This window comes from Mustela lutreola, chromosome 7 (assembly GCF_030435805.1).
Source record: "Mustela lutreola isolate mMusLut2 chromosome 7, mMusLut2.pri, whole genome shotgun sequence".
Lineage (NCBI taxonomy): Eukaryota > Metazoa > Chordata > Mammalia > Carnivora > Mustelidae > Mustela > Mustela lutreola.
In genome coordinates, this window is record NC_081296.1 from 84,526,746 (window position 1) to 84,670,924 (window position 144,179).

The window sequence follows — 144,179 nt, forward strand, 5'->3', positions numbered from 1 at the left end:
AAGAAGTTCATTCTTCATGTTTCTGTATCTGTGAATACATTGAAGAACAGAGTCAGGTCATGTGTCTTTATGATAATAAAGATCTTGTGCAATTTTTGTTCTTTGCACATTGTTTTTATTGTTGTTTTACTTGTAAATATTATAGATACCTGAAAATTATTGTCAGTACCTAGCAGTAAATAAGAAATGTATAATTTTTGATGAGTACACAACAGTGATTCCATGGATGGAATTCATCTTTTATTTTCCTACCAATAAAATAAATTGGAGTTTAAGTTTTGGGGATTGTATAACTGGGAAGGAATTTAGAAATTATTCAGTTTAGAAATTTTATTTTATAGGTGGAAGAAATAGGGCTTGTAGAAAAAGTTAAACAAACTTGTAGACCCAGTAAGAGATATAGCACTAGCTCAAAGCTGTGTTTTTTCACTTTAAGTCATCAATTAGGAATATCAGCTATGACCGACCAATAATGTGTAAAAATTATAGAAATTTATATAGATAAATATTTGTACTTTTAAAAAGAACACATTAAAGAACTGTAATTTATCAGTTTTTGCTCTCAACACCCTATCAGCTTTTTGGAGAACCCATATTTTCTATATATTACTTAACATTTTCACTAGCAGTGATGCATTTGAAAGCCATCTTGGAGGGCTAGAGTAGAGTACTTTTATGTTTTACATTGAAGCTGTGGCTCTGTTTGTCCTGTTCCTGATCCTCTCTATAGCTGATTCATTAAAAAAATTTAAAAAAAATTAAAAAATAAACCTGGATCTTATGTTAATGTGCTTTCAGAAAGAAAGGTATAATTGATTTCTAGCAGACATTCCATAGATAAAATTTCCCCTTATACAAAACTGTTGTCTTTTTTAAGGCAGATAAGATCATCCTTTGTCACAGAGTAATGCAAATACGATAGTCCCCTTTTTTAATGCGCGACCTGTCCAAACTCAGGAACTCAACTAGTTGTCTCAGTGCTCTTGTTTATCAACAAGACATGTCCCACTAGGAGTATCAGCTGTATTGAGTTAGAGTACCACTCTCAAGCTAGTAAGTGATGCCCCATTGACTTCCTTTGTGTCCGTTTACAGGTTAAACCAGGAGATGGAAAAGGTAAATAAGCATGCAGATCTACCATGTCATACCAGCTGGGAGCTGATGCACATGTCTGCATGGAAGGCACAGCATCCCCCATGTGAAGGCTGTTAGTGATTTTCCGACATGTGATGTCCTCTGTGCATTGGAGTTCCTTGGAATCACAGCAATGCAGAAGTAAGTAACGGTTTCTAAGGAAATCTTTAAAGTTCAATTCAAATAAGCAGAGAGCTATATAGCAGATTTTCAGCTTATGTTGTTGCAGCAGTTTGTGCTACATTAGATTACTTTTAGTGTTTATTGTATTTTTTTAGCCATAATTCCAAACCAGATGGTAAGTTTTAAACTAAACTGAGTATAACAGATTTGGACATTTGCTTGTTAGGTCTGGGCACTGTTACCTAGGAATTAAATTAGCAACCCCAATTTATCCTGTTTGGAATTACATTTTAGGCCAAAGAAGGAAAAACACAGGTATTAGATATATTGATCATCTCCCCAGATTCCTGGTTATTACCTCTTTCCTTTCTTGCTTAAAAAAAGCAGGGTATTGGAGTGCCTGGATGGCTTAGTGGGTTAAAGTCTCTGCCTTTGGCTTGGGTCATGATCCTGGGATCCTGGGATCAAGCCCCGCATCAGGCTCTATGCTTGGCAGGGAGCCTGTTTCCCTTCCCCTCTCTCTGCCTACTTGTGATCTCTGTCTGCCAAATAAATAAATAAAATCTTAAAAAAAAAAAAAAGCAGGGTATTAAGTTTGTTTAATAAGCTGATAATATTTACAACTTCAGAAACCTATATTATTACAGAAACATTGTAGAGGGGCTCCTGGATGGCTCAGTTGGTTAAGCAACTGCCTTTGGCTCAGGTCATGATCTGTGGGTCCTGGGATCAAGCCCTGCATCAGGCTCCCTGCTTGATGCGGGGGCCTGCTTCTCCCTCTCCATCTGCCTCTTTCCTGTTCTCTCTCTCTGTCAAATGAATAAATAAAATATTTTTAAAAAATTGCTTATAGTTTTACTTACAAATAGTTAAAGATAAACAGAATTTTCTGAAGGGACATAAATGTACATAAATGTACATTTAGAATTCACTGTCTCTATGTAGCAGTCAGAAAGAAGCAGTCAGAGAGAGACACACAAGGGGATTTGAAAGATACTTTCTGGTTTTCACACATAGTGGTCAAGCTTGAAGAACAGCCTTTCTTTAAAGGAGAATTTGTCAGACATTAAAAAAAAAAGAGAAAGAGAGAATTTGAGGTTGAGGCTTGACACATATGAATATGAAAAAGAGAAGGACTATAGTTCAGGGAGGGTAAAAATGGCCTCTTACATGGATTCAGAATCCAGTGACCTCTAATCTTTCATTGAGTAAGACTCTACAAGAAATAATCTGTATATTATATGTAATCTGTGTATGTATATATAAGTATATTAGGGAAAATATAGGCCCCAAACATAGTGGAAAAAAAAGAAGAGGGGGAGAAATGAAAGCATTTTGGACCAGTAAGGAATTTTAGACCTACACGTGTGAGAGAAAGAATGAAGTAAGCATAGAAGAGAGTTGAAGGCTTAGCGAACAACAGAGAAGCACTTTGCACTGCTGCAGAAAGAGAATCAGATAGGAGTATCCCTGCTGGCATGAGAGTGATACAAGTTTTTCAAGATCTAAAAACTCTTATATCTGAGGGCAGGAAAGGTTTCAAGGTTCACTGGAAATACTGATCTTCTCTGGGAATCTGTGGGCACAAACTATCAATAACATCTTGAAGCCAAAAGCTTTATAGGTGACTCTGTATTTGTGATTAAATGGAGAAAAAGACAGAGGGATTTCCTTTGATATGAGAGTCTTGGAACACAAAGACAGAAAGGCAAGAGTTGGGATATGGGCAAAGTTAGAAGAAATGGTTATATATGTTAGTTACCTACAAGAGATGAAGGTAGTATGGAGGTATGGACATATTTCATACTAAAGTCAGAACCCAAGTAAACGTGGAAGACTTAGTAGGGAAATGCAAACCTAAGTGTTTAAACTAGAGCAGAAATATTAAACATGGAAACCATTTTTGTCCTAAGAGGCAGTGTGGCCTTGATGCAGATCTAGGTCTTTTAAGAACTTCCAATGGCAACCTTGAGCTTAGGAATTAGGAGGAATATATCAATGAAAAGACCTTATGAGAGTGGGTATGGTTTTGTCTATGTCAATCTCCTTTATCCCAAAACAAATAGCCACACATTGGTTGATGACAGCCTTTGCTATTTAGGCTCAGTACACTGAAAGGCCGGGGAGACCATTTCTTTCTTCATGTTACTTCATGAATGGAGAGAGACTTCTAACTCAAACTCCAGATGAAGTGTTTTTGCAGTGTCCCTAATATCCTCTATCTACTTTATCTACGAGAAAGGAATTACTAATTTTTGGCAACAGATTCATAAAACCTCTTACTTTTTACTGAATATTTGATTTATTCAGTACTTTAGCATATGGCATGGCTACCTGTGTTCTGTTTCCTGGACAAGCTAGGCTTCAGGCTGTGGCTTGACTTGTGTTGATATTTTGTATCTGGTGAGCAGACCAAGAATAGATCTTTTTCTGCATTGCCTACTTCTGTCTTATTCTCTCCACTTCATTTTATCAGTTTCTAATTGGGTACCTTAGTTTAAGACACTAGTTCTGTCAATTTATGATAGGAATTTAGTGCCTGTTTTACAGAACTTTGAAATTTATATCGGTAAGAAAGAAGGTTTTTAATAGAGCCATTAAAAAATACCTTGCGTATTGGGGTAATGGGGTTGTTTTCTTTGGCCTGTGAAAGCTTCCATTTTACTCATATATGTCATTAATTCTTGATTGATTTGTGTAGTGAGTTGACTAAAACCTAGATCTTGAAAGGGATTTGTTTCAGTTCCTTCTACTTCAAATTTTACATATTCTTCCGTATGCCTATATGTTTTACATAACTTTTCCATTTGACTTCAGTTATTTGGGGGAAGAACCATAATTAACCAGAAATCAACCACCAGATAAAAAGAGTTCCCTAGCTTAGAGAAATCATTTTCTCTTAAAAATCCTGCCAAATTAAAAAAAAAAAAAAAATCCGGGACGCCTGGGTGGCTCAGTTGGTTGAGCAGCTACCTTCGGCTCAGGTCATGATCCCAGCGTCCTGGGATCGAGTCCCACATCGGGCTCCTTGCTCAGCAGGGAGCTCGCTTCTCCCTTTGCCTCTGCCTGCCATTCTGTCTGCCTGTGCTCGCTCTCTCCCCCTCTCTCTGATAAATAAATAAAAAATATTTAAAAAAAAAATCCTGCAAATTTATGGAAGGGATTGTAAATTTGAATATAGCCTACTGAATAAATGAGAAATTACTCAAAGAAAATCTTCATTTAGTTATTCCTTAGGCAGAGCGTACTTAGTAAGATACTTACATGTATTTTCATTTGAAGAAAAGTTATTTCACTAAAAACAAGAGTCTCTAGAGTCATGATATGACATTTTATTTATCCTTTCTTTAATGAGAATATGGAGGGGTTTCTGTAGATTGGTAAATTTTTTTTAAAGATTTTATTTATTTATTTGACAGACAGAGATCACAAGTAGGCAGAGAGGCGGTAGAGAGAGAAGGAGAAGCAGGCTCCCCACTGAGCAGAGAGCCTGACTCAGGGCTCAATCCCAGGACCCTAGGATCATGACCTGAGCTGAAGGCAGAGGCTTAACCCACTGAGCCACCCAGGCACCCCTAGATTGGTAATATTTGGAAACATTCTTGAAAAACTGATCCTTTTATCCTTTAAAACTGTACTTTTAACAAAACGATTGGGGTTCTGGGTGGCTCAGTTGGTTAAGTGTCTATTAGTTTCAGCTCAGGTCATGATCATAGGGTCATGAGATAAAGCCTGTGCCAGGGTCCGTACTCCGTGAAGCATCTGCGGGAGATTCTCTCTCTCCCTCCTCTGCCCCTCCCTGCATATGCACTTGTGCTCTCTCTCTAAAATAAATAAATAAAATCTTCAAAAAAACCCCCACACAATTAAATATATATTTGTAGAAACCTCAGCAATATAAAATATAGCATTATAATTTTGGCCTTTGTACAATAAATGAAGAAATCAACATTTTAAGTAATTAATGCAATACCTTTTATTGGAGAATGGTATTAAAAACCAGATACAGAAACTAGGTTTGCTTGCTGCTGCTTCTAGACAGTTGTTGGACCCACACATTCTCAGCTGACAGTGCAAGGAAAGATATCCTGTGCATATACACACAACTGTAAATATTTCTATAAATAATCATGCGTATCTCCATTAAGTTAAACATGAGTTCATACTTTATATCGTTTTCTTAGATGCATTACCCTGTGGTTCTTTCTAACCTTCTCACCTTGTTTGTTTGTAAATTCTCACTCAAACAGTGAAAAATATGGCCTCAACTCTCCTGCGTCAGTTAATTGTTCACCTGCAATGTACATGTATTGTGTTATCGCAGTGATTAGCCTGTACCCTTGGGAGGGGGAACTTCATTAACTGAAGTACTGTGCTTATAGACAATTCCTTTGCCGATAATCTTATAGTCTCCTATCATTTCCAAAGTTAATTAAGCACATTTCCCTCATCCACTTCAGTGAGATTGTTTCATACACTTTAAGAATTGTATTTTTTTGTCACATCCTGCATTCCAATATTTTGTAATCTCTCTACTTCCTAGTTGATAATTTTAAAAACTACATAAATGAAGGTTTACTCTTCATGCTCAGAAATTCTATGGATATCAACAAAAGAATATGTCATGTATCCACCATTACAATATCATACAGTTTCAATTTCCTAAAAAAATCCTTGGTGTTTTGCTTTTTTAACCCTCTTCACTCTACTCTCCCCTCTGGTGGCTTATGTATTTTTCTTACAGGAAAGGGTTGTTGTACATAGTCTGGAGCCAGTATGTGCCTCTTAAGATAGTAGCATCACCCTTGATCATCCCATCTTTCTGCTCATATTCAATTTGTGTTTATTTCTTCATGGTCACAAAATGGATGATCTTCCTCAACCATTATATATATGTTCTAGGCAGGAAGACAGAGAAAAATGAGGGTTGGGTTGTTGTCCTATCAGAATATAGAAAGTTTATTTGCTATAAAACACCTTGTAAAAACAGTAAATACAGGCTATTAAAAAAAAGAAACATGAGGGTGCCTGGGTGACTCAGTGGGTTAAGGCTCTGCCTTTGGCTCAGGTCATGATCTCAAGGTCCTGGGATTGAGTCCTGCATCAGGCTCTCTGCTCAGCAGGGAGCCTGTTTCTCCCTCTCTCTCTACCTGCTGCTCTGCCTACTTGTGTTCTCTCTCTCTGTGTCAAATAAATAAATAAAATCTTAAAAAAAAAAAGAGAGACATAGGACTTTGTAAAACTGAAAAATCTATTAAGGATTTTGTGAATTTTTTTTTTCTCTGTTCCCAAATGGAATCAGTCAAATTTTTGTTCAAAGGGGCATTATAAATATGTAAATGCCCTAGAAGGGGGCAATTTATAAGTAAAATAAATATGAATATTTACCTGAAATATTTTAAAAACTTCTGAAAAAACTAATGTCATTATTGTTTATCTAATCAAGATATTTCTCAGTGGAAGAATTCACCATTTGGTGTAGAATATTATTGTCTGAAACTTCTGGAAACTTCACATTGGAAAATGTGTAGGTATTCTAAGAAAAAGCAAAGTTTGGTAAACAGAATAAATAGTAATTTTATTACTTAATATTGTCAAATGATTTTTGAAGGATTATAAAAGCATTCTTATTTCAGTCAATAAAGCCCAGATTCATGTGTCTATTAAGATATAAATCGTACAATATATCTATTAGAGTGCTGACATAAAAGGATAATTCAATATTAAAAATTTCAGTGTTGAAAGATAGGTAAAGAATTGAAAACAGATTATTTTTCCAAATGAGAAATTTGGATGGCACATTTGAAATTATGTGAAGCCAAAAGGAACCAAATGCACTTCAGACTTGCTCTAGGATAGAGTGTGCATGTGTATTTATGTGTGTTTCTGCAAAGTGCTAGAGAAGGTAGAAGAGAAAAATAGATTAACTTTCCATTTCCAATTAAGAGTGGGTAAAGAAGGGTAAAGTTCAAGAAAAATCTGTATAATGTTAAAGTCTTATCTATCTGTGTGACTTTGATTTTACCAAAAATTTTTAAAGATTTTATATATTTATTTATGTAATAAATGTAAAGAGTGAGATAGCAAGAGATAGAGAGAGAGCAAGCACAAGCAACGGAAGCTGCAGGCAGAGGGAGAGGGAGAAGCAGGCTCCCTACCGAGCAAGGACCCAAATGGGACGTCTCCATCCTAGGATCCTGGGACCATGACCAAGCCAAAGGCAGATGCTTAACCAACTGAGCCACCTAGGTGCCCTGATTTTACCAACTTTTTAAGTGGTTATCAGTTTCCTTAATTTTTTAATGGACCAACTTATGCATATGGTGATTTTTTCTATTTTTTTCCCTATTTCACTGATTCCTCTCATTCTTATTTTCATCTTTCTTTAGTTTAATATGCCCTTTTTTCATTGCTTCTTAAGTGGAATTTTTAATCTTTCTTTTATCTTCTAATATAAACACTTAAAGCTATATAATTTCCTCTTAACAGTATGTTAGCTGTGTTTTATGTATATTGGTACATTGTGTATTCTGTATCATTCAATTCAATCTTAACCCAATTTTCTTTGTGATTATTCTTTGATCCATTCATGGAGCATTTATAGTTTATAAAGTGCTTTTAATTTCAGATATTTTATTAGGTTATTTTCTTTCTATTGTGGAGCATAGAAATATCTTCCTTTCTAATTTTGTATTTTCATCTTTTTGGAAAACAGTTTTTTTGTTGATGTTGTTGTTTTTTTTTTTTTGAAAACAGTTTTAAAAACGATATATCAAGCCAAGATATCTTCACTAGAAAATTATTTTAAATATTTAGTAAAGAAATGATTTTTATTTATTTCAGAAAATTGAGGAGGAACCATTTACCAATTTATTATGAGTCACCATAAGACTAATCCCAAACATTGCCAAGAACTTAAGAGAAAAGAAAATCACAAATAATCTACATGAATTTAGTTACAAATATCCTTAAGAATATATTAACATACTAAATCCAGAAAGACGTAAAAATGAAAAATAATTTTGACTAAGTTTGCAGGAAGACTTAGTTTGTATTAAAAAAACATTGTAATTGGAGACATTGATAATATAAAGGCAAAAAAATGCTCATCTCAGTAGACACAGGAAAAAATTTGACAATAATCAACCCTTCTTCATGTTAAAGAGTCTCAGAATACCAAGAATAGAAGGAAATTACCTCAGTTTGATAGAAGACATGCAAAATCTTAAAGCAAGCATCATACTTAATGGTAAAATATTGTGCATGTCCCACTTAAGAATGTCTAATCTCAACAATAAAAAGGCACATCACCCAATTTTAAAAAGAGAAAAATTATTTTGACACTTTCACACACACACACACACACGATATGCGAATAGTCAATGAGCTCATGAAAAGATGATCAATATGATTACATATTAGGAAAATGTAAATTAGAATTAGAATGAGATTCCACTGCACCTTCAGTAGGATTTCTAAAATAAAAACAATACCAAATAATGAATAGGATAAAGGGCAACTAAATCTCTCATACATTACTGGTTGAAATGTGAATTCTATAGTCACTGTGGAAAACAGTTTGGAAAACAGTTAAATATATGTAAGTCTGAATTCTAGCAACTATAATTTTATACAAAAAATTAAAACATATGTTTGCTAAAAGACTTATACAAGGATGCTTATGATAGCTTTATTCATAATGGCCCAAATCTGGAAATAATCCAAATGTCCATCAACCAGAAATGAGTAAACAAATTGTGAGTTATTCACACAAGGAATACTTCTCTGCAATAGCAAGTAAGAAAGGCACCAGCATACATAAACACATGGAAACATTTTTTAAAACATCATGTCGAAGAAAAGAAATCAGACCCCAAAGAGTACATAGTTTACAATTCCATTTTTTAAAAAAATGTTTGGGAACAAGTATAACTACACCATAAGAATTGTAAAGTGAATAGTGGGTGCCTATAGTCGGGGAGGGAAGGGACTGGGAAAAGGTGCAAGAAGACCGTTTATGGTGCTGTGAATGCTCTATAACCCTACTGGGGTGTCAGGTATGTTGAGGAGGAAAAGTTATTTCCCCTCTGCCCTTATAGGTTCTTGGCTGAGACGCTCCCCCCACCCCATAATAAAATACAAATTAACAGGAGAAAAATAGACAAGAGTGTGAAAGCATTTATAGTTGCTATATACATGGGAGAGCACCAAGGAAACTGAGTAACTCTCCAAAATGGCTCAGATTACCACTTTGGATACTTTCTCCAGCTAGTGATAGAGGTTGGTGGCAGGAGAACAGAGGGGCAGTTATGGAAGGTTTTCAGGCAATAAAGTAAAAGAAGGTATAATTATACAGATTTAAGACCCTGCCTTCTTCACGAATAAATTTCTAGAGATTTAGCATCATCTCCTCTTCCTGGTACAGAAAGGAAGACACCCTTACAAATGGGGATTTTCCTTATAAATGTATAAATGTCTTTCATAAAACAGTTATTTCTACTAAGTTTTCAGAGCTTTTTCTGCATCTGCAGTTTCTTTAAAACAACTAACTCAGCATAATCTTTATGCCAAAAAGGCATATTTTGTTTTGGGGTCCTATATTCTGCCCACCTTCAAGTATATGGTCATACGTTTTTTAAACTTTTTATTTGTATACTTTACTATATGCTATTTTGTCTAAATTTTTAAAATGCTCTTAAAATCTGTTTAAAATCGGGTATCTTGGGGCACCTCGGTGGCTCAGTTGGTTAAGCGGCTGCCTTCGGCTTAGGTCATGATTCCAGGGTCCTGGGATTGAGCCCCACATTGGGCTCCCTGCTCAGTGGAGAGCCTGCTTCCCCCTCTCTCTCTGCCTGCCGCTCTGCTTACTTGTGGTCTCCCTATCCCTCTATCAAATAAATAAATAAAATCTTTAAAAAATAAAAATAAAATAAAATAAAATGCTTGTGATTAATGCCTTAATTTTTTTTTGTATTTCATTAATAGTTAAATGATGGCAAATCCTCTTTCTAGAAATTCATTGTTTTCCTTCCTTGCTTTAAGTATACAAATTTCAGGGCACCTTCGTGGCTCAGTAGGTTAAGTGTCAGACTCTTGATTTTGGCTCAGGTCATGATTTCAGGGTCATGAGATTGAGGCCAGTGTTGGGCTCTGGGCTCGGTGGGGTGTCTGCTTGGGACTCTCCCACCAGAACCCTCTCCCACACTCATTTTCTCTCTCTTTCACTCTTAAAAAATAAAATAAAAATAAATAAATATACAGTTTGATGTGTCCATGACCTTTTTTTTTTTTTTACGCCATATTGTTTCCTAGATATATAAGCTTAATTTCTTTTTTGAGTAAAGATAAGTATATATACTTCTATCATCTCTATTTTCTTATTCCAAAAAGAATAGCTAATTCAAATATATTTGAAATTCTGAATTATACTGTGATGGTATTAATATTATATTGAAGATACACACACACACACACACACATGCACACAGATCATAAGTATGTAGAACATACAGTGTTCATACATACAGTTTCTACTTCATACAGTGAAGTAGAAAGTGTGAATATCTCCATGAAACCTCCAGATCAGGAAAAAGAAACTTACCAGAGTCATGAAAGCTTCCCTCTATAAGTTACCTTCCTCCAATCACAAATTCCTGCACCCTAAAGAAACCTCTATTTTCACTTCAAAATGAGATAGACCAATGGATTCACTTCTCTTGTTAAACTCCATGTAGATGGAATCACACATTACAGGCTCTTTAATGACTATCATCTTTTACGCAGCATTATATTTGTGAGATTTGTTCATGATATTTTAGTAGTGATTCTAGGCATTTTTTATTTACAACATTCCATAGTTGTTGCATTTAAATTTATCACCATTTATTTATCTACTATACTGTGGATTTTTTTTTTTTTGAGGTGCTTCCATTTTGATAGTATTAAAAGGATTGCCATCAAGCGTACACTTTTACATATCTTATGGTGTATATGTGCAAGCATACCTAAGAATGCAATTGCTGAGTCATCACATATGTGTCTGTTCAGCTTTATACTAAAGATATCACTATGCTGTTTTCTCATGAGGTGCACCAAATTACATTTTCACCAGCAGCATAAAAGACTTCTATTTGGCCTACATTTTCTTCAAAGTTGGTATTATCTATCTTTATTTTTCAGTTTTACATGTAGATATATTATGCATTCATATGTTATACCTTTTTCATATGTAGGTATGTATTTCATGTCTCTATAAACATATTTTATATCTATATATAAATACTACAACTCCTAGGAGTATAGCTCCATGCATTATTACAGAGCTAACACATTCATGTAAATAGCACACAGTTCCAGAAAAGAACATTACCATTACCTCAGATACCCATTTGTTCCCTCCAACAGTCGCTTGCCTTCACAGATTAATCAGTATTCTGAAATCATAACTGTATCAACTTTCCTTTGGTTAGTGTTTGGATGGCATATTTATTCTTTCAGTTTTAAACCTTCTGTATCTTTATTTTTAAAGTATCTCCTATAACCATCTTTTTTTTTGTCAAGAAAGGATAAACATACTAATTTTTGTTAGATTTATTATGGCAAGGTTGTATAGTAATAAAACTACTAAAAGAATAGCAAGAGAATGTAATACTACCATGCTATAGAAGTAAAAGTGAAATGAAACAATAATAAATATTTGACTCATCTGAAAACACAAAACAGGAGAGAAAAACAAATAGACCAGGTGAAAAAAATAAAACCACATAATAAAATGCCAGGTCAAAATCCTAATATTTTAATAATTACATTGAATGAATATGGGTAACATACTCCAATTAGAAGACAAAAACAATTTATTCTCTATGTTGCTGTGTGTAATAATTCCTATTTGTTGTCTGCCCTTTGATTTATTTAAGTTTTTTTGTTTTTCAATTACTCAATTGTTTCTTTTCCAGAGATGCCTTTCCTCTAACTGTGGACTTTGCGTTAGAATGTTTTGTCTGTCTTCACTGGCTATCCATGACTTCTACCTCCTAAAATATAAAAAAAGTTACTTCTTTTAGGAATATGTATATGCATTCACATTTCCCAAAACATCAGTGTATTGAAAGATTATTCAGAGAACATTGATTGTTGTGTATTGAGTAAATTTATCATTAATATAAATAATATTTTTAGAATAGATTTCATGGTTACTACTGAGAAAATATAACTTGGACCTTCAAGTAGAAGGCATCTCACTGTAAAAAGAAGGGACTATGGATTTTTAAAAAATCATTTATTTATTTATTTATTTTTCGGGGAGAGAGAGGGCAGCATGAGCTAGCACAAGCAGTGGGGGAGGGGCAGGCAGAGGGAGAAGCAGGATCCCCACTGAGCAAGGAAACTGATGTGGTACTTGATCCCAGGACCCTGGGATCTTGACCTGAGCCAAAGGCAGATGCTTAACTGACTGAGCCACCCAGGCATCCTGGGACTATGGAATTTTAATATAATATACACTTTGTATCTCTCCCTCTCATCGTTCTATCCATCCATCCATCCATCCATCTATCTATATCTATCTTATATGTGTAATAGTGGCAGATCCTATCTGTGTTATTCTGTTAAGGAGGATTTGGTTATAAACAAACCAATAAATTTAAGTAAACTTTCATTTAGTAATAGGTATTGGCCAACTCCTATAATTAATTGTTAGCTGTTTCCTAAACAATAATCCTTCTGAGCTTAAATTTTATATACACATTACAAGAATTTTAATTACTTACAACATATATAACTGGATAATATATTCAGTTTTTAAATAACCATAAATCTAATCTAGATATTAAAATGACAGAAATGAAAGTAATTTAATTTTTAAGTAATGCAACTTGTTCTAAAAAATGAAAATGTGATTATGCATTGATATGGCAATTCTGAATCCTGCCCTCAGGCAGCAGCTGAACATTGTGCTTTATTAGCCATCAACAATCTGCTGTATGTGTGGATGGTTTAAAAACAGCAGTGTTAATGCTAATGTTCAAAGTGTCAGTCTGGAGGGAAGGCATTAATTGACCTCATGAGATTAAAGTATAAAAATAGTATCTTTTATTTTGGGTATTTCATTTCAGACAGAGCTTTAGCACTTGGTAAAATGTTAGTAACACAATCCAAAACTGATTTTCCCTAAGTTTATATAGAGAAATTATTTTCAACTAGACTCTTAAAGTGAGAAGAAAGCAGAAGAGTAAATATGGAATGTCTTTCTCTCCCACTTTTCTCCTTCACAAGGTTGGCCCACGGACATACACCTTGCTACATCCCCATGTATCTCTGGTGTGTGTCTCCTCGTGGATCATTTACCTCATTTGATTGGTAAGTAATTGATTCATTGATCACTGATTCATTGATTTCACCTCCCTCTTATAATAGGAGAAGAGGGGCACCTGGGTGGCTCAGTGGGTTAAGCATCTGCCTTTGGCTCAAGTCATGATCCCAGGGTCCTGGGATCAATCCCTGCATCAAGCTCTCTGCTTGAAGTGGAGAGCCGGCTTCTCCCTCTCCGTCTACTGCTTCCCCTGCTTTCTTCTTTCTCTCTTTCTCTGTGTCACATAAATAAATGAAATTAAAAAAAAAAAAAAGATGAGAAGAAATCCTTAAATCATAGAAAATACATATAGACTATATCATGCCATGAGCTAGAATCAATCATTTACTTTACTTTTTTTCTTTTTACATTTCTGAATAAGCTGTGGAAACTTTATTCTATAACTTGATTATTCAAAAAGTGCATTTTTTAAAAATGGATTCACATATCTCCTCCCTCTCTTCTAAAACATTGGACAGTGTAGTCAGAAAACAAAAACATATGAAACTATAATACTTCTGTGATTGTATTATTTATGTATGCCTCTTTGGTTCCACAAAGGATATGAAAAAATATCTGCCTATGGTTTTCAAATTTCTAAGAGTAGTCCATATAAATTATCTCATTAATTATCATAATAGCATATGAAATAAATATTTTCATTCTAAAGTAATATCTAAGAAGTCTTATGTGCCTATAATACCTGAACCTGAAAAGAGGGAGTTTAGCTAGCTACTAAATACTGACTGGGGCCTCAGGCTGGCTCAGCTGATACTGAAGAGAGTTTTGCTTTGAAAGTGCCACAGGCAAATAAAACATTTAATTCTATACCTTTAGATAAAAAAATATATCTATAGGGGCACTTCGATGGCTTAATCAGTTAAGTGGCTGCCTTTGGCTTGGATCATGATCCCAGAGTCCTGGGATCGGGCCCCCCCTTGCTCAGTGGGGCCTGCTTCTCCCTGGCCTGCCACTTCCCTGCTTGTGCTTGCTCTCTCCCCCTCTCTCTGTGTCAAATAAATAAATAAAGTCTGTCTATCTATCTATCTTTCTATACATTTGAAACCCAAACCACACTGTTTAGCTTCCATGCTCTGTTTTTCATTTCTTTTTTGTTAATACATATAATTTAGACAGTAACAGATACCCAAAGACACCTTAAAAGTGATTAGTTGAAGTTGAACCCAACTTTATATCAAGATCTATAGAATACTTCTAGTATTAGAGAACTCATTGCTTTAGATGGTATTTAGGGGGCACATGTGCTGGTAGTAAATAAAAAATAAATTACCCTATAATAGAAAGAATATTTATCTCCCAATACAAGAGGGAAAATTCAATTTTTGAAACAGTATAAGATGAACTTTGACAAATTAAGTTTTTTAAATGCAATTGATAATTGGTGAAAGATCTGGAAACCCTAAAATATGGGCTACAATGGAGTTCATTAAAGATTGCTTTGAAAAGAGTGGTACAAATTAAAAAAATAAATAAATAAAAATTAAAAAAGAAGAGTGATACAGTGACATGATATTGGTCATATGGTATTTGAAATCATGTTATGTGATAGAGCAGTTGGATATTGAGATGGGCTACTAAGTCTTACGGATAGCTCTTCAGATCCTGATTGAGTATAAAGTCTAAATTTTCTATCAGTTGTAGTTCTCAAAAATCAAATAAACTGCCTCCTAAGTGAAATATGTCTTCCAATATGGAAATGTTAGGTCAGAGTCACAATTCAAGTAATGTAAATGTGGTGTTAACTTCCTGGGTGCTTTCCAACTTGAAGTGGTGTACAAGTACTTAGGGAAAAAAAAAATCCTCATTTCAATTAACTTTAGCCACTTTTCTTATTTGAGCATTTTTTTCCTGTTTCCCCCCTTATTTTTTAAATCTCACAGACTGTTATTTTACCTTTTGGAGTAAAATACAAAAACAAATGTACATCAAGACATAATATGGCAAATCTTTCCCAGAAACTTGGGTTTTATTGACGTTGACAGTATTAGGAAGGATGGGTATACCACTGCGGCCGTGCCTGTGTGCACTTGGGCTTTTGGCCTCTCTTATATGTTCTGCTCCATATATTTTAAGAGAGCTTAATGTGGATTTTTCAATTCAATCTCAGTAGAGTATTATGTATATTATTGTTACTAAATCTTGTCTTTCTCAGTTCCTGTGTTATGTGGCCTGTTGAAAAGCACACATTTATATCTTTAGGAGGATAAATGGGAAGTCACAGATCTAGAACAATAATCAACTTGAGCTCATGCTGCTAGCACAGGTATGGATTTTTAATATAATCTCAGGAAGGGAAACGCTTTGGGGCATGTTTTCTCAGTTGGGAGCTGAGGAGAACATATGCACAATGGCAGACCTCAGCAACTAGCCTTTGGCTGGTGAGAGATAGAATCACTGTAAACTTGGGTCTTAAACCAAATGTGCTGGATGCCGTCTAGACTTATGCTTATAGTACACACTGTGTTTTAGAAGGAATGTTGACTCATAGAAGTAAGTAACTAAAAAACTGTAATTTTATATTACCTGTTCTTTATAATGACTGATAATTGATATTACAAAGACCTCAGTTTCCCTTGAACTGAAATTATGTTTCTTTTGAGCAATTAATATACTTACCTATGGGCCTGTTTTTTAAAAGATCAAGAAGATGTGGTATATATACACAATGGAATACTATGCAGCCATCAAAAGAAATGAAATCTTGCCATTTGCAACAACGTGGATGGAACTAGAGCGTATCATGCTTAGCGAAATAAGTCAAGCAGAGAAAGACAACTATCATATGATCTCCCTGATATGAGGAAGTGGTGATGCAACATGGAGGCTTAAGTGGGTAGAAGAATAAATGAAACAAGATGGGATTGGTAGGGAGACAAACCATAAGTGACTCTTAATCTCACAAAACAAACTGAGGGTTGCCGGGGGGAGGGGGTTGGGGAGAAGGGGGTGGGATTATGGACATTGGGGTGGGTATGTGATTTGGTGAGTGCTGTGAAGTGTGTAAACCTGGTGATTCACAGACCTGGGGATAAAAATATATGTTTATAAAAAATATATGTTTATAAAAAATAAAAAATTTAAAAAAAAAAGGGCAAAAAAAAATTAATAAATAAAAGAATGGAAATTAAACTCTATATAATAAAAATTTAGTTACTTGTTTGTGATTGATCTTTTACTATGAAGACAAGGAGCAGAATCCTTTCCAATTTTGCCTAAAATGTCATGGCCATTGTCAATAATCATCTGTATATAGGTATGTCTTAAATATAACTATGTAACTTTGAAAAACTCCAGTATTTCTAAGATATCTGTGCTGAGACCCATGAATTTTATCCAGGAAAACAGGGTTGTCTAAAATTGTGTTTGATAACTTAAGAGGAAAATGCCAGTGAAAATTTCTCATTTTGTCCATCAAAATAAGCAGCAGTGATAAGTTTACCTGCAACATAAACTATATATTAGCAAGCTAATTTTTTAACTAGTGAAATTTTATATGTGTGTGTATATATATATTTTTATATATATATATATTATTTTTTTTTCTTCCTACTCTAAGTCCAGAGGTGTAAAGAGAAAGCCATTCACACTGGCGTAGCTCAGGGTGCGAAAGATTTTCTCATAAAGTTAGAATCTATATTCATTTTTTAAGAACTAGATATGAAAATGTTAAGAACTGAACTAAAATTTTATTAATATGCTTTTGTCAATATCTATCATTTATTGTTTCTTATTTAAACTATCAGGTTTCTAAGCATCATTGAAAAATGAATGATCTTTAATTTATATTAAAATTCTTTTCTAGATATAACTTTGTTCTTCATTAAGAACTCACAAATAAAAAAAGATCAATGACAAAGAAAAAATTGAGATTAATTGTAAAATTGAGTCCTTTGAACAAGTCGTAGAATTAACATGAGAGGATAGTTTGATCATGTCATTAGTAATGTTAGAAATTTATGTATAGGAATTGGTATAAACCACATCCCGAAACACAGGTTGTCTATAATTAAATACTTCCTTGAGTGTGTGTTCTATGTAGGTTCAAAATGAACATACCAATGTTCATGTGATCTGATGATATGGAGGAAGACAATTGATAATCATAGGTCTGGGCTAATGAATGTAGAGTTGACCTTATTATCAAAGGTTATGGATATAAGTTATTTAATACTCAATATAGTCTAAGAAGGACTTACGGCAATGCCTAAGACACAATGGAGCCACACAAATGTTACTGACTCAATATTGTAAGTTGTAAAGTCACCATTTTGGAACAAAATAACTATGGCTAAAAGTTTTGTCGGATATAGTGGAGTGAGTTAGGAATCATGGTGTTGAACTAGATGTCCCAGCTTCAGTGTTTTTCACTCAGTCGTGCCTCCCTAATAATTTAGGATAATGGCTCCTATTAAAACCCACTTCCTTCACCTTTTACTTTAAGCCCAATAGAAGGCCAGAAAATGAGACTGAAATAGCATGCAGGATATAGTATTTTCATTTGCTTCAGATTGAATGTTGTTTGCTACTCAAAGTGATAACTTTGTATTGTGATAATTTCAGGGTATTATGCATTAATGAACTTGAGGAAAGAATTTCCTATCTGCAGCAACTATGTTTTTGATTCAACTTTAGATAATTTGGGGTCAAATTTGGAGAACTAGTATGAAAAAGAGGATTTTTATCTTAAGTTACCTTTCCATTTTTTCTAAGGAGATGAGAATTTATTTTATATGTTTGCCAAATTCTATGTATAATATAAAATTCTGCTTTAAATAAGCATATTCTTAATTTTTAGCTATAGAATGGTTCTCTTTTTCCTGCCTTTAACTATTCTACAGTTACAATGAACTGTCAGAAGCAAATGCACTGCTAAGACAACGGGAGCTTTTTGAAATAGTCCACAGTGGTATGATACTATAACTTACTTTGTCTGTCAGCATTATCCTTTTATTTCTCATAGACCCTTGCACTTGGGAGAAATAAAATGGTCTGCATCATTAATTTCTATGCCCAAATAAAGAGTTTCTCAGCAGGTTGCACATGAGCTATTTAAACTGGAGTGGCGGTAAGACAGTCATTAATTATCTAGAAATGAATCTTAAGAATGTGAAAATTGCATCCGTGAGAGTACATATCCTCTGAGAGGGTCTGGCTAAAAGCTGGACAATGATGTACTGGCACTATCCAGCAAAAAATAGTGTTATTTCACACTAAGTTAGGGACTTTAGGCCATAGGTTCGCCATTTAAGATAATCTTAGAGCAAAGGGTGGGAGTGGCCCATGTGTTATGCATTTCATCTCTGTCTAACCAAAAGCCATGAGTGCTGTAAGCCTATTTATATATAATATATATATAATATATATAATATATATATTTATATATTATAAATATACATATGAGATTAACTATAAGACTTAAAATATACAAAATGAAAACAAAACAGGCATAGTCATCAATTCATCTGGAATTCCTGGATGGTGTATCTTCTTATCCCTTAGAATAACCAAAATTTGCAGTATGTTTGTTCTTCAATTATCACTTAGCATATATTAATTCATTTAATACTCAAAACAACTACGTGAGCTAGGCAGCTAATAACAGTCTCATTTAACAAGTGAGAAATTGAAGCAGAGAGAAATTAAGTTACTTTTGAGAGAAGAAATTTGGACCCAAGTAGTTAGACTCCAGAATCTATATTCTTTTTTTTTTTTTTTTTAAGATTTTATTTATTTATTTGACAGACAGAGATCACAGGTAGGCAGAGAGGCAGGCAGAGAGAGAGGGGGAAGCAGGCTTCCCGCCGAATAGAGAGCCCGATGTGGGGCTCGATCCCAGGACCCTGGGATCATGACCTGAGCAGAAGGCAGAGGCTTTAACCCGCTGAGCCACCCAGGCGCCCCCAGAATCTATATTCTTAACACTCTACATGGATATAGCAATAAGCCTGCTTCTTTCGGCCTGACCTGAGGGTCTTTTGGATCTCTGCTCTATCTTTACTAATCTTTTGTGTTCAGCAAATCATTAGTTTTAAGCAGTGAACCTTATGAATCCTCTGGTAAAAGTGGTAATGTCAGAGTAGTACAAGATAATTTACCTCTAAAAAAAGACAATTTAGCTATTTCTAGGACTCCTTTGCTTTTTGATTCCATTTTACTCTACTTGTCTAATGAAAGGGGACAGAATTTCTTTTGAAAACTTTTCTAGTTAGAAGTCAAAACTTCTCTAGGTTTATAAAGTACCTTGTCAACTTGCTACTAAATGTTTTTTTTAATCATTCTTTATTTTAATTTCTCTGACAGAAGCCTTGTAAAGAATATACAGATGTAATGAATATTTCATAAAGATATGATTTATTAGGACTTCTCTGCCTTTGCTTCAAAAATTATCCATCCTTCAGAAAGCAAATATACAAAAACTACCTGCTGGTATAGTTACTAAACCAAATCCCCTGAAGGCAAACCCAGATTTCATAATAACTTCTGGGCCTTATAGACCGTGGAAAAGATAGTTAGTCAATGTTCTATTAATATTTTAGCTGGCAAAGGAATATAGTTCTAAGCTACCACATGTGGCTGTCAGAACTGTCAGGTATGCCACTATAAAATTATTAATGATTTAATTTTTTATGAGCTCCATATCTTTTTATATGAAAATTAAATTGATTTAAGGGCTTGAGGTAAAGAAAATGCTTATAACAGTTCTTTAGGGTACCTTACCAATACCACCAATTCCCTTCCAAATATTCTCTGCAACTGGCTACTTCTTCACCCTTGGTAATTACACATCTATGGATCTGTCCTATTCATTTATGAATAGAGTTCCCTCAAATGAACACCTTTTATTTTCACTACAATATTAATATTATGGCATGGCCTCAGTTATCTACAGTGAACTGAGGCACAATTTGTTATCATTTAATTATTATTTATAGAATATCCACTAGATAAATGCCTTAAAGGGCAACAGAAATACCTAAAGCACAAATGAAGATAAATAACTGTAATCTATCTCATTCTTCTTTTGTGTGACTCTGATTTAATATCTGACTCATTCTCAGGTTGTGGTGCACATCACTCTTAACAAAAATATACTATTGAAGGCCAACTTTAAAATTGCCTCATTAGTGCCTGGAACATTTCTCTCATTCCCAATATACAATTGGAGGTATTTATTCATTACAAATATGCCTTAAGGTACTGATTTAGTTGATGTGTTGGAATATACACAGTGATTTTGTTCTGACAAAGGAAGACACAGACCTATATATGTCATTTTTTAGACACCGCAAAATACTTTAGTTGTATCCTGAAGTTAAACATTAATGATTCAAATACTGCTTCTGCTTGCTTTTTTAACAATTCTGTTTTGGTCTTTTAATAATATTATTTAAAACCACATAAAGTGACATTTTTTAAAAGCACCAAAAAAGAGGAAAAAAATGGATAGAAAGCATTTGCTACATTTTGCTGAAACAGAATATGCTAAAATTATATTCCCCTTGTGCAGCGGTTCTCACATTGTAGTGTGTCTGAGGATTATACAGATTTCTGGACATCATCCCTAGATGTTTAAATTCTTTCAGTCTGAGGTGTGGCCCAAGAATTTGCCTTCCTAACACTGGTACTCCTGGCCCCGAGAATATACTTTGAGCAATGCTGTTGTAAACGCTGGTTGTAAATGCTGATTGTTCTGCTATGAAGAGATAAATATTTCCATCAAAATCACAGATAGTGACATTACACAAGTAACTTGAAACTATAGGAGAAGTAAAAATAATGAAATTAGAGACCCAGTGTGATCTAATTCAGGTAAATATTGTTCATGTCTTGAACATCACAGGATAAGGAAAGAAATCAAGTTAACAGGGAAAAGTAAACACTGATTTAATGCATGCCATATTACTATCATAAAATAAGGAAATTAAATGAATATGCATTAGAAAATATGTTTTTTTTAAAGATAAAGATGTTGCATTTAGGTATTAACACCAAAATGAGATAATTATGGTTATTTTATGTTTCTTGATAGGATTTTTTATAAAATAAATGAATAATAAAGGCATGAGAACAATATTGAAAGAAGGAAGATCATTTGGTATGTAAGATGCATCTTGTAAAAGAAATGCCAATCTAACAATTAAACCTGCATCATAGAGATTAGCTCCACAGGTGGTAGGATTTTTCAGTTACTAAATGTGTTCTATGTATGACCTCTCTGCAAAATCTACCACCATAGGGTATAGCTAATGTCAGTGCAATGTAGTTGTGAGAAAGACCACTAGTAACCACTCATGGATGGCCAGCTCATTCTCAACCACAGCGGGTTTCTAAAAAGCTATTACTGTTCCTACTGACCGAGGGATCACTTAAATTTCTAAGAAAGAGCTCTTTAATGTGTCATTTCTCCAGTTTTGTATAACACCAGTTTCATTCCAACCCAATTATTCATCATTTTTTTTTGAACTATCAAATTGGAAAGCTCTGACTTTTCTATTACAGAGCAACACAACTTTCTATTATACTGGACAAGGAAATTTTAATATATTAATTTAATCATTCATAAATCACTGTAAGACCTGGGGAAGACAATGGCAGTTTGCCTCTAATCTGAGTCTAGACTGACTGACTCTTTTACTAATCCATACATTTATTCAATCAACCTAAAGTTGGTAAGTACCTATTTTCTGCCAGTCTCCAATATAGTCAATGTGTATACATGGATGAAAAAGGCAGGAGGACAGTATGCTTTTTAATCTCAATTAGCCAATGGTTTCATTGGGCCAAAGGGAAGATAAAGTTTTATGGCCTGCTGTCATGTTAGGCAGGAACATGTGACTAATTCCAACCAACAGGTAATACTCAGAAAGGATTTTGTTCCCATTTGAACTAGAGTATTTGCAAGACCCTTCAAAGTCCTTTCTGTTACCATTAAAACAAATGATTTCCTGTATTACATTTTTGAAATAGTCAAATCAGTTATTCCTTGATCTTTTCATTCAAAAATCATGATTTTGAGAGTATTTTAACTTTGGAGAGTATATGGTGGAATATAAATCCTTGATAGCCAGACACTAAGGCTTATCTGGGGAGAGAGAAAACCAAGGAAATGGGTGAGATGAGCCTTTAAGATCTGGTTTAATACAACCATTGTGTTCTGCAAACATTAGTTTAGCCCAGAACCCAAATTCTCCTAGATTTCAGACCTTGAAGTGGAAGGGGAAACCTTGGTGGGTAATGCTGCTTTTGCCCTTAACTCTTGGACAGTCTGAGAAGAATGCCTGTGCTGATCCTGTTGCTTTCTGTTACTGTTATCCTTCCCTGTTCTTGTGGATAGAAAAGGTGCTTTGAGTAGTGTCCCTGTCCCCTCCCTGAAAGATTCAGGAGTCAAATCAAGTTGTAAGAATTTGCTCAGAATTCACTGTGGTAGGGGGCGCCTGGGTGGCTCAGTGGGTTAAGCTGCTGCCTTCGGCTCAGGTCATGATCTCAGGGTCCTGGGATCGAGTCCCGCATTAGGCTCTCTGCTCAGCAGGGAGCCTGCTTCCCTCTCTCTCTCTCTCTCTGCCTGCCTCTCCATCTACTTGTGATTTCTCTCTGTCAAATAAATAAATAAAATCTAAAAAAAAAAAAAAAAAAGAATTCACTGTGGTATTTCCAAGAGCAAGGGAAAATTTTGGAAAAATATGCCCCATATTATATAATCCTAACTTTCCAGAAAGAGCAAAATTTTCAGGAAATAAATCAAAATTTATATCACATAGTTATGTGGTATAATTTTGACTATGTCATAATTTAAAAAGTAACACATAAAAGAGATGGTAAAAAATTACTTTAAGGGGCACCGGGGTGGCTCATTTGTTTATCATCCAACTCTTGATTTTGGTTCAAGTATGGTATCAGGATTATGAGATCAAGCCCTGCACTGGGCTTCACACTAGGTATGGATCCTGTTTGGGATTTTCTCTTTCTCTCTCCCTTCCCTCTGAAATTACTCCCCTTCTCCCCCTCCCAAATTACTTTAAGAATGATTAGTATGATGAATAAATTGGAATGTGACAAATAGTTAAAAGTTATCATATTCATATATTGAAGACATGAAGTTCCATTGAAGTTAGACTTGTTGGACTAAAAGCACCTGTTGTAAAGTTTGCAGAGACATATATTACTATCACTATTTTTTTGAAGGTCCTTTAATGGCTTCCCATTTTGTATAATATGTATAAGGACCAGAAGCCTAAACATGGCTTCATACCTTGAGAATGGTGGAAATTGTTGGTATTTTCTGCTTTATCTCATAGAACTCTTCCTCTAACAGCTTCCATAGCTATGCTGCCCTTATTTCACTTTCAGAATCACTCCATGGTTCTTCCTTTATTGGGAATTTGCTCATGTTACTATCTTTTTGCTGGAATTATGTAACTTTAATACTCTCCATCACATCCTTGCCTAGCTAATATATATAATTATAGATCTCTAATACCTAGTACAATAATGGTAACTTCTCATTAAGTCTGAATTAATCAGGGTGTATATGTGTATTATGTATATATACATGGATTTATGTGTAATTTATATATATATATACACACACACACATATATATTACACACACACAGTTTCAGTAATCAAAAGTACCAATTAACCCTTAAGATCTTAACTTCTATATCAAAATTTCATGGGTTCAAATCCAAGCACTGTCATTTGTTAACTATGAGAGCTTAGGCTGTTATTTATTGTATTTTTATCCCAGTTTTCTTATTGGTTAAATGAAAGCAGTAATATACCTATTTCATAGGTTTTAAAAACTAAATAGTTTATGGGATGCCTGAGTGGCTCAGTTGGTTAAACATCTGCTGTGAGCTCAGGTCATGATCTCAGGGTCCTGCCCTGCTCATAGGGGAGTCTGCTTCTCCCTCTCCCTCTCCCTCTGTCCTTCCCCCCTGCTTGTACTCTCTCACTTTCTCTCTCATATTCTCTCTCAAATAAATAAATAAATAAAAATATTTTAAAAAAACTAAATAGTTTAATTCATACTAAGAATGATATTGAGTACATACTAAGAATACTGAGAGTTCAATAAGTAATAGCTATTAGATGATAAAAAATAATAATATATATTATTATTCTATTACAGAATAGAACAGTCCTCAGAATAGCCTTCCTCATCTATCCCTAGGCTTGCCTTTTATATTCTCTCCAAAAATCTTATTGTTTTCTTGGAAGAATTTATCAATATTTTTTATTTTTTAATTTTTAATTTTTTATTGACATATAATGTATTATTAGCCCCAGGGTACAGGTCTGTGAATCATCAGGCTTACACATTTCACAGCACTCACCATAGCACATACCCTCCCCAATGTCCATAACCCCACCACCCTCTCCCTACCCCCTTCCCCCGGGAAACCTGTTTGTTTTGTGAGATTAAGAGTCTCTTATGTTTTGTCTCCCCCTGATCCCATCTTGTTTCATTTTTTTCCTTCCCTACCCCCCAAATCCCCAATGTTGCCTCTCAAATTTCTCCTGTTAGGGAGATCATATGATAATTGACTTCCTCTGATTGATTTATTTCACTCAGCATAATACCCTCTAGTTCCATCCACGCCATCTCAAATGACAAGATTTCATTTCTCTTGATAACTGCATAGTATTCCATTTTAAATATATATGTGTAATATATTACATTATACAATATATATAATTTTATATAATTATATATATAATTTTCTGCATTATATATATATTACACAATGTAATATATATATATATATATATATATATATACACACACACATACATACATACACACACACCACATCTTCTTTATCCATTCATCTGTTGATGGACATCTAGGTTCTTTCCATAGTTTAGCTATTGTGGACATTGCTGCTATAAATATTTGGGTGCATGTGCCCCTTTGGATCCCTTCATTTGTATCTTTAGGGTAAATACCCAGTAGTGTGATTGCTGGATCATAGGGTAGCTCTATTTTCAACTTTTTGAGAACCTCTGTGCTGTTTTCCAGAGTGGTTGCACCAGCTTGCATTCCTACCAACAGTGTAGGAAGGTTCCCCTTTCTTGACATCCTCGCCAGTATCTGTTATTTCCTGACTTATTAATTGTAGCCATTCTGACTGGTGTGAGATGATATCTCATTGTGGTTTTGATTTGTATTTCCCTGATGCCTCATGATGCAGAGCACTTTTTCATGAGTCTGTTGGCCATCTGGATGTCTTCTTTGTTGAAATGTCTGTTCATGTCCTCTGCCCATTTCTTGATTGGATTCTTTGTTCTTTGGGTGTTGAATTTGATAAGTTCTTTATAGATTTTGGATACTAGCCCTTTACCTGATATGTTGTTTGCAAATATCTTCTCCCGTTCCATCAGCTGTCTTTTGGTTTTGTTGACTGTTTCCTTTGCTGTGGAAATTATCAATATTTTAATAATATATTTGTGTGTCATTTGCTTACTGTCTAACCAAACACAATGAAAGACCCATACAACCATTAAGCTTATTTGGTTTGTTCAAAAATATATATCCAAATCTTTATGCAGGGTCTAGTAAGTTATATATATAAATATATTTTATAAAATATAAATATATAAAATAACTATATTCATTTCATTAAACTTCAAATAGCCATAAAAATCCCAAGGAGTTCATAAATCTACCTTGATAATAATACTGAGATAAGAAAAATTTGTCACATTTTGAAATTGAATATCTTAAAGTGAATAAAAGGTTCATAAACACCTAAGTGGATAAAAGGTACATAAACACCTAAAAGTAATCAATTTGATGATTAATTTGGCAGAGAAAAAAATAAATTATTTTTATATAATCTGTAATTTCCTGCATAATTCTTTTCTATTCCTGAGATTATGTAAATCTGTGTCATAAGTAATTTTCAATTTGTTTCCTTCTGGATTGGATTATAATTTCTGTATAAAAAACCATTCTAAAATTTATCAGCTTAAAATTACAATTATTTATTACTGCTAACTAACCAGTAGTTTGGCTGGGGACAACTGATCTTGGCTGCCTTAGTTGGAGTTGCCTTACTCTGTTCACCATTCTGTCCTAGGGCCAACTTACTAGCCTGTTTGTGTATGTGTATCTGAACAGACTGAAAAAAATCGATAATCTTCCTTACATCTATAACACAAAGGAGAACAGAGGACAAACCACTGCCCAAAAGACTGGAGAGATAAACAGGCAAATACAAGGAATCATTGCTTACTGGAGCAGAGATTCACAGGCAAAAACCAGAAATAGCCTCAGGAATCAATCAACTTTAATCTGTACAGTGTTATTTAAGAGTAGTATGTAAATATATATATGTTAATAAAACCCTCATAACATAAATTTGCCATTTTTGCCATTTTTTAAGTACATTGTTCAGTATTATTAAATATATTCCCATTATTATGAAACAGATCTCCAGAGTTTTTCACCTTGCAAATCTGAAATTCTGTACCCATTAAACAATTCACCTTTTCTCCTCTTCTCCAATCCTTGATGACCACATTCTACTTTACACTTCTATGAATTTGGCTATTTTCGATATTTCACATAAGTGGAATCATACAGTATTCGTCTTTTTGTGACTGGTTTATTATATTCAGCATAATGTCCTCAAGGATCATCCTTGTGTTAGCATATATCAAGATTTCCTTCCTTTTTAAGGCTCAATAATACTCTGTTTTATATATATATATATATATATGTATAAAACATTTTATTTATCCATATATATAATATATATATCCAATATATATATCAAATATCAAATATCACCCAATACCCATTGGGATGGCTACTATATATATATATATATATATATATATATATATATATATATATTACATTTTATTTATCCATTCATCCACTGAGGGTTATTTGGGTTTTTTTTCCATCTCTTGGCTATTGAGAATAGTACTGCTATGAACATAGATGTACAAATATTTCTCTGTGACACTACTTTCAATTATTTTAGATGTAAACCTAGAAATGGGATTGCTATAATATAAGGTAGTTCCAGTTTTAATTTTTTTGAAGAAATTCCATACTATTTTCCAAATGGATGCACCATTTTACAATCCCACAAATACATGCAGTTTCCATTTTCTCCACATCCTTGCCAACAGTTATTTTCTGTTTGTTTGTTTGTTTGTTTGTTTTAATAGTAGCCATCCCAATGGGTATTGGGTGATATTTGATAGTACTTTGATTTGTACTTCTCTATTGATTAGTAATGTTGAGTATCTTTTCATATACATTTAGCCATTTATATACAATTTTTGGAGAAATGTCTGTTTAAATCCCATACATGTTTTTAATCAGTATTTCATTTTTTGTTATAAGAGTTCTTTATATAGTCTGGATTTTAACCTCTTTTCCGATATGTGGTTTGCAAATACTTTCTCCAAATCTGTAGGTTTCCTTTTCATTCTGTTGATTGTGTCCTTTAATGCATAATATTTTTTAAGTTTGATGTAGCTTAGTTTTTCTTTCTTTTTTTTTTTTACTTTTTAAGTCTGTGTTTTTCATGTCCAAGAAATCATTGCTAAATCCAATATCATGAAGGTTTCTTCTATCTTTTCTTTTAGGAGTTTTATAGTTTTAGTTCTTATGTTTAGGTCATTAATTCATTTTGAGTTACTTTCTGCATATGAAGGAAGCTAAAGGTCCAACTTTATTATTTTGAAAGTGGATAATCAGTTTTCCCAACACTGTTTGTTGAAAAGACTGTTTTTTCTCCCATTGACTACATTTCACAGCCTTGTAGGTCGTCTTTTGGCCATATATATAATGATTCATTTCTTGGCTTTCTATGTTATTCTATTGGTCTAGATTTCTGTCTTTGTGCAAGTCATACACCATTTTGATTACTGTATATTTTAAATATGTTTTAAAATCAGTAAGTATGAATTTTCCAATTTTGTTCTTTTTCAGAATTTTTTTGATTTTTGGGATCCATACATATGAATTTATACCTCATCCAAGTCTACTCTCAAATAACACTATACAGATTAAATGGGTAGCCCTACCTGGCATTGATTCCTATGGCTGTTTCTGGTTTCCACATGTGAATCCCTGCTCCAGTAAGCAAAGATTCCTTATATTTTCTTGTCTATCTCTCCAGTCTTTTGGGCAGTGAGTTGTCCTGTGTTCTCTCTCATGTTATGAATACAAGGAAGGTTATTGATTTTTCAGTGTGCTCATTATTGTCCTTTCTATTAGAATACAGTGCTGATTTTCAAGTCTTTAAATGAGAAAACAGAAAACAGACTGAACAGGTTTCTTTCTAAATTCTGCTTGTAAATTGGCCTGTTTTTGTTGTTATTGTTGTTTTTTTGAGTGTACTTCCATCTTATAGAACCTAGAAATATGTGGCCAAAGGTAGTTCGTGCTTTCAACATGCTGCCTGGCAAAAATCTACCTCAATTCTTTAAGTACATTTTTAGTTACTGTTGGTGAAATAGACAGATTTCTGTTTTTCAGGCCTCCAGTAATAGTTTTATTATGCTTTTCCTGTCTTCACTTGTTCTCACTTCCAAAGCCAGTTCTACCTATTTTAGGATTTTATTATCACAGCTCTCCATTTCTAGTTGCCAATTTTAGTAATGGTTGACTATTGATACATAACAAAACACTCCCAAATTCAGCTGGAGGTTAGTTGATCCAAGATGGGCTGCATTGAAATGTATCTGATCCATATTTTTCTTATACTTTTTGTACCAACAGGCTAGACAGTACATGTTTTTCTTAGAATGATGGTAAAGGTTAAGAGGAATTAATAGTACACATATTTTTAAGCCTTTGTCACTTTACACCTGCCATAGTCTACTGACAAATGCAAACAGCATGACTATTCTTAGGGTCAAGTTTTAAGATACATCTTCTGCCCATAGGTGGAGGATAGCCAAAGTAAATATTTTTGAATAATTTTCAAATCTGCAACAACTTTCTTTTCCCATATTGGCATATATGTTTTTAAATAGAAGTTTCATTTATATCTCTGTCTCTCTCTTTCAATAAATACATGTGCTTAAAAGTGTGTGCGCACACACAGAGCTACTACAAGCCCATGTGCAAATGAGAAAAAAGGGATTCTTTTTTTGTGAATGGACACATTTGTGATGTACAAGGTTTGGTAAGGGAAGTGACTGCTAATTTAATTGTCATTCTTACTCTCATACTGATAAGCCCTCATGGACTGAATCAGTTGCACTGCTAAATATCAATATCTTATATGAACACAAATCTAACAGCAGAAATTACAAGTGTATTCTTAACAACTCATAGCTTCCTGGACTTGTGGTATGTAAATTCTTCTGCCAGCTTCTTTAAATTACATTTTTTTTTTCACATGAATCACCAATAACACATTCAAAATAGGATCTTTTACATTGAGAGAACATTATGTTTTGTTACTATGGGAACTGTCTGCTCTTCCTGAAAAGCTTTCATAGTTCTTTCCTGCTGCACTCCCCCCACCCTGGTCTCTGCATGTTTTACCCCTCATATTCTCTAGCTGCCACTTTGTGTCTGCCTTTGCTCTGACTTTGATTGAGTGGAGTTTTATGACCTTTATACTCCTAGTATAATCATTTCTTTGATCTGAAATTTTGCATTCTTTCTAAGAAGGAAGAGTTTAATAATTATTTGTCATATATTTCTACTATATCTTGAATTTTTAGGTAGAAATTGTCAGACTCTAAATAAATATTTTGCAGGAATAAATATTTAAGTAGATAAAATAATTGCTAGTCATTGGACACAGATTATATAATCATTTTCCATCTTTCTTTAGAATGATAAAGCACTAATCAGAAACTTTAACACAGACAAGAAAGCCCCTGCAATCCATGATTTTCCCTAAGGCATTTGTGAGTGATATAAATACTGCCAGAAATTGTGCCAATGGACTGCTTAAAAGATTTGAGACACTCCAAGTATTAAAACCTAAGAATGCTTCAGTAGAGTGTTTTGTCTATAAAAACACAGCTTACTTGAGAATAAGATGAGAGCAGTATGTCTACCAACATTTTTGGAAAGAGAATGAATCCTCTACCTTCCTGTCTTATATAATGTTTACTCATGAAATTTTTTGAAATACTAGGTCATACCCTGGATTTGAAGATCATTTTCAGTTAAGAATTAGTCAAATATCCATGAATAATGGAATATTGATAGGGACAAGGTAAATGATATTAATTCCATATTTAAATAGAATTGGGATATACTTTTTAATTATTCATACACTCTTTTTTGGCATAGTGACATTATGTTTGGAACACAACAGCTTGTAATTGTGAATTTCATGTGTCAACTTGGCTAGCCTATAGTATCCAGTTGTTTGGTCAAACAGTAATGTAGATGTTGCTATGAAGGTATTTTGTAGATCTGACTAACATAGTTAGTTGACTTTAAGTAAAGGAGATTATGTTCAGTAATGTGAGTAGGCCTTATCTAATCAGTTGAAGGCCTCCTAAGCAAAAATTGAGGTTTCTGGACAAAAAGGAATTCTACCTCAGAACTATAATGTAGAAATCCTACGTAAATTTGCATTTTGTCAATCTGCCATATAGATTTTGGATTCAACACCTCAACTTCAGCCTTTTCCTGAATTTCCATCTTTCTAGCCTGCCCTTCAGATTTTTGACTTGTTAACCCCCAGAATCTTATCAGCCAGTTCCTTAAATTAAGTCTCTTTCTCTCTATATATTTAAGTCTCTTTCTCTATATATATTTACATCTCACTGGTTTTGTTTGTTTGTTTTTATTTTGTTTTGTTTACTAGTCTTAAAGGAAAAAATATTCTGACACTTGTTAAAATGGAAGACTTTATTTAAGACTGTTGCAGTAGAAGAGACATCCCAGGCTTTACTCCAGATGCAAGAACAAATGGGAATTTATGGCCAACGAGTAGTGTGAGAGGGTGAGGGACTCAATGGATGGGAAATTACTAAGAAGAGACATCCAAGGATGGGTAGGGTTCTTCCTAAACCAACTTAACAGGATTCTTCTTGAAAGCATATTGGATGATTAGATACTAAGAGTGGGTGGAATTTTTGTTAAACTGACAAATAGGATTCCTGCTAGAATTGGATTTGTCTAGGAAACAAAAGCCCAATGTCAAGATCTAGTAGTGAAGAGGGCTCAGAGGAGCCTAACTAAACCCAAGTCAGGGAGTCCTTGGCAAAAACCATACTGATGCAATGAGTGCTTCACCCCACCCCCCACCCCCACCCCCAGATATCTTTTATTTATGCACCAAAAAGCATAAGCACATTTTAGCCACATTTTCTGGAAGAGCATGAAGTTCGACATAAAATATAAATATCATTTAAAGAGTTTGTGTATATGCACTAAGGTTTGAGAATTCCAGCTTTTTAAATAAATAATTGGCTAAACATAGAAATATTTAAGCATCCATGAAAATATCTACTAGTCCACCATAAGTAGAAATTTCACATTTATAAGGGTAAATGTAAGATAATTTTATTCATTTTTAAGCAGAGTATATTTTAAATATATGGACCAAGTTTTAATCTTATTGTGTAGAATGGTAAACTATGTTTTCTTATTATGCCAAATGATAATATTCTATATTATTAAATATTTCTTTAAGTGGCAGCAGCTGGCTTACTGCTGTGTAAAGTGCAATCTCAGCTACATCCATTATTCTGAAATTGCTAGAACTGGAACTTAAAATAAGAGCAGATAAAACTTTATTAGCAAATACACAAAAATGTACTCACTTAAATATAGCACATAATTCCAGGGAATGGTTTAATAGTATATATGAAGACCAACTCAGTAAATGCTGAAGCTGTAAATACTCATCTCTGCGCTACTATCTATAACAATGAACCATTTCTATTATCAAGATGAAGAGGTAATAATAGTGTCATGGGATTCTATGTAAATGAATCTCATAGGCATTGTAACAGCACATAATAGAAATGACTTTCTCACCTGGTAAATGACTTTCTAAAAGGCCAGTAGTGGCACAAATTCAATTATTGCGAATCTGGGTTTCTTTCCCCTCTCCTAGTTAGTATGTCTTTTTTGTTTCATTAATAATAGGAAAGTGTTTATAAAGTATTAATGGAGAAAAGAATTATGGTTGGCTGATAGAAGGAAGTGAGAAATGGAGTATGTCTCATTATATAACAAATTTGCCACTCTCTTTGAAGTGATGGAGATTGTTTCTAAGACAACAAATAACCAAGAGGCTTTGTGTGCATTTATTATATTATATTTTAAGAGAATACACGAATAGATGAGTCTTCTGTCAGCCTGGTACTTTCTTATAGAGTATTTCAGATCCCAAATATTTGCTAAAAAATAACAGGTCTTTGTAAGTGATAGGAGATAAAGTCACCATCTACAAAACTTAATGTTCAAACCACATCACTGTGAAACACTCCCTTAAAACAATAAACCATCCACTTTTACACTTTTTCTTGTTCAAGTATCAAAATACACTAAAGGAAAAATCATTCCTATAACAATAATATAAGGCAATGAGCAACAGCTTGAGTTTTATATTCTGTACTTTCATTTCAATTTCCCTGTCATGGGCACCAAATTAATATAAATGTAGGAGCACATACTGGTGCTATTCCATCTGTGAGATACTGAATGAAAATCCAGCCATATAAAAATTAAATAAATATAGTTAAATAATACTGGTTATCCATATTTGATAATATACAAATTTTATTCTAGTTATGTTGCTAATATTATCAGATATATACAAAAAAGATAAAATGTTTTAATTTAGAGCTTATTTCTAATACTTACATTGTAACAGCCAATTTCAAGGGCCCACCATTAGAGTATAAAAGAAAAACATTTAAAAATCTTAACAGTACAAACTGAAAAATGATTAAACAATAGAGAACAGCGCAGAAGAGAAAACAAAAATCCAAATGAATTTGATATGTTGACAAAAAAATGTGAGAAATAAAACCAGTTAAACTTCAATTACTCCTCCAAAAGGGAATTTTGGAAGGGAATAGGAGCTTAATAGTGAACTTATTTTGTGCATTTCTTTAAAGGTAGAAAGACAATTAGAAATACTGTTAAACTCTCCTTAGAGCTTCTTTTGAATTTGCCTACATTGGTTTTCTATCACTGCTGTACAAACTGTATGAACTTGGAAGCTTAAACAATACCTACTTCTTATTGTAGCTTTCAAATCTGATATGGGGCTCACCAGGCTAGAATCAAAATACTGCAGGGCTGCATCTATACTGAAGGGTCTGAGGAAAAGCAAATCTTTTAGGTGTGTTAGCCAAGTTCAGTTCTTTGCAGTTACAGGACTGATGTCCCCATTTTCTTGCTGGCTGTCAGCCAGAGACCTCGCTTAGCTACAAGAAGCTTCCTTCCAGTCTTTGTAAATGGGTCCCTCCAACTCAGAATCAGCAATGGCAATTGTAATTCTTCTCATGCATGGAATATTCTTGACTTTTCTTTCTGCTGTAAAGGTTTCCAAAGACTTTCATTAACTTGGAGACCAAGGAAATAATGCACCATGAATTTAATCTGAAGAGTAATGGAAAATTCTAGTGTTCATGGGGATAAGGCCACTCTTATCTGGTTATTTAGCTATGGGACACAGGTATTGCTGCAACAGATATTTAAAAAAAAATCATTCCATATGCTGAACTTGGTCTCAATATGTTATTTAATAGATAAAGGCAGAAAGATTAATAAGTGCACGTATGAACAGAATAATTAATAAGATTAATTAAGCCACATGCAGAATCTGCACCTAAGGGAAAAAATAATGCACACAATGGCATAAACAGAAGTGTTTAACTGATGGAATTCTTCAAAGAAAAGTAGACATTCTTCTATATTTGTGTCATTTTGTTTTAGGGGATACATCACTGTTTTGGTAATATCTTAAGAAAACTATCAACACTGATTTAGATTTAATATTAAAAAAAATCAGTATATCTGTATACTTTATATTTTCATGAGCATTTCTGTCACACATCAAGGAAAAGACAAGTGGAGTATTACATCCCTAATTCTCTACCATCTAACACTAGAATCTACTATTCCTTTATTTTAAATTAAACCTCAACCAGAAAACTAATAGAAGATAAGTAAAGGAAAGAAGTATTTTATGTCAGAAAGAGTCATTTATGGTAAAAAAAAAATTGTAATACTGAGAGACTGAGAGGACATTTTATTTGGGGCTTTGTCTTTTGTTTCAATCAAGTCAGTTTTATAAGCTACTTTCCCCAAGAGATAATAAATGATCTTGTTTTTTTACTCCTTAGAAGAATGTAGATGGTAATGCAGAAACTAAAAATGTTCATAGGGTGCTTGAAATTACTGATACTGAAAAGAAAGTTTTATTCTATACATTAACCTGTATGATCCAGATAAGTTTACATCACATATCACTGTGACTATAATGATAAGGTCTGAGTAAGTGATAATTACAAATTTGCCAAGAATCAGTCCTCCCAAGAAAGCACAATTCTGAAGTGATTTTAATGAGGCAAATTTCACCTTACTTTTATGTCCTTGATTAAATGTCTATAATGGATTAAAATGAAATTAAACAAAATCATCTGTACTATTTATCATCATGATAAAATACTTCATGAATACCCTCAAACCAAACATGCAATCATATATAACAAATGTAGACAATTGGCTTTCACTTCAAATCTGGATTATTTTTCTCCTTCTAACAAAATGGAATTAACATTGAAGTTACAAAGTACCTTTTTAAAAATTTTATAATATGATAATCGTCATGAATCCTAGAATAAATCTTACTATCTAATGAGGATTAATCACTTGAAAACTAGAAGAGTTGATTTCAGGCAGAAATGGGACAAAATTATAATCAGTTATGTTACTTTAAGGTACTATTTAGTAAATAATTCCTATATAGTTATTAGAAATAGTGTTATTCTTCTTGGAGAATGGTAGGAAGAGGAGGAGAAAAAATAGAATCAAATGGAATAAAGCCAGAATTTTAGAGTATGTGTACACATGGGGTGACTTCTCTTCCTCTAAAATTTGCCCCTTAAACACAACCATATATATGTACAAACACATACGCATATAGAAGTTATGAAAAACTTTATTTGTTGCTTGAATCTATTATGGGTGGGCAGGTATTGATATCCATATACTTTATGAACACAAAATGAAGTATAAATGAAAGGAGGAAAGAATCAAGGACATCTATGTCTAATCTGAAATAATATTTTAAAATCTGTAATATTTGTCTGAATCCCTTGTGTCCACATATTTAAAAAAACAATCTTTCTGAAAAAAGAAACTTGTGAGCATTAGTGAAGGGTCATTCAACTTGGAATGATTAGCCCAAAATTTTAGTAATCATAAGGGAAGATATTGAATTTGAAACAAAAAGTGATTCTCTTTTCATAAAAAAGGAAAAATGGGGGTGTTTGGGTGTCTTAGTCGGTTAGGTTAAGCATCTGCCATTGGCTCAGGTCATTATCCCAGGGTCTTGGGATCCAGCTCCATGTGGTGGTCCCTGCCCGGTGGGGAGTTTGCTTCTCCCTCTCTCCTGCTCATGCTTTCTTTCTCTTGGTGGCACTCTTGGTCTCTCTCTCTCTCTCAAATAAATAAATAAAATCTTAAAAAAAAATAAAAGCAAGGAAAAACATCTCCGTGGGGGGTGTTTTCCAAGTACATTGTGTGTTTGCATGTGTACATGCATGCAGGGTGGTACATAGCATAAGTGGTTTTTACCCTCTAAAACCTTATATTCAGTATGTTTAATTATTGGGTTTTGTTATTATCAAGCATAATAAGAAAATACTGGATTTCTAGAAAATCGGCAGTGTTCAAATCTGAAAGACATTAAGTATACAAGAAGACATTCAGTATACAAGAAGCATTTTCAGGATGCCTTGATTTGTGCCAATATGAATGTCAAGTGAACTAGAAAAATCATACACAATCAGATCTTACTCACAAAGATGATAATAGAAAAAGGAATTGTGATATCAGTTATGATTTAAAAATAAAGTATTTGGGGGCACCTGAGTGGCTCAGTGGGTTAAAGCCTCTGCCTTTGGGTCAGGTCATGATCCCAGGATCGTGGAATCGAGCCCCACATCGGGCTCTCTGCTCAGCAGGGAGCCTGCTTCCCTTCCTCTCTCTCTGCCTGCCTCTCTGCCTACTTGTGATCTCTGTCTGTCAAATAAATAAATAAAATCTTAAAAAAATAATAAAGTATTTGTGCAATGTAATTAAAACATGTAGAGGCACCCATGTGACACTTCAACCTAAGAGAATTCTCCACAATATCATCTACATACAAAAGTTATTACCTAAAATATGAAGCACATTGGCTCATTCCTAGAGGAAAACAAATTTTTGTGACAATTAGTAATGTTATTTAACATGCATTTAATTTGACGAACTAGTACACTGGTTCTATAAAAGCATAGATAATCCCTAACAGATGAATAGATTGTTTTAAGAAAAGATTTCTCACTCAAGATATAATAAACTCCTTGGATTCATATAACACTAATATGAAATTTAAGAAAATATTTAAGAAAATGTTGTACAGTGGCAAACCAAAGACTATTTGTCTTCTGTGATAAACTTATCTAATGAGGGACATGAAAAAGCAAGCATACAAACAAAAGACTGACATATGAACGTTTAAATATTAGAATTGTTTGGCTTTTAATCTTATTTATTTTTTTGCTTCATTTTTTTTATTTTTATATCAACATATAATGTATTTTTAGCCTCGGGGGTACAGGTCTGTGAATTGCCAGATTTACACACTTCACAGCACTCACCACAGCACACACTCCCCCAATGTCCATAACCCCTTGGCTTCTAATCATTTTATCCAACCCTTTCCCAATGGGAGAATTTTCTCTACAACCTCCTTGATTTTTTTTTTTCCCACTTAACTTCTCTGTCACTAATTTCTGTTCCTTAGGAGATATAGGCTTCTAGTTACATAGTGAATAAGTCGTGGGAATAAAAGATACAGCATAGGGAATATAGTCAATGATACTGTAGTAGCACTGTATGGTGACAGATGGGAGCTACATTTTTGGTGAAACATAACATAATATATAACTTATTTGAATCACTATATTGTTCACCTGAAACTAATGGAATATTGTGTCTTAAGTATATTGGGGAAAAAAAGGGATTGCTTATACAAAAACATTTCTCAAATCTTTTTGGTAATACTTCTTTGTCAGTATTTTTTAAAATATTTAAGGAATTTAAAATATTATAATAATAATAGATATTTTCTGAGGAGTACAGATTTCGGTAGAATATCACTTCAGTAAAGTATGAACAATATTGTTTCATTAATTGTATTAGAAAGCATGCCATTTACAGGTACAACTTCCTTTTAAGCTAAATGGGTCCTGTTAAATAAAAGCCTCTTTTATTTTTCTGACATATTGAAGAGTGTGGGTATTATAGTTTTGGGAAGAGATCTAAGCCAGGGGGATTTCAAATTGTGAATAACAGAGGGAAAATGAATGAAGACTCTCAAAGCATTTTGGGAAATGGGTAGCATGGAAAAAAAAAAACAGAAGAAAAATTTAAAAATTATTGACAATTGTTGCTATATTGGGTGAAAGAAAAAGTAATATTTCCATTAATATTTCAAATTTTATTTATGTAGAAAAAATTATTAATTTATATAAAAAGAATATATGTATTTCCATCCAACCAAATGATCAAATGGCAAAGATAATGTTTAAAATTTCCATTTATAATGATATAAATATAAACCTAGAAATAAATCTACTTAATGTTGGAAAAACTATACTGAAAACAAAATATTACTGAAAAATATTATATAACTCCCAAATAAACAGAGGTTCATTCCATGTTTTTTGTATTAGAAGACTCAATATTTTGAGGTGTAAAGCAACATCATTCAACATCTCAGATTATCTCACTTTTTATCTTTTCTTTCTTTCTTTTTCTTTTTCTCTCTTTCTCTCCCTTCCTTCCTTCCTTTTCCTTTTCTTCTTGATTTTTCTTTTTTCTCTTCTTTTTTCCTTTTCTTTCTTTTCTTTCCTTCTTTCATGAATATAGAAGAGGCTTACATAAACCAGAAATAATATTGTAAAAGAAAAATCAGGGAGGACCTACACTATCAAAAATTAAAACCCAATACAAAACTATGGTAATTAAACAGGGTGTTATTGACAGAATGGTGCACAAAAGGCAGCACCAATAAACAGAGTATGGAAAGAGACACACATATTAAATACTCGACATGATAAAATGCTGCTATAGATCACTAGGGAAATGAATTTCTTTTCAGTACATTGTGATGAATAAATATCTGTATAGAAAATACTAACCTTCATACTTACATCACTGGCTCAAAAATTAACTTGTGAGAGAAAACATTTCTAGAATAGAAATCATAAATATCTTACTGAGTTTGAGATAAACATTTATTTGATAAATAGGAAAAAATTTCCTATAAGAGATTGATTAACTGGACTTCATTACAATGTAGAACTTCTGCTCAATAAAGTGTATCATTCATAAAATAAAAAGTCAAACCAGATACTCTGATTAAATATTTGCTCATATAAATCTCCTAAAGGCCTTATAGATAGAAGAAATAAAGAACAGATTCAGATCAATAACTTCACACTATAGTATATCCAAATATTAAAATGTGCTTAACATCATTAGCATAAAATAAGTTCAAATTAAACCCACAAGGAGATTCTACCACATCAGCCCCCACCCTAAGGACTGATCAAGAACAACAACAACTAAATACACAAGTTAGGGAGATTATAGAGCAACTAGTAATCTGATAGATAATTGCCCAGAGTATAATTCCTGCATTCACTTCAGAGAACTATCCAACAATATCTAAATATCTAATGCTAATATAGAGTGACTGTAGTTTTAGATTTATAGTCAAGAGAACAGAATGCATATTTGCACAAAAGATACATAAAAGTATACATGGCAATTTTATTCATAAAAGTCAAATTCTATATACGACCCAAATATTCATCTAGTGAAAAACCAATAAATAAATTGTGGTATAGTCATAAAATGGGACCCAGCATGGTAATCAAAGTATATTAGTGGTACACACAACATGAATGATTTTTTAAAAATTTTATTTTGAGCAGAAGATTCTAGACACACATTAGGGTATGTTTTTACTTTCAAGAAGTGCAAGAAAAGACAAAACTAATCTATAAAGGTCAGAATAGTGGTTACTGACAAAGGGCACAAGGGACCCTTCTGGGAATGATGACAATGCTCAGTGTGTTGGTCTCTAAGGTGGTTATATGCATGTATGCCTGAGTAAAACACATAGCTATACATATTGAATTTTGTGATCTTACTGGATGTAAATATTATATCAATAAATGAAGACATACAATTTACTCTTGTAAAATGCAGGGGTTTAAGGGCAATCACCCCCAAAACAGTTGAAAATAATGTATTAACTTTTGACTCCTCCCAAATTTAACTACTAATAGCCCATTGCTGGCCAGGACCCTTACTACTAACATAGTCAATTAACACATTTTATATGTTATATGTATTGGAGACTGCATTTGTACAATAAACTAGAGAAAAGAAAGTGTTATTAGAAAGTCATAAGAGAAAACACATTTACAGTACTCTACTGTATTAAAAAAAATTGTGTATAAGGGACCAGTATAGTTCAAACTCCTGTTGTTTAAGGATCAACTGTACTCCAAAATATATAGATTATAAATGCTTTTATGAAAATAAATTTACAAATTAAATTGACTCATATTAGAAAATATAATACTTTGAAAGAAACACCTAAAGCAATGGGAAATTTAATTAGTTCTATAAGTGTTAAGTAATTGAAATATTATTTTAAAATCTCCCCCCATGGGTACCTGGGTGGCTCATTCAGTTAAGCGTTCAACTCTTGATTTCAGCTCAAGTCATGATCTCAGGCTGGTGAGATCAAGCCCCATGTGAGGCTCTGTGCTCAGTGGGGATTCTGCTTGAGATTCTCTCTTTCCTTCTCCCTCTGCCCCTCAACCCTGCATGTGTATGTGTGTGTTCTGTCTCCCTCTAAAAATACATAAATAAATCTTAAAAAAAAAAAAGTCTCCCCCCACAGTGAAACTTTGAGAATTATGTAGTTCACCAGTGAATTATGCAATTTTAAAGAAGTTCATAGAAGCAAAGGGAACATAATCTGAATCATTTTATGAGACCCATCTTATCTTTATATAATAGACATTAAAGGGTGATCACAGCATGGGCTATTATATGACACACACTTAATCAAAACAGAGATTTCTTAGGCAACAAATCAGAACAAAAATATTTGAAATATGCAATATGAAGATTTGGGGGGTGGGGAGCAGACAAACAATCAGATGCTACTTAGCTGTGCCACACAGCTATTCTCTGCCAAGTCTGGACATCAGTCCCCAGCCTTTACACAGCAAGGGGGTAAGGTGGTGGGGTGACAGGGTAGTTATGTAAAGTAGCGCCATCTGTGTCCTAGAGGATCTCTACTAAGATCTCTATTAGTTATCTAAAGTGGAGCCTTCCGTGTGCCACTTTAGGTAAGATCTGAACATTCTTCCTACATTCTAATCAGGGCATGCCTTACCCTCCTCAGGGTCTGGAAAATGTAGACCCAAGGGAGGTCATTGCACAGGCTTGAACAAGATGGAAGGCCAAAGATGGAGTCAGTGCTGTAAGCACTCCTACGAAGTTCTAGCTTAATAAATTTAAAAATGACTTGGAAGTTGAATATTGACTTATGAATTGTTGCTGAGCACAAAAGGGAGGGAGGTAGAGAGACTTTGGGTTTGTCCTTTTCTTCACTCAGTGGTTTAACCATGAAAATATCCAGTTCATGTCTATATTTTAACTACACACACAGACACACACACACACTGCACATACAATATTGTTTACTAGGTATTTTTCAATTTTTATCAATTTCTACAAATATAATAATGAGTTATGATATTTGAGTTTTTCACCCAATATTAAATTCCCTAGATACTAATGAGGATACATATAGATCTGTTTAAACAGGGCTATAACTGCTAAACATAAATATGGAAATATACCAAAATGTATTTGCTCATTCTTCTAATTATGAGCACCTCACTTATATCCAGTATTTCTTCATTACAAATAATTCTGCTTTGAACATTTGTGCACATGACTGCTTATATGTTCTCTGATACATATAGCTAGATATGGAGTTTCTTGGCTATAGCATAGATCCATTGAAAACTTGATTTGATATTGCAAAAATGGTCTCCAGAAGGATTTTACCAATTGTCTCTATAACTGACAATGATTGAAAGTTCCTATTCTCTTATATGTGAACAAGAGGTATTTTTAAAATTAAGATATAATGTATTATTAGCTCCAGGGGTACAAGTCTGTGAATCTTCAGGCTTACACACTTCACAGCACTCACCATAGCACATACCCTCCCCAACATCCATAATCCAACCACCCTCTCCCTACCCACCTCACCCCCGGCAGCCCTCAGTTTGTTTTGTGAGATTAAGAGTAACAAGAGATATTTTAATGGAGTAGAGGGCCAGAATGCAGATCTAAATTTGAAAAAGTGGGAGATGAAATCTAGAAATATTGGACACAAGCATTTACTTTGTGACATGCCATAGAAAAGAAGAGAGAGTTATTTTATATTATCAATTATTCCCTAAGTATTGAGATAATAGCAGTGTTTCTGCCTTTGGGGGACTTACTTTGTTGTCAGGGTCACAGAACATAATCAAATATCTCTTTCTTTCTTATTAATGTCATGAATAAATGTTATAAAGAAGAATAATATATATAGGACAGAGATAATAGATAAGAGTTGATTTACAGAAGAGACACAGTATGTCTCTTACTGTTACTGGTCCAGTGAGACATAAATAGGGAGGTGATAGGTGAAGGAATATACCTAAATGGTGAGAGTATACCAGGCTATAACCAGGTGACTATACAGAGGATATTCTAGGGAAAAGTAATGGTATATGCAAAGGCTTTAAGGCAGAAACATGTTTGATGTATTCAAAGCATGACAAAAAGAGCAGTGTGATTGGATTGGTGAGCAGGGGAGAGGACCTTAGGAAATGAAGTTAAAGACTTTGACAAAGGTCTGCTCACATAGGGTGTTTTGGCTATGCTACAAACTTCAAATGTTATTCCAAGTGTGACCTAACATTCTGAGAGTTGAAAGCAACTCATGATCTCTTTTCTTTTAAGTACCTTACATTCAAGGTGATAGAGAATACATTATAGGAAGACAGAACAGAGTGGAAATGAGAGTCTAGGGTAGTTTCCATTACTATAGTTGAGGGAAAAAATATCATTGTGGCTTATAAAACAAATCAGAAATGGAAGAATTAAACTTGATAGAATTAACAGTACAGTTTTGTAATATTTGCTGAAGGATTGGTTGAAAGGTAGCACATAAAAAGTGGAATAGCTTTTTGCCATGAGCATCTGGGATAAAGGCAATGACATACCTTTGGTGGGAAGGCCTGGTGCAGGGAATAGGAGGCAAAGGAAGAGGTTAAGAGTTGTAATTTACATATTAAATGTGAGATGTTTCTTAAGCATCAAAGGGTGGATGCCAAGTAGAAGTTTAGATGTTAGTTTGGAACTCAAAGAGGAGCTCAGGGATGGAGATGATAATCTGGAAGACCATCAGCTTATTTGAATCCATTGGAAAGTATGAGAGCATCAAGGAAGGAGTGGGTGTAGATGAAAAAAAGCTCACGATGGATCCCTGGACTCTCCAAATTGCTGGAAGACAAGAAGCAATAGCACAAGCTCTGAGAAACTGTTACCAGGGAATTAGCAATAAAACCAAGAGGGCATGGCACCCTGTGGGCTAGGTAAAAATATGGTGTTTGTATTATTCTTGGATATCTCCTGTTTCTTATTTGTCTTTGTTTCTATGTAGACAATAGCCTATGAGCTTTTTAAAGGAGCTTTGGTTCCTAGAACGTGGCGTCAGTGACTTGCACCCAGTGTCTACTCAATTTATGTTGAATAAATGAAAAAAGCAGACATCAAGTTATAAATAATTCTGGAATGTGTAGCACATAATTTTGAGTAAGGAATGAAAATAGTATGCAAAGTGCCTTAAAAACTTAGCCTAGGAAACATGATAGAGCTGAATGAAGATGTGCTACTCTGGGAGAAGAGTATAAAAGAGGAAGGCTGAAAATTGTACAGGCAAATTTCAAACACCTCACAGCTTTGCCTTTGGCTAAACCTGGGGCTGAGACTGTTAGATTTAGCAAAGAATGGTAGCAAGTATTGGAAATTTGGAATATAAATTACTAGGAGCCTAGATAGTTATAGATTATTGTAGTTTTTTTATGTATAGTTTATCTGTCATGTTGGTTATGTGCCAATTTCATAAAGAGATAATAAAAGCCTTCATTTTCCACTTTGACACTTCGAAAATGTATCATAGATTCATGAAGGTTAGTAGGTGATGCCTTCCAATAACATATGCATAGTAGATAACCCCAAATCTTATAAGTAAGATTTTTTTCAGGCAAAAATATGATTAAACTAGATTCAGCCTAAAGCAAAATTTCATTTATGATTTATTGATATTTTTGGTTGGTTAAATCACTGCAGGGGAATTATGTTAGAAAAGCAGTTTGTGTCATCCTAGTAAAACCTAACCCTGTATCCAATAAATGACGAGCAGCACTTATATTTCACTTTGCTGGGATCTATAAACTGTCCTGAATATAAATGCTTCTTTTACCTTGGAGCAATACTAAAGAACATAAAGGCATTAATATACCAGATATAATAAATTGAAGGTTCTACTTTAATTAGTGATCTGGCATCATTTAATATTTCCTTATGTAAGGAATAACTGCATATTATAGGATAAATAATCAAAATTATTCTTTTGGAATGTCTCTAGAAGGGCTAAAATAATAAACAAGGCAATTTTGTTCTTTAGTGTTCTTCATAATAAAATTGAATGAATCATTATCAGTGAAATATAAAGCATATATAGTATTTTTCAGGACTCACTAATAAAAAATTTTTTAATGTTAAATTAATCAGTATATTTTAGTTTTAGATAATATCTCGAAGTGCAGATGTGCATGCATAAAATGAGGGACATGGTGAATAATTACATTTAGATAAAGGTGGGTAGCCATATATAAACATTTAAAAGCATAAAAAGTATGTAAGGGAAGCATATAAGATATAAAATAAGACAGATCAACATTTAATTGTAGTATCAGCAACTATAAGGCCTTGAGGAATTATCTGAGTTTCAGTTTCTTCATCACTATTTAATGAGGGGAAAAGTACTAGTATCATTCAGTTAAATAAAGATGAAGAGATTATGATGTAAAATTGACTAGAATTGACTAAATTATATAATTAACTAAGAAAGTATGTCTTGTAAAGTGCCAAATTTCATTTGGTATTGCAAGGCATTAAATGATCTTTGAATTGAAAATGATTTTATATAATATTTTCTTAAAGGGAACTGTGCAGATAAAATCTTGGTCTGTAGGATTTCACAAACTTTCTTATGTGTCTTGAAATCAATAAATGGAAGTCAGTGTGTGTTATTAAAGAACAATCTTGAATAATTATTGAGTTTCTAAAATCTATCCAGTTACTTATCAACTCTATATTAGAACACATACTGTGTATAGGATTGCCAGGTAATAAACATAATGATCAAATATATTTGGATCTCAGAATATAATACATGTTTTTCAGTATAATTTTGTCCCATTAAATAGTACACAATTATACTAAAAACTTATTTCTCATTTATCTGAAATTCAGATTTAACTGGGTCTCATATATGTCTATTAGCTAAATGTGACAGCCCTAACTATAAAGTTTCCAAATTTTAGAAACAATGCAGGATAGTATTAGAAGAGCCATAATATTGCCAAGAGTAAATGAATCCTCCTTCTATTAGTGGAGCGATCTAAATTATATGGGTCATGTTCACCTTGTTTACTGAAAAAAGTATAGTAATTCAAAAAATTGTTTGTAAATGAGTATTTTTTAAAGATTTTATTTATTTATTTGACAGAGAGAGAGATCACAAGTAGGCAGAGAGACAGGCAGAGAGAGAGGGGGAAGCAGGCTCCTCGCTGAGCAGAGAGCCCGATGGGGGGCTCGATCAGGGACCCTGAGATCATGACCTGAGCCAAAAGCAGAGACTTAACCTGCTGAGCCACCAGATGAGTATGTCTTGATTGAGTGTGGGGATTTAAAATTCTACAAAATATAATTAAAATACTCATTTAAAATATCAGGCATATAATTTCCTGCCATATAGTCCTCTTTTTAAATGCACTATAAAGTTAATCTTAAATATTAGTTATAATAGCTTTCTAAGTAGTAATATATCAGTTTGGAGGTTTTCTCATCAAGAGTTCTGAACCAAGAACACTGAACTATGAAAAAAATTTGAATTTTTATATATTTCTGTTGTTAATAAAGAGAAATGATTTAAAAATGGTCTTCCTAATTAGATTCTTAAAATTACATAATATTCCAAAAGGTAATATCCCATGAGGAAGATCACTAGTATAATGCCAAAGCCTTTAAACAAAATTTTACATTAAAGAAGTCAATATAGAAAAGTATTTGAATTTCTACAATTTTTACCATTGTGAAAAAAAAATTACAGAAGACCTAAAAATGGAAAGATCTATTTTTTTTTCATGGACTGGAAAACTTGATATTATGAAGATGGCAATACTCCCCAAATTAATCTATAGAGTCAACACTATCTCTATCCAAATCCCAGCTATATATATATTTTTTACAGAAATTTTCTAGTCTTTATATAAAAATTCAAGGAACTCCAAATAGTGAAAATGATTTTGAAAAGGAAGAATGAAGTTGAGTACTCACCCTGCGGGATTTCAAACTCTCTGCTAGGCTACAGTAATCATGGCTGTCAGGTACATGCCTAAGGGTAGACAATACAGAGTAATAAAAATGGGTGGAAATTTCAGAAATAAATCTTTATATTTATGCTCAGTTGATTTTAGACAGGGAGACAAGACAATGTAATAAGGGAAAGTAAAGTATTATTTTCAACAAATAGTGCTGGGACAACTGAATATCCACATGCGAAAGAATGAAACCAAATTCCCAGCACATGTATGCAAAATATCACTCAAAATTAATCATGGACCATATTTAATATATAAAACTATAAACATCTTAAAAGAAACCATAGGAATAAATCTTTGAAACATTAGATTAGGCAGTGGTTTCTTAGATATGATACCAAAAACAAAAGCAACAGAAGCAAAAAAAAAAAAAAATTAATTAAAACTTCATCAAAGTTAAAAATCTTTGTGCTTTAAAAGATACTACCAATAAACTGAAAAGACAGTCCACTGATTCAGAGGCAATATTTTCAAGTCATATATATGATGAGTAACTTGTTTCTAGAATATATAAAAAAGTCTACAGTTGAACATTAAAAATTGGGCAAAGATTTGAACAGATATTTCTCCAAAGAAGATATACAAATTGTCAATGAGTGCATGAACAGATGCTCAACATCATTAGCCATTCATTAGGGTCATGCAAAACAAAACCATAATGAGATATAATTCAAACCCACTAGGATTGTTATAATAATAAAAAACTGGACAATAACAAGTGTTAGCAAGATTAAGGAAACATTTTTACTTTCATAAATAATTGGTGAGAATGTAAAGTGATGCAGCCACTTTGGAAATCAGTTTGGTAGTTTCTCAGAAAGTTACCATAAAATCCAATAGTTGCACTCCAAGGATTGTAAACAAGAGATCTAAAGACACGAACATACCAAAACTGGTATACAGGTATTCACAACATCATTATTAATAGTAGTCATAAAGTGTAAAAATCCCAAATTTCCATGAACTGATGAATAGATTAAAAAATGAAGTATATCCATACAATAAAATATTATTCAGCAAAAAGGGAATATACTAGCAAAATTTGCTATAACATAAACGAGCCCTGAAAACATTATGTTAAAAGTGAAAAAAGCCAAATTAAAAAAAAAAAACAACAACCCACATTTTGTATGATTCCATTGATATCATATCTAAAGTAGGCAAATCAGTAAAGGCAAAATAGATTGTTAATACACAAAAAAGCAAATAGTCAAGTTCTGGGAGAGGGGATAATGGAAAGTGGTTGCAAATGAGTATGGAGTTCCATTTTGGGGTGCTGAAAATGTTCTAAAAGTAGACAGTGGTAATGGCTATACATCTCTGTGAGTATACTATAAGCCACCGAACTGTATACTTTAAATGGATATATTTTATGGATTAGTATTTTATCTCAAATAAACTGTTATAAAAATAGAAACGAGTGATTTTGAAATGAAAGTTTCAGTTCATTGACGAACTTAAATCTTTAAGAGATGCTGATTTACTTTATAGTTAGCATAGGTGTATAGAAGTCTACCTGAGAAGTTGGAAATCAGTACATCTGTGAAATTCTTGTGCAACAGGAGACTGGGTAAAACTAAATTATGCTGCATAAACAGGCTTTTGGGATGGAGTTGTCTCCGGATCATCTTCTCACTGTTGACTACCCTTGTGTTTTGTTTGTTTTTCTCGTAGTACTTTGCATTTGTACTTTAACTATTGATCTCCTACGAGCACTTTAGAAGAGCATCATATAATAAAAAATAGAAAGATAAAGTTGGACAATCTATTTGTATATGTTTAATTAAAATTGAAAAATTAAGCTTAACTTATATTTAATATGTAGGTGGTATGGACTGATTAGTGTCATTGATACGTTGAAGATCTAACCCCCAATGCAATAGTATTTGGAAATGGAACCTTTGGGAGCTAATTAGGTCATGGGATTGGAGTCCTCATAAGTGGGATTATTGCCCTTTAAAGAAAACACAAGAGAGAGAGGATCTCTTTTCCCACCATCTAAGGCAAGGAGTTGATCTCCACTAGAAAGAGGACCAATGCTGGGAACTAAGTTGGCCAGTACCTTGATCTTGGGACTTACCAGTCTCTAAAACTAAGAACAAGTATCTGTTGTCTAAGCTACCCAATCTGTGGTATCTTATTATAGCAAACTGAACTAGGACAGAGGGCAACAACCACACCCTTCTTCTCCTATCTATGAGAAACCCTCTGATTCCTAAATACCTAAAGTTCTGCAATCATACAATCATGCAATATACATGTAAGATATAAAATATATGTATATTATATACTCTATGTAGAGTCATGAATTATATTATGTAGTTTTTAACTTAACATTACCAAAAAGAAAAGTAACATAAAAATATCTCTGCACAAAAACATTGATTAGAGAAAATATGAACAGTGCAATCAAAAGGAAACAGTGACAGAAAGTAAGCTGAACACTACTATCCCTAGAAAGAGCTCTTGGTTAGCAAAGATTATAAAGTATAAACAGTGAGAGTGCAACATAATATTTAAAAAATATGAAACTTAAAACTGCTCTGCAGTTTAAGTGTGATAACAAAAGAGATTATAAGTCTGTTTTCAAAGAATAACCCTTATATATCAGAGAGGGCATTTTAGGAACATTTTTATATGTTAGTATGCCCCAAGGAAATATAAGGATACCACCATTTTATGAAATCTACAATTGAACATTTGAAAGACACAGAAAATATTTTTTGATCTTCTAAAAAATCTTCTAACCAAGGAATTCTACCAGTTTTGTGTATTTTTAAGCATAAAACTCCAATACTCTACAATCAGTTTTTAAAAACCACTGATTTGCATTGATACTCACTAGTTGATATTCACTAGTCAAGTTGCAATAACAAAAACTGGGAATTGGTTGGCATGATTGAATAAATGTATATCCTAAGTACTCACAGATTACAATGTCTTTACCATTTAGCACATCTTTGAGAAAGCATTGTTTTCATTTGTGATGAACTCAATTCTAAAACAATGAATTTAGACTCAGACCTTTTTTTTTTTTTTTTTCTGGTTTTTTTTTTTTTTATTTTTTTTTATTTTTTATAAACATATATTTTTTATATACATATATTTTTATCCCCAGGTCTGTGAATCACCAGGTTTACACACTTCACAGCACTCACCAAATCACATACCCTCCCCAATGTCCATAATCCCACCCCCTTCTCCCCAACCCCCTCCCCCCGGCAACCCTCAGTTTGTTTTGTGAGATTAAGAGTCACTTATGGTTTGTCTCCCTCCCAATCCCATCTTGTTTCATTTATTCTTCTACCCACTTAAGCCTCCATGTTGCATCACCACTTCCTCATATCAGGGAGATCATATGATAGTTGTCTTTCTCTGCTTGACTTATTTCGCTAAGCATGATACGCTCTAGTTCCATCCATGTTGTTGCAAATGGCAAGATTTCATTTCTTTTGATGGCTGCATAGTATTCCATTGTGTATATATACCACATCTTCTTGATCCATTCATCTGTTGATGGACATCTAGGTTCTTTCCATAGTTTGGCTATTGTGGACATTGCTGCTATAAACATTCGGGTGCATGTGTCCCTTTGGATCACTACATTTGTATCTTTAGGGTAAATACCCAATAGTGCAATTGCTGGGTCATAGGGCAGTTCTATTTTCAACATTTTGAGGAACCTCCATGCTGTTTTCCAGAGTGGCTGCACCAGCTTGCATTCCCACCAACAGTGTAGGAGGGTTCCCCTTTCTCCGCATCCTCGCCAGCATCTGTCATTTCCTGACTTGTTGATTTTAGCCATTCTGACTGGTGTGAGGTGATATCTCATTGTGGTTTTGATTTGTATTTCCCTGATGCCAAGTGATATGGAGCACTTTTTCATGTGTCTGTTGGCCATCTGGATGTCTTCTTTGCAGAAATGTCTGTTCATGTCTTCTGCCCATTTCTTGATTGGATTATTTGTTCTTTGGGTGTTGAGTTTGCTAAGTTCTTTATAGATTCTGGACACTAGTCCTTTATCTGATATGTCGTTTGCAAATATCTTCTCCCATTCTGTCAGTTGTCTTTTGATTTTGTTAACTGTTTCCTTTGCTGTGCAAAAGCTTTTGATCTTGATGAAATCCCAGTAGTTCATTTTTTCCCTTGCTTCCCTTGCCTTTTGCGTTGTTCCTAGGAAGATGTTGCTGCGGCAGAGGTCGAAGAGGTTGCTGCCCGTGTTCTCCTCAAGGATTTTGATGGATTCCTTTCGTACATTGAGGTCCTTCATCCATTTTGAGTCTATTTTTGTGTGTGGTGTAAGGAAATGGTCCAATTTCATTTTTCTGCATGTGGCTGTCCAATTTTCCCAGCACCATTTAGACTCAGACCTTTTAATCACTTTTGAATGAAGTTAAGAAAGGAGACAAAAATCAGTGATTTACTGTCATTGTAAGTGTTCATAGGATGAATATTATCTTCTTTTGCAGAGGGAAAGCTAAACTTCAGATACTTTGAATAACTGCCAAATTAACACAGTAATTGATCAAGGGTTCAAATCCATGCTGCCTGACTCCCAGCCAGCCTTGCTGAGCTTCAGGAATTATTGTTCCTTTGAATAGAAAAGATTCCACTCTGTTATGTACAAGTTAGGTAAAAGTTAGGTAGAAGTGTGTCTTCCCTACCTATAATTCATCTTATAGGTTTGTGAGTTCCTGTTTCATTGACTTTAGGCTTGGTCAGATGACATGCTTTGGCCAACAAGATGGTCGGTCATAGAACAGCATTGCCCCATCAGAGTGGATGCTGTAAGTATGATTGTGTGATTCCCCTCTGGCTCTCTTGTGCTCCTCCTCTTTACCACGAGGCTAGTAAGCCTGGGGAGTAGTCACTGTTTTAGTCTAGGTCTAGGTGCGGAGACCCATGGATCTTGGTAGAGTCCCGTGGAACTACAGTCAATACAATGAGACCTATTATACTTAATCAATGAGACTCTATTACACTTAATCAGAACCGATCTTGCCTTTACAAGTGAAGAATATTATCTTGCAATTCTACTATTTGTAACAGAGGAATTTAGAAAATAGATGAGTAAATGTTTAATGGAATATTTGTGCTTTAGATCACTGGAGAGAATTTTGTTTCTCTCCAAAGTTTCTGTTATCTCTTTTAGGGTGTGTAGCAAGATTTGTTGCCAGGAATATTTATTCTTCCCTGCAAACCCGAGGAATAGAGTGAACAAGTATGCAAACAAAACTTTTATATGCACCAGTTGTACTTGATATGACAAAAACAATAGCTATATTCAAACAATATTTAGAGAAAGTAATTTCCATAAAGCATTCTATAGTTGAAATTTAGTTACTCATTGGTTGCAGTCAGATCAGCAAAATCCGGTTATTCAGATCTCACTGGCCTACTAACAGAACTGTTTACCCAAAATGTAATTCTACATGATATTGCCAATTGATATTAAGTGCCATTATAAGAAAAAAACACAGTCTCATGAAACTCATTCTACCTGTGCCTCTGTTAAGAATAATTTGAAGATGTTGTTTATTACACAGCAGAGAAATTTGTCTGCAATTTTACAAAGAATAATATACTTCTCATTAGTAAATGGCTTGTCTTGATCTTATCTTTGTAGTGAATTCATCTAACTAACCAGGTTCCTTTGTTTCTTTGAAACTAAAACTCTTATACCTAAATATGGCATCTGTTTTTCTTAGCTATATATTTTTTGTATGTCTAGGCATTACATTCTTTTTTCTTGTTTCTTTTATTTTAATTTTATATATGATGTTATAGTTTGTGTATCATTGTAAATTCTTTAAAACCTTTCGGGACAAATTATAGCATCATTATAGAAATATGTTTTTTTACAATTCTGACATGAATCCATATACATTGGTATCTGTAAGTAAGCATTATGCTATCTCAAAATACCAATGACAGTACCAGTAAGTGAAAAAATAATATATCTTTAGTTTTCTCATGTAAAAATAGGATTACTGATTATCTGATATCTATGGTCTTTTTTAAACCCAAATAATATGACTCTATGAGCTCTTCTTCTTAAGCAAAAGCAACAATTACCCAGTCCTTTCCATCCCCACCTAGTAGCAGTAAGAGCTAATACAGGAATGAACCACTCTTGTATGATATCTCCTTCATCACCTTGTTCTCAGTAAATCATGCTTCTCTCACTTTCATGTGTGTATTAGTTACCTTAGGATCTTCAGTTTCTGATTCTGTAATTATGGAGGGGTCTGAGATTCTGCATTTCTTAGGGTGACACTGCTTGTCAGCAAACCAGACATGAAAGGGAATTAGACGCAACTAAATGTTGTGGGAAATAATTCGATGTTAGCAACTCAAGCAGGAAAAATTTTACAGGTGCTCTCAAAATTGAAAAATATATCAGGGACGTGTCACCACACCATAGGTCTGATACTCAAAAAAGGGTAAAAATGCCACATTTAACTAGCTGTTGACCTGAAATTACCTTATTTTCAATAAAGTGGATATTTGCATCATGTAATTTATAAAGCCAAAACAATATGCAGCACAACAACCTAAAGAAAATGAGTAAGCATTCTTCACCTTGAGAAAAAAGGAATATAAAAGGAAGTTGCTAGGAACAGAATCAGAATTTTAATTACTAAATTTCAGTATATTATAGAAATAAGTTCTAGAATTTAAGTTGTATATAGTTAGCTTAAAGAAGACATGATTGTTTATGCATTTTGTTTTGGTTCAAACAAATCTGTTGGCATTCTGCAAAGAGAAACAGAGACAAATGGTTTAAACAGAGCTTCACTCTGTGTTTCAGCACACTGCCATAAAACAAGTTAGATGAAATTAAGCATGCAGTAAGATGGAAAAATTTTGCTGGCGTTATCACAAGTGCTTACCATAAATATATTATAGTACATGCAAAAAGACTGCAGGGAAAGCTAGTGCTATCAAACTGTGAATTGATTTCATCCGTACTTTTCATACTGGCTGCTTTTGTTTATTTTGCTTTGCTTTGTTTTGTGTGATTATCATTCACAACTGAAATATGCAGAAAAACACACCATTAATTCTCTCCATTATTTGTGAAGCATTAATGAGGAATTATGTAAACATTGATATTTTTAATGAAGACAGCTTTCCTTTTAGTGAATTTATTGGGGCTAGGGGGATAAGAGTGTTTCATGTTATTAAAAATAAATCTGCAGAAAAAATATGCCTGCCTTGACATTAGACTGTGATCTTCTTAGGGGATTTTCATTTTATTCATCTTTGGACCCTCAGAGCCTAGCATAACTGTTGGTAACTAATTATTTGCTACATCATTGCTTCTTCATGCTGTATCATATGATAATAAGAAAAATCTTATTAGGTCAAATTAATGCTGTATTAAACTCAGTTTTCTGTTATTTAGAGTATCATCTAAGCCAAATTACAGAAGACTATCACAGCGATGAAGGAAGTTAGGACAGAAACACATTGCCATATGATTTATTATTATTATTATTATTATAGAAAGATTTCTGTGGTCAATGGAGAAGTCATATCCTTTACTCTCTTTTTAATTTCATGAACTATATAAGAACACTCTTGGCTTATAACAAATATATTATGACATTATTTTCATGATGCATAGGGTTCCTATTCTGTTCTTTATTATAACCACCATAAGGTTTTTCAGGTCAGGGGATTGAAGACCTTCCCTATAGTCATACACTCAAAAATTTCGTTTTTCAATTTTATTAATAATTTTTTTCCTCTCTTGATTATTAATGTTGGTCATGTAGATTCAACATCTGCATATATTGTACAACTGATTTTTAAAAATTTATTGAATACCTATTTGTGCCAATTACTGTACCAATGATTAAGACCCAAGTCTGCCTTAATAGTAAATATCATCATTTTCTGAACTTGCGGCGCACCATCTTGCTAAAAGCAAGTCTAATTTTGTGATTCACTTTTTTCTTTATTAAAATTTTATACTTCTTCATATTAGCACTTATGACAATCCCACTAATTTTACACTTTTAACTCACCTTAGACTTTAATATTTGCTACATACCTCAACATTAAGCACAAATTCAGCAAAAAAACTCTGTTGACTGGTGAGTATGTTTCTACCTGAACTATAAAATTAGATTCACAGAGAGCATTTAAAAATGTTTTTGCATGATAGACTTAACAAGTGTATCTAAAAAATATATATAGAAAAACTATAAAGCACTCCGAAATGACATAAAACTGGAATTGAAAAGTGAAAAAAACCTATGCTGTGCTTGAATAATGATAGACATAACAGATATTAAAATATTTTATAAAGTCTCCTTAATGATAATTAATTTATTAGCATATAAAATGAGTAGCAATAGAATATTCAAAAGTAGATTGGAGTAAACACTTAACATATGAAAGGGCAGCAAATAAATCAGTGGGAAATAGGGACACCTGGCTCACTCAGTTGGTTAAGCATCGAACACTTGATTTTGGCTCAGGTCATGGTTGCAGGGTCATGAGATCAAGTTCTGTGTTGGGCTTTACGCTCAGCAGGATGTCTGCTTGGGATTCTCTACCTCTCCCTCTGTGCCTTTCACTTCTCACACATGTATGGTCTCTCTCTGAAATAAATAAATAGATCTTTAAAAATATTGAAAAAAAATATTGGAGGGAAATGAAAGATGTTTTAAGAGATCTTATATAATTAGGTATTCATATGAAAAAATTAAAATGTGATCTGGTTCAGATACCACATATAAGAAAGTAGATAATTTACAAATGGATTAGAAATATGCAGATAAAAGTAACCATTTATGATTACTGGAAAAGTCTGGGCAATTTTTTTAAAAGGTGGTTGTGGGGAAATGTGCTCAAATAAGGCTCCAATTCAGGAGTAATACTAGAAAGAATAACATACATGACTAAATAGATATGAACAAAAATTACATGTAAGAATACACCAAGATAAAATTTAAAAAAACAAATGGAATCCTGAGGGAAGACTGAAGTGATATCACAGAGTTCATATGATGAATATATTCAAAAAGTTCTAAAAATGATATAAAAAGACCATCACTTATAGAAAATGGGTAAGATATTGTCACAGAAACTGTTCTTATTTTTAATTAGGAGAAATGTACATTAAAATTACATGAAATACTACATTTCACCCATTAAGACATTTGTGATTTAATAACATCCTTGATGAGCTTATAGGGAACAAATATGATACACTATTGGTGGTAATACAAAATGTTACAATCTCCTGTGGCGGTGAATTTGGCTATCCCTAACAAAATTACAGCTGCATTCACCTTTTAACCCAATAATCCTATGTCTAGGAATTCATTCCAAAGAAACACTGCAAAAATTCAAACTGACTATAGGCTACAGGCTATAATTACAGTGCTATTTAAAATAGAAAAAGATAAAAAAACCCAAATGATCATCCATAATGGAATGTATATGATGTTATTATACATAGATACCATGGTACCACCTTTAAAAGGAACAATTGGTAGGTAATGCTTTGGATTGATCTTTAGGATATGCTGTTCCAAAAAATGTAAATAGTATAATATCTTTTAATAAGAAATTGATGGAATAAAAAAAATATTTGTATTTGTTTATAAATCCAAGTAACTCAGTTGAAAGATGAACATCAATCACTTATCAATTTATCAATTTATCCAATTTATCAATTTATCAAAAGTAGTTAATCAAGGGAGTGGAGGTAATCAGTTGAAGGGGATATTTTGGAAGCTAGATCTTAATGTATCTTGTGTAATACTTACCTTAAGATCATGTAAAAGTTTTACATATTAAAAAATACTGAAACAAAATTTAAAAAATCCTGTGTTTTTAGATAGGAGTTTAACTACACAGAGAGTTATATTCTGTTTCTTTAAAATATAAAATTTGATTGAATATACCTGGTGAGTTAAATCCTAGGGAAAATTAACAACTGCAAATAATCTTAGCCTGTATTCAGAATTCATTTTTTAATAATAATATTGATATTTATAATCTTCATTAATGTATGTGTGTGCATAACAGTAGATATCTACTGCACATGTATTATATATATAATTATAGATTAGTTTATTATATGTGGTTAATTTTATGTGTCAACTTGACTGGGTAAGGAATTAAAATAGCTTTCAAAACATTATTTCTGGATGTGTCTGTAATGGTGGTTCTGAAAAAAATTAGGATTTGAATCAGTGAACTGAGTAAAGCTGTTGGTCTTCCCTAATGTAGTAGGCATCATCCAGTCTGTTCAGTGCCCCTGAATAGAACAAAAAGGCAAAGGATGGGCAAATTTACTATCTGTGCATGCGTTCAGACATGCAGTTTTTGCCATCTGATGTCAGTACTTCTGGTTTCTTGGGCTTTTGTACTCAGACTTAAATGATTGGGCCCATAAATCTCAGGCTTTTGGACTAGTACTGAATTATACTACTGGTTTTCCTGGTTCTACAGCTTACAGAGGGCAGATCATGGGATTTCTCAATCTTCATTACCATGTGAGTAAATTCCTGTTATCCTCTGAGATCTATCTATCTATCTATCTATCTATCATCATCATCTATCTTGTGTTGGTTTTGTTTCTCTGGAGAACCCTCATAAGATATATACAAGAAACACACACACACAAACACACACTGCTTGTACATAAAATGAATGATTATGCTGACATTGTCAAAACAAAGATTTTTAAGCATAAAATAAAAATTTGATACATTTTTAATCAGATTAAGTATAATACCATAACTTTGATTTGGATATATTAGTGTGCATTCATGCAATATTTTTCTCTTTCAAAAAATTTGTAATTCTTATCTCTGCCTCCTTTAAAAGTGTAGATGCAGTGATTAACCTTTTATCAATAAACACCTTTAGTGCTTATCTTATGATCTCTAACTACTATTGCTTTATCCAAAAAAAAGAAACAAGTCTTTTTAGAGAAATAATAAGGACATGTACAATACGAAACTAGAAATTTTTGTGAAACTAAAAACCAAGGAAGCTATTAAAATTCCAGTGTTGTGCCGTAAGGGGACAGATGCCCCTGTGAAGAGGCTTCCACTAGCTATATGATGCAATATGAAGACCATAAAAACATCTAGAGAGTATTTTTGCCAAAAAATAAAATATGATCTAGTTTCTAGATAAGTCAATTTACAGAAACCTGGTAGAAAAAAAATGTTAAGTGATACCGCAGGTATACAATCAGGAACATGCGAATATGGGTTATTCTATAAGACAAATGAGAAGAACAAAAAGGAAGCAAATCTCTTATGAAAGTTTTAAAACGCATACAGTGTTTGAAACATGTTTGATCTATGATTTGAAAAAAACTTACAAATTACATTTCTAAGAAAATCAAGGCTCTGTGAACTTAACACAATATTTGATGCTATTAAAAACATTATTGTTAAAAAATCTAGATGTGATACTGTTATAGTACTATTTCTAAAAGTGTCTTTGTTTAGCAATATGTAACAAGTTATTTGTGTATGATATCATTTCCAAGATTTGCTTTAAAACTATCCAGCAAGTGTGTATGTGTGCGGGTGGAGAGGAAGAAAGATATAAAAATGAAGTAAGTACGGCCATATATTAATGTTGTTGGACAAGGGTCCTGAGGTTTATTGTAATATCCTTTCTACTCATGGGTGCATGTTTGAAAATTTTCATAATGAAAACTTGGAAAATAAATAAGCAAACTATTGAATGTTGCTAAACAAAATAAAACAACAGAACAACCAACTGAATCAGTATTCTTAGTAAAAGGGCCTAACAGACACATGAAAACATAATCGGTATCATCAGTCATCAGAGAAATGTAAATCAAAACCACAATGAGATATTACCTTCCACCTATCAGAATGGCTAGTATCAGAAAGATAAGAAATAACATACGTAGGCAAGGATATGGTGAAAAAGGAACCCTCGTGCTTTGTTGATGGAAATGTAAATTCCAAACAACCACTGTGGAAAATAGTGTGGACGTTCCTTAAAATACTTAAAAATAGAGACACTATATGATATAGTAATTCCACTACTGGGTATTTACCCAAAGAAAACAAAACAAAACAAAACAGATATATACACCCTTATGTTTATTACAGCATTCTTTACAATAGCCAAGATATAGAAGCAACCTAACTGTCCATTGGTAGATGAATGGATAAAGAAAATATGACAGGGCGCCTGTGTGGCTCAGTGGGTTAAAGTCTCTGGCTGATCCCGGGACCCTGGGATCCAGCCTCTGCAGGATTTCTGCTTGGCAGGGAGCCTGCTTTCCCCTCTCTCTCTCTGCCTGCCTCTCTGCCTACTTGTAATCTCTGTCAAATAAATAAATAAAATCTTAAAAAATATATGACATATATATACACATTGGAATATTCAGCCATAAGAAAGAATGAGATCTTGCCATTTGTGACAACATGGATGGGCCTAAAAGAAATTATGCTAAATGAAATAGGTCAGACAGAGAACGTCAAGTCCCATATGATTTTGCTTATAAATGGAAAAACAAAAACAAACACAAAATGAGCAGAAACGGAATCACACATACAGAAAACAGACTGATGGTTGTTGGGGGTGGAGGGTAGGTGGGCAACAAAACGGATGAAGAAGAGTGAGAGGTTCAAGTTTTCAGTTATGGAATGAGTAAGTCACAAGGATGAAAGGTTCAGCATAGGGATGATAGACAATGGTATTATAATAATAGCATTCTATAGTGACAGATGGGAGCTACACTTGTCTGTGATACACCTAAAACTAACATAACATTAGCTATACTTTAATTTTAAAAAAGATAAGAAAATTTAAAAATAAAAAAACAAAGTCAGGCTTGAATGTTAACATGTCTTAAGAGTTCCCAGATAATTTAATGTGCAAGGAGAGTTAAAGACCACCACTAAGATACAGGGCAGCCAAGGTTGAAGTGACCACGACCAACACTAACATATCTGTTGATGTGAGCTGGTTGGACACGTTATAGCTTTATTTGTGATACAAATATTAAGTAAGACATTTCCTGTCATGCGAGATTTTTCAAAGGCACTAAAAACTGATAACAAAGCAATAGCTTTCAAATAAAGTTCTTTTTTGGCATCTGTGAAATAACTAAGCCGAAATCAATTTTACAAACCTGAACTGAACTTTCTCCCCAGGGCTTTTTAAGCCAATTGAGAATTCTGTGGAGTGAGGAAAAATTAAAGAGTAAGAGCTTTGGAGTGAGCTAGTGGTATGTGTGGTGTTTTCCTTAGAAGTTGGGAGAAAAGAGGTATACTCTCCCTTATCAAATTAAGCAAAGTTATCTTCAAGGCAAAATTAGGAGATATTGGCCGGTGCTAGTTGAAGCTGATGGGACATATGAATTGTCTCCTGGCCCTGCAGGGACAAGTCTTAAACACAAAGGACTGTGTCTCTAATGTCTTGAGATGGCCAAAAAAGAAAAACGAAAGAAAGGCACTGCTAAAAGTCAACACTTCCCTTACTTAGACCTGCCCATTTGCAAAGGACTGGATGTGGATATTCCAGGAGACTTTAAAAGAATTCTATCCAGGAGGATGCCTGGAAGAGAAGGAGATATCAGTGAAATGGTGAACTACGAAAGCTCCAGGACTAAGAGTATTGTAAAGCAGTTAGCTAGAGCAAGTATGAAATTACTATAGTTGGAGGTCTTGGAGCTTCATCAAAAATCTACACACACACAAAATGCCAGAGAAAAAGAATCAGCAACTAAATATCTGGCACCTACAGGACACGAGCACCCAGACTGGAAGACCTTTCCCGCTCCTTTTGAAGTCGATCCAAGAGGGGCCGGGATACTTGGGTGGCGTGGAGTTTTGGAGTTAGGGCATAATAACCAGTATATAAAGCTCCTCTCTCCACTTTAGGCTTTGAGCCCAGGTTAGACATGAGCAGCAGAAGGGGAAAAGTTTGGAGTTTTCATGTGTTTTGAGCATTCATATGACATAAGACAGTACTTCTAATTTATTGAACTGAGGCAATTTTTGTGACTGAACAGTGATGTGGTTTGGAGTGGTGGTGTTGTGGTCTGGAGCCTACATGCAAAAAGAATTCTCGAGATATCTTTGGTGCAAAAACATAGTTATACTAAAGCACAGGAACAGGACCCATGGGCAGAAAGAGGTACTGCACCGGGGTTGTGTGGGGTGACTGATTATATACTTGGGGGTAGGAGGGAGGTAGGGTAAAAGGGGTGTTTCCAAAAGGACTTTCATATGCTTAAAGAAGACTCACAGGATCCTGGAGGCCTGGCTATAGTCAAGCTGAAGTGGTTTTCTTTTCCCCCTCTAAAAAGGCATTAACATTAAGATAGTTGCACATTTCCTGAAGGAATGATATGCTCTGGCTATTTCAAGTATTTGTCAATGGCCAACAGGCTATAAAGAAATTTGATTTTATGTACAGTCCCTTCTGCCTTTGTTTCCCGCATCTCTGTGGAGGGGGAAGGGTAATATTAGAGCTCCAGAAAATTGAGTCTATGTGTCTCTAGAAGTTAGGCTATTGATAAGAATGCTTTTTTCATGTAAATTACTAAGACGTTTGTGAACTGAAGGGGACTCCTGTCCTGCAGGACTGTGATCGTTATGAGTTAACCATTTGATTTTTGTTTTTTGTTTTTGTTTTAGATTTTTCCTTCTCTTAGCTTTAGGGCAGCCAGGAGTGCCTGAGGAATGTCACACAGATCTCACTTGGGGGGAGAGGGAGTTGCAGGGTGTTAGCTTGTGCTTTGCCCTCAGTTTACCTTCTGCTCCCTCGTCAAATAGTATCTAAAAAGCAGTAAGTCCTCCTCAAGATTTTATCCAAGTTTGGGAGACATGGAGATTAGAAATCAGATTTGTGGGCAAAAAAAAGGGAAAAATAAATAAAATGTATTGGACAATTTTTATAACAAGCTATAAATATGTAAATAAAGGATACCATACTTGCTTATTTGCCTACTATTTGTGTGACAGATGAAAGAACTAGGGAGAATGAAAAATATTCAGTTTCAAAACTATTTTGGGGAATTAACATAAAAATGTAAATATCCATTAAATGTCTAAGAATTATTTTTTTAATGTCAAAGAATTCTTAACAAAAGAATATTACGTACACCCCCTAGTCTGTGAGGCTGTGCGTATGAGAGAGAGGGAGGGGAAAGAGAGAGAGCGAGAGAAACTGAGACTTCATTCAGACACTGAAGGAGAAAAATGTGGGAGAATATAAAGCACACCTGGATCCTAATGTCACAGAGTCACACAAATGTGCTTTGGGCTTCTCATCATAAAAATTCACAAAGCATTGATGGTGAGTCTGATCTCATATATATGAATCTCTGAACTACTGTTCCACAAAGACACAGAAAGGGATCAACCAAAGAACAGCAGAGGAGCCATGCTGGCATTCAATGAATGCACTAACCGCTTTTTTACAGTGTTCTTCAGTGTGTTACTTCTATCATGCTGGGACCTGCATAAAAATGAAATGTCATACTTCACTACCCTTCCAGCCAGTGGTATAGTTTATTTTCTTGTCCTCTGATAGAGTTCACAAATTTAATAACTGCCTTTTATCCTGGTCTCTATACTCCTTTCAGCTTCCTATTCAGTCTTCTCTCTCTGCAGGCTTGCAGGAAATGCCTCATTTTAGGTTTTCTATAAAGGACATAATAGACAAGAAAAGCAAAAAAGGAGAGGATATTATCTATCATTTAGAAATGGACAAGGGGCAATGAGACCATTTTAATAGAGACGGGGGGTGGGACTCTTTGCTTTGTAGTATATTCTTTTGGATAAGACAATTTGGACTGGAATAAATTGAGCAGTTTGTGTTGAAAAGTATATTATGATACTTCTGATCAGTGTCCATTTTGGGAAAAAAAGTAATTGATCCTTAATCAAAAAAATAATAGGGTTATTTTCGGGGAAATCTGACAAAATGGGACTGATTTTTCAGCTAATTAAGAAATACAGTGATGGATTTGAATGTTTCTGCTTTGATGCATGTGGTTATAATTAATAATGACTTTGCAGGTCTCCACATGTTTCCTAAATGACAATGACAATATCATTAATGAGGTGCATTATTGTACAGATTCTTTTTAGAAGTTGGGAAATAATAGAGTAAGGTTCAGACAGTATTTCTAAAGAAATATCTGCTGATGAAACCAATAATCCTTCATTCACATTCTCATTAAGGTCTGACTAGGCAGCACACCACATTTGAGTTCCTTGTAAACATGCAGGCAAGCACATTACTATCAAATTGCAAGAGTGAGTTTGTAAGTAGACATCTTTGTTCCTGTCCCATGTTCTATACCTTTCACCTCTTTGATTAAAAACGCAGCATGTAGGAATGAATCATTGTTAATCTCAGAGAAAATGGTTTCTAACATTGAATTATTTAAATGCTAATTGCAGTGCACTGACTACAAATAATCAACCAGAACTTTTAACTAGATGATGTTTAATTCTCTTTTGAAATACCAAGTGGCTCTCAATACTTCCAAAGTTCTTCTTGCATCCCAATAAGTAAACATCAAAGTGTGTACTTTAGACGAAGCATGAGATTAACAATTGCTGGAATTAATTTTCTATCATATCCTATCCTTATTCTATGGCAGGAACATAATGTCCTATGCACTCATAAAAATTCCAGTACTACATACATTTGATACGATTGTAGTCTTATTATAGTCTTCAAAATTTCATCAGAATGCATTTCATGCCATTTTATTTTTTCTCTTGCAATGCTAAAGACATACAGGCTTTGTATGAAAATTGTAAGGTAGCTCCTTGTTAAATCATTGTCAGAGAGAAATTTTCGGGGTTGATGAAAGGTGATATTTTAAAGTTAGAATATTAAGAAGCTCTTCTTAAATTTTGGTGCGCATTAGGCTTATTTGTGGTATCCATTAAAATTACATATTCCTGGGCCGTATCTCTAGAGATTTGGAATAAATACTTTGGCAGGAATCCCCAGACTTTGCATTTTAATTGTCAACTCTCTACGTGATTGTTACATTTACAAAAACACATTTTAATAATTTTTTTCATTACAGTAGCAACACTTTTAAATATATTTATCTTTAATACCATCATCACATTTCCAGTTCTTCTAAATTTGCTAGTTTACTTCATTTTATTCTTCCTTTCCCTAGTCGTCTTCTCTTCTTAAAATAACTTTTGTTTAATTTACTATCTGTTTTTTGTGCTTATATATATAGCACCTACCTGGTTGACTGTCCTATCCTATGCCATTTTTCTCTATGCCAGTACATGATAAATATTGTTATTCAAACAATTCTTAAATTTATTTAGTATCTGTTGAGCCACATTATTGTCAAAGCAATTAAGCATAGACTTTTTTTTTAAGATTTTATTTATTTATTTGATAGAGAGAGAGATCACAAATAGGCAGAGAGGCAGTCAGAGAGAGAGGAGGAAGCAGGCTCCCTGCCGAGCAAAGAGCCCAACATGGGGCTCTATCCCGGGACCCTGAGATCATGACCTGAGCCGAAGGCAGAGGCTTAACCCACTGAGCCACCCAGGCACCCCAGTTATATGAAATTCTTAAAACCTAAATACAGGTGAAATTGTATACTTCAGTTCTTCTAAGCTGTTTTATTTCATCCTTTGTTTTTTTAAATATCGATAAAAATTTACCTAAATTGACCCACAAATAGCTTTTGATTTCCATTTTGCCTATTGGCCATAGACATTAGTAACCACCTCCAAGAGTCACTTTCTATGTGGAGATCTTATTTTTCATTGCTACTTTTTGTTCAGAAAATCATTGCAGGGAAATGTAAATTTATTTGATGGTGAAACAGAAGGCTTGATTTTGTCCTGGTTTTCTGAGTATTGGAACTCTGCAAGTGTATTTTAGTTTATATTCCCTGAGACTATATTCTGTAAATATTATAGTATGTTATCCATAAATAATCAGATTTATATTCTTGAAGGGATTATGTTTTTATTATTCACCAGTAACCTCATTCCTTTAGTTATTTGCTATTCTCAGCACTTTAATTTACCCAAAGCAAGTACTTACACCTATTTTTACTAATAAACCCTTCTCCCCAGGAAATCGGTATTGTAGACATATTATAATCTGTATTTCATAGAATGTCAGGGTTTTGGGGCACCAGAGTAGCCAGCTATTACTTGATTCATGAGTTTCCTCAACAATGTCTCTAACAGATACTGATTATAGTTGAAACACTTGCAGAGACAGAGGAAACAATGATCAGACAGAAAAATGGATGTTACCTCATGTGAGGAACAAAGGCAAAAGAAAATTACATTTTCTAATAATCAGCAGCCCATTGACAAACACTGAGGTTGGCAGACTATAACCTTCCTCCTGGACACTCCCAGTTATCTTAATGTTAATTCTTTGCTAGAGGGAAGACAACCTTAGCTTGACAATAGCTAGGCCTCCAGGATCCTGAGAGCATTTTATTTTTCTTCTTAAAGATTTTATTTATTTATTTGACAGACAGAGATCACAAGTAGGCCGAGAGGCAGGCAGAGAGAGAGGAGGAAGCAGGCTCTCTGTTGAGCAGAGAGCCTGATGCGGGGCTCGATCCCAGGACCCTGAGATCATGACCTGAGCTGAACCCACTGAGCTACCCAGGAGCCCCTCTGGGAGCATTCTTTAACATATGAAAATCCTTTTGGAAATTTACCTTGGCTTTACCTCCCTCATCTTCAAGGTATACAATTAGTTGCTCCTAACACTCCCAACTCAACCCTTTCTGCCCATAGGTCCTGTCCCTTTGTTTTAATAAAACCACCTTTTTGCACCAGAAACATCTCAAAAATTCTTTCTTGACCATAAGCTCTGAACCCCAGCATTTTCACATCATTACCTAAAAGAGACTAGAAAGACAAAATAGAGTAAAACTTGTCTGAGAAAACATCAATTGCACACTTAAAAGTAGGGATTTAGGGGCACCTGGGTGACACAGTTGGTTATGCATCCAACCCTTGGTTTTGGCTCAGGACATCATCTCAGGATTGTGAGATGGAGCCCTGCATCAGGCTTCATGCTTATCATGGAGTCTGCTTGAGTTCCCCTCTTCCTCTCTCTCTGCCTGCTGCCCATCCCCCCCCAATAAATAAATCTAAATAAATAAATAAATAAATGTAGGGGTTTTAAAAATAGAAATAACAGATTTGGGAAAATTACATATAAATTGATAAAAGTTAAGTAGATTCAGTGTCAAGAGTCTCTTTTTTCTGTCTTGTACCATTGTAGATCCTTGGATCTATCACTCAATAGCTGGCATTTTTCAACTGTCCACCAACTTTAGATTTTCATGTTTATAAATGAATCCCTGAAGTAAATTCCAATAATGAATACACTGACCTACTCCTAATTAAAATAGTATCTTTTGTATAATGATTAGTGTGTTTTAGCAGATTAATTAAAATGGCAATGGACTTTTCATCTCCAGTTCTTTAAATTTAATAGCTTTGGTTTGCCTCACTCCCCACCACCCACCCCTGGGTTTGATCTTCAGTGCTTTTAAATTTGTGTCAGGGGCTTGTGACTAGTTTCTTGTAGTTGGTTCTTCAGGTTCCCTGTTTTTCCATCCTCCACCAGAAATTTCTGGTTTGATTTTTTTTTAAACCATTTTCAAGATGTGGGCTAGATGTCAACATTCTGTAATTGTTCCTGTTAATTCAACTAAGAAACTTTTCATCTGATGGAGATATTCAGCCTATTTGCAGTATAATTATATTCATGGAAATGAATTAGAGTGCATGATAATCCAGACATTTTCACTGGTAGGAATTATAATTCTTTCCATGTTAATTATTTTAAGTAATAGATTGTTGACATTTACTTCAGTGAACAAAACAAACAATTAAAAGGGCAAAAAATAAAAAGGCAACATTAGAGATACAGAGTGAACTAATATAAAATCATTTAAAAGCATCACATCATAATATTTACCAATAAATTATTCATTTACCTTCACTTTTGTTTCCTCAATTAAATCAAAACTGAAAATTCTTATTTAAAAAGTTGCTAAGAAAAAAATGACTTCTTAGGAAATTGTCTAATGAATTAATTATCCTTATATTTCAATGATACTATAATTTACTGTATTCCTGGGCAGCAAAACATTTTTGAAAGGTGAAGCCTGAGTGAGTAGTTTCCAAATCAGATATATAAATTCCTTATGGGTTTATATATTGACTTGATATAAAATACATTAGGCAAAGTATTAACAAAGATTACAAATAATCTAACAGTGGATATTAATGATGTATATGTAGAATTTAACATATTAATATATGTATTAACAACTAAGTCTTACTGCTAAATACATTTCTAATGGATAACAAAAATTACTTGTAATATCAAGCCTTCAAGTCATCTTTTTCAGCATACAACACACATAAACACACATACATTTGCAATTTATGCATTCAAAGTTTTAGAAATTTTCATTATTAAAGTTTCAGAAGACAGTAATATTATGAATTTGTCATATTAATACATATGCATATATGATTGATGAATTATATCTTCTTAACTTTCAATTTTAATTTTTTTCTTTTAATGTGGTGGGTGGATCTTAAGCTCAAAAACATTTTGAACATAAATACAAATTCATTCTAAACCACCATGTGTTCAGCAGTCATTCTCATGACATCTCGTACAGTTAAAAACGTTTCCAGTGAAGAGTAAACAAGTGGACTAACAAACCACTATGAAATAATTCTAAATTGAATTTTTAGCTACTCAGCTGTTGTACTCATGGATTTTGATTATTTAAGTTGGAAAGTCTATTTCTTACATATATGATTGTGGTTAAAGAAAAATAACCATTTTGGAGTTCTAGTAGGCTTTTTCAAAGTAATCATTTTTTTCTTTCATACAAATAAAACAAATAACTTAGTTTAGACATGACAGTTTAATTTGTGTGGACTTGTCATATATTTATTATCCCAATTTTCCAATCAAAATGGGTTGCAACCAGCAATGGCAGCCCAAGGGAAGGGCAATGTAAGTGTCTGATACCATGCAGAGAAGCAGTGTTCTATCAATGACATTCTTTAAAACTGTCAAGATAGTCTTTTAATTAGTTTTAATATTGTTTTAACATTTTCAACATAAAACATGCTTCTTATTACACGTACCTTGGTACTTCCTTTATCTGTGTTACATAGATGTTAAAATTAAATACAACTTTTGTGGACCTGGTATTCTGATATTGTTGTAGTCATTTTTTTTTTGTCTTTAAAATACTAAGAAAACCTAGACATAAGTGTAGTTTGAATATTTGGAATAGCATTTCTTTTGTAATCATACTATATGTTTTTAAAGTAAAACCCCAGGATTGTCTCCTTTTGTTCAATTTGAACTGTAAGATTGGCCATGATTCAAAATACATTCAGAAGCTACCTGAAAACAAAATAAAAAAATAGTTTTTTTCCTAAACTTTCCAGATAGTTAGCTCTTAACTAGTACATGTGTTAGAGTTAAGCCATAATTTGAGAGGAATAATCCATTCTTATTTCAAATATTTGAAAGAGTTCAAGTATATAATCACAAAATTTAAAAATATATAAATTATAACAAAATATTTAATGAAATAGAAACAAAATTATTAATTTATTTTAGATATTATTATTCTTACTGGCTTTTTAGGTTTAGATCATACTTTAAAAATAAAGATTATGTAAGTAGTGTATAAATAATACATACATTTAAAATAAGCATATCTTTGTCTACTGATGACTGGTGATAGTTTATACCGTTGGCAATCTAGATCTCTTTTGCTAAGTGCCTACTGAAGCCTTTTGTCCATTTCAAAAATTAGGTTGTTGATGTTTTTATTGATTGTGATAAGTTTATATATATGATGTTATATGGTTGGATATGAGTCCTTTTTCTTACATACATATGGGAGATATCTTCTCCCATTTGTTGTTTTGCATTCTCACTTTCTTAATAATGTCTTTGAGAAACAGAAATTTCCTTTTAACAAAGTATAGTTTATTGGCCAGACCCTTTATGATTAATGTCTTTTATGTTTTTATAGCCTATTCATAAAATTTTTACCTAGCCCAATGTTAGGAAAATATTCCATCTATCTTCTAGAAACATAATTGGCTTACTCCAAATTAATTTTATAATCCATATAAAGTCATTTTTTTTGTCTATGGCATTAGATAAAGTTAATTTGTATGGAGAAACAATTACTGTAGTAAGCTTGTTGAAAAAATCATCCTTTTTTTCTTATGCTATAGGAATATCTTTATCATAATTTTGGTGATCAGATATGCATGGGCCTGTTTCTGAACTCTCTGTTCTGTTGTATTGGTCTATTTGCCTCTCCTTGCACCAATTCCTCACTGTAATTTTCTTTGAAATAAGTCTTGAGGGGCACCTGGGTAGCTCAGTTAGTGAAGCCTCTGACTCTTGATTTCAGCTCAGGTCATGATTTCAGGGTTGTGAGATGGAGCCCTGGGTAAGGCTGTGCTCAGCAGGGAGGGGGGTCTGGGCTCTGTGTTCAGCAGGGGGTCTGCTTGAGATTCTTTCCCTCTGCCCTTCCCTTGCTCCTGTGCATATGCTCTCTCAAGTGAATAAATTAAAAAAAAATAATTATAAAATTAAATAAAATAAGTCTTGATATTTGGTGGCATATGTTCTTCAGTTTTGTTCTTCATCAGACATGTCTTTGATTCTTTTTTTCATTCTGTTGCTATATATACTTTAGCATCAGCTGGTCAGTTAAAAAGCTGCTGGGATTTTGATTGGAACTGATTAAGTCTATAGATCAATTTGGGGGAAATTTTCATCTTAACAATATCAAGACTTCTAACTGATGAACATACTGTGTTTTCCGATGGATTTATGTCTTCAATTGATAGCATTTTTTTTAATTTTTTTTATTTTTAATATAATTTTTTATTTTTTATAAACATATATTTTTATCCCCAGGGGTACAGGTCTGTGAATCACCAGGTTTACACACTTCACAGCACTCACCAAAACACATACCCTCCCCAATGTCCATAATACCACCCCCTTCTCCCAAACCCCCTCCCCCCAGCAACCCTCAGTTTGTTTTGTGAGATTAAGAGTCACTTATGGTTTGTCTCCCTCCCAATCCCATCAGATAGCATTTTTTAAAGAAACATTTAAATGGTTCCTCAGAATCTACACCTTGCATTAGGGCCTAACTTAAGTTATAACTGTTACCAATGCTAGACATGGAAAAAACCTTAAAACAGTTTAAAGTTTTCTCTTAGGTACTATTACTGTCATAAAATATATTTATACATATATTCAAAATCGAAGAAACAGTATTGTCAAACCAAATGTATTTATTGAATTCCTAACTTAGCCATGGTCAAAAGATCTAATCAACATATAAATATCCAATTTCATCACTTGGAAGGTCTCCCTTTTACAAAAGACTTGTTTATAAACACAATTCAGCCAAGTTCTTTGCCACTTTATGACAAAGGGGGCCTTTTCTCCATTTTCCAATAACCTGTTCCTCATTCAATCTAAAACTTCAACAAAATGACTTTTACTGTGCATATTCCTAACCACACCTGAAAACGTTATGTATTCCCTGAGAAGATGGAAGCTTTCTCAGCGGCTTTCCTTTCGCTTCTGATATCTTACTAGAATCTCCTTAAAATGCCCTGTCACAACAGTCTCCACTTCTAGCATAAATTCCGGTATCTACTCAATACTCAATTCCAAAGTCACTTCAACATTTTTAGTTTTTTTATAGCAGCAGCCAACTTCTCAGTACCAATTTCTTAGTTAGTTTGGCAACTATAACAAAGTACCATATACTGAGTGGCTTAAACAACAAACATTTATCTCTCAGAGTTCTGGAGATCATAGATTTAAGATCAAGACTCCAGTATATGAGGAAGTGGTGATGCAACATGGAGGCTTAAGTGGGTAGAAGAATAAATGAAACAAGATGGGATTGGGAGGGAGACAAACCATAAGTGACTCTTAATCTCACAAAACAAACTGAGGGTTGCCGGGGGGAGGGGGTTGGGGAGAAGGGGGTGGGATTATGGACATTGGGGAGGGTATGTGATTTGGTGAGTGCTGTGAAGTGTGTAAACCTGGTGATTCACAGACCTGGGGATAAAAATATATGTATATAAAAAATATATGTTTATAAAAAATAAAAAAAAAAAAAAATAAAAAAAAAAAAATAAAAAAAAAGACTCCAGTATACTTGGGTTCTTGGTGAGTGCCTCTTTCTAGCTGAGAGAGAACTGTATTCTTGCTGTATCCTCACATAATGAAAAAAGATCTAGTTAACTTTTCTTGTAAAATTCCGTACCATTTGTGACACTTGTATCTTGGGTCGCTTCCATGTTTTAACTATTGCAAATAATGCTACTATGAACACGAGTATACAAACATATCTTCGTGACTCTGCTTTCAATTATTTGGGGTATATACCCAGAATTAGAATTGTTATACCACATGGTAATTCAATTTATAATTTTTTTGAGAAACCATCATATTATTTTCCACAGCAGCTGTACTATTTACATTTCTACCAACAGGCAACAAGCATCCCAATTTCTCCATATCCTCATCAATACATTATTTTCTGTTTTGTTTGTTTGCTTTTGACAGTAACCATTCCAATGAGTATGAAGTGGAATGTCATTCTAGTTTCTAACTGCATTTACCTATGATTAGTGATGTTGAACATATTTTATGTCTTTATTTGTCTTTGTACAACTTCTTTGGATCAATATCTATTTAAGTCCTTTGGCTATTCTTGAATCAAGTTGTTTGTATTTTTGTTGTTGAGTTTTAGGAGTTCTCTATAGATCCTGGTTACTAATCCCTTATCAGGTATACAATTTGCAAATATTTTCTCCCATTCTGTGGGTTACCCTTTTACTCTGTTGCTACTGTCTTTTGATGCCCAATTTAAAAAATTTTTCACAGAGTTCACTTTGTTGAATTTTTCATTTTCTTGTATCTTATATCTGTTTTCTCTGTCTTTAGTGTCATATCTAAGAAATCATTGCCAAATCCAATGTCATAAAGGTTTTATTCCGTGTTTTCTCCTAAGAGTTTTATAGTTTCAGGTCTCACATTTACATCTTTCATCCATTTGAGTTAATTTTTATATATGGTGTTAGGTAAGTGTCCAACCTCATTTTTGTACCTATGGCTAGATATCTAGTTTTCCCAGTACCATTTCTGGACAAAACTGTCCTTTTCCCATTGGATGATGTTGACCTTTGTAAAAAATAATTTGGGTGTTAGGTTTTAAAATAAAACAATGTAGTTTATATGTGGTAACATAGTACATGTGGTAGTTACTAGAGCTGATCGTAAATTCTAGTTCTCTGTCTTATGAGAACCTGGTAAATTTGCATGTTTCTGCTATCTTGTATGTGTTTTGTCAGGAAATCAGAATCTAAGTATTATTTTTCTTTTAAATATACACTTCTTTTTAAAAATTTTATTTAATTTTTAACATTTTAAAAAGCGTATTTTTGAAGTATCATTGACATGTATTATTTTGTTTTGTATTACATTTGTTTCAGGTATACAACATAGTGATTTGACATTTCTATACCTTACAAAATAATCACCATGATAAGTCTAATTGCCATCTGTCATCAAAGTTTTTATAATATTATTGCCTATATTTTCAATGCTGTACATTACATACATATTTTAATATACTTCCCTTTCCTTTAGCAGCCATCAGTTATCTCTAAGTCTGTTTCAGTTTTGTTTGTTCATTTTGCTTTTTAGATTCCTCATATAAGTAAAATCCTTTGGTATTTATCTTTATTTGACCTACTTCACTTAGCATAATACCTCTATGTCTATCCATATTGTCACAAATGGCAACATTTCATTCTTTTTATATGGATGAGCTGTATGTAAGTGTATATATATAAGTATATATAAGATATATGTTATATATAATATAATACATATCTATACATAATTCTTCTTACAGTCTTCTTCACATCTTCTTTATCCATTCATCTACAAATGCACACTTACTTCCATGACTTCCATCTACATATGCACACTTATTTCTTCCATTATCTTGACTGTGATAATGTCATGATAGACAATGCTATGAATAATACTAGGGTGCATTTTTTGAATTAGTGCTTTTTTTTTTTTTTTGGAAAAAAAATCAGAAGTGGTATTGCTGAATCATATGGTAGTTCTATTTTTAATTTTTTTAGGAAACTCCATACTGTTTTCCACAGTGGCTGTACCAATTTACATTCCTACCAATAGTGCACAAGTGAGGTGAGATCAGGAACCTTCTATGCTACCATCTGGAACACTTTCTACCTTCTCAGTATTCTCAATATAAAGTAATACAGAAATTGAGGTTTATTTTAAATGTGGAAGTAATAATGAAGCCAGACACAGGGAAGTTTTTATGAAAAGGCAGAGAAGTTGTCACCATAAGGTTAGGGAAGCAGAGCTGAACCCCTGGCATGACATATTCAAGAAGGTATTTGTCAAAAACTAAGCGGAATTTTAACCTTTTTAAAGGAATTTGTAGGAAATCTCCCACCACTATGTCAGTTGGCAGCAGTGTAGTGGTTGGTCTCAGTTCTCACCAAAAAGCAGCTGTGAATCTCACATCTGCTCACTTGTGTGCTTGTAATCAATTCCAGGGAATAATGACCTCTGCTTCTCTCCTGCTTTCTAAAGCAGCATTCTAGGAAAATCATTCAAAGCTCCACTACCATTGTATAGAGGAGGTTTTAAAAGAATTTGGTGATTACACTGAATTTATAACAGATAATTAAAATATCCCATCAATTTGAAATTAGATGTAGCTGTACAATTTCCTTTGGCCAATGAAATACATAAAGTATTTGTATCATTTCTGGACCACATATTATTGCTAGGAGCCCAAGAATAGAGGAGGTTTCCCTCATACTTTTCCCACCAGGAGAAGATAGAAGAATGAGATAACCACCATCAGCCTGGGGCTCTGAACAAAGCTGCCTTGAAAACCCTCATTGGACATGTTGGCTACATTTTATGGGACAAAGAAAATCCCAAGAATGCACTTAACTTCCAGAATGCAGGGAGAGTAATCCTATCATAAGCCTGGAAGAAAAGTGAACTATAGTATTTATTAATATTCCTAATTATTGTCGCAGTGGCACGAAATTCAAAGAGATAATACATTACAATTAGAGGTTTTTGAAAGGATTTTCACAAGCTAGAAAGATAAATTGGTTACAGGATATAAAATTCAAGAGGGATATAAATAAAGTTTCATACTCAGTTCCCCAGAAATAAACTCTTCAAGTTCTCAACAGACTGCACAAATAATCAACTAACAAACTAAATACACAGAGCAGTTTTAATTAAAAATAAACAAATTTAAACCCAGAATACTGGTACTACTTTTAAGAAAAAGTTTTAATTCCTACTAGTACATTATCTTTAAAGAACAAAAGTTGTTCCTTATTCTCACACATTTCTGAGATAGTCCTGCCATTTCTAACCAATATATTGGAAGGGGTATAACAGTATCCCAAACTGCTATGGAACAAAAGGTATTCTAACATAGTTTGGGAGGACCGAGGGAATGAATTGTTGAAAAAAACTATGAATGATTATTCTCTAGAATAAATATTTCTCAATTTAATAACAGCTATTTGGAGATACTTGGAAGAGAGCTATACTTGCCCTTTATTTAAAGAAAAGAAAGGGGGCATCTAAGTGGCTCAGTCGTTAAGCATCTGCCTTCAGCTCAGGTCATGGTCCCAGCGTCCTGGGACCTGGCCCTGCATCAGGCTCTCTGCTCCATGGGAGGTCTGCTTCTCCCTCTCCCACTCCCTCTGCTTATGTTCCTTCTTGCTGTCTCTCTCTGTCAAATAAATAAATAACATCTTTAAAAAAAAGAAAGAAAGAAAGAAAGAAATGTATAGAAGTAACGAGAGTGATTTTAATCTAGTATAAGGAAGAATTTTAAGAAAACTTTCAAAACAAAAAACAAACAACAGCAATAACAATAACAATAAAAGAGAAAACAGATCCTGGTAGAAAATACCTTCTATAAGTAATTTAAAATGTAAGTGCTCAGTATCAACCACATTCATATTGATGTTATTAAAATATTCCTATTGTATGAGAGATTTCTTATGTCTGAGATGGTTAGATATTGTGTCATGTGAGGCATTCAAAAAAGCAAATTATAGGTCAAACAGAATAAATAGCAAGAGAAAATGGAGATAATTTTGAACTTCAGAATTTTAGGTTTCTTGATTGTCATACAAAGTAGTTTCATATGCAATTAATTTTTTTTTAAGATTTTCTTTATTTATTTGACAGACAGAGATCACAAGTAGGCAGAGAGGCAAGCAGAGAGAGAGGAGGAAGCAGGCTCCCTGCTGAGCAGAGAGCCCGATGTGGGGCTGGATCCCAGGACCCTGAGATCATGACCTGAGCCGAAGGCAGAGGCTTTAAACCACTGAGCCACCCAGGCGCCCCTGCAATTAATTTTTTAAAGATTTTATTTATTCACTTGATAGATATCACAAGTAGGCAGAGAGGCAGGCAGAGAGAGAGAGCAAGAGAGAGAGAGAAAGGAGGAAGCAGGCTCCCCACTGAGCAGAGAGCCTGATGTGGGGCTTGATCCCAGGACCCTGAGATCATGACCTGAGCCAAAGGCAGAGGCTTAACCCACTGAGCCACCCAGGCACCCCTTATATGCAATTATTATGTCATCTGGGCAAAGAAGTGTAATTCTCATATTTTAAAATCTCAAGAATCAGACTAAAACAAAATAAATTATATTTTAGGCAAGAAAAAGTATTGGCAAAGATTAATATTCATTTTAGTATGATTGTACATGTGAAAATTAGAGGCCAATATTTTGAAATTTATAAATGTATTCTAAAATCAACATAGCAAAACATCTGTTCTTAAATATGTTTTAATATATTTATTCTTTCTTAAACTATGAAATATCTATGAAACAATCATGTGTTTTGCATAAAATACTCTTTAAGTGATGAAAAGTGATCTAAATATTAGACACTATTGCCTTAGGAAAAATATTCATCTTTATAAAAATAAGAACATGAATTTTAGTAGATTCACATTTTTACTTATGTGTCCTCATAATCACATAATATAGTTAACTTTATGCTTATTTTCCTTATAAGGGTGAATGACAGCTTCTTAGAGATACATCACTGAGGAGTTCCATAAAAAGGAATTGCACCTTTGCTATATAAAAATCTTTACACTATAGGTCAAGGTTAAGATAATACATTCTTTTACAGAATCATAAACTGGTCATGTAGTCAGTCTTAAAAAGCCTTATACTCATGCAGATAAATAGTTGTATGTATTTAGCTTAGAGTTGACAAAAGTTCATTTCTATTCAACATTATTATAAGGATATAATACAAAGCAGTTGTTGAGGCTCATATAATGGATTTGAAGAATGTATTGATGGTATGAGAGCTGTGGTTTGTGTTTGGGTTGCTATAACAAAATACCATGGACAGGGTAGTTTATAAACAGCAGAAATGTATTGCTTATGGTTCTGAAAGCTAGAAGGTCCAAGATCTGGCATGGATGTTGTCACCTTCTGGTGAGGGTCCCCTTTTTGGTGCAGAGTTGGAAACTTTTCCCTATGTCCTCATATGGTAGAAGACACAAGAGATACGTTTGGAACTCCTTTTATAAGAGCATAATCCTGTTTGTGAGGTTTTAACCTCATAGCTGAAGTACCCCCCACCGAAGTCCCCACTTCCTACACCCAGTGGGTTAGGATTTCAACATATGAATTTCAGAGGGACACATTCAGACCATAGCATGTATTTTTTTTCAAGTTAAAAGCCAAAAATTCCAACACATTTTTGTTCCTAAATACATTTGTATTTTCTACCACGGAGATAATGAAAACTTAAGTTTTTTACTAGTTAGGAAATAGACCACATAAAACCATATAACAAGTGACTGATATGATAAAATATCTAGTATCAATATAAATTCTAAGTGTAAAATTTGAAGGTGGAAAATATTTTAATATATATTAATTATGTTAACTTAAAACTTACAATGAAATGTCAAGGAAATGGGTTGTTTATTATTTTAAAATAAATGAAATTGAAGAAGCTAATACTGACACAGGTAAAACATATATATACATTACAACAATACAATTTTTCTAATTTCAAGAAATCACAGATGACATGACACTGAAATTTAAATTGGGCCTATGCTAACTGGGATAATTATATTCCATAACCTGAAAGCTGAATGTCTTTAATAAAGCACTTGTGGGCCCTCTGTATCATGCTTGCTGTATATTGTTCACTAATTAATGTGTGGAAACATTTTTAAAAAAGGAAAAAAAAAGAGTTGTATATCATATCCAGTGAAGAACTGAAAGCAATAATTGTAATCACCTGACAATTCTTCAGTTCATAATAATTTTTCCTAATTTTCTACATTTGTAGCTTCTGCTCTGTTGCTACCATAGACTGAAATCATTAGATGAAATCATTAGATGCTATTACAAAATCAGCATACAATATATATTTTAAAGTGAAAACCCTTCATTTTTCCATTGTAATAGAGAACTAAAAATCTCTAATTTGAGTAATTAATCATAAACTCAGTGCTCTTACAATTATTGGTGGAGTGAAAATGTGACATTTGGTTTTACCCCAAAAGGATTATACAATTTTATTGGGAAATTGGGACTTATGGCAAAAAACCAACTGCTATTTTACCAAAAAAATGTTAAAGTTGCAAGAGTCCTTAAATGTTGTATAGCTTGGCTCTCTTATTTTTCACAATGAACAGAAGAAAAAGAAAATGAAAGGAACTTTCTCAAAGTTAGTTAGTCATTTGGTCAGAAGTTAATGACCAAAACAAGAGTAAGATGCATGTGGGAACCAGAATGTGGTAGACAGTGTTATTGGTTTCATAGTGAGAAGATTTCTGAAATGGCCACTTCATTTCATAAGAATATGGTTCACCCTTAAACTCACTGAGTCTCAGTTGCCTCCTATATAACCCTCCTGTTACTATCTGAATTGTCCCCTCCAAAATTCATGTCTTAAAATCCTAACCCCTAGTACCTCAGAATGTGACTGTATTTGGAGATAGGGCTTTTCAAGAGGTAATTAAGGTAAAATTAAGATTTTTGAAAATAGGGCTTTAAAGAGGTAATTTAGGTAAAATTAGTTTATATGAGTTAGGCCATAATCCAATATGACTCATGCCCTTACAAGAAGAGGTTAAGACACAGACAGACACAGAAGACCAAGTGAAGACAGAAAGAAGATAGCCATATACGAAGCTTAGAGAGAGGCCCTTAGAAGACACCAACCCTGCCAGCACCTTGATCTTGGACTTCTAGTCTCCAGAACTGTGAGGAAATAAAGGTCCGTTGCTTAAGCCACCTAGTCTGTAGTACTATGTTATGGTAGCCCTTGCAAACTAATAAACCTTTAAAAGCATAGAGTTGACAATGATGATAAAATAGGATTATATGTAAACTACATAGCATAAAAAGTGATTAATCTGTTTTTAGTTTTCCCTCTCTAATACTCCCATCTTCTTCTCTCTCTCATCCCCTCTTGCCCTCCTCCTTCTCTACTTCCTCTTCTTCTCCTCCTACTTCAAAACAAACAAACAAACTTGAGATGAAGAATTCCCAGAATATCCTAAAAACTCAATAGGCAAAAAGTTTACAGGTGAAGATGTTCAGTTGGTCAAACCTGAAGAGAAGGAAAGTAAGAAGAGAACCAAAGAGATATTATATTTATCATTTCAGAACCAATTGGTCACCTTTCTAAAAGGAGCTGAAATTATACTTCTGAACTGATCAGGACATTACAGAGGTGAATTTGGTGGTCTTCCTAAACATAGATTCATGTAGGCATGGACGAGCTGAATAAGGGTCAGTGGAGCTCCTTCCTGTTATCTTCTTGAAATGAGTTATTAGGAAATATTTTATCACTTATCAGAACATCATATTTGAAAACATTGGTAAGCATACCAAAAGGTTATGAGTTGAAAACAAGTAGAAAGTAATCTAATGTTAACATTTTTAGGCTTCCAAAAAGATCAAGACATGATTTTTTCCTTTGTCCAATCAATCTTCTCATTGACTAATTATTATTGACTAGAGATAATTATTTTTTAAAAATCCTTTATTTCATTTATGCTTATCCTAGGGCCCTCCAGGGAGTCTTGTGTATTAACTAAGCAAACAACTTGGGACACTGCCTCAAGGTAGACGTATTTAAAATAAACAGATACCATTAATCTGGCCAGGCAGGTGTTTCTGCTTAAGTGTGCAATTGTGTACTGCTGAGCCATCATACTGGGATGCAGAATAGAACTGGGACATTTGAATTTAGTAAAGTGTATCCCCTCAGGTCTCCAAGAGATGAGAAGGTAAAATTGACATATGGAACTTTGTCTTTATGGACCATCAACACCTTCAGCAACACAGTGCTATGTCCAGGAGACTATGACATATGCCCTGTGAAATATCTTTTATATATGACATAACTTTTCTTAAAAAAAGACAAAAGAAAGCATAGTAAGCTATAATGATTTTCTAAATACATTGCCTTCTTTTTTTTACATAAGTAGTAATTCTTTAGTATATATTGTATAGACTGGTTAAATTGACTGTGCTTTTCTCTGAATTGGAAAGATCAAAGACAAACCAAATCCAAAACATAAAATAAGATCAAACACATTATGATGTGTTGCTAATTTAAAGTTAGATCAATCTCTGTTCTCTGATTATCGTACTATCAGATGCGCTCCTTAGGAAGGATAAAACATTTGAGAGCCTTGCAGTCTGAACCAATGAACACCAGTTGGTCTTTCTAAGGATTATCTAGATCTAGGTCTCTGGGACAGGAGCCAACAACAACGATCCATTACAGCTTCAGGCAATGTATTTTTTCTTTAAAGAGTTTATTTGTTTATTGGATAGACAGGGAGAGAGAGAGTGGATTGGCAGAGGGAGAGGGAGAAGCAGGCTCTGTGCTGAGCAGGGAGCCCCAGGTGAGGCTTGATCCCCGCCCCGGGCAGACAGTTAACCAACTGAACCACCTGGGTGCCCCCAGGCAATGTATTTTTAACTTTAGGGATACATCACTATTTAGAGAGATTAACCTCTTTTAGTTCTTGTTAGTGCAATTAGAAAGAAGAGTTTAGAGACACCCAAGAAATATGACTTAATCTAAGAAGGAATTAGGGTGTCTATTTCTCAAATCACATATGGATTTTGAATATAAAAGAAAAATGTAACACTCCCTTCCCCAATATATTGGTGTGCTCGTCATATATTGCCCCTTTTGTATATGTTAAATCATTTTTTTTAGAAGTTGAGATCTCTTAATAAGATTTAAAATGAAATTCTGATACAATTATAACAGAGAATCAGGAGCAAAAGAAGTAAGTATAATAGGTTATCTGACAACTCACTGGATGACATGTCTAACAGAATACTTTTTTAAAAAAGATTTTGTGCCGCTGCCTTCAACTCAGGTCATGATCTCAGGGTCCTGGGATCGAGTCCCACATCGGGCTCTCTGCTCAGCAGGGAGCCTGCTTCCTCCTCTCTCTCTGCCTGCCTCTCTGCCTACTTGTGATCTCTCTCTGTCAAATAAATAAATAAAATCTTTAAAAAAAAATACTCTTAAAAAAGATTTTGTTTCTTTATTTGAGAGAGAGAGAGAGAGAGAAAGAGGAGAGAGGGAGAGAACATGAGCCAGGTGGAGAGGCCGAGGGAAAGGGAGAAGCAGACTAGCTGCTGAGCAGGGAGCCTGACGCTGAAACTCTTGTGATCATGACCTGAGCTGAAAGCAAGCAGTTAACCAAGGCATCCCATAGAATACTTTTTATTATGATTTTGTGGACCTACACAAAATAACCACATATGCATAATAAGATAGGGATAACTAATTAATGAAAACACCATTTCTTGAGATTTGTCATGTGCAAAAGCCTGTACCTAATACCATAGAAGTAGATAATTATATATATAATATATATATTTTATATATATATACAGAAAATATATATAATAAGGAATTATCTCATGCAATAATGGAGGCTAACAAGCCTCAAGATCTACAGTCCATAAGTTAGAGAACCAGAAGAGCTCATGGTGTAGTTCCAGTGCAAAGGCCAGCAAGCTTGGGATCCAGGAAGAGCTAATGTTTCAGTGTAAGTCTAAATGCAGGAAGGAAATATAAGGCTTGTTGGAAGGGAGTCATGCAGGAAAAATTCTCTTTACTCACTGGGGGATCAGACTTCAATTGGTTGTATGAAGCCCATCCATTAGGAATGGCAGTCTGCTTTTCTCAGTTATTAAGTCAATTTGCTTATTTAAATATTGAACTCATTCAAAAACACCCTTACAGAAACACCCAAAATAATATTTAACTAACTATTATTCAGACAAGTTGACACATAAAATTGAGCCTTGCAGATGGATGTATGGATAGACAGATACAGAAGGAAGGAAGGAAGGAAGGAGAAAAGAAGGAAGAAAGAAAAGAAGGAAAGAAAGAAGATATCCAAACCCAAAGTTGGCTTCAACATACAGAGAAAATATAGATATAGTGAATACAAACTGTAGTAAGATTAACAGTGCTCATTCCCTAGAAATATCAGAACTTTCGACCATGCATAAATGAAGCTAATATAAATTAAAATCTGCGTTTATTTTTAAGTCTCAAATTTTCAGTCTGATTTTAATATTTTTATTCTAATTAATGGAAGATTATCTGGCTTTGCAAATATTTTGCATTAATCAAAGAATTTTTGTGTTGTTAAGTAGATATCATTAGGGCCAATTCTATTGGAAAGATAAAAGGTCTCATGCGTTGAAATTTCATTCTCTTGACATTAGAGCCATTGATTTTTCTTAAAAGATGTTTATACACATCAATTTTACAGCTTTTTAGAGGAGAGAATATAATTAAGTATTGACATTCTGAAATGCATATATTAAAATAGAAGATTTATAATTAAGAAAATTTTAATGGTCAAAAATAAAAAGATTTGGGATATTTCTTGCTACTCATGATGATGTTCATTTGCTCCTATGTTCTGCTTCAAAGCAGATCATGATTAATTCATTGCAAAAATCCATAGAGGATTTCTTGCAATTATAATTAAACATTTTTGTCTTTATCAGATTCTTAGAAAAAAGGATGATTGATTTTGAACCTAGGGAATTGCCTTATGTGTCAAACATCAAGACACATTTCTTTATTGAGAAAGACACTATCCAATATATATTGGAATAAAAGATCATGGATACCTATTACATTTTTATAAATTTTCCTCCCTCCTGGTCTTTCTCCATGAATTTTAGTCTTACAATTTTATATATGTAAAACTTAATTATTTGATATAAGATAGAGTGAGAAGAGCCAATTTACCTGCAAGTGAAAAAGGTTTAATTACTTCCATCTTTGTCTTGTTCCTCCATCTCCCAGCATACAGAATCTGATGTAAGCATTTGTCATTTAATCCCATTGAATCAAAAATTAATTAATATTTCCCTGTCCCCCATCTCTCCACATATTTCCCCAGGAACTTCAACTGTGAAATGGGCTCTTTTGATATTAATCCCAGGAGAAATAGGAAGAAAATGTGCACCATTAATAGAAATTTATTTCTTGGTAACATAATTTATCATATTATTTGAGAACCTAGTAAAATGTATATAAATACTGTATACTGTAGTGGAGCATAGTCATTAGAAGTAAATTGCCAGGTTTGAATTCTGTTTCTGTTAGTTGCTAGTTGTGTGATCCTTCTGTGTCCCCATTTTCTAATTTTTAAAATATAGATAAAAATATTAAGTTTGGTATTAATTATAGTATTACAATATTAATGAAAGACTGAAATGAATTAACTAGAGATAGGCACTTGGTAGACTACCTGCTGAATAAAGTACTCTTTCCATGTTTGCTATTACATTATTAATTATTTGAATAATGTATTTACTATTATATGTCTATTTCTGTATAGGAACAATACATCTCTGTTAAGAACAGCTTTTGATAAGATATTTGTACTTGAAGCACCCCAGAAAGACATTTTCATGCATCATCCCATTTAAAAAATTAAGAAGGAGTTGCCAACCCTAAGCAATAAAATTCTTGGATCACAAAATTTGATTTAGCCCATTATTTGACTCTGATCACATAGATAAAAGTGAAAGTAATTTCCTCTGATTATACGTTTTGTTATAAGGGGATAAGTAATAATTTTATTGATTTTGGTGGGAGGCAAAAACTTACTACAGCTGGGCTGCATTTAGTATAAAGTGCATCTCTATACTCTGTATTTTTTTTTAATTAATTAGGTCTTATGTTTAAATGCATGTGTGTGACAAAAGGATGAATAGACTTCGGGTGGATAATTAATACAAAAATTAGCAAATTTTAATTTGATCATGTCAGCAAATTTTTATGAAGTCCTAAAATGTTAAGACATTTTGCAAAAGCCATATCAGCATAATATTTTCATATATAATTATTGGTGGGTGGAGAAATATGCCTTTTTGTATCTCATTATATGTATTTAGTTTATATTTTAAATTATTGATGAATACTTCTAATTCAAAGCCATTCAAATGTGGCTTTTCTCTTATGCATAAATTGGTTCAGTTGCTCATGAATCATGAAGAGTTTAGAGTAAATGAATTGAACTAGTTTTTTTCTTCTTCATGGAAATTAAGAACAAATTTACATAAATAAGCTGTAGAAGTTTCTAGTTTTTATTTAAACCTCTGACCATTTAGGCAAAATTTTGAACTTATCCTTGGTCCATAGACATTTTATTATAACTAGTGACACATAAACTAGTTTTACCAAAAAAAGTTTTAATTTTGATTTCTGAAACTCACTATCTTTACATCTCTTTTGCATTTTTTTGAAGCACAAATGATCACTAAGAATAATAGACCATGAACAAATAAAACTGTTATTGGTATGTGTAAGGAAAATGCTGAAAATCTACCATCAAATATTAAAAAGTAATGTTGAATTTCAGATCACATACAATAGAAATTACATATAATGGAAATCACATACAATAAAAATTAAGTTATGCTTGGACCAGTGTAAATAGTTCAGATAACCTGTACTCTGACCATCAAATATTAAAAAGTAGTGTTAAATTTCAGATCACATACAATAGAAATTACATCTTATGTTATGCTTGGACCAGTGTAAATAGGTTCAGATAACCTGTACCCTAACCTAGGGAAATTCACACTTATCTAGGTATTGAATGGAGTTTCTTGTTAATAGAGTAAGTAGAAATACTTTGATGGCACCTCAAAACTAAGCATGAAGCTCAAAGGCTACACTTTAAGATTTTCTTCTGTTTTTACCATGAATTGCAGCATTACTATATTAGCCCCTGAATAAATAAATGAATGCCGAATTGTCCCAGGATAGGCTAAATTTAAGGTCAAGAGCTTTACGTTTAATGGAGGATTAGTGGGGTAAGAATGCTATATCCATTTTGTAACACTGTGTGCTTTGTTAGGTAGAAATGAACTTTAAAAATAGGGGAATGGATTTATACATGTACTTCTGGCCTACTTTCTAGTCAGTTTCTTATGTTACTTATGGACTTTTCTTTAACATAGAAGAAGGAAAAATACTTCACGGTGATATTTTAATTCACTTAAAAATATAATCCATAAAAAGTCACAATATTTTAAAAATTATTACTGTAACACTTTATTTATTTATATTTTATTTTTAAAATATATTCGACAGAGAGAAAGAACACCAATGGGGGTGGAAGGAGAGGCAGAGGCAGAGAGAGAAGCAGGCTCCCCACTGAGCAGAAAGCCCAACACAGGGTGATCCCAGGACCCTGGGATCATGACCAGAGTCAAAGACAGACACTTATTGACTGAACCACCAGATGTCCCCATAGAAGAATTATTTTTAGATATCTCTTTAGTTGTTTGAAGGGAAAGGTAGAATGATATCTGTGAGGGGTTTGGTAAATCCCCTTTCCAAAACCCAAGTATAACTACTGAACAGTATTTCTAAAAACAAACATTTAAGGTCTCTAGAGATTGACCAAACACAAATAAATGCATTCTTGAAAAACTGTTGGACTTTGAGTAAGAACAATGTGGCATACTTGACTCAGGCCATTTCTCTACATCCAGTGTAGTAGGGCTATAGTTCTGCTGGGTTAGAGAAAGACACAAAACCCCTCAGCTTCAGTACTAGAGATGACTCACTTAATTTAGAGTGGAAGGCAGAAAAAACACCATGCTCAGATAGTTGGTAAAAGTAGCAATCCCAGTGGCAAGTGAATGGAGACACGAGCAGCTCTGATGGCCTGTAGTTGCAGTTCCAGTTAGAGCAAACAGAGCATAAGCAAACTAGCAAAAATTTTAACAGGGAAATCCTGAAAAGAAATAGCCTTCTATAAGGTCTCTCTCCACACATCCCAGGCCACCTTTGCCTGTGTAAGACCTAGAGGGTGTCCAAGATAAACACATCCTTGGATAACCAGCAGACTGCTTACCTGTGTGGGGGATGCAAAAAGGCACAGAGAAAAGACTGCAGGTCTGAAAACTGCCAGGTTTTTGAAGGCACTCTGACTAGCTTGAGCACAGATTCTGACAAATCATTGTTCTGACCACCAAGCAATGCAGACTAAAGAGTGACCCCTAAAATGCTAGGTTCAGAGAAACATAAAAAGAATTAATATATAAAATTGAGCAGAGATATTAATAGTCACACACTGCTGTGGAGACAGAGTTTATAGGTTATTATTGGAAAAACATTAAATAATAAAAATAGCTATAGCAAATCTCAAAGGGGAGGTTAAAAGGCAAAATTGCTTTTATACACACACACACACATATATAAATATTTATATGTAAAGATTTATTTATTTATTTAGAAAACATGGGAAGGGGCAGAAAGAGAGGGAGAGAGAAACTTAAGCAGACTCTGCATTGAGCATGGGCCTAAAGCTAGGATCAATCTCACAACTCTGAGATAGATAATGACCTGAGCTGAAACCAAGTTAGCTGCTTAACTAGCTGCACCACCCAGGAGCCCTTAAAGTTGCTGAAATATATCAACTAAGTATACTTTTTTTTTTTTTCTTATTACGAGGTAGAGTTATAATTTTTGATTCCTTTAGGAGCAAAATATTTACATAGCTCTCTACAGATGTGAATTTTTTTTTAATATTTTTTATTTTTTATAAACATATATTTTTATCCCCAGGGGTACAGGTCCGTGAATCACCAGGTTTACACACTTCACAGCACTCACCAAAGCACATACCCTCCCCAATGTCCATAATCCCACCCCCTTCTCCCAAACCCCCTCCCCCCAGCAACCCTCAGTTTGTTTTGTGAGATTAATAGTCCCTTATGTTTTGGGAGGGAGACAAAACATAAGTGACTCTTAATCTCAACTAAGTATACTTTTAAGTGTTCAGGTTTCAAGAAAAAAATCGTAAGATATGCAAAGAAACAAGAAAGTTAGCATATACTTAGCGAAAATCAATTAAAACTGTTTTTTAGTGGGCCCACTTAGGAATTAGGAGACAATGACTAAATTTATATATATATATATATATATATATATATATATATATATATGTGTATATATATATATACACACACACACACATATATATATATACACATTCATTCATATACATATTCATATATATGTGTATATATATATGTAGCTAAAAATTTTTAAATGTTTAAAAAGTTTAAAAAGTTACAGAAAAGTGTAATGGTAAGGCCTCCACAAAGGCAGAATTTTAATAGAAAGTTAGAAACATAAAATAATGGAAATTTTGCAATTAAAAAATATAATTCTGAAATACACATCTTGCTAGACATAAATTTTCTCATCTCAAGGCTTTTTATGCAGATACATAAATGAGCAGAATGTTATTAGGCACACAGATAAATGGAACAAAATAAAGCCTAAAAATATATCCGCACACGATCAGTTAGTTTTCACCAAAAGCACTATTCAATCAGTAATTTGCCAGGGAATTTTCAACAAATGCTGCTGAAAAAACTAGATGAACTTAAGGAGGGAAAAAACAAAAAGAATTTTGATCTTTCCACCATCTACAGCAAAGTAATATAAAATGTGTCACAGAACTGAGTAAAAGCTACAACTATTATTTCTTGGAAGATTGTAAGATAATATTTTGGACACTTTGGGTGGACAAAAATGTTTCAAACAGATCATACACACACTAGACATACCAAAAAATGTAAAAATAAACCTATTCACCATAAATATTCACACTGAAATATATACAAATTTATATATTAAAATGTTATTTATGATAGCCAAAATGAGATACAACCTAAATGTCTATAAATAGGTAATAAGATTTTAAAAATTGCAGTGTATTCATACAATGGAGTATTACTTAACAGAGAATAGGAATAAATTCTTGATATGCAACAACAGGAATAAAAATATTATGTGAATGAAACAAAACAGGAATAAAAAAGAGCATATGCTGTATGAATTAATTTTTATGGGCCATCTAACGCACAACTGTAGTAGTAAAAATCAGGTCAGTGGTTGTCTCAGGTGAGGCATGGGAGTTTGGGAAGGGGCATGAGGAAAAAAATCTGGATGATGGCAGTTTTTCAGATCTTAATTTGGCTGTTTGCAGCAGTACGTACATTTTTTTTACAACTGACAGAAATCTATACTTGAAGTATGTGCACTTCAGGAAAATCATGCCTCAATAACCAGCTTTAAATAAAAAAGCATGAGCAGTCTCATCCATGGCTGTGCTTTCAAATATGTATAAATCATTTATCAAACTATGGCTCAAATCTTAATTTTTTTTGGATACTGGATCATGTATCTTTCTCTTTGCCTTACCAATTTCAGTATCTCACAGTATTCTTTTTTTTTTTTTTTTAAGATGTCATTTATTTATTTGACAGAGGGAGAAAGCAAGAGAGGGAACACAAGCAGGGGGAGTGAGAGAGAGAGAAGCAGGCTTCCTGCCAAGCAGGGAGCCCAATGCAGGGCTTGAATCCAGGATCCTGGGATCATGACCTGAGCCAAAGGTGCTTAACCAACTAAGCCACCCAGGTGGCCCTCTAATAGTATTCTAAAACTTATCTCAAAAATAACCAAATAAACATAAATTTGTTTGTCTTGCCTGCAACTTTCACCATCTCTAGTAATGGTACTTATATCCATCTACTGTATCTTTTTTTATCTATCATCTACCTATCCTCAAGTCAGAAACCTGCCAGCTACTCTCGATATTTTTTCACCATTTATTTATTTTTTATTTTTATTTTTTTAAAGATTTTATTTATTTATTTGACAGAGAGAGATCACAAGTAGGCAGAGAGGCAGGCAGAGAGAGAGGAAGGGAAGCAGGCTCCCTGCTGAACAGAGAGCCCAATGCGGGACTCGATCCCAGCACCCTGAGATCATGACCTGAGCCGAAGGCAGCGGCTTAACCCACTGAGCCACCCAGGCGCCCCTCACCATTTATTTTTTTATATTTGTGTTTAAAGAATTAATGGAAAGTATGATGACAATGACTCAACAGAGAATTTCAGATTGTTATTTTTCACATCCATTCTTGTTACTATACGTCTATGGTATCCACTGTAGTCCTAGTCACTATCTCTCCTTCCAGAATTATGGTCCTCTTCTTAAACTTTCTTTTCGCTAACTGTTTAAAACCATTCTCTATATATCAACAGCATAGATATTTGGAAAGTATAAATGAGATAATAAAAACTACCGTTCATATTCATTTCATAGATATGCAAACTCCTTAAATTTCAAATAAAATGCAAACCCCTTATCCGTTTGAGGTGTACCTCTCCAATATGAAAAAACAACTTTCCTATTATTCACTACATTGCATAGATTTATATTCAGAGAGATTTATCTTCAGAGAGATTCCATTATAAAGAATAATATTCATCATATTGTAGACACCTGATAAATATCTATTGAATTAATAAATGAAATTTACTACATTCATTTTCTGAATGAGCACAGTGCTTTCCTATATCAGGGTTTCTATAACTGATATCCTTATTACCTAGAATAACATAACCCTAGTTCTTTGCCTCTCTAATCAATTCATTTTCTACTTTTTATTTTAAATGTCACTTTATCTGGCAGGGCTTCCATGATTCTCCACAATTTGAATTAAGTTCCATTCTTTTAATCTATTTCAAAATACCCCAAGCCCTCCTTTTATGGTATTTATCACATATAGTAAATATTTATATTTAAATTTAGAATTAAACACTTAAAATGCACAGAAATGTCTAGGAAATAATATATTACATATCTATATGCCAAATTAACGAGATAAGAGACAGGCAAACATTTTGCCATATTTGCTACATTTTATCTTTCTTTCTCCCTCTCTTTTACCCTCTCCCTCCACTCTCTTTTCTTTTTTTTTTTTTGAGATTTAAATCTTTATTTTTTATTTCATTTATTTTAATTTTTTATTGTATTTAAAACATCATGCTTAGCGAAATAAGTCAAGCAGAGAAAGACAACTATCATATGATCTCCCTGATATGAGGAAGTAGTGATGAAACATGGGGGCTTAAGTGGGTAGGAGAAGAATCAATGAAGCAAGAAGGGATTGGGAGGGAGACAAACCATAAGTGACTCTTAATCTCACAAAACAAACTGAGGGTTGCTGGGGGGAGGAGGTTTGGGAGAAGAGGGTGGGATTATGGACATTGGGGAGGGTATGTGCTTTGGTGAGTGCTGTGAAGTGTGTAAACCTGGTGATTCACAGACCTGTACCCCGGGGGATAAAAATATATGTTTATAAAAAATTAAAAATTAATTAAAAATTAAAAAAATACAATGGTACAGATAAAAGTAAAGTCTGTTGCCTACTCTGCAATTCTTGCAGCTGTTCACCAAATATCTGACCCCTCTGAACTTGTGGTAAGATTGCACTTACTGGCATCCTTCTTGTTGGATGGAGCTAAACCCATGGTTCTGGCCAAAGAATTATGAGTTTAAGTGATGCCTGTCACCTCCGGATCTGAGATTTTAATAACCCATGCAATCTCTTATCCTTTGACACACTGAACAGTGATATTTGAGATGCTGCTACTCAACTGAGCTTGAGTCACTGAGTGAGTATGAGCAAAACCATTCCCTTTCCACTCCTGATTGACAAAAGGTAGTAGCATGTATGAAAAAGATTCTGTTTTTTAAAAACACCAAAAGTAGGAAGTTGTCTTGTTCTGCAGAATAGTCTCTCCTCAGTGGTAAAGTCTATGTCTCCTTATCCTTTCTTGATCCATAAGTGAAAACTCTATTATGAGTCCAATCTTTATCCATTAAAATACACTATTAATTTAAGCATATGATATATATCATATGTAAGCATGTGTGTGTGTGTGTGTATTTAAAAACTATCAACACTTATAGTAGACTAATTTGAACTATTGTGTGTGTGTGTATGTATATATATATATATATATATATATATATATATATATATATATATTTGTGTGTGTGTGTGTGTGTCAAATAACATTTCTTTATCCATTCACCTCCTGAAGCCTGGTTGTTTTCCTTTTTTATTAGTGAAGCTTAGGAGTAAAAAGCTGTGCAAATAACTCCTTTTGTATTTGTGCAAGGATTTCTCTAGACTGAAAGCTAAATATATAATTGATCAAGTTTTGGATCACTTCTTCAACTTCGCCAATTTTTCTGTGAGGTTATTGTACCAATTTAGGTTCTCATTAGTAATATATGGAAGTTCCCATTTCCTATTTCCTATAGGTTTATTAAACATTTTTCATCCCTGGTAGGTATAAAATGAAATTTCATGGTTGTTTTAATCTGCATTTCCCTGATTCCTAATAAGTTTGGTCATCCATTCTGGTTTCTTTTAAGTGAATTACCTTTTCAAATATTTTGCCCATGATTTTTCCAATCTAAGCATTTGGTATTTCACAATATTTTGTGGAGTTTTTAAAAAAGTATTTTTTATTTATTTTAGAGAGCAGGGGGAGGGGCAGAGGGAGCAGGAAAGAGAGAATCTGAAGCAGACTTCTCATTGACCACAGACCCTGACATAGGGCTTGATCTGATGACCATGAGATCATGAACTAAACTGAAGTAAAGAGTCAAAACCACAATGCGATATCACCTCACATCAGTCAGAATGGCTAAAATCAACAAGTCAGGAAATGACAGATGCTGGCGAGGATGCGGAGAAAGGGGAACCCTCCTACACTGTTGGTGGGAATGCAAGCTGGTGCAACCTCTCTGGAAAACAGCATGGAGGTTCCTCAAAATGTTGAAAATAGAACTGCCCTATGACCCAGCAATTGCACTATTGGGTATTTACCCTAAAGATACAAATGTAGTGATCCAAAGGGGCACGTGCACCCGAATGTTTATAGCAGCAATGTCCACAATAGCCAAACTATGGAAAGAACCTAGATGTCCATCAACAGATGAATGGATCAAGAAGATGTGGTATATATACACAACGGAATACTATGCAGCCATCAAAAGAAATGAAATCTTGCCATTTGCGACAACATGGATGGAACTAGAGCGTATCATGCTTAGCGAAATAAGTCAAGTGGAGAAAGACAAATATCATATGATCTCCCTGATATGAGGAAGTGGTGATGCAACATGGGGGCTTAAGTGGGTAGGAGAAGAATCAATGAAACAAGATGGGATTGGGAGGGAGTCAAACCATAAGTGACTCTTAATCTCACAAAACAAACTGAGGGTTGCTGGGGGGAGGGGGTTTGGGAGAAGGGGGTGGGATTATGGACATTGGGGAGGGTATGTGCTTTGGTGAGTGCTGTGAAGTGTGTAAACCTGGTGATTCACAGACCTGTACCCCTGGGGATAAAAATATATGTTTATAAAAAATAAAAAATTATTTAAAAAAAAAAAAGAGTCAAATCCTCAACTGACTGAACCACCCAGGTGCCTAGAAGAATGTTTTTAATATAGCCTGGATAGCAAATCTTCGTCAGTTGTATGTGTCTCAAATGTCTGTTACTTTTTAAAAATCTCACTTTAATTGTGGTTGCTTTTAGGATATCAATTTTTAAAAAATTTAATAGAGTTAAATTTATTCTTCTTCATTAGTGGTGATCAAGGAAGGAAAACAAAATTCTGATACTTATACTAAATATTGTATTTTTACTTCCCCTTCATAATCTTTTAATAAATGTTTCTTTCTATCTGGCAAGGAGAATCTCTGCCTGGAATCATTATTAAAAATTATCTTGATCATTCTTACCCTTTTCCTTTATATATAAGTTTAAGATTAGTCAAATTCCTGGAATTTCAAGGTATTTATAGATTAATTTGGGATAATTTCCATTTGTGTATTATTGAAGAACATTATTTCAATTGATCTAGATCTTGTTCTATGTCTTGCATTTTATTCAATGTTAAAATTTTCTTTAGATAATTATTTCCCATATTTATCATAAGTAACATAATTATTTCTATTGTTCATGGCGTATTTTAAATTTTACATTCAATAATTTTCTTAGAGCTGCTATAGATCTAGAAAACTTGCTAATAACTGTACACACATGTATGTATGCATAGCTTAATTATATTTGCCCTTATTTAATTTAGGATTTTTATATTTACATTATTAAGTGATTTTTTTTCTTTCTCATACAATTCTTATATGAGATGTTATATAAACATAAAATAATCTGAGGTTCTTTTTCTATCTTCTTATTCTCTATAGGTCATTTTCCTTGCAAGTTTGGTAGAACTAACTTGTTAAAACAAGTGGTCATGGTGATAGAAGGGGGATCCCAGTTTATGTGGAAGAGTTTTGAGTAGTGTTTTATTTTAATTATTGGTCACAGGTCTTTTCTGGTTTTCTGTTTCTTGTCAAATATATTCACAAAATTGTTTTTCCAGGAAATTATCTTCTTGGATAAAATAGGTAATATTGATTTAAATATTCATTTGTGACTTAGCTTTAATGATACCCAAGATTTGTTTTAATCAGGTATGGTAAGACATGCAGTTGTGAAAATGCTTGTCATAAATGACATTTTCATTCTAATTACAGTCCCCAAGAGAGAGGAGGAAAGGCACACTTCAGTCACATGGAAAAGCACAGAGGTGTGATGAGCAGACAGAGACAGAGAAGAGAACGGCTGGCTGGTGCTTTTATTGTGGCTTTCATGGGAGGGAATGGGGGACGCAAAGTAATACATACAGTTAAGTAGATTTAGGATTGGATAATGTTAATAATTTTGGTGTGTTATGAGATGTACGAGTGGTCCCTAAGTAGCTGGTACCTGGCCCTGGAGGAGTTAGGGCAAGGACAATAGTGTCCCAGGGTGTGAGAGCCCTATACAGGAGGTGGCTGACGGTGAGGGCTCTGGTTTGGTTGGTTTACATATTAAAGGCATGCTCCTTAGCATCCCTTTTACTACCTCTAGCAGTTAGTTAATCTTGTCCCTCCTGAATCAGCAAGGCCTCGCAAGTCAGCAAGACGTTAGTGCATCAAGAATAGAAAAAAAATATGAAAATATAGTTAATACAGATAATTTTTTCTTATGATTGTTGTTCTTAAATTTATTAACATTTATTCCTTTGTTTTCTATCTCTATCACACACTGAATCTCCTTGAAGGCAGGGATCATACCTGGTTTTTATATGTATCACCTCACAAAATGCTTAATGCACAGCAACACCAAGCTAACATTTATTGAATAAATGAGGAAATGAATAGTATTTTCTTTTATATTCTATAATATTTTACATTATTTTGCTTTTAGTCTGCTGTTTAATTTAATTAACTATTTTTCTAATAAAAATCATGCTTTCTTTTCAATTTTTTGGAGAATAAACAAGCTTGATTTAAGAATGTAACTTACACTTTTTTAACTAGAAGAGACTTTGACTTTCATCTTTTGGCACTGACACTGGACAGGTTTACACAGCCAACCCTGCCTATAAAACTCATATTTGATGATAGAGATGGGAAGAAAAAAGAAAATATTAAACCTACCTCTAAAATATCTCTTTCCTTTGGGGGAACTAGTATGGAAAGGAAAAAAAAAAAAAGCTGTGGGGGGAAAAAGATATAAGATATTCTTTGGTTTACACATAGCCAAAAGGATAGATCTCAAGCTATTTGGCCTGTTAGATAACTCTATCCCTGACACACAAAGTTTATAGTTTTAAAGAGATGTGCAAAGCAGCTTTAATTGGAAAACAAATGCTTGGTTATGATTTTTGTGAAACCCTTCTTTTTTAGAAGAAAAAAGACAACATAAGAAATTATAGAAACATCAGTATTGTGAAATATCATGGTTTATTATATACTATGGAAGTACAGAGATTTTCAATAAAGCTAAAGCTTTATATCACATTTGCACTGCCAATTAAGAGTAATAATAAAGTATTCTTACGAAGTCATGTCAAGAGCAAAAATCCTTACAGGGTCAAAGATATCTAATATTGTACAATGCCAAGAAGCAGCTAGTAAACTATAGAATTGTGATGGCAAATAAAGGTGATTTTTTTCCTTGACCTGCAAAATTATAAATAATACTCATTTTTTAAGAAGAAAAGTAACAACTCTCCTGCATATGAAAAATGTGAAACTCAGTATGCCTGAATAAAGAATAGCTCTCCATGTCACATGAACCTTATTGCCCATAACTTTATTGATGAGATTTTTTATTAGTTCCCAATTCAATTCTATTTATAAAAGGAAAAAATAATTTATTTCATCGTTTCAGCTCTTAACATATTACAACCTTCATCTTTCACTACAAATACATTTCTCGTGGCTTGCAAAGCTGTAAGCCCCATGTTAAAAGGGACAATACATTCTTCTTTAAAATGGAGAACAGACTGAGATCTTTCTTAGAAATATTGCCTTTTTATGCTATAATCTGTCCCTCATACAACATATGTGATGTTGGTAAGTAGTGATGTTAGTCAGAGTAATAATCGTCAGCAAACATACTTCTTTTTTTTGGTGAGTTTCCCAGCAATGACACTGAACCTAAGGCTTCTCAGAATGTTTGCAGTTTAGCAAGTTAACACATATGTTAAGTCTGCATCCATCTTTTAGAGTAAATTCCTTAACACACTCTGCTATCATATTTAATTCTTTTCTCCTATGTATGTGTACCAGAGTAAATGCCTTTTTGGAGGCATAGAAAAAGCAAGGGGTTAGCCAGATTTATGTCATTACTTGAGGGCCACGTAGTTTAAGTATTTCTAACATGTGCAGTGAGTTTTTCAACGTGGAACCTTAGGATCAAAGGGATAAGGAACCAAAACATAACTTTGGAGAACTTCAGGTCTAATTTTTTTTTTAAAGATTTTATTTATTTATTTGACAGAGAGAAATCACAAGTAGGCAGAGAAGCAGGCAGAGAGAGAAAGAGGGGAAGCAGGCTCCCTGCTGAGCAGAGAGCCGGATGCGGGACTCTATCCCAGAATCCTGCGACCATGACCTGAGCTGAAGGCAGAGGCTTCACCCGCTGAGCCACCCAGGCACCCCTCTAATTACTTTAAACATACAAACATGCGTAATCCTGTTTTGCTGCCAAACTTTCATAGTAAGAATTGGTGAAAATGTGTAGCCAGTGGAGGTTAGGGACAGATCTATTTTCTTCATAGGTATCTTCTTTTAATTTAAATTTGAACACCAAGATGAATACACAAGATGGCCAATTTCTTTGACTATGTCTCTGAAAATTTACAAAAAGTACAGAGATTCTTGAACTTTTCCTATACTTGCATATATCACTGTCTTGACTATGTAATGTTGTCTTCCAGATCTCTTATGTCCATTTTTTCATCACTAGCCCTACTGCCACTGTCTCAGTTCAGTCACAAATCATTCCTTTTGTGGCTTACCCTAAGAGTTCCATCTACCCATTCCTACCCATATCTTCTACACACCTTAATAATTTGGTCCTCTCATGAATACATAGTATCAGATTTACCTTGTTTTTCAAATATGTTAATTCCTCCTTGTCTCAATTTTCTCAAACTGGGGCACTCTATACCCTACATTGGACCAAGAGACACTTGAATTCAAAGGACACACATGGCACACAGCTAATGAGTATCCGGCCTTTTTTTTTTTTTTTTTAAGATTTTATTTATTTATTTGACAGACAGAGATCACAAGTAGGCAGAGAGGCAGGCAGAGAGAGAGAGGAGGAAGCAGGCACCCTAGTATCAGGCCTTTTTAATTATTGTTTGCTTGCTATTTAGATGTTGTGGAAGAAAGTATTGTTATGATATGAAGATTATACCTACACATGAAATAAAATGTGAAATGGGCATTTATTTAAAGGTCACTATAAATTCAAGATTTACTTTGGGCTAACCATGTGGATGATGGGTTTTACATATTCCTATGATTCATTTAAAAACTTCATGTGTTGGGATGTCTGGGTGGCTCTGTTGGTTAAGTGTAGGACTTGTGATTTTGGCTCAGGTCATGATCTCATGGGTGGTGAGATTGAGGCTCCCCACCTCGGGCTCGGCTTGGGTTTCTCTTTCTCCCTCTGCCTCTGCTCCTTTTGCCATTGCTCTCTCAAATAAATAAATAAAATCTTTTTAAAAAATAAGGATTTATTTATTTATTTATTTGAGAGAGAGGAAGTGAACACAAGCAGGGGGAGCAGCAGGCAGAGGGAGAGAAAGAAGCAGGCTCCCCACTGAGCGGAGAGCCCGATGCGGGGCTCAATCCCAAGACCCCGGGATCATGACCTGAGCCGAAGGCAGATGCTTAACCCACTTAACCCCAGTAAAATAAAGCTAAAAAAACCAACCAAACAAAAAAACAATTCATACTACTACTGTTTTGCTCATGTTATAAACAAAGTACTGGGGACCAGCAGTGGCAGGAGCAAGGAGCCGCAGAGGAGTGGGGAGACAGCAGGGAGAGAAGAGGAGCTAAAGCCACAGCACTGAGAGAGAGGAGTTGTAGGAGGAGCAGCTGGGGAGGAGACCGTGTTTTTTTGTTTATAATCATTTAATGAATGTTCCAAGTACACTTTTCACTGAACTGCAGGTGAAGTTCATGATGAAGAAAGAAAATACACAAGGATTCACTCTCAGCAAACTGTATAGATTCAGGAGCCTAGCTCTTAACCAGTGACACATGGTCTCTGAAATTTTGTTTTTGAAGGAGAGATTTGAGAGTTCACCTCCCTTTATCTCCACGTCCCTCAGCCTTCACCTCCCTCTACCTTCACCTTATATAGGTTATATTCTACTCTGTGCTGCCCTTGCAGTATTGTGCAAGGGATATTTTGAAAAGCACTGTCTATTTCATTTCATGCCCCACAAAGGCCTTTAGGAGTTGGCCCCTGCACACATGTCCAATGTCATCTTCTCTCTCCTTTGTCTACACACTCTAATTCTACTGACACTTCTTGCTTCATTTTCTCATACTTTAGTGTCATTAACAATGCTATTCTTGCTGCGTAAAATCTTTTCTCCCCTCTCCATTTAGTTAATTTTTATTTACTGTCCAACTCTCATCTCAAATGATACCTCGCTGACGAATCCGTCATCCTCGAGAAATGACTCTATTTCAGCATTAATTCCATGGAAACCTTGTACTTATAAAAGGACTCCAGCACTAGACAGAATAAAAATAAAGATAAAAACAAAAAAAGTGTGGGATGTAGGAGAATGGAAAAAGCAATCTGAGAAAAGAACTAGAGTGGCTCAAAATAGCAAAAATTAACTATCATGCACTTCCTGATGATATGAGGAATACCACTCATAAGCCTGCCCACATAATTAAACCTGAGCATAAGCAAAGCTCTGGATTGAGGTGATTATTTGCAGGTGATAGAGAGAGCAGAAAAACATGCCAGACTGCACTGTGAGAATGAAATTTGCAAAACTAAGACTGGAAAACTCTACAAGTCAAATGGCCCAGTTTTTCAACATATAAATTTTAAGGAAAAGGAATGAAGGGAGAACCTATGGATTAAAAACCATAATGAGTTTAAGGTTGGGCAAGGCTAAACTGTAATGCAAAGAATGCACATCTGTGTAGTCATATCAAGAAATCTAAGGAAGTAATTACTAAACTAGCCAAGAGAGTGGATACTTTTGGAGAGAATAAAGAGACTGTGAATGAGCATAGGCATATAAGGATGTTCATATATAATAATTCATTTTTTTTATTTATTTATTTGACAGAGAGAGATCACAAGTAGGCAGAGAGGCAGGCAGAGAGAGAGATAGGAGGAAACAGGCTCCCCGCTGAGCAGAGAGCCCTATGCGGGACTCGATCCCAGGACCCTGAGATCATGACCTGAGCTGAAGGCAGCAGCTTAACCCACTGAGCCACCCAGGTGCCCCTAATAATTCATTTTTTAAAAGATTTTATTTACTCATCTGAGAAAGAGAGAGAGAGAGAGCACAAGCAGGAAGAGAGAGAGGGAGAAATAGATGCCCCACCAAGCTGGGAACCTGATGTGGGGGGTTGATCCCAGGACCCAAAGATCATGACCTGAGCTGAAGGTAGAGGCTCAACCATCTGAGCCACCCAGACATTCCAATATAACATATTTTTGTATTGTGGCTTTTTCTGGCTAGAGGCTGGTCAGTTCCCCTTTTTGTGCAGCTGATTAATTTCACACCCTGACTCCTTCCTTTATCTGTGTCTGGAGCCACTATGTATCTACACCAATTACCCAAGGACTAGGTACCAGATGGCTAGCCACATTCCTATTCCCCAGAGCCTGGGAAATTGTTCATATTAGCGATCTACAAGGAGCCTGTAAATTTTTGTTAACCCCATCTTGCTTGTCATATATAAACTGAATCCCTATAGCTCCAGCTTGTGGTATTCTGTTACCAGGTTACCAGATGCTACCCTTTGGGTGAGGTCCTGCATGGCAGCCTTCTCTTGGGGTTATAAGAATTTTGTCTTCCCTCTTCTTTGGTGTCATTATGCATTAGCTTACCAAAAGAATCTTTAAATCTATAAAAATAATATGTAATCTCATCAACTGTACTTGAGTGCATTCTACTGTAGAAATTGAGTAGAGGGTATGTTTTACTTGATATATCAAGAAGAAATTGAGTAGAGGATAGGTATTACTCACACAATAAGTAAGAACCAGATAGAAAGACAGAGGTCCTGAAAAAGTGAGGTTTAACCCGTGACTGATGAAGAGAAATGTAAGGTGACATCTATAAAATAAAACTAAAAAGCCACTTGTCAGGATAGGAGAAGGACTGTGAGCTCTGGGAGAGTACTTCTTGGGACTAGAGAGGATGGGATAATGATGTGATAGAGTATTTGGAAAATATATTGCTAGTTTATTTACAGGTCTGTTGGGGCAGAGACAAAAAGAGCTTGGAAAAATGAATACAATTTTTAAAAATAATTAAGAAAAAAATTATAAGAAAGAAAAAAAATTAACTTACAACATTGATTCTGTTGCAGCAATATTTACATATAAAAATTTATGTAGGGGCGCCTGGGTGGCTCACTGGGTTGAGCCTCTGCCTTCGGCTCAGGTCATGATCTCAGGGTCGGGTCCTGGGATCGAGCCCCGCCTTGGCCTCCCTGCTCGGTGGGGAGCCTGCTTCCCCCCCCCCTCTCTCTGCCTACTTGTGATCTCTGTCAAATAAATAAATAAAATCTTCTAAAAAATTTTAAAAAATGGTTTATGTAACATTGATCATTTAACCATTGAACAATAGATATAACTACACGAGGAAGATGGAGGGAGGGGAATAAAGGTATAGAATAGAAACTTCAAACCCAATAAAAGGAATTCAGAAAATTTGATACACCAAGAAAAAGCACTCTATAGCCATTATATAGGAATAGATAAATATCAGAATAAACAACTAAAAGAATTGAGAACATTTGGCTTCAAGAGTAGGACTATAAACTCAAAATCACAAATATTTCTACTTTCAATAAAACAACAAAAGAATTATTAGCTAAATCATTATCTAAAGTGATCAGAATATTTTCCAATATTCTCTTAAACTTCCTAAGCAGTAAGTGGTTTAGTGTTTTTTTTTTTTTTTCATATTTGGTTTTGTTTTACCATTTTTTGTTTATAGATACTATAGTCATGCTTGGACTTCCCCAAACTGAAATCATTATAAGTTTATATTTGACCTACTAAGTTTATATGTGATCTAACTGGAATATCTAAAGGTGGTATACAATTTTAAATTAATATCAGTGTTTCATATTTCTTTTTTCTGAATAAGAAGAAAATATACTTTCTTGTTCTGAAGCAAGATAAATCCCAAATGGTGTTTTCCCATATTAGTTTGAATACTAGAAGTAGATTTGGTCCATGGTGCAAAACCATCTGCATTTAAGTTTAAGAATCACAACAAATGTGGGGCGCCTGGGTGGCTCAGTGGGTTAAAGCCTCTACCTTCGGCTCAGGTCATGATCCCCAAACCCTGGGATCTAGCCAGAGAAATAAAAGTTTTCTGGGTAGTTAAAATAGTGAATTTTGTTTTGCATATTGTCCATGAACTCAGGGACCCGGAGATGAGTATATTTTCAGAAAGTCAAATGAAATAAGTAGAAGTAGGTTATTTCGTAAATGGAAATATCACACTGCCCTTTGCAAAAAAATTATAGACAAGGAGAGTAGAAAGGAAAGAGGTAAAAACATGGACTGTAATCATTCTTAGTATATTATTCATTTTATTTTTAGTCAATAACCGAAAACAGATCAAAGCTGAGATGAATTTTTCATGGTATGTACCTAACACAAAAACTAATTAGGGTATATATATATACACACACATATATATGTATACACACATATATATATACATATATTCATATATTTGAATAAGCTCAAAGCTTAAGTATCTTAAGACTGTGGTATTTGGAGTACAACTGAACCATTTAATTTCAAATGTTTTATGCAGCAATATCTGAAGTCACAGGCAGTATTTCAATTACTAAATCCTCTAGGAGACTCGTGTGGGTGTGTCTGTGTGTGTTTGTGTGTGTGTGTGTATGAGAATCTGACTTGGACATAGAAAAAGTTGGAAAAATACCATATCCTAATGGTTGTCCAATAATAGTTGCAAGTAAGCAGGAAAACAGAACACAGAAGTTTCAGCAGTGTTGGGAAAAAGATTCTCTGACCAATTTTTATGAGGTCTTAGGATCCACATAGGATATTGGAGGGGCCTGGAACCCATTTATAGTTAAGATAGGACTGCAAGTAGAAGGTGAAAAAAGTCATCTGTAAACTTGTTGAAATAGGCCAGATAGAAAGATACACAGGTTTGAGAGGCAAAGCCTTGCACCGTGGCTCTCAAACTTCGATGTGCATGAGAATCACCTGGATGGTTTGTTAGACATCAGCTGCTTCAGTACAATTTCAGAGTTTTTGATTCAGTAGGTCTAGGGTAGAATCTGAAAATAATGAACATTAGGTGAATTCTGTGCTCCCAGACAACAGTAATGGGTAAGAGACACTCCCAAACTTTTGATCCCTGAATTCCCCTCTCCCTTTTGGATTCTGAGAAATGGTTTCTTGAAAAGAACCGCTGGTTTCCATATGACTTAGAAAAGACTTTCTGTCCACACTTTCTCAGAACTCACTTTGACTTGCAGATGACTCTTTTTTCCTTGTGTCAAGGCCAAACACAGGTTGTCCAACTTTGTGTTGTTTGTCCCCTTAAAAACTAGCTATATGCAGAGACAAGCTCCTGCTCAGCTGACTGAGACATCCCCTGATTGCAAAACTATTACAAATGTAAATCACCCCTTCCACAGCTTGTGCCTCTCTCATTACACACGTCTAAGGAAAAACCACCCTGCTGTGACATGGTAGATCTTCCATCTTCAGCATTTGCACTATGGCAGTCGTCTGAATAAAATTCATCTCCTCACTTATGTTTTCATCTTTAATAAGCCCCCAGTTTTACCTTTATAATAAAGCCCTGGGTGATGTGCATGCTGCAGCCTTGGGGACCACAGTTTGGAAACTGCCCCTCGAATGCAATTAGAGGCAATTAGAAGAATATTCGATCCACACTATTCAGTCAAAAGGATGCTAAGTATGTGAAGCTGGTGAGTAATTAAGCTAAGTAACAATGCTTCTCAGGTGAGGATTAGGACCTGATATAAAAATGGAGGAAACCCACCTCCCAGGGCTTCCTGGTGAAGGGTGAGGTTACCTTGGGACCTTTCTCTCTGTCGTGAGGGGTCATTCCCCTAAGGAGTGTGATTTCCTGCCCACAAAGGAGGCTGGGGACTGGGAAGCCTGGAGAAACTGAAGAAGGAAAGAAGTCGTTCAAAATTTGGCAAGAAGTGCTAGACCTAGAGAATTCAACTTTACGCCTCCCTTATTATTGCCACAAAAGTAGTGAAGTAACTGATACTTTTTTCGTTCATGAAGGCGTTTTTATCTCCAGTTTGAAGTACATTTCCACATCCTTTCGGATAAACACCAAAACAAAACAAAGCAAAAAGAGCCCCAAACTATTTTAACTTGAGAAAACAGCTGAAAATGCCTAACAGAATTCCTGCTTAACTAAACACTCAGCAATGTTTTAACCATTGCCTCTGTGCTCATCTTTCATGTCAGCGGAGTTAACAATTTGGGTGCTGTAGCTGAGAACAGTGGTGCAGGCGTTCTCTTGCGTTAGAGACCTCCTGGCATGACATTTCTATCTTTGGCCCAGTGTTAATGATGTTCCATGCTGACCCTCTTGTGTGAAAGCAGAGCTGGAGAGCACAGCTTTGATAGCAGTGTTTACATGAATGTTTGATAAGCATCTGTCAGCTCCTAGTATTCTACAAGCCTGCGAACACAAAAGAAGCCGGGGAACCCTGGAGCTTTTGCCACCTGAAAGCATAATCTGGTGCGTTCGCTGAATTTCAAATCAGCACTGAGCTTGTTCCCTTTGTAGCTCGGATTGTAATTTATGTATTATTTACTCAAAAAATAGAACAAACGATGAAAGACAATTACTTTTTTCTCAAAAAGGGTTTTGAATATGGAGGCCAGAATTCTTTTAATGTATATTTATTTTGCTAATGGTTTGGTCCCACTGGACACAAAGTATCAGAAATATTGGAGTATATTTGACAAACTAAACAGTTTTAAGAACATTAACTGGGGTCCTCTTTACCCCACCCCTACCTCCAAACCATAATGTATTTCTCCCTTAAAAGATGGTGCTTAGGAAAGACTTTGTATATACACAAAGCATCTGTATTTTAGGTGTCTTAATGTGGGCAATACAAAAAAAAAAAATTACACATATTATTTGGCTTTGAATTTGCTGAGACCACATGCATTTATTTTGGCCATGCTTTTTATTCAGTAATTCATGACTCTTGATCTAGGACTGGAGACAACGTTTTGTTTTTGACAGTTCAGGGATATAGAAAGTTAAAAATTTTGTGGTGCTGGAAATGCCAGCTTTATTCTCTTAAAATAATATCTCTGCAAATTTCGTGGCATTTCAGCCAAAGAATGTATAAAATATCTTATTGGTGTCTGGCATTCTGTAAGAAGAGAGAAAAATATTGTAAAAATCCTACAACTAATTTCATAATGGTCTGTACATTTTGTACTGACAAAGTTGTATATATACATATGCTCTCATTAATGGGGAGTTTCTCAAAAATAAAAGGCAAATAGTAAAAAGAATGGACAAGGCATGAAATCTAATGATCTGAAGATAGCTCTCAACTTTCTTGCTGACTAGTTGTGAGTTAAATGGAGTAGTGTGACCTTCTCAGCTTGATAAAGTTATTTGATTGAGTCAAGATGTTCGCGAAGCTAGATTTTCTAGATTACTTTTCTAGATTACTTTAACCAATGAAATTCTTTGAAATTCTTTGAAATACAACAACACTTAAACTAGATTGAGATTATTTTAATTAGCAAAAGAAAGACTTATGAATAGTATACAATGTCCATTTTAGGATGTGTTCACCAATATAATTTTATTAGATAATGAATTTCATTTTTTTTTGAAAGCTTTTTTACTGATGTATTTCCTCTTCCTATTATGATTTGGATTTCCTTATAGATATGGGTTAGGATTGGCCATTTTACTCTTTACAAATATTTTCAGTGTTGAATATCTTTGAAAATTATTTAACTGTCATTCTTTATCTGTTTGACATTCTGTATGGAGATATGCTGGCTATGAAATCACCTACACCTACATTGTGGTATGTAAGAGCTATTCTAGAAAGATAATTCTAATTCATAAATTGGAATTCTGTTGACATAAACTACTCCTATGAGCTAGGTTTATATAAAACCTAATTTAGTTTATATAGAAACATTGAAAGACAACTTCCTACTAGTTTAATACTAGTTAATCTCCTAGATCTAGGTTTATATAAAACCTAATTTAGGTTTATATAGAAACATTGAAAGACCACTTCCTACTAGTTTAATATGACAATATCAGGTTTCAGATCAATGTTTTAAGGCCCAACCCTGTAAAATGGCAGGTTCACTCACCGTATAATGACTACCTTCCTACCTCCCAAACTTACTGTGGCTCCTGTTTGGCTAGATTACCAGCCTTAATTCAGGAAAGTAAGCATGCTGTAGCTATCTGAGCATGATTTTTAATAAGCTATTTCTTTTACATCTTTATAGCATAGGTGTAGGCAAGTAGGAACAATGTGTTTTTTTCTAAAGTTTTTTAGAGATTATGTGAAAAAAAGGTCAAAAGAATAAATAGCTTGAGAAATGCTAAGTTCTATTCTATGAAACGTTTTTTCATTTTTTAAAAAATCTACCTAGGGTATGAAGGAGGGCACTTGTGGTGAGCATCAAGTGTTGTATGTAACTGATGAATCACTAAATTCTATACCTGAAACTAATATTACACTGTATGTTAACTAACTGGAATTTAAATAAAAATTTGGCAACAAAAAATTACATCTAAAAATGGCTAAGACTTTTTGAATATCTCAGACCTAATTTGACCACAGCACTTTTTTTTTTTTTAATGGAATGTTTTGAAGTGTACTTGTGAAAGATTAAACAAGAGGGTTGCATGAAAAATCATAGTGGTCATGAGGACCAAATAGTTTGCAGCCAACTCATTCATTGCCTTGAATTGAGGCCAAATACTTCACATTTTATTTCTTTGTAAAGTAAGTAGTTATTAAAAGCTTTAGAATTGGGTAAGACACTTCCAGATTCGCACCCGAGGAGGACTATTCTGAGAAGCCTTACAGAATTAAATATATATCAGTTACCTGTCCCTTAAAAGTCACATTTTTTTTTTCTTGAGGAGAGAGGAGCATAGACAATAATTTTGTTTAGTCTATTTTTCCATACTTTTCAAGTTGTATGTAATAAGCAGTTTTACTATTTAAGCTTAAAAAGCTAAAACTCTTCATTTAAGTAAAAACCATCAAAAACCTTAGTGTTAGAATAGTGATTTAAATACTGAGGAAAGATGGGAGAATGGGTGCAAAATAATAGGAAAATGTCGGGGACCACCTCCGGCCGGGAAAGTCCCCACCATTACAAGATGGCGCTTGGCTCACTGCCAGCAAAATACGCTGCAAGTAAACAACGAACTTTCTGGTAAAGCCCGCCTAAAGGAGGACATAGTCATTGGCTGTATCAAATCTAATCTAATCTAATCAGCATAGTAACAGGACTCTCATTGGCTCTCCTCATTGCTTGGCCTCTTATTGGTCACCCTGCCACATATAAGCTAAGGAAGTTGACGAAATAAACAGGAATGAAGCATTAACACCATACCAGGCTGATTGTCGTTTTTACGGGCCGAGGAAGGGGTTTGCTCATATTCTTTTAATAAATTGGACTATTTATCACTTCCTTCTTGCCTCCTCTGCCTACTGTCCAAGCATGGCTAACTTTCCAATGAAAAATGGTTGGCAAACATAATCAATGGCCATTCTCTAACTCCCTTGCACTTTGCAGTGTGGCCCTCAACCATAGACAGAAGATTCATGAGCAGAAAGTCTTCTATACAAAGTCGTGTCTTCATTGGATGGTAGAAGAAATAAGAGGTAACCCTGTTTAAAAGGATTTAGAACAGTGAAGGTGCAATGCAGGGAAGGCAGTGAATGGCTGACAAGACAGCCTGGAGTTTGAATAAGGATGGCAGACAGAGGAAAGACGATGCAATGCCAGAGCTCACTGATGTTGCTGCTCTTAAGATCTAATGTATGTCATAAGGGAGCAAACCGGCAAAAAACACCTTTTTCTTGGGGAGTTGGGGGAATACCTGATTCATCTATTTAGGTTGAAAGTTTGACTAATTAGGGAACTCTTCCTTAAATGTTACATCAGAGTCTTCAGTGGGTTCCTTTGAAGAATGAAGGGCTGATCCACCAGTATCCATTCTAAGAAAAGAGCCTGGAAGTGTTTAGTGACCTAGCAGTAATGTAACTAAGAATACCGAGAAAGAGGGAGGAGTTGTGAACCTGAGAAAGATTGGGAGAGAAAATCAAGGGTGACCTCAAGTAGGCTCTAGGGATGATCTAATTTGAAGTCCTACTTTAAATGCAATTGGAAGGCATTGGAGAATATTTAGAATATTAGAAGTCATTGAAAAGTATTAAGGAAGCAATAGTCTTATTTACATTCAATAAAGGTTCATCTATATACTGAATAACAAATTGTACAAAGAATAAAAAGGAGGAAATGGGGTCAGCTTGAAGGCCAGGACTAACCTCTGAAAAATGATGCCAGTTGGTCGAGAGCCCTGGCAACATATAATCAAGACAATGGAAAGACTTGTGATAGATGTTTTAGGTAAATCATCAGAGCTCAGTGAAGTGGGTGGAAGGTGAAGGAGAAGAAATCAAGAATAACTTCAGGTCTTTCAGTTCAGTAACTGGGTGACTATTGGTGGTTAACATTTACTGCAAAGAAGGAGATTGAGTATGGTAAATACTTCTGAACAATTCTAGACCTTTCAAGAAATGTTAAAGTACATTCACAAACATGAAGAGGTTACTGAACTTGGTATACAAGGTATTGAAAGAAGGGAGTACAGATTTAAAAACACTTACAGGAGGGCACCTGGGTCACTCAGTGGGTTACAGCCTCTTCCTTCAGCTTAGGTCATGATCTCAGGGTCCTGGGATCAAGTCCCTCATCAGGCTCTCTGCTCAGCAGGGGAGCCTGCCTCTCTTTCTACTTGTGATCTCTCTCTCTCTCTCTGTCAAATAAATAAAATCTTTAGATCTTTCTGCAGGGGGTGTGAGGGGTGGAGAATGGCTCTGAAGAGGAACATCATTAAGTTACAGGAAAAGTTAGCTTATCATTTACTCAGAGGATTAATGATTTATCTATAGTCATTTGGCAAGTTTAAGTTTTGGAAGTCCTTCCCCTTTAGCTAACTGTCTGTTTCCTTAATCTTAAGAAGAGAAAGAAGATACACCTCATCAAGCACTAGATAGATTTAGATTCTGAACCAAATGATAAATTTGGTATTTCCTTGTATGTTAGTGGAAGGAAATCACACACCTTGAACAAGTTTGTAAAAAGATTCAGTATTAACAGCTGAGATTTACTCTCTGATATTAGGTTGGGAATTTGTAGAGATGATTTGTGAAGGCAATTAATACAATATATATCAATAAATAGGCAAACAACACTTCAGTGAGCCTTGAGAATTTTTTCCTAAAATACAAAATTGTTGCTAGAAGTGTGTACTTTACACACTTTTTAATACATATTAAACATATAATACTATAAATTTCTATAAACTTCTCTAAAGTGACTTAACTCAGAAGACAAAGCTGAATTAAAAGCCTACCAAAAAAACTTTTCATGGTGGAGTTATTTACTTTAGTGTGCATATAACTTTTTAAAACAATAAATTTGCTACATATGGTATACCCAAATATGTTTAATGAGTTGAAAAGGACAATTTTAAGTTTGTATATATAGCATTATTGGCAATTTTTTTCTTTTTTGGTATTTTGGCTTTTTGGTATTAAGAAATATCTTTATTAGAGGATTGAAGGAAGACACATGACACTTTAAGAATTTTGTCACACAAGGTAGCAAAAGTCTTCAGCAGGTGTATCTAAAGGAAAAGCCTGGGAAAGCCTCAGAATCTCTAGCAGGGCTGGCAGGACATTTCTCTCAGCTGGTTAGTAAAGACCACAGGGGGGGGGTGACTCATTCCTCAATTGTGAAGTCATCAAGGCAAGACTTCAAGGAACATGCAAGAAATCAACAAAATTGACAGCACCAGAAGAACACAATTTTTAGGAATCAACCCCCCAAAATGAAGATCAATAATTTACTTGATAAAGTATTCAAAATAGCTGTTTTAAGGAATCTGAGGGTTTTGAAAGGGTGGGGGGAGGGGTGGGAGGTTGGGGAGCCAGGTGGTGGGTGTTAAGGAAGGCACATATTGCATGGAGCATTGGGTGTGGTTCAAAAACAATGAATACTGTTACACTGAAAAGAAATTAAAAAAGAAAAAAAAAAACAGAAGAAATGCTTGCCTAGTATTCAGTAATAAGACAAAAAAAAAAAAAAAATCATGATCACACCACACATGAATGAGCTATGTTTAAAACTCCAAGAGGGAAACCTCATATATGAAGCTGAACAAGTATAAGAATTTATACTGATGATTTTGCACATTTTTCTACCATAAATCGATATGCAGGTTTTAATTACTGGTTATGTAAATAAGGTACAAAAACTAAGAGAAATTCTTAGAGCTCATTGGTAAATGTTTGTGAGTGCATTTAAAGTTGTTCCAAGTTCATGAGGAAAAACTTTTCATATAAAAAAATTCACCCCAAAGAAGTACATAAAAAATAATTTTACTATAAAATAGGTAAATATTATTTTCCCAGCATTCTCTGAATTAAAACTAATTTCAAGTCCCTGAAATTTGTGTTTGCCGACTATTCTATGAATGATCATTTAATATTTTAGTGAATGTGCCTAATTGAAAAAGCAGGTTTTTCATAGAGAAGGCTTTCTATTCAGATATATTAGAGCTTAAAACGTAAATCAGTTTTAAAATTGGCATTAAAATAAAGTATTAGAATGAATGGGTCAACCAGGAAATTAAAGAAGAATTGAAAAAAAATCATGGAAACAAATGATAATGAAAATACAACGGTTCAAAATCTGTGGGACACAACAAAGGCAGTCCTGAGAGGAAAATATATAGCGGTACAAGCCTTTCTCAAGAAACAAGAAAGGTCTCAGGTACACAACCTAACCCTACACCTAAAGGAGCAAGAGAAAGAACAAGAAAGAAACCCTAAGCCCAGCAGGAGAAGAGAAATCATAAAGATCAGAGCGGAAATCAATGAAATAGAAACCAAAAAAACAATAGAACAAATCAACGAAACTAGGAGCTGGTTCTTTGAAAGAATTAATAAAATTGATAAACCCCTGGCCCGACTTATCAAAAAGAAAAGAGAAAGGACCCAAATAAATAAAATCATGAATGAAAGAGGAGAGATCAAAACTAACACCAAAGAAATACAAACTATTATAAGAACATACTATGAACAACTCTACGGAAATAAATTTGACAATTTAGAAGAAATGGATGCATTCCTAGAAACATATAAACTACCACAACTGAACCAGGAAGAAATAGAAAGCCTGAACAGACCCATAACCAGTAAGGAGATTGAAACAGTCATTAAAAATCTCCAAACAAACAAAAGCCCAGGGCCAGACGGCTTCCCGGGGGAATTCTACCAAACATTTAAAGAAGAACTAATTCCTATTCTCCTGAAACTGTTCCAAAAAATAGAAATGGAAGGAAAACTTCCAAACTCATTTTATGAGGCCAGCATCACCTTGATCCCAAAACCAGACAAGGATCCCACCAAAAAAGAGAGCTATAGACCAATATCCTTGATGAACACAGATGCGAAAATACTCAACAAAATACTAGCCAATAGGATTCAACAGTACATTAAAAAGATTATTCACCACGACCAAGTGGGATTTATTCCAGGACTGCAGGGTTGGTTCAACATCTGCAAATCAGTCAATGTGATACAACACATCAATAAAAGAAAGAACAAGAACCATATGATACTCTCAATAGATGCTGAAAAAGCATTTGACAAAGTACAGCATCCCTTCCTGATCAAAACTCTTCAAAGTGTAGGGATAGAGGGCACGTACCTCAATATCATCAAAGCCATCTATGAAAAACCCACCGCAAATATCATTCTCAATGGAGAAAAACTGAAAGCTTTTCCGCTAAGGTCAGGAACACGGCAGGGATGTCCATTATCACCACTGCTATTCAACATAGTACTAGAAGTCTTAGCCTCAGCAATCAGACAACAAAAGGAAATTAAAGGCATCCAAATCGGCAAAGAAGAAGTCAAATTATCACTCTTTGCAGATGATATGATACTATATGTGGAAAACCCAAAAGACTCCACTCCAAAACTGCTAGAACTTATACAGGAATTCAGTAAAGTGTCAGGATATAAAATCAATGCACAGAAATCAGTTGCATTTCTCTACACCAACAGCAAGACAGAAGAAAGAGAAATTAAGGAATCAATCCCATTTACAATTGCACCCCAAACCATAAGATACCTAGGAATAAACCTAACCAAAGAAACACAGTATCTATACTCAGAAAACTATAGAGTACTCATGAAAGAAATTGAGGAAGACACAAAGAAATGGAAAAATGTTCCATGCTCCTGGATTGGAAGAATAAATATTGTGAAAATGTCTATGCTACCTAAAGCAATCTACACATTTAATGCAATTCCTATCAAAGTACCATCCATCTTTTTCAAAGAAATGGAACAAATAACTCTAAAATTTATATGGAACCAGAAAAGACCTCGAATAGCCAAAGGGATATTGAAAAAGAAAGCCAACGTTGGTGGCATCACAATTCCGGACTTCAAGCTCTATTACAAAGCTGTCATCATCAAGACAGCATGGTACTGGCACAAAAACAGACCCATAGATCAATGGAACAGAATAGAGAGCCCAGAAATAGACCCTCAACTCCTTGGTCAACTCATCTTCGACAAAGCAGGAAAGAATGTCCAATGGAAAAAAGACAGCCTCTTCAATAAATGGTGTTGGGAAAATTGGACAGCCACATGCAGAAAAATGAAATTGGACCATTTCCTTACACCACACACAAAAATAGACTCAAAATGGATGAAGGACCTCAATGTGCGAAAGGAATCCATCAAAATCCTTGAGGAGAACACAGGCAGCAACCTCTTCGACCTCAGCCGCAGCAACATCTTCCTAGGAACAACGCCAAAGGCAAGGGAAGCAAGGGAAAAAATGAACTATTGGGATTTCATCAAGATCAAAAGCTTTTGCACAGCAAAGGAAACAGTTAACAAAATCAAAAGACAACTGACAGAATGGGAGAAGATATTTGCAAACAACATATCAGATAAAGGACTAGTGTCCAGAATCTATAAAGAACTTAGCAAACTCAACACCCAAAGAACAAATAATCCAATCAAGAAATGGGCAGAGGACATGAACAGACATTTCTGCAAAGAAGACATCCAGATGGCGAACAGACACATGAAAAAGTGCTCCATATCACTCAGCATCAGGGAAATACAAATCAAAACCACAATGCGATATCACCTCACACCATTCAGAATGGCTAAAATCAACAAGTCAGGAAATGACAGATGCTGGCGAGGATGCGGAGAAAGGGGAACCCTCCTACACTGTTGGTGGGAATGCAAGCTGGTGCAGCCACTCTGGAAAACAGCATGGAGGTTCCTCAAAATGTTGAAAATAGAACTGCCCTATGACCCAGCAATTGCACTATTGGGTATTTACCCTAAAGATACAAACATAGTGATCCAAAGGGGCACGTGCACCTGAATGTTTATAGCAGCAATGTCCACAATAGCCAAACTATGGAAAGAACCTAGATGTCCATCAACAGATGAATGGATCAAGAAGATGTGGTATATATACTCAATGGAATACTACGCAGCCATCCAAAGAAATGAAATCTTGCCATTTGCGACAACATGGAATGAACTAGAGCGTATCATGCTTAGCGAAATAAGTCAAGCAGAGAAAGACAACTATCATATGATCTCCCTGATATGAAGAAGTGGTGATGCAACATGGGGGCTTAAGTGGGCAGGAGAAGAAGAAATGAAACAAGATGGGATTGGGAGGGAGACAAACCATAAGTGACTCTTAATCTCACAAAACAAACTGAGGGTTGCCGGGGGGAGGGGGTTTGGGAGAAGGGGGTGGGATTATGGACATTGGGGAGGGTATGTGCTTTGGTGAGTGCTGTAAAGTGTGTAAACCTGGTGATTCACAGACCTGTACCCCTGGGATAAAAATATATGTTTATAAAAAATAAAAAAATAAAAAAATAAATAAAATAAAATAAAGTATTAATTAAAACCAGAAACTCTGTAGACCTTTTGTTTGACATATTTCTTTAATACTTTTTGGTCAGCTAAAAATATCTTTATTTTCACCCCCTTGGTTGTAACTTATATAATATGTGTGTATTTTTCTAATATCAGTTAATTTTTTTTTGTGCCAGCTCATTAGAATTTATACAGACAAACCCAGGAGGAAGTTTAAATAGTCTGTATTATTTTTCGTGGAAGAATAAACAGTAAATTGCTAATTGATATTTGCTCTGTTCTGCAAACTGAAATAAATTGTGCATTATATACTATACAACTAGCTTAGAGTAACAAAATCCAGGAGGGGGGTAAACTCTAAGAGTTTTATGTAGATGGAATTTTTCTATATAGATGTGTATGTAATGTATGTAGGCATATTTGCAGCATATATATTTTACTATTCATAAAAGTCTTAGAAAATGTCTTTCTCTAAGTATCTCTTGTTTCTATTAGAAACTTTATGAGAACTCAGGCCATTTTGAAGTATTATTTACAGCAGTACTTTAAAGTGCTAAAAACCAAAAGTAGTGCAGAAATGCATTAACTAAAACCCAGAAAGATGAACTTCAAAAGATTTCATTCTTTATATGTAAAAGTGCAAATCTCCAGAAACTCCTTCTGTTGTTTCTGAAACCTCTGCTTGCTTCGAAAAAGAAAAAAAAAAAAAAAAAAAAAAAAAAAAAAACAACCCAAAACCACCACCACCAACAACAAAAACTAGAAGCCTAAAAATATCCAAGAATTCTGGTAGAGAGCCCATGTGACTTGAACGCCTTTCATATACTATACCACTTCTTGGAACATACTCAGACATTGCTCCTCTTATCTATAGGAAGCCCAGCCTCCTTTACAAGTAAGGCTCTGAGCAAAGTGGTCTCTTAACACCACCTATGTCCGTTCCGCATCACTGTATCATCCCAAACCACAGGAATACCAGCCATTGATGTGATATCATGTTTCTGTCTTATTTGACAGAGATCACAAGTAGGCAGAGAAAGGAGGGGCGAAGCAGGCTCCCTGCCAAGCAGAGAGCCCGATGCGGGGTTCAATTCCAGGACCCTGAGATCCTGACACGAGCTGAAGGCAGAGGCTTAACCCACTGAGCCACCCAGGCGTCCCTCATGTTTCTATCTTAAACTATTTTCTTCACCTAGAATTTCCTCCCCATGGATAATTTCATTTCGTTATTGTGAATAAATTCATCTCCTCAGGAAACATTTGCTAATATCTTTCCTTTATCACTTATTTGTGCTTGCTTTTTCTTCTGCTCTCATAAGGTCTTGTGTATGTTGCTAGCATGTTACTACTCAGAGCATAGTACATCTTGTATATGTTGCTAACATGTTACTACTCAGAACATAGTACATCTAAAATCTCTTTAAAATTAATATACTCTATTTATTAAGCAGTTTTAGGTTTACCAAAAAATACAATGTAAAGTACAGAGAATTCTAATATACCCCTTTACCACCAGCCCTGCCCCCCGTTCTAATATGCCCTCCTACCCCCTCTCCACTTCTTTTATGTTTCATTAGTATAGTGCTTCTGTTACAGTGAGGGGCCAATATTGATCCATTACCAACATTGTCCATAGTTACATTAGGTTCAGGGATTTCATCCATCTTAGAGGTTTTGACAAATGTATAATGGTAGGTATCTATTGGATAATACAGAATAATTTCATTGCCCTAAAATTTCCCTATGCTCCTCTGTTCATCCCTCCCTTCTTCTACCTACACTTTTGAAAATCAGGGCTCTCTTTGCTTTTGAATCATACAGTATGTTGCATTTTCATATTGGTTGCTTTCACTTAGCAATATGCATTTAAGTTTCCTCCATGTCTTTTCATGACTTAATAGCTCATTTCTTTTTATTGGTGAATAACATTCAATTTTGTGGATGTACTACAATTTCTCACCCATTCATCTATTGAAGGACATTTTGATTGCTTCCAAGTTTTGGTAATTATGAGGAAAGTACCTGTAAACATTCATGTGTAGGTTTTTGTGTGGACATAAATTTTGAACTCCTTTGAGTAAATACCGGAGAGTGTAAGTGCTGGAATATATGGTGAGAATATAAGATTTGTAGGAAATTGCCAAATTTTTCCAAAGCAGCTATGTCATTTTTTATTCCCATTAACAATTAGAATTCCTCTTCTACATCTTCACCGGCATTTGGTATTGTCAGTGGTTTTTTTTGTTTGTTTGTTTTTGGTTGTTTTTATTTTTTATTCTTTTATTCTAATCGAAGTATAATGATATCTCATTATAATTTCAATTTTCAGTTCCCAAATGACATAGCATGATGAGCATGTACTCATGTTTAATTGCCTTTAATATTGTCTGGCGAGATAATCCAGACCTTTTGCCTATTCAGTTAGGTTCGTTTTTTCTTACTGCTGAGCTTTTAGAGTTCTTCTCATATTGTTGATATCACCGATTCTTTATCAGGTAGGTTTTACAAAGATTTTTCTCCAGCCTGTTGCCCGTCTTTTTATTCCTTTAATAGTGTCTTTAACAGAGCTGAACTTTATATTTTTCATGGAATCAACTAATTATTCTTTCATGAACTGTGCTTTAGATGTTCAGATGTTTGAAACTCATCAACCATATGCAAGGCCACCTAGATTTTCTCCAGTTCTCTGCCAGGACGTTTATGGTTGTACATTTTATATTTAGAGGTAGAATCCATTTGGGGCTAATATTTGTTAAAATGTAAGGTGTGTTCTAGACTTTTGCATGTGGATATCCAGTTGTTCCCCATTGTCTTTTTTTTTTTTTAATTGAATTGCCTTTGCTCCTTTGTCAAAGATCAGTTGATAATATTTTTCTGAGTCTTTCTGTGTTAATATAATTTTCCATTAATCTATTTGCATATTCTTTCACCAATACCACATTGTGTTAATATAGTTTAAAATTAGGTCTTGAGGTTCAGTGGTGTCAGTGCTCCAACTTGGTTCTTCAATGTTATTTGGACTTTTCTGGGTCTTTTGTCTCTACATAAGACTTTAGAATTAGTTTGTCAATAACCACATGGTTCTTTGCTGGAATCTGATTTGGCATTGTGTCTTTACATCAGGTTGATAATGGGGAATATCCTCCATTTCTTCAGATCTTATTTTCTTTCAACAGGTTTTTTTTTGTGTGTGAATTTTCTCAGATTTTATGCATATTTTGTTAGGTTTATACTTAAGCACTTCATGTTTTTGTGCTAATAGATACTATTGTGTTTAAATTTCAAATTCTGAGAGTTCACTGATGGTATATAAGAAAGCAATTAATTTTGTATGTTAAGCTTAAGTTCTTCAACCTTGCTATAATTGCTAGTTAGTTCAAATAGATTTTGTTATTGAATCTTTGGGATTTCTACATAATCATGTCATCTGTAAATATAAGTTTTATTTCTTCCATTTATTTTATTTTTTTAAAGATTTTATTTATTTATTTGACAGAGATCACAAGTAGGCAGGCAGAGAGAGTAAGGGAAGCAGGCACCCCACTGAGCAGAGAGCCTGATGCAGGACTCGATCCCAGGACCCTGAGATCGTGACCCGAGCTGAAGGCAGAGGCTTTAACCCACTGAGCCACCCAGGTGCCCCTCCATTTATTTTCTTATTATATTGCATTTGCCAGTACTTTTAGTACAATGTTGAAAAAGAGTGGTGAGAAGTGTGCATCTTTCCATTGTACCTTATACTAACAGGAAACCCTCATTTTTTACCATTAGGTTTGAAATCTGCTTTAGGTTTTCTTTCTAGATGTTATTTAATGAACTGAGGAAGACTCCCTATATTCTCAGTTGCTGAGAGGTGTTGTTTTTTTTTGTTTTTGTTTTTTTTTAATCATGGAAGTATGTTGTATTTTTTTCAAACACTTTTTTTTAAACCTCTATTGATATGATCATATGATTTTTCTTTAATCTGTTGATATGATGTATTACATTAATTGATTTTTGAGCCAGACAGATACCTGGAATAAATACTACTTATTTTGGTATATGATTCTTTTTATACATTGTTGGAATAATTTGCTGATATTTTGTTGAATTTTTGCATGTAAGTTCATGAGATTGTTTTCTACTCACTGCCCTTGTTCCTTTTTTCTTGTTTTTAATTTTTTTTTCTACTTTCTGATTTTGAGCATTTTAAATGATTCCATTTTTTTCCTCCCCTCTTAGAATACCTGCTGTGCTTCTTTCACTTTTTTAGTGGCTGCCCTAGAGTTTGCAATATACATTTACAAATAATTCAAACTCTTTAAGTTATACCAAACCATTTCCTATGTAGTGCAAGTAACTTAAAAGAATATTTCCAATTCCTTCCTTGTTTTCATCTCTTATAGCATTGTTTCATTTGCTTCACCTATCCATAAGCTACAATCACCAAATACATTGTGCTATTAATATTCTGAAAAGCTGTTCTGTTAGTTAATAAGGAAAATATTTTTTACCTTATCTCTTCTTAGGTTCTTCCTTTCTAAGTAGATGTAAGTTTCTGACTTACATCTAGTTCCTTCTTGCTAAAGAATTTCTTTCAACATTTCCTGAAAAACAGGTCTACTGGTGACAAACTGACTTGATTTTTTGATTGTCCTCATTTGCTTTTTCACCTTTTTTTCCCCCAAAGATTTTATTAGAGTGTGTACAGGCACATGGCCTGAGTACGAGGAGTGGGGGCAGAAGGGAGGGAGAACCAGACTCCCCACTGATCAGGGAGTCCGATGTGGGTCTTGATCCCAGGACCTTGATCATGTCCGTAGCTGAAGGCAGATGCTTAACTGACTGAACCACCCAGTTGGGGTCCTACTTCTTCACTTTTAAAGGATAATTTTTAAAAAAGATTTTATATATTTATTTGACAGAGAGATCACAAGCAGAGAAGCAGGCAAAGGGGGAGGGGAAGCAGGCTCCCTGCTGAGCAGAAAGCCCAATGTGGGGCTCCATCCCAGGAGCCTGAGATCATGACCTGAGCCAAAGGCAGAGGCTTAACCCACTCAGCCACCCAGATGCCCCTTAAAGGATAATTTTGATAAAGAATTCTAGATTGGTAGGGCCTTCTGGGTTGTTTTTGTTTTTGTTCCAACACTTAAAACATTTCACTTTACTCACTTCTTGTTGGTATAGTTTCTTTAACACAGTCCAGGGTAATTCTTACTCTTGGTCCTTTGTAAGCAAGGCCAATTCCCATCTCCCTATCCCTAGCTTCTTAAAGATTTTCTTTGTTTTTGAGATTTTGCAAGTTGAATATGATACACCTAAGTGTAGGGTTTTTTTTTTGTTTTTGTTTTTGTTTTTTCCTGCTTGTTCTCTGAGATTTCTTGGTTTCTGGTTTGACGTCTATCAATTTTGGAACACTTAGAGTCATTAATGCTTCAAATATTCTGTTCCTTTTTCTCTTGCTGATAATCTCACCATGTGTTACAACTCTCTAATTATCCCACTTTGGGGGATCTTTTTGATTTTATTTGATTTTTTACTTTATTTTACTTTTCTCTTTGCTTTTATATTTTGGGAATTTCTATTGACATTTCTTCAAGCTCCCTGGTTCTTTCCTCAGGTATGTCCAGTATATTCATGAGCCCATCAAAGGGATTCTTCATTTCTGCTACAGTGTTTTTAATCTCTAGCATTTCCTTCTGATTCTAAGAATTTCCATCTCGGTGCTCGCATGACCAATATATTCTCACTTGCCATCCGCTTTTTCCATTAGAGCCCTTAGCATATTAACCGCAGTTGTTTTAAGTTCCTGTTATGATAATTCCAACATCTTTCATACCCAAGTCTGATTCTGATGCTTGTTCTTTCTCATCAAACTGATTTTTGTGTGTGTACTTTAGTATGCCTCATTTTTTTTTTTTCCTTTTAAAGCACAGGACATACGCTAGGTAAGAAAGAACTGAAGTAAATATACTTTTAGTATGAGGTTTTATGTCTAGGGTTCACTGTAGCTTTGGTTATCTGAGGCTAAAATCCCCTCTAATGCTCTTGTTTTTTCTTCCCTGTTGTGAGTTTCCCTAGAGTGTTCTAGGGAAAAGGTCTAAGATGTGCTGTCCTTCTGCTTGTGCTCCTTGTTGTTAAATGAGAGCTCCACTGATATCGTGGTAAGGTGTGGGAGGGGAAGCAGTCCAGAGTCCTATGATTAAGTCTCCGTTTTTTAGTGAGACTGCTCCCCTGGGCTGCAACCTTCACAAGTGATTTTGAATCTGACCCTCAGCCTCAAACACACTTAGGTGAGACAAGAAGGAGAGAAGGAGTTGGTGTTGGGTATTTCTGGCCCCACCTACAACACGATTACAAAAAGGAATACTTCATTTAAGTGTAATACTGTCGATATGGACATACCGTGGTCGGAAAGTGAAGTTAAAGGTCATGGATACACGTGAGAAGAGTACGGGGGTGGGGGGTGGGGGTGGGACCTCCCTGGAGCCTCAAACTCTAAGCCACTTAGAGGCAGGAGGTGGCTGGAGTCCATTTTTCTTTCCCAAGGCCAGATGAGCTTTAATAAAATCATCTTGAAGACATTCCTTTTTAAGGAGAATCAAAATGTTCTCGGGTATTTCAAAATGGCTACTTTTCTCTTTCCCTGGTCAGAGCATAGGGGATTTTTCTCTGATATTAACTGTAAAAACTTGTAGGACTACTGAAAGTAAAACTCCTACAAGTGCAGGACCTCCCTAAGACTGCCTCCTCAACCTGTACCAGAATTTCTCAGTGTAAAATATCCCCACACTGAACCTCCAATCATCTGTCAATCACGATCTAGATTTATCCAGCCAGTGCAGGTTCCTATGGAGATTTCTTTTCCTGGGTTTTTGCTCTGCTGTTTTGAGTCTCTATATCTACTTGTCTCTCCAAATTTGGGGCAGTGGTTTGCTTTGTGGCCTTAATTAACCAGCGGATCTAAGAAGAACTGTTGATTTCTAAGTGTAGCTTATTTCCTGTGAAAATCAGAGTGATGATTTCCAAGACTCTTATGAGCCAGACTGGAAACCAAAAGTTGTTGTTTTTTTAAAAGATTTTATTTATTTATTTGACAGACAGAGATCACAAGTAAGCAGAGAGAGAGGAGGAAGCAGGCACCCCGCTGAGCAGAGAGCCCGATGCCGGGCTCGATACCAGGATCCTGGGATCATGACCTGAGCTGAAGGCAGCGGCTTTAACCCACTGAGCCAGCCAGGCGCCCCAGGAAACCAAAAGTTTTATATGTCTCTTTCCATTTTCTTTTCATGCTTGGTACCTCTGAAGGACCAGAAGGTCATAAAATGTATGTAGAATGCAAAAGTTGGTTCTCTGTGATCTCTAGTCACTAATGTCAGATTAAATTCCTCAAGATCTAGAGCATTTTTTTGTTTCCCATATGCCAATACCCAGCATCTAAAAGCATTTTCAGTGAATAATTTAACTTGATTTAAAAACGCAACTTTGTGGTATGAACCAGTGCCCCTAGCTAAGTTTCAACTTGTGCAAAAGAACAAAATGCACTAAAATAAAATACCTCAGTTTAATTGAGTTCACATCATACTAATAGATAGGTACCAGAGAATAATTAGTGGCCATCATAAAAATGGTGAGACATAAAAGGATGCCCTGATAAACAGATAAGTTTTCTATTTTGAGATTCTCTGTTTAACATTTTGTACACAGCTTTGCAGGAAACAATTACAATTAAATTCATAAAGACAAATTAAAATAAGTGAAGATAGTTATCTATCAAGAAATAGGTGGTTCTAGTTAGTTTACAGTCTTTCTTTTGCTGCCTAGTCTCAATCTATAAAGACTGGATTCCTGGGGTACAAAATGTCTCTCTTTATGCTTCCTCACCATTTAGCATCCTTATGAGGGGATTCACCACAGAGTTCTTCAAAGGGAAGCAATTCAGCACCCCAGGGCCAGGCCAGCAACAGCGCTTCCCAAACCATCATCAGGCACTTTTAAGGATGAACAACAGCTCCCCGGGAGGTGTAGTGCAAATCCAGCCCTTTAAACTCATTTACTTTAATTGCGCAACATTTTAAATACTGAACGTCAGTGAGAGGCAGGTGGATCAGCAGGTGCAATGTGGCGATCTGCCAATAATGGCATCAGAAAAACAGTCCCTCACAGAGGCAAGAAGCAAAAGAGACTGAGTGAAGAACTCCTCTGAGCTTAATGTCTATTTCATCCGGTAATTGCAGCAGAGGGGAGGATTTCCAACCAATCTGAACCAAAGCTGTTTTATTCATTTTTAGCTATGACTTTTTTTTTTTTTAAACAGGGGAGGTCTCAGAAATAGAATTTTAGTCCAAATTCAACCCAATCCTTGCATGCACCCAACTGAAACTCATGTATGGGTAAAGATGTTGAAGAAAAGAGCAATCATGAAAACAAATGTTTTCTTTCTAAAACTTTTTCTATGAGCTATCTGAAGCATCTCCTGCCATATTTTGTATTGGGGTATTCATTTAGCCCAAGTAAAATTTGAAGTCAAGTTATTAAAAGAATTTAGGAACTTAACTTCTAAATTAGAAATGAAAGTTAAACTTTCTATTTCCCCTTTGATTGGCACTTCTTTGTATAAGGGAGAAAAATAAAGTATAAAAAGTATATTATCAAAAGTTAGATACTTGTAGAAATACTCAAATATGAGATTAGAGATAGGTAAATGAATATATAGAGAGGTAAATGAACACAGATCTGTTCTCTTTGTTTCTTTATGTAAAAAGGCAGTTAACTGTCTGGTTGTTTTTGTTTTAATCACAGGTATGATTGATTGACTTTTTATATTTTGACCAAATTGAGCTCTGAAGATAAAGCAGTAGTGAGTAGAGGAAGAGTGATTTTTTCCCCTCTATCTCAGGCTTCTTTTTTTTGCCAAAGTGGCATTCTGTTGAAGTTTATAAGGAATAGGCAGTTAATGAAGTATCATCAGATCTCCTACCCGTATCAACAGCCCCAAAACCAATCAGGATAAGACCGAGGAAGGCAAAATAGAAGGGACCAGTTGCTAAAATTTAAGAGCTATTTTCCAGACCCTGTGGTTTATCTGCTTTATCTACATATTCTGAAGGCATATGTTACTTTTTTACTTTTTACTTTCTTTCTGCTTGTTATTTGCGTTAACTGAGTCTAAGAGGTGTTAGCCCCAGCCATATAGCTGTTGGGTAGTAAAAAAACAGTTTCAAACACTTCTATTTTTATGCCACAGAGAGCTGTTGGCTTGGCACATATACTTCCCAAGATATAACAATAACTGAATTAAGGGATTATGTGCTAGAAATGAGAGAGTATCGTTATATATTTTTGTTACCAAGATGGTGGCAAGAAGAGAGAGGTCTGAAGAAAACTATAAACCATTATTAGAGTCCTGCCTACATGTAAGATAAAATGAAGCTGTTGTCTAATTTCCTTCGCATCTATATTTTCTAGTAATAAAAATACTTGGACTACCTAAGTCAGAAGACACATCCCATACATTCAGTCCCTAATATTGTACCAGCTTTTCTTTCTGGCTGCTGTGCAATCTGGTGTTTTCTTTTAACTTCAACTCTTTTCACATCATCATTCAGGGTATTTTTTCAGTGATGGCAGGATACAGGGAAGAAATCAGGCATAACAGGGATATGAGATTATATGTATTTCACACCAAAATAGAAGTGTGATCAGAAAAGGGAACTTGTATAATGAAAAACTATGCATAGTGTTAAACCTAGAAATAAAAGCATTTTTAACACCAAATGAAAGGTTTTTGTTTTGTTTTTGTTTTTGTTTCAGGAATTGGAGATAACTATGATTGGGGACAAGCAAGTTATGGTAAAACCTTAGGCAAATCCCATAAACAAAGGAGAGGAACCTTACTTTTTTGGAAAGGGGGAATTAGGGAGGGGTTGTTCTGAATGAAAATTCACTGGAGAAAAGTAAGAGTTCTGGGTAAATAATGCTTTCTCATTTGCTGAGTTGCAGGGATAGTCAATTTTTTATAGGAGACATTAGTTCTTATTTCTCTTTTGGGAACTGTAATTGATGATTCTTTCCTGTAATTGACATTGAGTGGTACAGTTCCTCTTTCCAGTATTTCCTTCTATCATCCTAAGTCCACTTTAGTAAGCTTTCCCTTTATTAATTTTCACAACAGCATAACTGTGTTCCCATTTAGATTTTCAAAAGTAATTAAAATTGTAGTTTGCATAATTTTCCAGAAATGCTGTCTACAGTGATTTACTCTTTTGTTTCTGAGACTGAAAACTTTCCCTGGCGGTGTTATGGTATCTCTCCTTTCTGTCCTGGTACTCCCAGTGCCTTGAATAATCTTCCCTACAGAAGGAGTCATAAAGCAAAGTTAGGCAGATGCAAGAAGGAACATTCCTGATTGCTGATGAGGCCTCCTAGGAACTATAGATCTGTTTTGTAGGGATTTGAGGCTTTTGTCAGATACCTGGTGAGAATAAAAGACCAGTTTAAAGTCAGTAATACCCTGTCATTTGAGGGGTGAGAGGTTGGGTGAGCAATGCTGCAGTTTGTGGATTACCCAGATTCTGCCTCCCATCATCCAAATCTTAGGTAGTAAAACACATTTAATTCCTTGAAGAAAATAAAGGGGACAAATAATCAGCCTATTTCTTCATTAAGCAAAATTTTGGGTGAAAGAAGCTAAAACCACATAAAAATTCACATTGATGTGAAAGAGGGATTTGATTTATCAGATTCTTACATTATATTAAAAACAGAGTTTGCCATATTCATATGTTGGAAGTGACTTGATATATTTTCTGGTTGGTAAGTGTAGTGATGCCCCAGAATTTTTGCTTTTATTGTTTACAGCAGGATTTGTCTTGACATGGGAGATAGAAGAAAAGTCAGAAAGGTTAGGTTAATTTCCATTACAAGGGGCAGAAATTTCCTAGGCATAAGGTGTGGGTAAATGTAAGAATGCAAAAAGAAGAGTTAGGATGAAATAAAATAGAGACAATGAGTTTTGAGAAATTTGGAGGGTGTTGGCAGGGGTTAAACATCTTGTATGTTTAAACATATTTTGAACTCAAATAACACTTGTAGAATTATAAACAGATTATAGTCTATGCATCAGTGTTTAGTGTAAGTAAAACTTCTTGGGGGTCATGATAAAGAAAATACAATAACCATGTTAGAAATGAAAGGATGAATGTTTGACTAAATATGAGTTACTATTTCTTAATGTTATTTGTTAAAATGTTAAAATGCAAAAATTTAGACTCTATTCAAAATTGACATTTGTTTTCAAATTAGTACATTTAGTAAAATCCATGGCAGGAGAAACTGTTTGGAACATACCTTCAAGGCTCCTTGGTGATAAATGAGCCTTAAAAGGTTTAGTTAAATCCATCTGCCTCACTCTGTGCTCAGCATTCATTAAATCTATTGGATTGGAAAGTCTCAAAATAATAAGGAAAAATTCAGAACTGTTTTCCATTTATCAATTCCTTTGTGACAAAGAATTTCAATGATAGCATGATGAGGGTTTTCAAAATGTGATTTTTGTATTTTTGCCCATTAAAATCCTTGGCATGTAATAAATTTCAGATATACAACATAAGGATTTGGTCTATGTATATGTTGTGAAATGATCACCACAGTAAGTCTAGTTGATATCCGTCCCCATAGAAATTTTTTTTCTTGCTATGAGAACTTTTAAGATGTACTCTCATAGCAACTTTCAAATATACAGTATTATTAACTATAGTCACTGTGTTGTACCAAACATCATCAGGATTTACTACTCAATAACTGGAAGTTTGTACTCTTCTACCTTAACCCATTTTCCTTTTACACCCTCCTTTAGCAAATGCCACTCTGTTTTCTGTATCTGACTTCTGTTTCATTTTTATTTTTAGATTCCATATGTAAGTGAGATCATACAGTACTTGTTTTTGTGTGACTTATCTCACTTAGCATAATGCCCTTAAGATCCAGGGGCACCTGAGTGGCTCAGTGGGTTAAGCCTCTGCCTTCGGCTCAGGTCATGATCTCAGAGTCCTGGGATCAAGCCCCACATTGGGCTCTCTGCTCAGCGGGGAGCCTGCTTCCCCTCTCTCTCTGCCTGCCTCTCTGCCTACTTGTGATCTCACTCTGTCAAATAAATAAATAAAATCTTAAAAAAAAAAATCCATGCATGTTGTTGCAAACATCAGGAGTTCCTCTTTTTTTTTATGGCCAGATAACATTTCAGAGTGTGTGTGTGTGTGTGTGTGTGTGTGTGTGTGTGTGTGTGAGAGAGATAACTTACCCACTGATGGACACTTAGGCTGTTTCTATGTCTTGTTTGTTGTAAATATGCTGGAATAAACATGGGGTGTATATTATCTTTTTGAATGTTTTTGTTTCCTTTAGATAGAAGCAAAATTGCTGAATCATGGTAATTTTAATTATTTTTTGAACAATCTCTATTTTTTATGGTGGATACACCAATTTATATGCCTGTCAGCAGTGCATAAGGGTTCCTTTTTATTCATATTTATGCTAGCAGTTGTCATTTCTTGTCTTATTGGTAATAACCATTCTAGCGAGTGTGAGGTGGTAACTCACTGTGGCTTTGATTGACATTTCCATGATAATTGATGTTATGTAATTTTTATGTGCCTCTTGGCCATTTATATGTCTTTTTTGAAAGGGTCTATTCAGATCTTTTGCCTGTTTTTAATCAGCTATTTTGGGGGCTTGGTATTTATTTGCTATTGAGCTATACATATTCTTTATATATTTCTTATATTAACTTCTTACTCAACTATGACTTGGAAATACTTTCTCTCATTGCACTGATTGCATTTTAACTTTATAGTTTCTCTGCTGTACAGAAGCTTTTAGTTGACACCACTTGTTTTTGCTTTAGTTGCTAAATCCCCAAAAAAAAAAAAAAAAATTGTGAGGACTGATGTTTAGTATCTTACCCCTTATGTTTTCTTCTAGGAGTTTGATTTCAGGACTTCAGGTCTTGAATCCATTTTGAGTCGATTTTGAGTATGCTAGAAGTTAGTGGTTCAGTTTCATTCTTTTGCATGGAGCTTCTTAATTTTCCCAAACCTATTCTTTAGAGAAACTGTAAAGGTATTTTTATATATTGTGGGTATGTAAATTCTATGAAATGTCTTTTTTTCCCATATGTGGTAAAAGATGATTTAGCAGTTTTCTACTTGGTGTACTGCCTTGCATTAATAGATTAACAGTTTATTCTAATTTGTTAATTTAAATTTAGTATATGACTTTTTCAAATACACTCACACACACATGCTGTTTCCTGTGTGCATATATTATCTGTTTGGAGTATCAGTTCTTAATTGTGGAGTGATTTCATAATATAATACCTTTCCTACATTTGAACATTTTCTGTAATCTGTACATCTTGATCTATCTATTTGGTGTATAGAATAATTCACAAGAAAACAAGGCTGACTTATTTTTCTATGAACAAATTCAAACGTGGGGCGCCTGGATGGCTCAGTGGGTTAAAGCCTCTGCCTTTGGCTCAAGTCATGATCCCAGGGTCCTGGGATTGAGCCCTCACTAGGCTCTCTGCTCAGCGGGGAGCTTGCTTCCCTCCCCTCCCCACCCCACCCCCCAGCTTGCCTCTCGCCTACTTGTGATCTCTGTCAAAAATATTACAATCTTTTAAAAAAATTTCAAACTTAGACTTAATTTTTCAAAAATAAGTTAGTGCAAGGCATCTGAAACACAAAAAGTAATGTAATGCTATTTTTGACTTCAAGAAAATAAATTTAAAATTTGTGAAACACACATAAGACAAACTCTTTTTTAATGTCCTGGTCGATAAGATATTTTTTAAAGGCCACTATGTCAAAGGTAGGGAGAGGAGAGGAATAACCTCCAAATACATTGATCAAGCCATGGGAGGCCCAGATAACACCTGCCTCTTAATGAGATGAAATAGAAAATAATAACATTGTGTAGTATTCTTAGTTACAAACAGTAACAAATGGACTTCATTCTTTCTATTCCTATAGTGACTGGGTGAATGGCAGATAAAGAGACAGTTTGAACAATATGGTATGGAATCAGACAAATCCAGAATTTGGGACATTCTTGAGTGCAAACAGTCTTAAAATTGGGTTCCTAAAATGACATTAAGAATGTAAAGTTCAAAAACAAAACAAAACAAAACAAAACAAAACTATGAAGGAGAAGATACTTAAAAACAGGCAAACAAAATACAATGTGTATACCTTGTTTGATCCTGACTTAAACTTATAAAGAGACATATGCGAGACAATCTTAGAGATTTAAGACATTCTGGGTATTGGATGATAATTTTGATAAGTGTGATAACATGTCTGCATTCTTAAACATATGTTTAGAAATATTAAGCATTAAAGGTAAAAGAATGGTTATGTGGGATTTACTCTAAAATGCCAAATCACAACAATAATACAGAGATTCAGATAAACATGGCAAAATAGATTTATTGGAAAGGTTTAATAACATCAGGGCTCACTATATTTTTCTCTCATTTTTTAGATATTTGAAACTTTCCATGAGAGAATTTAAAAAATAATAAAAGACCTGAGGGAAAGATAAACCTCTATTCTGAAAGAATAGAGAAACATTTTTTCATAGTGTTCAAAATATTTATGTAAATGGACATTTTTTGGTAACCTGCTAAGACTCATGCTATGCTATTTAGAATCAATGGTTATGTCATCTGAAAATAATCTTTGAAAAGACAGTACCCAGATATTATACAAATAACATTCAAAAGCCCTCATTCAAGACTCGTGTTTGGATTATAAAACACAATTCTGATAAATTATGGACTATGGAGAAAGAAAGGACATAACAATTGAGAGCAGTTTTCTCTCCATCAGTGTTAATACAGATATAAATTTGTTTACTTTCTATTTTTCAAAAGTATACATAAAATAGTACCTAAACATGATTATGCTTTCTTTAAAATAACAGATAACTTACATCTGAAAACAGAAAAGAAAACAAAAAGCTTCTCATGTATGGAACTACATTCAGTATTCAAATATTACTCTTAAATTAGGTTATCATGCCCTGGAGGAAAAAGCACCCCAGGAACTGTGTTAAAATAATCACTTTTTGAGAAGGAACTTCAAGACTGGGTATTTTCATGATTTATCATTTCTGTCTAATCAGTAAATTCATGTTAACTTCTACCATCCAATGAAGACACGACTTTGTATAGAAGACTTTCTGCTCATGAATCTTCTGTCTATGGTTGAGGGCCACACTGCAAAGTGCAAGGGAGTTAGAGAATGGCCATTGATTATGTTTGCCAACCATTTTTCATTGGAAAGTTAGCCATGCTTGGACAGTAGGCAGAGGAGGCAAGAAGGAAGTGATAAATAGTCCAATTTATTAAAAGAATATGAGCAAACCCCTTCCTCAGAAGAAAGGCCAACTGTGACCTAGTATAGAACTTCTATTTTTAAATTTTTATTTTTATTTTTTAAAAATTTTTTATTTGTTTATTTGACATCACAAGCAGGCAGAGAGGAGGAAGCAGGCTCCCTGCTGAGCAGCGAGCCTGATGCGGGGATCAATCCCAGGACCCCGGGATCATGACCTGAGCCGAAAGCAGAGGCTTTAACCCACTGAGCCACCCAGGTGCCCCTTAATTTTTATTTATTTATTTTAATTTTATTTTTAAAAAGATTTTATTGAGAGAGAGTGCATGCACATGGGGAGGGGCAGAGAAGAAAAGCATCTCAAGCAGACTCCATGCGGAGCACAGAGCCCAAGGTAGGGCTCTGTCCCTGGACCCTGATATCATAACATCAGTGAAAACTAGAATCCCACGCTTAACTGACCAACTCAGGCAGGCACCCTTAAATCTTTCTTTTATTCTTTAATTTTTTTTTAAATCAGATCTGATTTTTCTACATGAAATTTCCCTAAGTAGTTTTGGAAAAATAGTATACATTAGCTATTCCTTACTACAGAAATTCCAAAAAGTTCTTGAATACCAGGAAGTTTTCCTACCATAGAATGGAAAGCAAATTTAAGCAAGTGGTACCTGATTATCTTTCCCGAATCATTCGTTAATATAACCACGAAAGCATCAGAGATAGAAAGCTTAACGGGAACACAAATTGCAGCATATAATCCAGCTTTGCCAGACTCTTGGAATAATCCACCAAGTTTAAATCTATAAAATAGTAAATTAAGGACAAATGCGATAAAAAGGATGAGGCTTCTGTGGCTAGAACATTCAAAAATACCAGAGCGCTAGCTCCTACCACAGAGCAGAGTGCCTTTTGACACCGGGAGAGCCCACAGGTCCCCAACCTCATCACTCTGCATTCAGTCACATAGTAGTTCTCTAACGGGGGAGGAGGCACAGACCCTGGAGTAGCCCACAGGCAGAGAGCCCTCCGAGGCACGGTGGAGTGGGAAGTGCTTTATGACCCTTTCATAACCCACAGGACACTTCTCCCGGGCTGTGGCGGGGAAAGCCTCCAAAAAAAGCACTAGGGTGCAAAGTTGATTCTATAGAAGATTCTTGGGGCATCGGAATGAGCATTTATGCCACACACTAGAAGACGAACAACCCAGTAAGACATTTTGTTTAAGATTTGTATTTCCCTCCACATTCCTCTTTTACCTGGGGCCTCCGAGCCCCTCCTCTTTCTTTCTTGGGAACTCCCCACAAGATAATATCCTTTGCTTTTCTCTTACTGGAGCTATTTGAGGACTTAGAGGCCCTACAGGCCCAATTCAGAGCAGGTTTATCAAATCATTCATCTAATGAACTCCTCTAACTGCCTAGAGGGACTCTGCTGCTGTGAAAACTCAGCTTTGTTTGTCATTATCTTTGTGTCCTGGAATGTGAAAAAAGCAGTTGTTAGGACAGAGGCTAGAAAGGCCCTCAGCGAAGTGCCGGGGAAGGACATAGGTTTCTTGAATAGTGTAAAGCCTGTACAGGCCAACCACTGTCCTGCTTGTTTAGAAATCAGCTCCCCTCATAACAAGAAAACCAAGGGAGTGGAAGTGATCTGTACTGCAAAGCTGACTTCCACAAATGTCTGCTTCGTTAGACTCTGGTCTGTCCTTGTAGAGGCCATTTGGGTAGTGAGTTATGTGGTGTTTCTCAACCTTGAATGTGCACATGAGTCACTGGAGGATTTTGTCAAAATGCAGATTCCGACTGTCTAGGTCTGAGCTGTGACATCTAAGATTTGACATCGTGAATTTCCATGCGTCTGGTCTGTTGTCTATAGAAGGAGAGTGTCCTAATAGAGGTGGAAGTGGTGACAGAATGGGGCAGAGAAGGGATAGTAACTTGAAATTAGAAGGGATTTCTGTGTAAAATGTCTGGTAAGTTAACTAAAGGGAAAGATACTCCTACTTCTATGGTGCCAGTAACTTATTTTGATTTCTTTAATCATTCTAAATACTGTATCAATTTTATAACTATTTTTACATTTGCTATTTCATATTCTTGGTCTGGAAGAGGACCAGGAAAATTGTATATGCCATAAAACCAGCATTAGTCATTGCTGGACACCAGGAATCTGATTACAGATGTTTCCTCCTCTCAATGTTGACCATGACGCTATTAGTAGGAATAAGTAAGTAAGGAGAAAAAAAAAATCTCTGTATATGCCATAAAAAAAGCCTAGAAACATTTTTCAGTCAAGCCTGAATAAAAGATGAAGAACTTAAAAAGCAATCTATGGTGTTACTTAAAACATAAAGGAGGAGTATTATAAAACTAGGAAAAAAAGACCAATTATTGAATCTGAATAATTTTTAAAGTATTTTTTTGCATGTTAAATAATGTAAGAAAGAAAATTGTGAAATCTTAGAAAAAGGAAAAGAGAGACTAAATGATGGGTCAAATACAAAAAATCAAAACCATGGAAGTCTGGATAAATTCCATCTAGGGAAAAGGGAAAAAATCCACATTCAGAAAACTAAGCACAATGTATAGAGAATGTAAAGTAAGATTGTGTGATACCAAGTTACAATCTCAGAATATAAATGTTAAAACCTGGCCTCAGAGATATCCGGCCAAAAGAGGTTACTTTTGCTCCAGTGTGTCACTTAAATGAAAAGACACTGATGGAAAATTCATGTTGAATTGGCAGAAAATAAATCACTGGGGAAAATATCAGTATAACAGTATGAGTCTGTGGAATCTTAAGTAGAGAAGATACAAAAGAAATGGAATCCATAAAGAACTTAATTAATTGAATTATTTTATTTCTAGTAAACTCTATAACTTAATAGAATACTTTTCAAGAATCAAGCTTTATGCTGAACATACACATATCTTAGATTAAAACATCATTTAAATACAAAAGAATGCATAAAATTGACATATTTTGCCAACATATTAAAATATGCAAATAAAAAAGCTTTTAAGTTACAAAATGCTTTTCTAAAACATTAAAGGATCAAATTTGCAATGAAAGATACTTTGGGGGGGAAATGCCAAAATTGAATAGTGAAAGTTACACTTGGAAGTAAAATCACAGCCCACGTGCTCTAGTTAAAAAGTACCTTCAGCTATAGTGATTAGAGAAAGAACAAATAAAATACAAATATGAAGAAAATATTATTGTACAGGAGAAAATGGGAAAGATTAGAACTGAAGTCTGAAATAAGAATTAAGTCTTGTCACCCTCGGCCCGCAAGAACGACAATCAGCCTGGTATGGTGTTAATGCTTCATTCCTGTTTATTTCGTCAACTTCCTTAGCTTATATGTGGCAGGGTGACCAATAAGAGGCCAAGCAATGAGGAGAGCCAATGAGAGTCCTGTTACTATGCTGATTAGATTTGAAACAGTCAATGACTATGTCCTCCTTTAGACGGGCTTCACTAGAAAGTTCGTTGTTTACTTGCAGCGTATTTTGCTGGCAGTGAGCCAAGCACCATCTTGTAATGGCGGGGACTTTCCCAGCCATAGGTGGTCCTTGACATCTCCCCCTTTTTTGTTTTATGGCAGAGATCATACCTGTCTTAGGTCGTCTGTAGCAGAAAACATCCTTACCCATCATGAGACACAAGATATCGATGATATCTGTCCTGTCTTAGGTTGGTATGTTTCTCTACTGATCTTACCCATCTTTTGACTACCGATCTAGCATGCTTAGCCATATCTGGGGAGATGTCCCAGCCTCTATTGACATAAGGGCTTGTACTATAGCTCGGCTCTGCTCTCGCTGCTGTGTTCTCCATGGCGAACTTTTCTGAATAGAAGCAGAATGCCAATAAGAAGGAGGACAAGAAGACCAATTGTGCTAGCCCATTGTTTGGTGAACTGGAACATATTGCTGAATGTTTGAAATAGCTCTGGGAGGGAAGCTGGTTGCACACACGTACTATTTACTTGAGTTATCTCAGCCAGAAGGATTCGTGTGAAATTTTGAAAATCGTCAGACCAAGCACCGTGCAAATACTGGGAGAGCTTTTGGGAGGAATTCCTGGCCTTATTAAATTGAGAGAATTTTACAGGGGTAGCACAAAGGGCTGGGGGTAAGACCCTGTAAGACGGTAACATTACCTTTAACGGCAGTGTGATTATATGGCTGAAAATGTCTGAGTGTTTGATTACTCAATTGGATACATGGGGGTGATGTTTGGTTCATGTCTAAGGTAATAGTAAAGCATAAAGTTCCTGGCAGATAGAAGGTATGATTCTGTAAAGACGCGATGTCGGGCGATTTGTGTACAGTAGGCAGTCCTAATGTTTGATTAGTTGTGAAAAATGGAGGGAATATTAATGAGGAGTTAATAACTGGCAAAGGGTAGGGCCAGGCTTTAAGGATTGCTCACAATTCATGGGTCGCTATCCACGGGAGGTGGAGTGTTAATGCTCCCCATATCAGTAGTATCAGTGGCATCTTCTTTAGCGCCCTCTTCAGGGTCTGGGGCTTGTCGGGTTAACCACTCAGGAATCCAAATAGGTACTTCCTTGTGGAAAAACACAAACAGAACCTCTGCTCTAGATTAGTACAGGGTCTGGACCCTTCCACTGTCCTGTAAGAATATCCTTCCAAAGGATTAAAGGCTTGGGGGAGGCGTTGGTATGTGCTGAATGTCTCTCAGCTGCTGCATGTCCATTTTTATCAAGTGTTAGAATCGTGTTTAGTTTGTCTTTAGGGAACCAAAACGTGTCCCCTATTCCCCCTTTTTGTTTTAAAAGAGCTTGTTTGAGGGTCAAATTGGTGCGTTCTACTATAGCTTGTCCTTGAGGGTTGTAGGGAATACCGTAATTTAAGGTAATATCTAGTTGGGCAAGGAAACTGCGGAATGATTGTGAAGTATATGCAGGGCCATTGTCCATTTTTATTTGTTGGGATTTACCCCAAGTGGCGAAGGCTTGAAGGCAGTGGGAAATAACATCTTTGGTTTTTTCTCCTGTATGGATAGAGGCAAAAATGACTCCCGAGCAGGTATCTACCGAGACATGTACATATTTGAGTTTGCCAAATTCAGGGATGTGAGTTACATCCATTTGCCATATATGGTTGGGCAGTAAACCGCGTGGATTTACTCCTAGGGAAGGTGACGGAAGCAGCGTCACACAGTTTTTACAGGACACAACTATGTCTCGGGCTTGAGCTTTTGTTATATTAAATTTTAATCTGAATGTGAGTGCATTTACATGAAACAGTTTGTGAAAGTGTTTTGCTTGTTGTAATGTATCCTGTATTGTAAAGATAAACTGTTCTTTTGTTAGTAGATCCGCAGTGCGGTTACCTTCTGCTAGGGGACCAGGTAGAGTTGTATGTGCTCTGATATGACCTATAAAAAAGGGGGCTTTTCTGTCCCATATTATTGTTTGGAGGTTTTTTAAGGCTTTGGTTCAAGAATGGAAACGGCTTGAACAACATATTTGCTATCTGACAAGAGGTTGAAGGGTTCATGATGAAATAGTTGAAAGGCTTTTGTAACGGTAAGTAGCTCTGTGACCTGTGGGGAAGAGCTCTGAAACAGGAAGGTCCAATTTTTTTTTTTTTCCTTTGTGACTATAGCACCCACCCCATGTTTGGATCCATCAGTGAAAACCAATTTAGCACCATCGAGTGGTTTGTGGCGAGTTGCCCTAGGGTAAATGAGTGGATGGGTTAAGCTAAATTGAAGCTATGGGCTTGTAGGATAATGATTGTTGAACTTTGCTGTGACAGTGGTCATGGTTATAGCCCAGTCGTCATCGCATGCTGCTAAGCAGGTTAATTGGTCTTGTGTATAGGGAGTGACGATGATGATGTCAGGTTGTCTGCCAAATGCTGTGACACTGAGTTTTACACCCTTCAGTATAATTTTTGCAATGGCGTTTGGATACCATGGCAGAATTTTTCCTGGGGAGTAGGCTAGGTTGACCCATGATATGGGTCCTTCCTGCCAGAAGACCGCAGTGGGGGCTTGTTCCACAGCGAGAATATAATAATATAGCGTTTTTGAATAATCAATTCTGTCAACCTGAGCAGCTTCCTGTCTTTTTTGAATTAACTCGATAGTTGCTTGGGTTTGTCTGGACATATGACGGGGTGAATTGAGATTAGCATTTCCTTTGAGCGTTTCAAATAAAGGATGTAATTCTTGGTTTGTAAGCTTTAAATAAGGCCTAATCCAATTAATGTCTCCTAGTAGCTTTTGGAAGTCATTTAATGTTTTTAAATTATCTGTTCGTAGGGTTACCTTTAAAGGTTTAACTTTAGTATCATCAAGTCTAGTGCCCAGATAGTCCTTGATAGATGTTTTTTGGATTTTTTCTTGTGCTATGTGTATCGCTCTAACTCCTCCCCTGACATTTCCTCTTCCTCTTCGCTAGAACTGTTTCTTTCTGAAGCACGAGATGACCATTCCTCTTTAACTTCCTCAAGGGCCTCAGCTCCCTCCTGAATAGCTGACTCACATCTCGGCTTATGTCCCCCAAGGCATCCTCTGACCAGAGTCCATATAGCTAATGTTCCGGGCGGCAATGGTTTGCTTTTATCTCTTTTCTTAAGATCCTCTCCTAAATGGTCCCATTGCGGAATATTTAACAAACCCTCATCCAAAAACCAAGGTGCAACGGTTTCCACTGTAGTTAGAAATGCTCTGATGGTTTTTGATTTCAGAGGTGCACCATTGGCTTTGAGAAGGTCCTTTAAAGAACCCTCCAATCTAGATTTTGATAATTCAGAACCCATCTGGCCGCTTAGGTTAATTTCACAAGTGATAAGAAAATCCTGGCTCTATGGCCGCCCCGCTTCTTGTTGCGGTCTTGTACAAGATTCCCACCACTTTGATCGTGGTCCCTTCCCCGCTTACCTGCGGTTTTTCTCCTTACAAGGTTTACTACTCGTTAACGATTCCCGGGTTTCGGCACCATTTGTCACCCTTGGCCCGTAAAAACGACAATCAGCCTGGTATGGTGTTAATGCTTCATCTGTTTATTTCGTCAACTTCCTTAGCTTATATGCAGCAGGGTGACCAGTAAGGGGCCAAGCAATGGGGAAAGCCAATGAGAGTCCTGTTACTATGCTGATTAAATTTGAAACAGCCAATGACTATGTCCTCCTTTAGGTGGGCTTCACCAGAATGTTTGTTGTTTACTTGCAGGGTATTTTGCTGGCAGTGAGCCAAGCAAAATGGGGACTTTCCCGGCCGGAGGCGGTCCCCGACAAAGTCTGAAAACCACTTTGAGCAAACCTAATAGGTTTAATTGTAGCAAATGTATGCTTAACACAAATTCAAAATGGAAAATATGAAGTCTTAGTAAAAATAGAAATCCACATCCAACTTCTTTAAAGGGAAAAAAGTGACTATAAGTGCTGATAGTGAATTATATCCTAGAAAACTGCAAAAATGATTGTGAAGTGTTGGGGTTTGGAGCTAATGATGAAGGAAGAATTATTGAGATCTCTTTCTTGAAAAAAGGTGGTTTTATTAAAGCACGGGTATAGGACGCAAGGGCAGAAGGAGCTGTTCTGGGGTTGTGAGGAATGGCAGATTATATACTTTGAAGTTGGGAGTGGGTTAGGGACATCACAAGCCTCCAAAGTACTTTGCAAACAAGGTTTCCAGGACTCTGAGTAGGCCAGCTATTGTTAGAAAAAGGTCACATATAACTGTTTAATAAAACCTCAGTCATGAGATCCTTCAGATGTGTGTCTGTGGGCTATCTGCTTGGGGGATGACTGCCAGCATAAACCTTGGAGGACAGAGACAAAGGAAGTTTCCAAGGAATTTCTGTATATTTAAAGTAAACTACTAACTGGATGCCTGAGGCAGGGGGGTGGGGGTAGTGGTGTCAGGCTAAGATTGCTTTTTGCCTTTAGTGAAGTGTCAACATCGAGGCAGCTGAGCTCCCAGAGGAAGGTCATTCTGCCTGTTTGAAGGACTTTGTTAATGGGCTGTAAGTAGTAAGGAACTTTAATTTTTTTCCTTTTGCCTTTGTTTCTCACATCATAAAACAAGAGCCTTCAGGTCAGAAAGCTTCTCTTTAGGGGTTGGGTACTTAAAGCCTTTATTTTAAGAGCTGTAACTTATTTACCAGGCCTGATTTTTATTTTATTATTATTTTTTTATACTTTAACTCCCATAAAATTTGTGTCAGTTGCTTTATGATTTTCATTTCTGTTACTTCAGTATAAAAAAAACAAAACTAGAAATTTTGTGGAGTCAAGCACTTATGGTTTTTTAGTTTTTTTGTTTCACTCACTTTTTCACAATGTATTATCTGAGGCTGTACACACCCCAAACTAAGTTTCTGGAGGTTGCTTTCCCTGGCATAATTGGGTGACTCTACCTGGAAAAGTCTAGCATTTTCAAGCTCCTCTATACTCTATAATGTTAACTCAGGCCAGAGTGAATGCTTTAGATTTAACTTGACAAAAGGATACATTATTCTGAGAGAATGGAAACAAGAGTTGATATGTGGGATTATCAGATTACACTGAGATTTTTAGCTATTCTGTAGCTCTGTTCCAATGGGATGGGCCCACAGTTTGAGTATTAGCACACTAACTGGAGGTTGCAAGTAAATCTGGGCCTTATACATAAAAATCAGTTTCTCACCAGTTGGTTTGAAATTATCTGCCACAAGAGAAAACCTGTCCTTTAACAATGTTTAAGTTACAATGCTATTTTCTTCCTGTTTTGTACATGAGCCCTTGTGGATTGAACGTGATCATCTTGGTTACCTTGATTTAGGCCATAAGAAATAGTAATAATGTTCCAGTCTAAGGAGGCACTCGCCCAAGACATACTTTGTAGTGTTTTTATTGTTTCACTGTATAAATTGGTCTGTCAACTGCCCACTCTAGGATCAGGGACACTCACTCTTCCTACCCAACTCCGGGAGGAGATACAAAGCTCATGAGACCTTTGAAATCCCACAGCAAACTGGTAGACCTAAATCATATTAAATATGACCTCCACTTCTTGGTAATATGGAGCAATGGGATCTGGATTGATCCTCTCTCCTGAAACAACTAAATAAATAAACAAAACAAAACAAAACAAAACAAACAGGTTTCAGACATTAGCCTCAAGTAGTGAAGAACCATGATTCCTGACACAAGGGAATAAAATGAGTTCTACCACTGCTCCAGCTACTGTCTGGAGAGACTTGTCTAGGCTACATTGAGATGAGTCAGAATCCAAGCAGACCTGTGAGGCTTCTCAGTTGAGAGAAGTGAGAGTCTTCGAAGGCCACAGTGGTTAGGGATCACAGGCCAAATAGTGCATTTACCTCTAGTAAAGTCTGCTTCAGAAAACTCTAAAGAAAAAACAGTTATTCTAAAGCTATAATTGAAAGAGTAATACTAGCATAAGAGGAGACAGAAAGAGTGGATAGTTTGGGATCCTATTTCAGAATTTGAACTAAAGCTGGTAACACAAATTAGGGAGGAAAAAAAACTTAAAAATATTTGACATGGCATTAGATTTTTAAGGAATAGTGAGATTGTAATCACATAACATTAATTACCAAAATGCTAAAGTAACGTGTTTTACCTGTAAGTATTAAGATGTGTAGGATATTAGAAGTTCTTCTAGATGCTTAGACTCGAATGTGGAATAGGGAGAAACTTAGTTTCTGCCATCAGAGATTACACAATCTTGATATGACGATGTGGATACTAAAAGTGTGACAGACCATGTAGAAAGAGGAAGTATGAAGTTCACAGAGAGTGCATTTCAGGTGAGCCTGTCCTAGTTCTAGAGTCAAGGAAGGTCTTTCTGTAGCAATTTGTTTAAATATGTACTTTAAAAAGTTACTAAAAGCATGAACAAGGAGGTCAGGAGTATAAAACAATCTTATTGTTTCTTAAATGCCTAATGCCTATCATAAGAACCCGCTTCCACAAATAGCATATTACATTACTAACTTTACTTTCACCTTAAATATACATATATCTATAGGTATAGAAAAATGTCCATGTTGAAAGGCTTCCCACCAGAGAAGCTGTTAAAGTGAGTAGGTTTTGCAGCAAGGAGAAATTGTGCTGGGAATGGTTGTGGATTACCCAAACCCCAAACCACAGTGTCAACCACAAAGAAGGCTGAAGCTTGATCCCTGGATGGCTTGCATTTCTTAAGGACTTGTCTTATCTTTAAGACAAACTGAGAGCTATTAAAAAGCTTTAGGCTTGGGGTGTGGGAAAACCTTTAGGCTTGAAAATTTCAAAATCTGGCATGTTTTTGGAAAACATTTTTGTGGGAGTATAGAGAAGAGAGAAAGGTGGCATTGGGTAAATGATGAAGGTAGTAGAAAAGGTTATAAATTGATAATTGGAGAGAGATTAAGAAATGGCATCACCAAGGTATAAAGATCAATGGGATTACAGGAGTAAAACAGATGAGGTCAATGATTTTCAGGTCTTTGGTCTGAATATTTGAGGGGACTTTAGCAGTATGGATTCAGACAGGAACCAGAGCGGGATGGAAAATAGGTTTGAGGAGTAGAGAATATGGACTTCTCTTTAGTAGTTGAATTTGCCTCAAAGAAGTCTTACCCAGAAATGGTAATTGGAGAGCTATTTGGAATTGGAATTTAAGGAAGAGCTTGAAATATTTGCATTAATAAATGTACCATAGAGTGTTAACTGCTATGCATAAGAGGACCCCAGAAAGAGCTTTAAGAAACTTCAATTAAAAAATGATTGGTGGACAGGTCAACAAAACAAATTGAGAACATGTGAAGCAGAAGAAAACCAGGACAGAGGATTCCACAGCAACCAAGGACAGTGAGTTGAGAAAGAACTGATCAGTATGCCAAAGGCTGTTCTGATGTAAAGAAATTAAAGGAAGAGCGAAAAGAAAAGTGTACCTTATAGTCAGAGACATCATAACAGGAGACATTGCAGTTGAATAGTAACTATCCATATGTGTTATAATTGTTTCTGAAAGAATACAGGGGAAGCAAATGAATGAAAAAGGCTTTTTTTTTTTTCTTTTAATGAATTTCATGGTAAAAGCCAGTAAATAGGGGGGAACGATGTGGGTTTGAGGAAAATGTATATATATGTTTCTCATGAATTCAGAGAATTAAATATGAATAAATGCCAAAGAAGACCAGTCAGGAGATGGAGGGACAGCCCTGGTGTGGGCCTGGCAAGAGGATAAAGAACGGTAGGATGAAGTAGGCTATATTGAAAATATGCACATGGATGGGGTGCCTGGGTAGCTCAGTCATTTAAATGTCTGCCTTCAGGTAAGGTAGTGGGGAGCCTGCCTCTCCCTCTGCAGCTCCCCCTGATTGTTCTCTCTTTCTCGCTTTATGTCAAATAAAGTCTTAAAAAATATGCACATGGAATGTTATGAATTTTCTTCCCTTATTCTGGCTAGTTTTCTTTCTGAAGTACGGGCAAAGCCATCTTCCTTCTAGAAGAGCGGATGAAGAGTTGAAGAGACTAGAAGTTTGAAAGTCATTTTGAAGAATGAGAGAAGCATCTGACAAGGAGAAAACAGTTGCCATAAAGCTTGAAAATCTGGTTGATATTGAACCATAAATTTATACTGGCAGCTGGGTTAACAACCCAGGTGCAAGCTTAGAGAAGGCAGCTAATCAGATTTGTCTAGCTCTGTAGTTTTGCCAGGCAGGTGTGTTGAAAGGACAAAGGCTCAAAAGATAGTGTAAATTTTACAGATTGTACTTGAAATGATGAAACATGGAATCTAAAATATCTGGGGGATGGGTTATGATTTTTATTTTCATGATTTTCAAAGTTGCCAAATTGTCTAGAAATGAACTGTATTTTAAATGCAATTTAAAATTAATATTAATATTCAGTAGTTTAAAAGTTTTAAGTAAAAAAAAAAAAAAAGTTTTAAGTAACTCAAGAGAACAGGCAATGCCTGGCAAACATTACTAGACAGCCTGTAACACTATAGATTCCTGAATACCAATAGTTATAACTCTATGTCCCTCACTCTCCCCTGCCACCCAGAAGATTTGATTGTTTCCTTGGGGACAGCATGTTTAACTTGAACTTCACTGCCTTTCATGTTTGGGTCATATACTTGCAGTTCTTCTGGTCATGATTTTCATTTTTTTTTTAAACTGTCCTATTTAATTGACCAAAGTAAAGCCATGACATTTCATTTGGTAACCTGCTCAGAATTATAAAAATCAATCCATTTGGCCCAGCTTATATTGTGCAGTTCACTGTCTGCTTTAGTGATGGTAGCTTCAGTGGTCCATGTAGCTCATCCTCTCTCTGTGGTCCCTACTGAAAGTATCCATCAGCTAGAAAAATATTCTGAGTCTTATTCCCACTGGCTTTTCATATACTCCTCACATGGCTGTCTCTGGTCCTGTATCCTAATTGTTTTAAGAGATGTTTTATATCTGCCTTTTGAAATGCATATGCTGGAGTGGCTGGGTGGTTCAGTTGTTAAGCCTCTGCCTTCAGCTCAGGTCATGATCTCAGGATCCTGGAATCAGCCCCACATCAGGCTGCCTGCTCGGCAGGAAGCCTGCTCTCCCCTCTCCCATTCTCTCTGCTTGTGTTTCCTCTCTCAGCCGAGTCTCTCTGTCAACTAAAGAAAATCTTTAAAAAAAAAAAAAGAAAAGATGCATATGTCAGTTGGTGGTTGTTACCTCTATAAAATCAGACTCTCTGATTTATCCAAATGCACTGGAAATCCCATTCATTTAACAGTGCTTGCCATCTTGTTTTTCTTTATTTCTGTGTCTTCCTTTTTGTTAACCAGAAAACTTCATTATATATCTTTTCATCATAATTAGATCTCCAATGGTCTCCCTATTTCCTCATTCTTAATTTTCTCAGTCTGTTCTTTATAATAGTCTTATTTTGTAAGTTTGACTGCTTTCATAATATAAAATTTTCTTTGCTGATTTCTTATTTAATATTTGAACAGTTAATTTAAAAAAATGATAGCCTATATCAGTAATACTAAGAAGGATTAAGGAAACACTTTTTAATCCATGGTTAAATAAGTTTTTAAATTTGTACATTTATTTAGATAAGTCCACTTTTTGAAAAGCAAATGGCAGAAGCAAATACAATAACCTGTATTTCTACCAGCAGAGAGCTACTTTTAGTGCCTCTATCAGTATCTTTCCAGAAATACTATGCAATATTGATGAATATATGAGATCAAGACATACTTTGATTTCTTGGTTTGATCATTTACTTAGAATGTTGAAACTCTTGGATTTATACATTGTTACAAAAGAAAGTGGATGCAGATAATTTTCATTAAGGATTTTTTTTTTCCCTCCCTAGGAATCCTGCAAGGCATTGGACCCAAGAATTTCTTTCAAATTTCTCTAAGTCAGTTGTGGTTGTCTGTCCTTATTCATAAGAAGATATCTGTTGGAACAGAAGAAGTCAGAGGTATGTTATGGGAAGGCCTAATAATCTTAGTCACAGGTTCCTGTGAAGATTCAGAATTGATTCCCAAAAACTACAGGACCAGAAAAGTGGAAAATCCAAAACATAAATTATTTTATTTGTGCAGGTGGAAAAAGACATAATTAGGAAAACTTAAATTCACTTTTTTTTTTAAGATTTTATTTATTTATCTGACAGACACAGATCACAAGTAGGCAGAGAGGCAGGCAGAGAGAGAAGGAGAAGCAGGCTCCCCGCTGAGCAGAGAGCCCCATGCGGGGCTCGATCCCAGGACCCCGGGACCATGACCCAAGCCGAAGGCAGAGGCTTCAACCCACTGAGCCACCCAGGCGCCCCTTAAATTCACTTTTTAAATGTATTTTTGTCATGTTAACATTGAAAAGTGATCATTAATGTAATTCTTTCTTTGGTTAGAAGTGTTTTATGACTTAGAACATAATTTTCAAGGTTGCATAGTATTCTATTGAATGCATATGACTTGTAATAACCATCTATTATTGGACATTTATCTTTTTATAATTAATTTTTATGTGAACAATAATGAAAATACTCTTTTACTTGGATGAACCTCAGGTAGTTTCATTAGTGAATTTCTAAAAATAGAATTGTAAAGTCAAAGGCATGCACATAGTAAGAATTTTGGCCTAACTTGCCTATTGATCTCTGGAAAACTCCTTCCAAATTTTATTCCCATAGATAGTACGTGATTTTAATGGAAAATTAATGGCCACTGTAATTCTTTTGTCTGGGCATAATGATAGTTACTGTTAGGGAAACCTAAGGACAAAGTCAAAACCATGAGGAATGAGTTTAATCCGTTTATACAATTACCCTTTTCCATCTTAAAATCCTCTTACTGATTTTCTTCTAGAAGCCATGAAAGGGATGTGACATCTTGTGTTGCTATTGATGATGCTGTCAGTCATAACCTAAGGAAATCTATCTATAAATGTATAATGGGAGAGGGTTTTGTTCTTCCTAGAGCATATGCTTTTCCAGCTGTGACAAATCTTTGCTTCCCAGTAGAGCCTTTTCACAAATAGGTGTGTACGTGTGTGTATGTGGGTGTGGTTAATATGTATATGCATATATACATACATATATATGTATATATATACACACATATGTATATAAAACCCACGTATAACTTGTTGAGCTATATATAAATCAAAATGAAGTTTCGGAAAGTACATACTTGTAGAAGGCAGCAGATAGTTACGTTCAGCACATCCTTATTTACCTGCACAGGAAGGTAGGAAAAACAATAGTCATGGAGGTTGTTATATGGCACAAGCACCATTGGATCATTATTGACTATGGGCAGACGGAAGAAATAAAAGTGACTTCTAGGAAGTATCTAACATGTGGTTCCTGTTATACCTATACCCAAAACAGACAACTCCAGTACAGATCAGATAAGTGGTCTTTTATTCAAATCTCTAACCCGTTGAGTAATCTCAAGTGCAAATTAAATCAAAATCAAAATGCTCAGTGGGTGGCTCAGTGGGTTAAAGCCTCTGCCTTCAGCTCAGGTCATGATCCCAGGGTCCTGGGATCAAGCCCCACATCGGACTCTCTGCTAGGCAGGGAGCCTGCTTCCCTTCCTCTCTCTCTGCCTCTCTCTCTGCCTACTTGTGATCTCTCTCTCTCTCTCTGTCAAATAAATAAATAAAATATTTTTAAAAAAATGCTGTTTTAGGGGCATCTGTGTGGCTCAGTCATTGAGCTTCTGCCTTCCACTCGGGTCATGATGGAATTGGGCCCCGCATCAGGCTCCCTGATCAGCGGGAGGCCTGCTTCTCCCTCCCACTCCCCCTGCTTCTGTTCCCTCTTTTCTCTCCCTCTCCCTGCTCTCTGTGTCAAATAAATGAATAAAATCTTTAAAAAAGAAATGTTTTTTTAATAAAATTTTTAAAGATTTTATTTATTTAGTTGACAGAAACACAGCTAGAGAGGGAACATAAGCAGGGGGAGTGGAAGTGGGAGAAGAAGGCCTCCCAAAGAGCAGGGAGCCCCATGTGGGGCTCGATCCCAGGACCCTGGGATCATGACCCAAGCCAAAGGCAGACACCCAACGACTGAGCCACCCAGGTGCCCCCCCCAAAAAATCTGTTTTAAGGGCTTTCATAGAAGGGTGTCCTATACCTTTTCTCAGGAGTTTATTTCAAAAGTTTTCTGCTCTAACTAATCTAAACTAACTGTCCCTTGGGATGTCCTAAGAACTTTTGCATTGTGTTTTCTTCTTGGTTTCAAATAATGCATTTTTTCATCATAAATTATCCTTCATTTAAATTCATTTACAAAATCTATCTTAATGTACAAATCTGAATAGATTTTTTCCCCTCTCTACAAAATTGAATTAAAGATACCTTTTGTTACTTTACAACCAAAGTTTTTATTTTTTTATATTTTATTTTAATTTTATTTTTTATAGATTTTCTTTACTCATTTGACAGAGAGACCGCAAGAGAGCAGGGGGAGTGGGAGAGAAAGAAGCAGGCTTCCCACTGAACAGGGAACTTGATGCAGGGCTCGATCCCAGGACTCTGGGATCATGACCCAAGCTGAAGGTAGCCGCCTAACGACCGAGCCACCCAGGTGCCCTCAGCCAAAGTTTTTAAATACTTTTTCTAAATGAAATTTCACCTATTAACCCTCATTTTCAATATTCTCTACAAATCTAAGTGGTTGTCTAAGTTTGAATAATGTACTTGAACATTTCAAATGTAATTCTAAACTAATGGATGTGAAATATGCATGCCCTGGTGAATATAAAAATTTGTCTAGGAATATTTTATATGCAGAACAGAAATATTAATTTATGATAAAACATGAATAGTATAGGAACACATGAGTCAGGCTGTGTCAAGAGAAATACGTCAGTTGAATGTTTACTTAAAATTAAAATTTAGACGTATTTATTTTAATATTGATATTCTCATATTCTGTTTCTGCATTTAAGAGGTTGAATAAAGTATACTTTGCCAGTAACAAACTATTATGATGTGTCATTTAGAGCCTAAAGTGACAGTTTTAATTTAGTTTTTTTATGGAGATCTGAAAATAGTTTTAGGCACTGTTAATATTTCTGCATTAGAAAATTGTTTACTTTCAAATGATTCTTCCAGGCATTAAAAACTCACAAACAATGAGAAACTCGTAAAGTTTTAGTCAGAAATTTTCAGTGTTAGTTTCTGAGAAAGCTACTAAATGATTAAGAAAGATTGGATATAACCATTGTTTAAAAAAAATATT